Source organism: Saccostrea echinata, unplaced genomic scaffold, assembly GCF_033153115.1.
Source record: "Saccostrea echinata isolate AGI-Se365-2 ecotype Australia unplaced genomic scaffold, CSIRO_AGI_Sech_v1 ptg000024l, whole genome shotgun sequence".
Lineage (NCBI taxonomy): Eukaryota > Metazoa > Mollusca > Bivalvia > Ostreida > Ostreidae > Saccostrea > Saccostrea echinata.
The window spans coordinates 720-109,407 of NW_026889773.1; the positions used below are offsets into that span (position 1 = coordinate 720).

A 108,688-nucleotide genomic window follows, 5' to 3' on the forward strand; every position below is an offset into this window, starting at 1 on the left:
ACCATCCAATATGTGGAATACCATGACCACTACTTAAATACATCATTAATGGTTTTATAAAAGGCTTCAATTCTCAAAGATAAAAGGATTTTACAAAACTTTAACAAGATGGATAGAAATTTTTGGTTAACACCCCTCTTTTTCTCCAGTAAGGGCAATAAAAATTAATTAATAGTTTCTCATGTGAACTTCAATTTAATTTACATGAACATTGTATACTCATAATACCATGAATTAGGCTTTCAGCAGTATTGAAAAATAAATTTCAAAAGTACTCATTTCTTTCCTACCCTCCTCCTCCTCTTTAGTGTCTCTTCAGCTGCAAAAGAAGAAACAAACATACTTCAACAGTTCATATGTTTTTTTTTTTTTTTTTTTTTAAAGATTACTTCCATATTTGGAATATGAGTAAAATGAATCTGTAGTTAATATATATAGTAATGAATTAATTTTCAAACTCTTAATTACTTTGATTAAGTATTTCACTAAACATTTTTATTTTTTTGTTTCTTTGCAATATATCCCACAACTGAAAACTTATCATAATTACTAAAATGGAGAAGGTATAAGTATGCCCTTCTTCTCTGATGTTCTACACAATCTTGGCATTCATTAGAGAAAATATTGTACTGTCCCTTTGGTTACAATTTTAATTAACAGTTGAGTAACTGAAGCTCACTACCTACAGTAGCATATATAAAATTATAAAGTATACTGTACCTTGTTTACAGCTTATACTTGTGTCCTCTACTGTCTTATTTCTATAGCTTTATTTACCGGCAATGACATACATTCAAACTCTATTCAGCTTCTAATGCTTTAAAATGCTAATTTGTAATAATGATGTACATCAACACTGCTATTATTTTATCACAGTTCAGAGGAACCCCAAAGAGAAAGTCAAGAACCTCCAAATGAGTTGTCACTATTACTAAGCAAATATATTATCTATAATGAGCCATATACCTTTCTGAAGAAATTTCCCATTGGACCTAGAATTGAGACATAGGTCACTGTTTGGTATTCCCACTGACTGTATCTAGGCACTTGAAGTCATGTCTAAAAAATTAAATTTACCTCCCATTTATCATGTTTATATTTGGTATACATCAACTGTTATATTTCATTGTATTTAAAATATAAAGTTCTGGCTCAACAATACCAGGAATATATCAATTTTGCATAATACTGAAAAGTCATCTCTTGCGATGTTTTTAAGGGCAGCAGAATTATTTACGAAAAAAATTCCAAGTTCTAGACTGATTGCCCCAGTGTACGAAATATTTTATCTGTTCGTGTTTATCAAAAACGTCAGGTACATCATCAGTGAAGTGCTTAATTGGTCACTGCGTCCGTGGATCGAATACATGTAACATAATAGTACATGTATATATGCAAAAAATTCCCTATTGAGTAACAGTTGTTTTCCATTTTTCATGACTTAACGTGAAGAAAAGAGTGAGGCTGCGTGGTACAAAATGCTTGGAATATATTTTCATGGAAAAGGAAACTCAGATTTCGGATTTCGGGAAATTTATGCTACTTTCTTTTTAATGAAAACATTAGGTAGATAATTCTTGATAAAATATAAAAAATAGATCGTACGTGAACTTATTCTTATATCGATGACATCACAATAAAACATGCGTCACAGAACTCGGACGTAACAAAGGTTGCGAACCACTTTTGTATTTATAACAAAAGTAAACACACGACGACCTTTAGAGCACATTGAATATTTGTCTAGAATGGACAGACTGGGAAAGTCAACATTTGAACAGCTTTCAAGATCAGGAAGTCTTCTACAATACTTAACTACTACAAACACACAGACAATGACGCCAGTGGTAAGCTTTTACAAGTAGGTTAACGCTAGATTTACTGGTATTATAAAGCATTGGTAACCATCGTCTTCGAATCGCCTGAGGTGAAGATTCAGTATAATACAGTAAATGAATTAAGGTGCCTACAGTTTTGTTACCGGTAATGAGAATTGAAACCCTCTAATGCTGCTTAATAACCATAGCTTGATCAAATAAGGTATATCGAGGTATAGTTTAAGGTAAATACTAGGAAAAATTTTAGTTGTTTGAAACTGAGCTCAACATTTAATTATATTTATAAGGAAAGTGAGGCCAATTTAAGGCTCAAGGAAAGGTAAAAGAAATGTTGATGCAGTTGAAAAGCTCTAATCAATATGTATCAGGAAATAAAGTTTGATTTTCTAAAACTGAACTAAACACAAAATTTGACTAACAGACGGATGGAAGGATGGACATTAAAAAACACTTTAATTATGCCCGACCATATTGATAGCAGGGCATGAAAATATGAAAACAATTTTTAAACATAGGAAAACAGATATTACAGAGCTCACCTCAACTAATGTTGTCTTTAAGTAAGGTAAAGTCCCACACTAAACTAATAATGTAGAAGTGCACATCACTATAGATGCAAAATTTATGCAATTTTGGTCCATATAGGGCATGCAGTTAACTTGGGAATGGACTTGCCTAAAAAAAAAATTAACTGGTCACTCATACAGTCAAATCCAGCATCTGAAACAAGTATGAGAGTGTTCGTTTGGTCTAGGTACATGTAGGGGTTAAAATAACACTGGAATGACTCTGTTCCAAAAAACTTTTACCTGGTCACTCATCTGGAAAATGTATAGGTCAAATCCTGCATCTAAGGCAAATTTGGTAGTGTGCATCAATAAATGTACCTTCAATGCAAAGTTGGTAAGTATATATATATAGGGCAAATAGACACTTTAGAATGAATCTGCTCCAAAAACCCACCCTGTTGCTTACCCTGGCTGAAAATATAGCTCAAATTCAGCATGTGAAGCAATAGTGTGCATCCTTATAGATCTATCATATATGCTAGTTTGGTCCAAGCAGGGCAAACGGTTACTTTAGAATGAATCTGCTCCAAAAACTTAAATTTTGTCACTTAACCAAAAAATTTAGGTCAGTTCCAGCCATAATCTAATTAAAAGCAAGTCCAGTAGTGTGCATTCTTAGATGTTGACATCCATGCAAGTTTGGTCCACATATATAGGGCTTATAGTTACTTTAGAATGAACCTGCTCCAGAAACTTTAACCTAATGTCACTCATCAGGAAAATGTAGTCATCAGATTTAGCATTTGAAGCAAGCCTGGTAGTGTGCATCCTTAGATAAATCATCCTGAAAGTTTGGTCAAAATAGGGATTTTGGTTACTTATAAATAAGACCTGCTCCAAAAACTTAAACCTTGTCACTCATCAGGAAAATGTAGGCCAGACCAAGCATCTGAAGCACAAACCTGGTAGTGTGCATCACTATAGATGTATCATATCCATGCAAGTTTGGTCAATATAGGGCATATAGTTACTTGTAAATGAGACCTGCTCCAAAAACTTTAACCTGCTCCAAAAACATCAAATTGGTAATTCTTTAGCTGAAATTGGAGCATCTGAAACATTTACTAGAAGCATCATCCATGCATCTTTGATTAATATAGGACACAGAAGTTACTGAAAGGAAACTTGCTCTGAAAACTTTAACCTGGAAAGCCAGTGCCAAGTTTATTGCATTAAAGCTCCCCCTAACTAAGTTGAGGTGAGCAGAGTGAGTAAAAATCTTCTCGGCAACAACAAGGTCATGATTAGTGATATTAAAAATGCAAGGATCCTCGGTGCAAAATCAAGTTTGTGCAAATCATGGTCCCCTTGTGTAGGGTGCTGGAGGCACAAATTAGTAAATACATATTCTATACATTTGATTTTTTAAACATCTTCTTTTCAAGAACAGCAGGGACATGCTTAGTGCTAAAATAGTCGTACACTTAGGCACTCCTAGAGAGCCAAGGAATGCATGCTGGCATAGGGATAACCTCCTCTGGGGCACAGAAAATACATCCCTCACACATAGCTGCACAGTCAAGGGCAATGTCCAACAGAGCTTTAGCACAATGAAAATCACAGTCCACTAAGATAGCGTGAATTCACGTGGCTTCAAAGTCATACAGCACATACCACTAAGGGAGGCTGAAAAAATGTACAACCCTAGCTGGTGAAAGTTGTGTCCATGGTAAAGGTTTGCAAGGAACAACTAAAACTTTTAACTAATACAGTCGTAGTAATTCATACGGCCCAAAAAAAACTTAATTATGGAATAAAACGACGTGGATTCTGCCTCGGATAATTTTCTAAGAAAGTGACGCTAACTGGCCAAAACATGGGTTGAAATAGGAGATTACCATAATTTGATTGGATGGCACAGATGCCAAATTTGAAAATAAGAAAGCAAGCAATATGACGTAAATAGGTGGCGCTAGCTATCTCCCGATAGGAGGCACTAAAACCAGGAGAACCGCTCAATTTGATTGTCCAATGAATATTAAATCAGAGAATCTTCTTCCGTGCAGAACCCATCTTAAATATAACAAATGGACTCTTCTAGCGGAAGATCCCATTGTGACAAACATAAACAAACAAAGAGCAAGCGAAGACAGGAGAATATAATGTAAATTAATAATCATTAAACAACATTAATAACACAATAAAAAATAATGTTCCCAAGACCAGCAGAGCATTAATTGTGATAGATGATATTATCCCTGTGTGGTATATTTGAAACGGGGTGGTCCCATAGGACCATAGAATATCTACTGGGAAAATCTAAAGCTAGAAATATGTCCATAGGACATGAATGCCCAAGCTAGGGTTAATTAATTATGCAACATGGAAAAAAGTACCCTCTTCTATGTTTAACATTAGGACAAATAGTTAGTTCAAGGTCACAAGGAATGTTAATGTCAGCAAATTATGTCACAGTTAAATAATACTTACAAATTTGTATTAGTGTATTAATTTGATAGATTCGTATCTAAAATGATTTCTTTAAAACTGGGTTTGAAACATCATGCATATACTAATAAACAGTTATGTCAAAAGTCGAAGCAACTCAGATGAGATTTAGCTGAGTATGTTTTAAAAAATCTCTTTCTCAAGAACAACAGAATTAATGTAACAATAAGGATGAGCATTGTGGCACATATCTTTTCATTTGTGCATGCATAAATTCAACTGTCGATATTAATCCATTTGAAGAGAGCAACAAAGTTGTATTTAGAAATCATGATTTTGCACCTCATTTCAACAAAATACTGCATTAAATCAGAATTGAAGATACCATTACGAGTATTTTTTTGGAAGAGATTTTAATTATTTGAATTGATACATTATACATATCAAAATAATTGATATCTTCCAATGATTAGAGATATATCATGATCAGGTGTGCCAACATTAAGGAGATTGGTGAACATGATGGCTTGCAGAATGTCTATAGATTCAGATATATACAAATCATATTTAATTTGTGATTTAGTCTTTAGAGTAAAGTTCACAATATTGAAATTTATGAAATTATATGATAAACAAAACTTTTCTGAAGAAAATTTTCTCTGCAAAAATTATTCTGTTATTAAAAAATTATGGAATTCCATATACGACAGCCAACTGCGTACTGCCAACTGTCACTGCTTACTGCCAGCTGTCACTGCCTATAGATGATATTGCCTATTTTGTTATCTTAATACTTTAATGCGCATGCTTGAATATACCATATCACTGCAAAGGATAGTTATATTCTGCCGCCTATCTCCGAATAAATTTAAAATGTTAACATTTTTAATGATTTTTCAGATTTATATAGATATTTAAATGTAAAATTTCATTATAAAACATAACTTATGTGGGAAAACAAATGGAGATAAGTTTATAATTTTGGTAAAACTTGTGTTTTTTTTACTATAGAAATCAACGGGAATGGAAATTTTTTTTACTATTTTTACAAATTCATACCAATGGTTTTGTTGTTTCAGCTAAGGGAATGGGGGGGGGGTTAAAAAATATAAGATATAAAAGATATATGAAAAATTCTTTTGAATACAGTAACAAGATATTTTTAAAACATGCTAATTTCAGAGATTTTTAATTTTTATTTTAATGAGTGTATTCACACACACCTAGAAAAACACATAATACACAAAATCATCCTTAAACCAAAGCCTATGGCAATAATAACAAAAATTGGCAGATCCAGGACTTTTTAAACTGTGAAGGCGAGGATGGAGTATATCAGAAGAAAGTCTCGAGTATTTCCTCATAAAAACAAAACATCTAAATCCCACACTTTCTTGCAGGCAGATGATTCAATTTTTTGATGGGTGGGGGATGGGGGGTTTCACATACGACAAGAGAACAAACTTTTAGTAGGGTCTTGGGTAACATTTTTGGTATATGTATCATTGTATTCATACTAGAAATTTTACAAAACTCATAATAACATAACTTTTGCCTAGGGTAAAACATGTAATATCTTTTAGTGTTTCTTTTTACCCTAAATGAAAAGTACATGTATCTGAGATTTTTATATGTGTCATGTGTCATATTTAAATCGAATTAATGGATAATGTTAGGTCTGTAGAAACATTGGTGGTGTTAACTGTGGAGAGAAGGGGGGGGGGGGGGTAAGGGTTTTACAGTTATGCTCCCTCAATAATGATGCCTATGACCTTTTTAATTATTTGTCAGGGGATTTTGGTTGGGTTGTCCCCCCTTCTCCCCGGGGTTGAAATTACTTCTTGTATTGCTTAGGATCTACTATTTTAGGGAATGAATTTAATAGCTACCCAATCTATACAGTATAAACTGGGTTGGAACAGTTTACGCTTTATAAACTGCCAAGAGGTTTCTAGAAAAGCGTAAACTGTTCCAACCCAGTTTATACCGTATAAATTGGATAGCTATTAAATTCATTTCTTATAATTTAATTTTCATTCAGTTAGTGTAAGAAAAAAAAGATTATTGTCCTTAAAAAATAACTTCAAATTGTACAAAATTTAAATGTAACATAAGGCGGATCGATACATTTTTGACTCAAGTAATTGAGACGTAGGCAACCCATATTATACGATATAAAGTAAAATTTTTATCCAATCAAATACTGCATTATAACCAGAATTAAATTGTTTTTAAATATAGTAAAATGCCTTGTAATATAATTTTCAAAAGTATTTCTCATATAAATAGATTACATATATCAACAAATGTTACACAAATATTCTACAGATTCAACTAAAAGTTTGGCCCCCAGTTTTATCTGACGTTATATACACTTTTACCATCCCCCCCCCCCCCCCCCCACCTTACTTGTTAAAAAAAGCTATTGAATTATTTTCCTGCAAATGTAATGCCAAAAAAGGTATAATATTTATAATGCGAACTAAAAAAAAACCGTGAGCAGTTGGCTGTTGTATATGGAATTCCATAAAAAATAGTGTGGTATTTGTGGGTTTCTAATCCTCAGCAATAAAAATCCTAGGTACATGTATCAATTTCCTTTGAGATTAACATGCTAGCCACTATGCTACACAACTCCTGATGAATAGCAGCATTTAGATCATGTTTGTGATATGACTCTTAACTAAATGGTCTCTGAATATTTCTCAGAAAGATACAAATGTTGTGTCATAAAAGTGTATTTTTAAGAGATAGTGGGTCTAATTGCTCCATGTTTTTGTTCACCAAAAAATGCATAGTTAAACACAAACTTTGAGGATAAACTCATTCATATCAAAAAGTTGTGTAATACGTACAATGTATAGTATGACATATCGATCCTTTTTGCCCTCTTTAGTGTGTGTATGCTATTTTATAAGCAAATAATTTCAGTCTTTGTGAGATTTTTTGCAAATTGTAGAGATTTTACATTAAGTATACTATGTTAGATGAAATATCACAGAAAATTTTGTTATAAATGAGATTTAATTTTTTACCTTCATGTTCATTGCACTATAGGTATTCTGCTTGTCATTGTCTGCCCATCTTCTTTGGCATACATTCAGTAATGTCAATATGTCATAAGATACCAAAACTTCTCCTCTGCTTTTAAGGGCTTGGAACCTTCTGCTTGAAAAAACATGCAAATATGTTAATTCAAGCAGGCAGCATTAAAAGTTTTGTGCCTTTTTGTTTTGCTCCTTTATATATATTTTTTTCTTTCAAATCTGTTTTTCTTTGTTTTCTTTCTTTTTTTTTTTTTTTTTTTTTTGTTTTTTTTTGTTTTTTGTTTTTTTACTATGTTTTTTTTTTCTTTTCTTTTCTTTCTTTCTTTCTTTTTTTTTTTTTTTTTTTGTCTTTTCTTGTTTTTTTTTTCCTGGCTTTTTTTTTTTGTTTGTTTTGTTTTCTTTTTTTGCACAATGAAATCAGACATTAAATTCACAAACGTTCACAAATCACTATTTTACATAAACAAATCATTGACAGGTACAATTTGACATTCAAAAATCACAATTTGACATTCAAAAATCACAATTTAACATTAACAGATCACAATTTAACATGTTCAGATCCAATTACTTTACATTATTAAATACAAATCATAATTTCACATCAAAATTTATAATCAATTACTTTTACTGAAGATTTAGTCAGTATATAATGCATTCAATTTCACAATAAGCTAATAATCAGAGTTGACTATACAAATTATTACTGGTACAGTAGCTGACAGAATTTGTACATTCCAGGAATACTAATTTAATATTTAACAATCATTATATCTGCAACATATATGATTCTTTGATTTTAGATAAAATGAAAACAGATTATTAAAGACAAAGCAGCCTACAACTAGTTGCGTTTTCAACCCCTCCTCCCCAGGCCAGCCTGGCAACCGTAGCGGCCAAGGATCCACGAAGTTCCAACCAGTAATGCCCCAGGGTATCGACAAGGTCTACTTAACAACTAGCTTTCAACTACTTCATCTAAACATTTTATATAAAATATAACAAACTAAGTAAAATAACATCAGAGCAAAACAATAGATAAAGATATTTACATTGGCACAGAGAAAAAGAATGGGGTCAGTGTGGGAGGAAACCGGAGCCCCCGGAGAAAACCCACGTGTCTGAGTGGGTGACCCCATACCCTCTTACAACTCAGACACCCATTTCCAAAACAAATGTTTCAAAAAAAAATTGTTTTGGATTATAACAGTGTAAACTGGATGTGCTTGTGTATGCAAAATAATCTGGCTTTCTACATGGTCATCTATCTTTGTCTTTCTCCACATGCGATCACAAGGATATGCCTCTTCAATACTTCTATTTTCTGTCAGTGAATGAGAAAAAAAGGTAATTAACCAATAGGATCAATGAAGTAAAATGAAGAACAGAGACTTACAGAATGGCATACTTGGGTGACTTAAATTATTTCCATACCTGAGGGCTCCTTGTCATTCATAATGTCAAGCACATCCACATGGCTTTATTTGAGTCTCCTACTGGATATTGTCATCAAAGCACACTATAACATAGAAGTTAATACTTCAGCATCTAAGTATAAACAGAAATTAATAAAAGAATATTAACAGACATATATCTAAGTAAAATATTATAATGCTCTAAGATAATATCTTTTTGCTGTACATACTTTTTTAAAAAAAAGATGTTGGATCATTGATTATGTCACATACCTGATCAGTGACAGTTCTCCACAGGGATAAGTCTTCCTGTTGGGAAGGTCATCATCCATCAGTTTTGTCTTTTCTAGTTGCTTCCACCAATTCCTGTCTGACTGTGGCTGTTCATTTCCACATCTTAGAGGGTCAACATCCATCAGACTTGTCTTTCCCAAGTTTTTCCACCAATTCCTGTCTGGTGTAGAAGCTCATTTCCACATTATAGAGGGTCAAATCCATCAGTCTGGGTATAGTCCACTAATACATTTAATTCCTATAGGTGACAATGTCAATGTTTTCTCACACAGCTTCTCCCCTAATTTTCATTGAAGGATGGGACACCCCTTAAGTGAAAGCTCATCAATTTTTCTCTATCTGGTTAAAATCTCAAGGTGCACATGGCATATGTCAGATTCGTTTTCCAGCAAAATGCACATTCGCAAAAACAACTGAAAATGAAAGTAAAAGTAAGGTAATTCCCAAAGTCAGGGTATGCATTCATGCACATATCAAACAATTCAGTTCTTTTTCTTTCAAAGTTACACAAAAATTAAAATGGTTTTGAACGTGGGATTTCTTCTACTTTCATACATATATCAAGCATCTTTAGTTCCAGGTTAGATTGACAAGGACAGTAGTAAACACTGAATTTCATTTTGTACAAATGTAGCATTGAATTGTTTAAAATTTCATGTAGCCCAACCTGCCAAATGGACAGTTAGTGTATCTGGTCATACTTGTTCAAATGAAGTGATCAAATTCATGTGTAATGCTTGGTATCTTATTGAACATGAACATCCTAAAAATTAATATTTATCACTTGCGGTGTTGTCGCTGCATGTTAATTCTTATGCACGAGGAATGTTTTTACCGTTCATTCTGACTTTGTGAGCAATACTTAAATGTAAATAAGTTGCTGGTCATCCTAACATGTTTCCGCAATAAGTGAAATGATGAATAAAGTTACATTTTGCATCTATGTCACCTTTTAGATCTTGCATATTCTAAATGTAAATTTATTAATACTCGTTTGTTAACGTGTATGATTACGATCAACATACGAAGTTGAAGTCATAAATAACGCCATAAACACAACATTTTGGCAATGTAAAAGCAACTTTGAAATTATTTAGCAAAAAACTAGCGAGAAGACGTATTGATTTTTTCATCTCAATAGTTTTAATTTTACCTCGATCATCTTGACATTTTGAAATTCCTAATTCGTCTACATCTTTAAAAAGTTATCCAACCTTTTTTAAAGAAACTCTTTTTGCAAAATTAGCCTGAAAAAGTCATTTTTCTATATATTTCAATAGTAAAACGTAAAAAGAGTAGTAAAAACTATTCCACGTTTACAGTTACATAACAATAAAACTATGTAGGCAAATTTAATAAAAATTACACTTCATATGCTGTAAATTCTAAGGAACATATTGCATTATATCAAATTTTCAGGATATGTTTTCAGTAAACCCGCGACCTAGCTACCTTAAAATTCAAAACCTTTTTTCTTTGTAATAATACTATGAACATATATTCTAATGCTATCTTAAAAATGGTACTCATTTGCCACTTAAAATGATTTCTTTTTGATTTTCATAAGAGTAGTACTGGCTTAATGAAAAATCTAGATGTTTTTTGTTGACATTTTTAACAAGAATTAAGGATATACTTTTCTGTCATTGATTGCATTTGTGTATCTATACATATATCTATTCATGTATGTCAAAAGTAATAACTTGTATTTAAGATATTTTTCTTAGATCTAAACATCAATACACCAGTGTGCAATTTTTGTTTTCATTATTTTCAAAACATATTCAATGTATCCATTATGTATGTAAGACATCATGTATGTCAAAGAGTTTAGACAGTATTTGATGTAACTATTAATAGAATACTCAATATTCAATGTGAACATGGAACATTGTCTTTGGTATATAATCTTTCAATTTCAGCCATATAAAATGAAAAAGAAGTTGTACAGTTTTTCCAGTGACCAAGTAAATATTATGCACTATAACGACAAAAACCTCATGTAGCTGTTTAATAGTAAACACATAGTAGACTGTCATATGCTTTGCAACGTAACACATTCAATTGATTGGAGAATGGGTTTGACGAAAATATCGTCATGTAATGAAAAATACCTTCCATTAGAGGTAGTGTACTCGACCTGATTATAAGCTTCGAAGAAATTATATGTTCCTGAACCCTCTGGCATTCCCACTGTGGGAATTCCACATGAAATAATATGAAAAATTGTTTCCTCACATGTCTGACAGAAGCTACACATTTTATGCCCTGCTCACACAGGTGATTTAATTCCAATAAAATGCAAGTTACTGCGAATTCAACTTGAACCACATTCACTCGGAAAATTTAATGTGAATTAGCTTAATTCAAATTAACGGCCTATCAAATTATTTTGCATTAGCTCCATGTAAATGCTAAGCAAAGCTAATTCGAATTAAATTCTGATGCTTTGTTCAGTAAAACTCATTTAGTGCGTACATGGATGTAGTGGATTCACGTATATAGCAAAGTTTTTTGGAATCCCCAGCGAAATTCTTAACAAATCCTAGGAAAATATTACGGTTAGCTAAGATATGTTAATTTATTCTAAATTGTAGCCATTGTAATTTGGAACTTTTTATTAATAAGATACTAGTAATCTAGTGGATCATGGATCATGATTATGTCACATACCTGATCAGTGTCAGTTATCTGCTGTGAAATGTCTTGAAAAGGGGGGGGGGTAACATCCATCAGGCTTGTCCTCCTCCATTTGTTTCCACCAAGTCCTGTTGGCCATAGCTGCTGTTTCCACATCTTGGAAAGTCAATGTCCATCAGGCACGTCTCCTCCAGTTGTTTCCACCAAGTCCTGTTGGCCACAGCTGCTGTTTCCACATCTTGGAAAGTCTACGTCCATCAGGCATGTCTCCTCCAGTTGTTTCCACCAAGTCCTGTTGGATGCAGCTGCTGTTTCCACATCTTGGGAAATCAGCTGCTATTTCCACATCTTGGGAAATCAATGTCCATCAGGCATGTCTCCTCCAGTTGTTTCCATCAAGTCCTGTTGGTTCCAGCTGCTGTTTCCACATCTTGGAGATTGATTGTCCATCAGACATGCATATTCCATTTCCACCATGTCCTGTTGTCTTTTTCAATCAAAACTGAAATGTAGATATCACTGCAAAATACAACAAAGAACATTAGAAACATGCTTAATACTGATACCATCAACAAATAACTAATACTGATATACATACCAATAACAAATAACTAATAACCAATAACAAATACCTAATACTTACATACCAATAACAAATACCTTAATTATACTGACATAACAAATAACTAAAACTCATAACAAATAACTAAAACTCATAACAAATAACTAAAACTCATAACAATAACAAATAGCTTAAACTCATAACAATTAAAACACAATAACAAATACCTAATACTGATATACCAATAACAAATAACTAGGACTCATAATAATAACAAATAACTAAAACTCATAGCAATAACAAATAACATAATCATAACAACAACAAAAAGATTATACTAATAACAATTATAACAAAATACTTAACTTACCAAATCAACATAACAAAGTACAAACAAAACTTGAATTAACAAATGTCTAACAAAAAAAAACACTTAATGTAACAAATAACTAATATAATGAACAAAACTAACAAAATAAACATTAGATAAATAATATTATCTAAAAATAAACAAATAACTAACAACTAACAACAGTAACAAAGAAAGAACTATAACAACTAAGATAACATAAACAACTTAACATTAACATAACAAAACAAAACAACATAACAAAAACATCCATTCCAGCGTTGTTGGGATGCTGTTCCAATCCAATGTGCCCAGCCGCCTCCAAGTCCTTATCCACCATCTCCAACGATGAGGTCCCGGCAAAGAGAAAACAGAGAAGATTAGACAAATCAAAAACAACACAACAAAAAAAAAAATATTACTGTACAAAAGATGTGCTGAGAGTGGGGGAGGGAAGGGAAATGTTAGTACTTAGTAGGGAGTGCCAAATTAATAATGAAACGATCTTACCTCTGCTATTTCTTAGTGACTAAGAAATACCTCCATTCCAGCGTTGTTGGGATGCTGTTCCAATCCAATGTGCCCAGCCGCCTCCAAGTCCTTATTCCACCATCTCCAACGATGAGGTCCCGGCAAAGAGAAAACAGAGAAGATTAGACAAATCAAAAACAACACAACAAAAAACTATTACTGTACAAAAGATGTGCTGAGAGTGGGGGAGGGAAGGAAAATGTTAGTACTGAGTAGGGGGTGCCAAAATAATAATGAAACGATCTTACCTCTGCTATTTCTTTGTGACTAAGAAATACCCCCATTCCAGCGTTGTTGGGATGCTGTTCCAATCAAATGTGTCCAGCCGCCTCCAAGTCCTTATTCCACCATCTCCAACGATGAGGTCCCGGCAAAGAGAAAACAGAGAAGATTAGACAAATCAAAAACAACACCACAAAAAACTATTACTGTACAAAAGATGTGCTGAGAGTGGGGGAGGGAAGGGAAATGCTAGTACTTAGTAGGGGTGCCAAAATAATAATGAAACGATCTTACCTCTGCTATTTCTTAGTAACTAAGAAATACCTCCATTCCAGCATTGTTGGGATGCTGTTCCAATCCAATGTGCCCAGCCGCCTCCAAGTCCTTATTCCACCATCTCAAATTCAATGTGCCCAGCCGCCTCCAAGTCCTTATTCCACCATCTCCAACGATGAGGTCCCGGCAAAGAGAAAACAGAGAAGATTAGACAAATCAAAAACAACACAACAAAAAACTATTACTGTACAAAAGATGTGCTGAGAGTGGGGGAGGGAAGGGAAATGTTAGTACTTAGTAGGGGTGCCAAAATAATAATGAAACTATCTTACCTCTGCCATTTCTTAGTGACTTAGAAATACCTCCATTCCAGCGTTGTTGGGATGCTGTTCCAATCCAATGTGCCCAGCCGCCTCCAAGTCCTCATTCCACCATCTCCAACGATGAGGTCCCGGCAAAGAGAAAACAGAGAAGATTAGACAAATCAAAAACAACACCACAAAAAACTATTACTGTACAAAGGATGTGCTGAGAGTGGGGGAGGGAAGGGAAATGTTAGTACTTAGTAGGGGGTGCCAAAATAATAATGAAACGATCTTACCTCTGCTATTTCTTAGTGACTAACTAAGAAATACCTCCATTCCAGCGTTGTTTGGATGCTGTTCCAATCCAAAGTGCCCAGCCACCTCCAAGTCCTAATTCCACCACCTCCAACGATGAGGTCCCAGCAAAGAGAAAACAGAGAAGATTAGACAAATCAAAAACAACACAACAAAAAACTATTACTGTACAAAAGATGTGCTGAGAGTGGGGGAGGGAAGGGAAATGTTAGTACTTAGTAGGAGGTGCCAAAATAATAATGAAACGATCTTACCTCTGCTATTTCTTAGTGACTAAGAAATACCTACATTCCAGCGTTGTTGGGATGCTGTTCCAATCCAATGTGCCCAGCCGCCTCCAAGTCCTTATTCCACCATCTCCAACGATGAGGTCCCGGCAAAGAGAAAACAGAGAAGATTAGACAAATCAAAAACAACACAACAAAAAACTATTACTGTACAAAAGATGTGCTGAGAGTGGGGGAGGGAAGGGAAATGTTAGTACTTAGTAGGAGGTGCCAAAATAATAATGAAACGATCTTACCTCTGCTATTTCTTAGTAACTAAGAAATACCTCCATTCCAGCATTGTTGGGATGCTGTTCCAATCCAATGTGCCCAGCCGCCTCCAAGTCCTTATTCCACCATCTCAAATTCAATGTGCCCAGCCGCCTCCAAGTCCTTATTCCACCATCTCCAACGATGAGGTCCCGGCAAAGAGAAAACAGAGAAGATTAGACAAATCAAAAACAACACAACAAAAAACTATTACTGTACAAAAGATGTGCTGAGAGTGGGGGAAGGAAGGGAAATGTTAGTACTTAGTAGGAGGTGCCAAAATAATAATGAAACGATCTTACCTCTGCTATTTCTTAGTGACTTAGAAATACCTACATTCCAGCGTTGTTGGGATGCTGTTCCAATCCAATGTGCCCAGCCGCCTCCAAGTCCTTATTCCACCATCTCCAATGATGAGGTCCCGGCAAAGAGAAAACAGAGAAGATTAGACAAATCAAAAACAACACCACAAAAAACTATTACTGTACAAAAGATGTGCTGAGAGTGGGGGAGGGAAGGAAAATGTTAGTACTGAGTAGGGGGTGCCAAAATAATAATGAAACGATCTTACCTCTGCTATTTCTTAGTGACTAAGAAATACCTACATTCCAGCGTTGTTGGGATGCTGTTCCAATCCAATGTGCCCAGCCGCCTCCAAGTCCTTATTCCACCATCTCCAACGATGAGGTCCCGGCAAAGAGAAAACAGAGAAGATTAGACAAATCAAAAACAACACAACAAAAAACTATTACTGTACAAAAGATGTGCTGAGAGTGGGGGAAGGAAGGGAAATGTTAGTACTTAGTAGGAGGTGCCAAAATAATAATGAAACGATCTTACCTCTGCTATTTCTTAGTGACTAAGAAATACCTACATTCCAGCGTTGTTGGGATGCTGTTCCAATCCAATGTGCCCAGCTGCCTCCAAGTCCTTATTCCACCATCTCCAACGATGAGGTCCCGGCAAAGAGAAAACAGAGAAGATTAGACAAATCAAAAACAACACAACAAAAAACTATTACTGTACAAAGGATGTGCTGAGAGTGGGGGAGGGAAGGGAAATATTAGTACTTAGTAGGAGGTGCCAAAATAATAATGAAACGATCTTACCTCTTTATTTCTTAGTGACTAACTAAGAAATACCTCCATTCCAGCGTTGTTGGGATGCTGTTCCAATCCAATGTGCCCAGCCGCCTCCAAGTCCTAATTCCACCATCTCCAACGATGAGGTCCCAGCAAAGAGAAAACAGAGAAGATTAGACACATCAAAAACAACACAACAAAAAACTATTACTGTACAAAAGATGCTGAGAGTGGGGGAGGGAAGGGAAATGTTAGTACTTAGTAGGGGTGCCAAAATAATAATGAAACGATCTTACCTCTGCTATTTCTTAGTGACTAAGAAATACTCCATTCCAGCGTTGCTGGGATGCTGTTCCAATCCAATGTGCCCAGCCGCCTCCAAGTCCTAATTCCACCATCTCCAACGATGAGGTCCCAGCAAAGAGAAAACAGAGAAGATTAGACAAATCAAAAACAACACAACAAAAAACTATTACTGTACAAAAGATGTGCTGAGAGTGGGGGAGGGAAGGGAAATGTTAGTACTTAGTAGGAGTGCCAAAATAATAATGAAGCGATCTTACCTCTGCTATTTCTTAGTGACGAAGAAATACCTCCATTCCAGCGTTGTTGGGATGCTGTTCCAATCCTAAGTGCCCAGCCACCTCAGAGTTTTTATTCCACCATCTCCAACGATGAGGTCCCGGCAAAGAGAGAACAGAGAAGATTAGACACATCAAAAACAACACAACAAAAAACTATTACTGTACAAAAGATGTGCTGAGAGTGGGGGAGGGAAGGGAAATGTTAGTACCGGTACTTAGTAGGGGGTGTCAAAATAATAATGAAACAATCTTACCTCTGCTATTTCTTAGTGACTAAGAAATACCTCCATTCCAGCGTTGTTGGGATGCTGTTCCAATCCAATGTGCCCAGCCGCCTCCAAGTCATTATTCCATCATCTCCAACGATGAGATCCCAGCAAAAATGGCGGAGAGAAGATTTCAAATATTAAGTAGGAAACTGAAAATAAACAGTACTTTATTAGATGCCTGATATATGACTCTATGTTGTGGATGATTTACGTACTAGTTTAATTATGAATTGGCTTATGGATTTTAACATACTAAATTTTACATTTAAAGAATACAGGTGTTTGTATGAATTTAGGTTAATTGATGATCTAGCATATCTCACCATCACCACTACTACTAACCACACCACCACTACTAACCACCCCAACCCAACTTCTGCCCTTCTGCCAAGGACTGAATTATAAATATTTAAACCATGCATACAATTATCTCATTTTCAACTCCATGAACTAATTTTAATTTCATCACAATAAATGTTATCAAACTTCAAGCAAATTAAGTCTTACACCAATTACAAGAATATTCTGGTATATGTGCATGGGTTATTCCATAGATGCAAATCCATGCAAATGTTGTCTTTGTAGGTTTTATGGTTTATCTTGGGAATGGTCCTGCTAAAAATTTTTTGTTTTGGTTACCAGGAAAATGTATATCAGTTTATCCAGATAAGTCAGATGCTGCATCTGATGCATGTCTGGTTAATGTGCATCCCTACATAGGTCATGTATGTAGGTTCATCCATCATACAAGTGTGGTTAAGGTAGGATTTAATTTATAGTTATAATTTGCAATAAACCTACTCAAAAACTTTTAACCTGGTCACTTATCTTGACATGTAGGTCAGGTCTAGCCTGTATTGAGTATCCTATGATGCATCAGCTATATTCAGTCTTGCAAATTTGGATACAATTGTCCTTTTAGTTATTTAAAGAATAAACCTGCTCCAAAATTTTTGTTCAATCAATATCTTGTTATGTCAGACCCAGCATCGGAAGCAAATCTGGTAAGCTTCTTCCTCATTGCAAGTTCAGTCACAGTAGGGGTTGAAGTAACTGGAGAATACTAGTAGATCTGCTCCAAATAAACTTTAACCTGGCCACTCATCCTAAAATTTAGGTCAGTGCCAGCATCCCAAGCATCTCTAATAGATCATCATCCATGCAAGCCTGGTCACCTTGTGGCAATTTAGTTTGGTACATGAAGGGCTTATAGCTACTTGGATTTGAACTTTGTTACTACTATAACTTTAACCAGAACCCCAATGTCAATGCTGGGGTAAAGCAATGCTCATCTCAACTTTGTTGTGGTAAAAGAAATGAAATGTACTTACACTCATACTTAGATTTCAAATGTTAGCCTTTTCCTCTCTTTTTGTACAAGTCATTATTTTAGAGCATCATGTTTTAGCTAGTAACTTGCATGTAACGTTTTATTTGACTGAAAATGAAGGACTGTTCCTTTACTTCAGACATTAAAAATGTTATGCTTTAAGACATTCAGTAAACATGTGCTTAGTTTTAATATGACAATTTATAATCCTGGGGCCCGTTTTGTGAAAGAACTTACGACTATAAGACCAAAATTTAATTCTCCTAGTAACTTTCTAATTTACATTAAATAGAAAATGGTTTTAGGTCTTTTTAAAAGGTATGTAGAAAGATACTTTTAAACTAGCAATTTTAAACAGAATCATTAATTTTGCAAAATTTACCATCAACTGAAGTTTTTGGTCTTAGTTGTAAGTTCTTTTGTAAAACGGGCCACTGTAAAACAACCAGAAGTTTCTGATGAGACTGTAGCTTTACTGATTTGTATCTAACAAAGGGAGAGAAAAGTAGCACTTGCATTGGACTTGCTACTATGCAACAGTAATAAATAGTATAATGATGCTTGGTTTAGTTTTTTGGGGCAGGATTTATTGCAATTTACTGTAGGTGGGAGTAGCATTTTGAAAGTATTCCACAGAAGTTCCTATTTTAGTAACAATGGCAATGTTTAAGACTGTTCATCAAAATCTGATATAAAGAATTATGTATTTAAGTGTAGTCTACTTGTGTGCCAAGTTATAATGAAATCGAACCAAAACTAAAGAAAGAGGAGTCAAGTTTCGAAGTATTTCACAGAAATTTCTTTTTTTAGTAATCATGGTAACACAATTTTTTAAAATCAAAAACCGAACACAGAATTATTATCTTAGTATTCTTATGCGCAAAGTTATACTAAAATCAGACCTAAAGTGTAGAAGTGTTTTGGAAGTATTTCACAGAAATTTTTATTTTTAATAACCATAACAACACCATTCATCAAAATCAAAAACTGATATATAAAATGGTCTACTTATGTCCCAAGATACTGAAATCAGATCAGAACTGTTTGAGGAGTGGCATTTTAAAAAATTGCTAACAGACATACAGACAGCTAGACAGACAGATGGACAACAGACACCTTACTATCACATAAGCTCTTCTGATCCCTGACCAATAGAGCTCTACACATGTATAACAAGCAAATTCAGAGAATTCTGCTCCCTCAATTCTGGGTCTTATTAGTTAGGATGTTATCATTTGGAGCTTAATATAACTGTCTCTGTCCTGGCTTGTCTGCACATCATGCACAAAAATGTTTTATATTTTGGAAAAAAAATAAAATAAAATGTTCTATTGCAAGATATGGCCAAGAATAGTTATTGGAAGTTATTACTTGAACTGGTCTATGTCATGAGGACAAAATATCATAGTATTTCTGAAATGTCTTTTCACAAGTAATGGTTATTATGGAAAAATATGAGTATCTTAACTTCTCAATTGCCTCTGTCTTAATTGCCTCTTCAGATGCAAGTCAAAGCTAAGGTAATTTTTGAAACATAGGTCTAATTTCAAGGTCATTAGGTCAAAAAATCAATATCCATGTCACTGACTGCTGGCATGCAAAGATATGAAAGCAATATGCCTCTTTAGGTGCAACCATAGTCAAAGTAAACAAAAATTTAAAAGTATTTCAAACTTAATTAAGGGTCATGAGGTTAAAAATGGTTTTACTTCTTGGAAGTGATTTTCTTACGGGCCATCTGAAATCAATGGCCACTATAGTAAAGTATATATAATTACTGGCCTGCTCTGCATGAACTTTCATCACATCTTGTCTATTAAAATGAAATATAAATAGTATCTGATAAAGCATTAAGGTCTGGCAACACGTTGCTCGAATATCTGTTTTGTCATCTCTTTGTAATATTCAACAAATTGATCATAATTATCATTATCTTGTGATTCTTAAACTGTTTTCAAAATGTCTAGGTAGAGAAATTAAGACACCAAAAATTGTTATATTGACAATTCAAATGATTTCTAGGATTGTATAGTAAATACTGAGGCCCTATGTTCCACCAGGAACCAAAAGGAACCATGATGATGATAGTAAATACCATCCTCTAGTATCTTGAACAAATGCCTGGTAAAGTACCTTAATTTTTTGTGAGGAAACTTGTTAAAGCAGCATTGTACTTCAGTGAGAAATTCTTGGTCCTTAGATGCATCATCCATGTAAATTTGGTCCAGATAAGGCTTGAATTATATATAATTGAGAATGGACTTGCTTCTAAAGCTTTGATATCTATGCTTAAGCTGATGCTAATGCCAATGCTGGGGGTATAGCATATAGTGACATGAGATTTAGAGCTTTCTTAACTTTGTTGCAAAAGAACAGCAGTGATTTTGATAACTACAAGGTAATAATGATACTAAATATTTTGTGGGAAATGTTCAACACCTTTAATCCCTATGTTTTGTTAACCAAGCACAGTCAGTCACACATACGTTATTGATTCCAGTGTTTTGAGAGAGAAAAATGGTGTTTCTGGTAAACAATTTGATCAAAATAAAGGACAAATGTTCATTTTCCATGAAATTTAATGTCCAGTCTGTGAATAAAGGCCAAAATTACACATTTTTTGTATAGCTGGTACAAATCAAGTACATGTCTGAGAAAAATGAATAAGATTAAATGTTCTCATGCTTTTGCAAACACATTTTGGTAATGCCAGAGAAACCCAAGAAAAAAACAATATTGTGATCATCTGTGTTCAATAAAAAATTTTCCATTCATTATAATTTCATCTATATCTACATCAGTATAAATTATTGATTAGTAAATTGAATATATTGAGAAATTTTTCAAAGTATAATAACAGAATTAAAACAGTATTTTTTGTTGGCATGAGAGGCAAGAAAAATATTCAACAAGAGGCCCATGGGCCACATTGCCCACCTAAGTACTATGGTGCTATGTTCTCTATCTGCAGATTATTTCTTTTTAAAACTTTTTTCATATATTGTAGCCCCACCCTATTCCCAGGAGTCATGGATTAAACAAATTTGAATCTACATCTATATAAGTATGTCTAATCATGGATAATTTGTTGCTCTTGTGTAAAACTAGATACAACATGAATGCCCCCTCCCCCCTTTTGACAAGCAAGTTTAAAAAATGTGAAAGTAACAATAGGTGGAAATTGCACAAACAAAACATGACAATAATAAATATTATTCTGTTGCTTTTGTTTTCTGGAATCAAAATTTCTATACCATAACATAAACTGCTTGAAATTGTGAGCATTTACAAGACAGGCAAAAAAAAGTCAATAATTAGAAATTTTCTTAGAAGAGAGCAAAACAGCCTTATTTTTCATTACCCCTAATTCTTTACTTTGAACACTGCACTGAAACTCAATGCAAAAAAAATAAAAAGAAAAAGATTTCCACAAAATATAAATATACTGTAATTTTACCATCAACAAATTAATTTGAATTTAAAACAACAAAATATAGAAGCTATATTATAATGATCAAAATTCCAACTTTCCTTAAATTTAGGGCACTCTAATTTATGGCCTTAAGAAATTTTTTAAAGATTTTCCATACATACATTTCAATGTAAAACTTTGATGATATGATCCCCTATTGTCCCCCTCCCCCATGTTTTGAACACTTTAGAATTTACACTACCTCAGGAAGCTTCCACATTTCATCTTTTCTTGTCAATTAATACTAATTCTTGTGAAGATTTTTGATTACCTCATCCCTATGGAAGGGGGATTGGTCCTTCATTTGAACAAATTATAATCCCCTTTAACCAAAAATGTTTTCTGTCAATTTTTGTTAAATTGACCCAGTGATTCTTGAGAAAAGGTCAAAATTGTGAAATGTTTACAGAAGGAAGGGCAGACAGACAGACAGAAGGACAGACACTGGACAACTGGTGATCAGAAAAGCTTACTTGAGATTCCAGCTCAGGTGAGCTAAAAAAAATACTCTTGGATGTTATTGTAATTTGAAAATAAGATATTCTTGGTGTACTTCTGTTGCATCCTGTCTACACTTTCAAAGTATTTGCAATCTAAGTTTTATAAGTATTTGGGCTTTATTGAGTAGTTGCTTAATGAAATTACTAGGTTTTCTATGTTGTTTCACAAGATAATTGACTGAACAGAAATAAATTAAAAATAAACAATGTGAAGTATTAATAAAACTTATTCACACCTCACTGCACACATGGTGAACAGTTACTCAGTGGAAATTTACATCTTTTCCTTAAAGTGTTAAAAGACAAATAGTTTTAAAATATCTTAATGTTTTTGGTTCAGGGCTTTTTGAAAGTCCTAACTAAAAATATTAATTAGTAGTCATACTCTTGCAAATTTTTGCCAATTACAAAAAGTATAATTTGTGAAAAACTCATTAAAATAGCTAAATGAAGCTTTTTGTATAGCTGAATAAAGCTATATAGCTAAATTCAAGCTTGATGTAGCTAAATCTAATGATTGTAATCAGGTAATGGACCTCTTAAACAGAGTTCAATTGTATTATCATCTCAATTACTGTTTATTGACTTCATATTTCAGTAAGTAACTGCTCCAGAATTACTAATATAGTTCGAAGTTTTAAGGCTAAGAAACTATTTTGTAATTGCCTTGCACTTCCATGGAACTTACCTGTTGAGGACATTACATATAGGACTATTGAGAAGCATTCCTCCAGAGACTGCCATTCGATTAAAGACCTTCAAAGTGAGGACTGTTCCACTGAGCATTTCCCATTTCACCACATCATCCTGGACGTACATCTGCTGAACAAGGAAAAATCATTGAAAATTGTTTTGTGTTAATATTTCTGGTTAACTCAGTATATCAAATTAACCACAGTGACACTTTAAAATGTCAAACTTGTGCTATACCATTGAATAAAATACATTTAGAGACGACTGACCTGGACTAAGAATTAATAAAAATCCATGTATTATTTAGAACACATCAAATGATTCAACTGGATATACCTCACACACACATTCAGCAAGGCAACTTTCAAGGCGGCAATATGAACAAAAGAACAGCAGAAAATTCCCACCAAAATAAACACGTGACTAAAGATCAAAGTGCATCAAATGAAAAACAAGTTCACTAACCTATATATTCTATTTATAACATAAAAGCATTTGTATGTAGCGACCTTAAACTATTATATAATAAAGATTAATAATATCATGAATTTTTCCATCGTTAACTAATTTCTAAGAAAAAAAATTCAGTCCAGAAATTTATCATTTAAAGAAAAAGGTCAACCCTCTTCCCAAACCTGCTGTTTAAAGCTATTTCGAAGGGGGGGGGGGGGGGGGAGTTGTGCATATTTTTACCTCTCTTCGGAGCTTTCATTCTCATCTTGAAAAAGTTATGAACTTGCAACAATAAAATAATATGGGGGGAGGGGGGCAACTTCCCAGAATTATCTGACAAGCAAAAGAAAAAAAAGCTAATTTGCTGTCCAAATCCTGGAATTTGCTAGTGCTCGTCCTTACAACATCATAAGGGGGGGGGGAGGAGGGGGCAACCAGCATCTAAAGAGAAATTTTATATATAGCAAAGTACTATACTCAGAAAAAAGGGACCCCCCCCCCCCACGTTCTCCGGGCCTGCATGAAAGTCGAACACTTAAACCTTCTAAAGATCACCAAACTACTTGCAAAGAAATCCAGTCTAGTCTAGCTTAAATTGGGAACAAACTCGATAAATGTGGAGTTGACGCTTATTAATGATCTGATGATGATTTGAGATGGCAGCAACTTTGAGCGATGGATCTTAAGTTTTACAGCTTTTGCAGAAACCCCTTTTTTAACATTAATATTATTTATAGTCAGTAGACAGTTCGAATTAATTTTCAGCTTCAAGCTGTCTTTAAAAAAAACAAAAACATATTTGAATAAAACGTATGTAAGGTTTACATGCGCGGATCTAGAGAGAGGGTCGAGGGGGTCGCTCCCCCCCCCCCCCGGAAATTGCAGAGTTGTTAAATGTATATACATGTATACTAAAGCAACTAAAAGGACACCCCCACCCCCCGAAAAGGCGGACCCCTATATAAAGTTGATGGGAAAAGTTATAAATATGGAGTGTCTAATCCCCCCCCCCCCCCAGAGAGAGATAGAAAGATATAGGTTATTCATGTTTTTGAAACAAGTTTATGGAATTCCATATACAACTGCTCACTGCCAATAGATGATATTGCCTATTTTGTTATCTACGCACGTTTTTTTTTAAACAGTTATATAAATCCTATGATAACAAAAATCAAAGTACTGAAAGCTGGGCTTTCCTAGTTTTCTTCTTTGCTGTTCGCGAGGAGAACAAAATTTTCATCCGTCTCCGACTAACTATAAATCCCTTAATTTTCAAAAATGTCAGTTTAGGCTAGCTGTCAAATTTTGGTGACTCATTTGTTTAACTATTAAATACACCACAGGCCTTTAGATCGCTTTAATCCGACTTACAAAAATTGGGGTTTCAAACAAAATAAAGGTATGGAACTCCTTACATAGGGTACCCACCTTGCCAATAAAATACTTTTAAATCAAATGATCTAAAACTTTACTTTCTATACATTTCTATTCACATATAAACAATCTACATCACTACCAAACTTCCTTCCGAAATTCCATTTTTTTTGTAAAATCAACTATTTCCAGAGGAATAATTTGACAAGAAGCATCGATAAGCTATAGAGTCACCTATACCTTATGAGTTTTTGTTGATGACGCCATATTGAATCCACGTCACAGTACGCTGATGTCACAGAGGTTGCGAACCACTCTTGTTGTATAGCAAAAGTAAACACACCAGTGAAAACCTTTTGAGCACACACTGAATATTCTTCTAGAATGGAAAAGCTGGGAAAGTCAACCTTTGAGCAGCGTTTAAGATCAAATCTACTACAGTACTTATCTGTTACAAACACACGGACAATGACTCCAGTGGTGAGTTTCTAAATGCTATATGTTATAAAAGCATTGGTTATTATTGTCTTCTAATCGATTTAAGAGAGGGGAAGGGGGTATTTTAATTCAGTGCTTAAATGAACCGATTACCCACTAAGTAAGGAAATATGTAGAGAAATAATATTTATTTTTGCATTATTTATTCCGTTATTTTATTTTCTAGAGACAAAACATTCTTCAACTTTTGATTTTCCTGTATGGAAAAGAAACTGCAAACAAAAGCACAGGATTTTCATATTCCGAAAAGAAAGAGGTCGCTGGTAAGACACATACATGGTTTTTACTTACCATCTCTAGATTTAATTAAGTACTGTGAAACACGTATTATGAAACATATTAGTATCTTTCTAATGAATTTTGTCTGTTTATTTCCAGATCAACAGAAAAAGTATGTATTATATGCATACTTATTCACGGAGGCCCTGAAATCCAGAACTGTGACGGCTACTGATTTAAGTACTCTAAATAGGATGTGGGCACATCATTTGCTGTATTTGGTCAAAAACGGTAAGTTACTAGCATTTACTTATAATAATTATTTGAAATTCATATAGGTACATGTACATTATTTTTTTGAAGTTGTTCACTCCCCAGTAAATTGGTCGGGTTTAATGTCTCTCTGATAACTTTAAAAGGAATACATGTACATGTATATAATTATTTGGAACAAAATTATTTTCTCGTTCTCGTTTTTTGAACGTAGTTTTATTGTTGAAATTCGATAGAGTAAATCCTTAAAGAAAAAAAATCAGAAAAATTTGGAGATATGAAGACCATTATAATCATTTAAATTATTTTAATCGGAACTGTACTTTTTTGTTCAGGAAAAGAAAAGGCTGCTCGGAATTATGTCAGAATTCTGGAGGACAGCGATGAAACTATTTTCAATGTAAGTTTACCCAGCAAGGATATGATGAAGATAATTTTTTCCAGTATTTGTCATGAACCATCCATTGCTACAACATTCAAAGATTCGCGGTAAAAGGTTTTTTTTTCAATTCTTTCATTACAGATAAAAAGATTTCAAAACCAATTACAGAAGACCAGAGCTGTCTTGTCAAAGAACAAGGATTGTATATCACAGGAATTGGTTTCATCTTTCTGCTTTCGAAAGCCAAGTTTTGTTGAGAGGATGTCGATGAATTTACGGAAGTTGTTTGGTCAGCGGGACCCTGATGACTTTTTTATGATAAAGTTTCAGGATGTCAACTAAAACAGAGATGCAAGCTTCCCAACGACATTCTGATTAAACAGAGACTTCAAGTCTAGAGCTGTCATTCTTGACCATTTTTGAGGAAAAATCATTATTGTAATCATCATCATTATCATCATCGTCTTCGATCGTCATCATCAGTGCCACCATCGTTATTCTCATTATCATCATTGTATTATCAATATCATCATCATCATCATCTTTTTTTTTTATTCATTGGTGCATTTATTGTTGTAAATATTTCATACATACATACATGTACATTCTTAGTCAACACCATTCAGCTAATCAATACAATTTTCATCTTTCGGATTAAACATATATCATGCCAAGTGTTGATTTCATTTTGTTTCTGTAATAAATAATTGAGCAATTGTAGCATTTTAGTTTTAAGAACTGATATCTACCGAAAGAAAACTCTGCAGTAAACTATTCAGTGTAAAAAAAAAAGGGGGGGGCTAACAATTAGAAACTGAAGATGTCAGTCAGCGTTCGACTTAATGATAGATTGTATTTGCTGACAAGGTCATTGTATCGACCATGGAACTTGCAAAATATTGACTTCAATTGAGACTGTTGATATCCTTGTTTTATCACCCTGTTTGTCAATAGCTTGCCTCGTTTTAGAAATTCTTCGTACGCAGAGAATGTTCTTGCGTATAGAATCAACTGGGAGACATAAACGCCATAATATATATGCAGATGACAAGGGTATAATGTTACATGAATAAGGGAAGCTGACGATAGAAAAGTTGAAATCATCACGTTTATCATCAAGTTTTGTTGTTAGGTTACCATTAAGGTTTTTTTCCTAGTAAAATATCCAAATATGAAACAGATGTATCAGGTCTAAATTTGCAACCTTCCACCGGCAAGTGGTGGTGTCTCATTATGAGTGAACAATTCTAGAAGGGACGTTAAAAAAAACAAACAAATAAACATAAATCTATGTTCAGAGGCATTATAAGTTACTAGTATATTAATATGCAAGCATCCTCAGGTAGTGCAGATTCGTTTGTCCAAAGCATGACCCAAGAGTGCGGGATGGGGTCACAATATGGGGTCAAAAAAGTTTATAAGAATGTATATTAGGAAAATCTTCTCAAGAACAGCAGAGCCAATGTGTCTCAGGTAAGTATTGTGGCCCATGGGCTCTTGTTTATGTGTTCAATATTATAAACATTGAACAAAACTAATTCTAAACCTCAATTTGTTTTTGTTTATATACGATAATTAAACCAAAAGCTGAAGAAATAATATCGGCGCTTCATGAAGATTATAGCAGCTAACCTAGGTGCTGGATATCTAACTCTATTGAAAGTAACCCCACCTCGCTACTGGATACAAATACCATAGTGTTAATTAATATTCCATACAAAGAGAGCCAAAAGCAAGCAAAAATACTGTAAATCACTTTTTATTTGTGAGAACTTTATTTTAACGTAATTACGCGACATTGGCTGCTGAAGAAATAATTCTTTCGTATATTTGTATTAGGCCTACTAAAGATTATATAAAACAATATCCAAATTTTACGAAAATACCACATGACCCTCTCACGAAAATAAGATCTTGCAAAAGTTTGGTGATATACAGCATTTGATTCCCTACATAATATTATAGAATCTTCCATGATGTGAGGTGTAGTGCATATTAAGTTCTGTTTGTTAAACAAACAAGAGGCCCAAGGGCCTTAACGGTAACCTGAGTTTAATGTAACACTATAATGAATCCATAGATTGAAAATAAAATAAAACAAAATAAGCTGATAAATGAAGCTATATTGCCCTAAAGCAAGAGAAATAACATGATCAGGTATCGGCAAAATGATTTAATTAGAGCTCAATAACAAATTTTAAAGAAGGTCTATTTATATGCTTGTATTTTTCCCCATTGTCACTATCCCCATGCAGACTAAACAAAACCAAAGTTCTTGAGCACTTTTAGTAAACCCATCTCATTCCCTTTCATACTAGCCTCTCTTAGTCTTTGGAGAACATTTAATGTACAAAGGTAAGGTATTCTTGTCACACTTTTATTTATCTATTATTCAAAAGCTACTTGACCATTAAAAAATACATGTATGAAGGTACTTTTTGTATTAAATATTAAAATATTCTTATATAATTCTGTTATTCAATTGACCTTTCAATTCCATTATTAATTATCATAGGTGAAAAGCAAAGGGGAATAGCTTCTTTCAGTAAAATACAAATTAATAAATCGAGCAAGTGGTGCAGAACTTCAAAAATCTGGTAAAAATACCCTTGCTTATTACTACTTTATATACTCTGTGTTCCTCCTAGATGCCCAGCAAAGATTTCCTAAAAATAATACATCTCCACTATAGATTCAACAAAGCCTGATCCTAATACCAGAGCCCCTGGCCCAAGGGCCAAGAAATTCACAATTTTGAAAGAACACCCTTGCTCATCATAACCATGCACTTAGTATGATTGCTAAATATCCATGGGCAAAGATAAAGATTTCAGAGAAATAATTCATTTTTACTATACATTCAACAGAGCCCCACCCTAACACCAAAATCCCTAATCCAGGGGTTATGAATTTCATACTTTTTTAAAAGCATTCTTGCTCATCATGCCCATACAATTAGATGTTTGACTAAATACCCAGGGGCAAAGAGGAGGATTTTCAAAGAAATAATGCATTTTCACCATATAATTAATAGAGCTCTGTCCTAACACCAGAACCCCTTACCCGACAGCCATGAAATTAACAATTTTGGAAAAAGTACCCTTGCTTATCACTATCCACATTAATTTGTTTAATACCCAGTAGCAGAGGAGATTTTCAAACAAATAATGCACTTTCATTATAATCAATAGAGTGCCCCCCCCCCCCTCCTGGGGCCACAAATCTCACAATTTTACAAGAGGCACTCTTAATAATCATAACCATGCACTAACAGTTTATCCACTTAACCCAGGAGCAGAGAAGATTTTCAAAGAATTCATGCATTTTTACAACTGAGGTATATAATCAATAAAGCCTTGCCCAAACATCAAATTCCCTGACCCAGAAAACATGAAATTCACAATTTTGGAAGAAGTACCCTTATTCATCATAACTATGCACTTAGTTTATCTGCAAAATAACCAGGAGAAGAGAAGATTTTCAAAGAAATAATGCATTTTCACTATATATTCAACAGCCCCCCTTGAAACCCTGATCCTGAAGGCCACAAATTTCACAATTTTGGAAGAAGCACTCTTGATCATCATAACCATGCACTTCATCTGCTAAATACCTAAGAGCAGAGAAGAAGATTTTGAAAGAATTAGTGTATTTTCACTATATAAAATCAATAGATCCTCGCCCTAACACCAGAAACCCTGACCCAGGGGCCATGAAATTCACAATTTTGGAAGAGGCACCCTTCCTCATCATAACTATATACTTAGTTTGTTTGCTTAATACACAGGAGCAGAGAAGAAGATTTTCAAAGAAATAATGCACTTTCACCATATGATCTATATAGCCCTGCCTAGGCATCAGAATCTCTGACCCTGGGGCCATGAATTTCACAATTTTGGTATGCTCAATTATAAACATGCCAACAGTTTGATTTCTTAATGTCCAAGATTAAAGAAGACTTTTAAAGATTGCATTAATTTTGATAGATTAAGCCCCACCCCTTAGGCCCAAAAGGATGCAGGGACCATGAAATTAAACCTTTTAGTTACCCTTCACTCATAGATGTTCTCTGCCAAAATTGGTTGAAATTGGTTCAGCAGTCCCAAAGAAGATGCTGAAAATGTTCAAATGCTAAAGCAAGATAGATGAAAACAGATAGCAACAACAATAGGTCACCTGAGTGACCCAATTGACCTTAAAATTGAAGAGCAACAAAAATATGTTTTGCATATCATTTTTTTTTTTTACTTTTCAAATATATAATGTATCATATATTATACAATATGTTGTTCATGTTTTGAGACAAACTATATTATATTCTTCATTGATTTGGTCTGACAAGATGCAGTTATATAGCTACCAATCTTTTGATTGCAGGATAAGTTCCATTTGGAATTCAATCTTCATCAATGTTTCATTCAGCACTATAATTTCCAAGTTTCTGATTTCACATGTCTGACAAAAAGAGTGAATTTTATTAACGAGGTAGTCATTAAATGCCCTGTGCATGCTCTGCACATGAAATCTAGCCCTGATAATGTTAGTTTTCTTCATTAAAATCCTAAAGCAGGGTAAAGATTTGATGTATACAGACATAGACTGATTTCACATATAATTTTTCTACATAGTTATTTTTCTTTCAATAGCCAATAGCCATTCAAAACAATTTACTATTTAAAAAAAGAAAATTAAATTAAGATGCTAACTAAAATGTTTTTTTCTTACTTTGTATGAATTATCTGTACTCATGTTTATCAGGCAATGGTTGACATTTAGAAACTCTAAGCAGAGAAAAACAAATCACTCATCTGGAACTGTCCTGATACAAACATATTGGTAGACAATGAATATAATTTACAAAGGGAAAGAAAGAAATTTGAACAATATGGAGTCTATGCATATTATTTTCTACAAAAGAAAATTACATATATTGCCAACTTATTTCAGATGATACATTACAGTGGTTGCACAGATTTGATGAATCATAAAACAGAGTACATTTGTAAAACAGAAAAATCAATCAACAATGCAACATAATATATCCACTAATCCTAGCATTACCAAGGGGCTATCAATTTAAAAATGCTCTTTGTAATAAATTTACACTGAGTGCAAAATTATTCACACTACTAAACATAACTGGCCTGAATTCTGAATACCATCTTACAACAAACATTTCAAAATCCCTCAAAATTGTTTTTCTTTCTTTATGAACATGGTATGATTTAAGATTCAAGTTCAATATCATTTTTTTTTCAATGTGAACATGTATGTTGTAGGCAGAATTTTGTGGCCTTTCAGCATCCTATAAAAGCACTTTTATTGTATAATGAGAAGAGCAGGTAAATCTGACGGACCTATCCACAGCAGTTTCTTTTCCATACAAAATGTCTGATGGTAATTTTTCAACAACTATAGAATGATAAATATATATACATCTTCAACAATGATCTATTAACCATTATATACAAAAGAAAACTGAAGAGATTCCATCACATGCAGGGTCAATGTTAAATTCTGTTTGCATCTACTGTATACAGGGAAAATTTGGCCCCCTTTTTATTTTCGCCCTTTTGCCCCAGTCACAAGTGGTGACTTTAAAAGAGCCATCATTTTAGAAAACCCGTGTGTGGGTGAATTTATAATGGGGCAAAATCGTTTTCGAGTGTGATAGGATGAACATAACAAGGGGCGAAAATAACCCTATATACAGCCCAGGGGCAGGTAACGAAAAAAAAAATCTGCTGATAAAGGGGTTTACTTTAAAATTTTATGCAGTCATTACATTACATCTAATTACAAGCTACAAAGAAACTAACCAATTTGTTTTGTTTTTTTTACTGAAATGTCTCATTTTTCCTTGTGGTTTTAATTTTTCCTATATTTATGGCAATGAAAATGATAAAATAGTGAAATTAATCTATGTATTCACAGAAGGGAAAGAAAATCTTTAGCTTTGAAATGGAGCAAAAACATATTTTGGTCAGAAAAATGAAAATCACCAGGAGAAAAATTTATACATTACTTAAACAAAGTATCTTCATACATCTTCATGAAATAAAATGATTATTCCCCATTTTCCACTCTTTGAAATAAAATTTTAAGAAATATAGCACTTCATTAATGAGAAATATGATCATGATATTAGACATTTCGTCTCACTCTTTTATCCTATACCCTATACGTATACTCTGCTCATTTTTTCAACTTCAAGTTTTGAATTTCAACCTCACAGTTACATTCGAACATTCTGATGAAAAAGGAAATATTGCTTTTCAACATTACCAGATGCTTACGTAGTCTGAGAATATATTTTTTGCATATCTGCGTATTTCAAGTTTGCATATAATGATCTTAATGGTTTTACTAAATAACCTGTACGAAATGTTCCACCTGGAATATAGGGGGAATAGAGGCATACTTGGAGAAGGGATTCCGGGCGTCAGTTTGTCTCAATACATATATGGTGATATACAGGTTCCGGGCGTAACCCAAGAGGAAACCAAGAGGAATTATATAGGAATTTGAGGCGAAAAATGCAAATGAGCTACGCCCGGAAAAATAAATGACGCCCGGAAAAAATTTACGCCTGGAAACTAAAATGACGCCTGAAGCAGAATTACGCCTGGAAAGTCCTTATTATTATATAATACTATGTGACCTAAAAACCTATATAACCAAGAAAAACATTTAGGTTATGATTTACAATGTTAAAGTTAAAAATTTAGCCTTTTGAACTGTAAAAAAACATAATAACAGGTCATTAACATAGTATAGAAATATAATTTATAAAAGCTGTTTCAATTTTTTGTGTAAGGGACACTGAGAACACCACCATGAGTGTAAAATAATGTTTAAGAATTCAATGAACTTTTTAAAATACCTTTTTTCCCTTCAATAATCATGACACTGAAACAAGTTACTACATGCAGTTCTTCATTTACTCAATACTTAACAGTTCGAGAGCTCTATCAGACTATGTTATTTCTCAGAAGGTTTGCAAGGAAACTCAAAATATCTATAGTAAAGAGTCATTAAGTTATAACTATCATTGTAAATAATAATTGTCAAAGGATTTACTGAAATAGGTACCAGATATTAATTATCACACCTACCAGCAGATACTGTGTCATCCAGAACAAGTGTAAAAGCCTTAACATTGATATATCTATATTTCCTATTGCACTCACACTAAACTACCTCCTTCCTGATAAATTCAAACTTAACCTCCTATCTGAAATGACCTTCAATTGATATTTAAATTGACCAATCAAGGCTTTTACTCCTCCTGAAAGTTCCAGGCGTAATTTTTGTTTCTATTTTCCTGCCATTTTACGCCAGGACAATCTTAACTTACAAGATGACGCCCGGAAAGTAGAAATGACGCATGGAAGACGCCTCTTCTACTCAGGCGTAACTATTCAAAAACTCCGTCTCCGCCTCAAGTACGCCCGGAATTTCCCAATTCCTGCTAGATTCCACCCATATTCCAGGTGGAATACGCCTTTAAAATTCACACAGGAAAGATGAGTCTTTTTCTCCAAAAACACAGGCACATTTCAAAAATATGGCTTTTTGTCTCCTCCAAAGACATGCTAATATTCAACCTTATAAAAATCCATGTTAATAAAAAACAAGAGGCCCATGGGCCACAACGCTCACCTGAGTCAATATGGCCCTGCTGTTCTTCGTCAGCAGATTTCTTCTCTATATTTCTCCTATATATTCATGTATAAAGCTTTGATTGCCTGTTCTAGGCATACCCTACCCCAAGGTGCCATGTTTTGAATGAAATTGAATATAAACCTTCCGAGGATGCTTCTATCTTCATATAACTAATCATGATTTTGCTGTTCTTTAAAACAGAATTTTAAATACGTCTAACACCCTACCCTGGGGGGGGGGGGTGTTCATGATTTGAACAAACTTGAATGTACACTACCTGAGGATGCTTCCGTATCAATATGACTGATCATGGCTTTGTTGTTCTTGAGATTGAAGAAGATTTTTAAAGATATTTCCTGTTTAAGTTCTTTTGTAAAACTTTGATCCCCCATTATGGCCCCACCCTACTTCTGGAGGATGCCTTGAACAAGCTTGAATCTACAATATTTGGGGATGATTCCATATCAATATGACTAACTGTGGCTTTGTTGTTCTTGAGAAGAAGATTTTTTAAAGAATATTCCTATATATTCCTATGTAAGAATCTGATCCCCCATTGTAGCCCCACCCTACCCCCGGGGATCATGATTTGAACAAATTTAAATCTACACTACTTGAAGATGATTCCATATCAATAAGACTAATTGTGGCTTTGTTGTTCTTTAGAAGAAGATTTTTAAAGATTTTCCATATATATTCCTATGTAGAACTTTGATCCCCCATTGTGGCCCCACCCTACCCCCGGGGGTCATGATTTGAACAAACTTGAATCTACACTACCTGAGGATGATTCCATATCAATATGACTAATTGTGCCTTTTTTGTTCTTGAGAAGAAGATTTTTAAAGATTTTCCCTATATATTCCTATGTAAAACTTTGATCCCCCATTGTGGCCCCACCCTACCCCCGGGGGTCATGATTTGAACAAATTTGAATCTACACTATGTAATGAAGGTTTCACTTATGTATAAACTTTTCTGGCTCAATGGTTCTTGAGAAGAAGATTTTTAAAAGATGACACCAAATTTTCACCAATTCTTAATTATCTCCCCTTGGAAGAGGGCGTGGCCCTTCATTTGAACAAATTTGAATCCCCGTCACCCAAGGATGCTTTGTGGCAAGTTTGGTTGAAATTGCCCCAGTGGTTCTGGAGAAGAAGTCGAAAATGTGAAAAGTTTACAGACGGACGGACAGACAGACAGACAGATGGACTACAGACAAAATGTGATCAGAAAAGCTCAGGTGAGCTAAAAAACATACCAAACCTACCGGTATATACATAAACTCTACTTATGTATATAGGTGTGGTACTTTTTTTTAAACATGGTATTTCTTGTCTGAAAGTGTCAGAATCTTATTGTAACAACTTTTAAGTGTATCTAAAGTAGATTCAAAATTTTATTGATTCATTTTACATTTAACAATCCGGAAAACAAGCCCCTACATGTCTGTATACGTCAAGGGAACTTCAGTATTTTCAAGGTCAAGGTACTACGGAAATTTTTTTTAAAAAATTTCTTTTACAAAAGAGATCTTCCTTTTAAAATTTGGTATTTTTTCTACTTCAAACTAAGTCTCTGATCAGAATTTAACTCTACTGGTTTACTTATGATAGTACTGCCAAAAAGTTGCACCTGGACTTGACATTAATTTACATTACAAAATTTTGTATTTTGATGTATTTTTTATTAAAATCAAAACCCAAACAATGTTTGGAGAGAATCTTCTACAAGTATTTGAATTTTTCCAGTATAAAACCTTTTAAACTAAATGTATCCTTGCGTAGTCTGATTTTTTTTCAATGAAATCGGACACAAAACTGTAGGAGTAGCGTTTGAAAGAATTTCACAAATAATTCTATTTTTATGTCACCATGGCAACAAAATCGTCGAAATGGAAAACTGATACACATTATCATGCATCTTATTGTAGTCTATGTACCAAATGTTACTGAAACCAAAAGTAGAAGGAGTAGGACTTTTGGTTACAGGAAAAAAGACACACGGACAATAGGCACCATACCAATGCAAAAGCTTTTCTGGTCTTTGCTCATTGGAGCTAAAAGTGAGAATTTAAGGGATGTAATGAATTTCAAAAATCTTAATATAGAGGTGTTATTTCGGAAAAGTTGCCAGCTTGCTTCCATTATCTTCTTTCAGAATAATACATCAAAATAACACATCAGAAATAGTATTTAAATTACCGTAAACAAAAACATTTGTATTGATTAATTCTATGGTCCTAGGTCAAGTTCCTTATGTAAAACCTTGCTTTATTGGGCTTTAGTTCTTGATGGAAGTTTTTAAATCAAATAAAGAATTATCCACACTATTAGCATACTTACATGTAACATCATAAACGTTTAGGGTTAATAGTATAAATTTTCAAAGACTTGCAGATCAAAGGCCAAGGTCATTGAAACATTTTTTTTTTGGTTCAAATGGCAAGAGTCAAAAGAACGGACTTCACCATTGGTATATCTTAGATAATTTATAAATTACATGTATGTGGAAAAAGTGAATCAATTTTTGCATTGCAACATGGTGTTCTTAAATTAAAATTATTGATTATTTCAATCCCTATTTTTAACACCAAATAAAAAGACTTCACATGAAGACTTGACACATATTCAGTGTCATAACTGAAAATACTTCCTCAAAACATAAACTAAGAGAAAAATTAAATAAAATTTTTTAATTAATGTTTGGCAATAAATAATTGGTTACAAAATTTAATAACTGACAGCTTTTCACTGTAAAAAAAAAGCATGTGATGAACGAGTTCAATAAATTAAAAAATAATCAAACAAAATAGACCTATATATTTGTATAAAAGTCATCCTCAGAAGTCACTGTAAAATCAGTAAGTGAAACAATATATAATGGTATATTCAAGGCAAAGAACAATACACTAACAGTTCATAAACACTGGGACATTGTCTGAAGAGACTAAGCAATGAGATCTTAAGGAAGATTTCTGAAAATTCATATATATATATATATATATATATATATATATATATATATATATATATATATATATATATATATATATATATATATATATATATATATATATATATATATATATATATATATATAATGAATATTATGAAGTATATATATACTTGTAGTGTACTTACAATTTTAAATAGCATTTGTTTTAACAAAAAAAACAAAAACAAAAAGGCACAAAATTAGACATCCGTTAAAATAACTGCAGATACATGTCTATTGGAAGCATCATTTGATTGTATATCAGGGGAATCAAATTCCAAAGAAAAATACACAAATATCAGAAAGAAAAATCTTACTTTCTCTTTTGTTCATACAAACTGACTTATATTAAGTTATCTGTAATAATAGTTGTACTTTCATCACATGAAAAAAATTAACTATACTGTTTGTATATGAGCAATAGTCATATGAACTATATATATATATATCGGAATATTCAGTTACTGTCTTTAAATACGATTATCAAGGCACTAGTTTCAGGTTAGGGTTCCAGACCGTGGCAACACCAATGGCAGAGGAAATGATTCCTAGAAAACCTTGGACCCCAGCACTGGCGTCAACTTTTCCTAATGTATTTAGTGGCAATATAAGGTCTGATGCATTCTTCACCAAGTCTAAAAATACAGGCTTATTGTCACAAACACATCTCTGGACAATCGACAAAGGACCAGGACTTTGGCTTTTCCTGCTGGACATATCTCCGTTGCTGTACTGAACTTCATTTTCCTTTTTATCTTGCTTGCTCATTTCTAATTTAGCAATATTTGCAATATCATAAAAATTACGGGCTAAATTCAAAACAAGACTAAAGAACCAAAACTCAGCAGAAACTTTGGACCATTTGGCCTTGTCCGTTTTTATCACACCAAGGTTATGGAAATAAATAATATGATCAAAGAACAGAAAAATGGATTGACTAATTTTTGACAAGGTCACTGTCCATCGAATGACATCATCGGTGATGTGAAGGGATTTCAGTGCCGCCTGAATGAAGTCCAGACTCTTTCCCAAACGCAGCACTGAAAAAAAATAGAATAATGGGTTTACATCAGTCTTGTAAGTAACAATTTACAAATTGTTCTTTTATTATACCGAAGGAGACTATACGTAACATCACTGCAGCACACACAAATTCTCATCTTTTAAACTGTGAAATTCTCATATACCAGTAATACATGTATGTTTTTTTTTATAAGCAAGACAATATGTAGAATTGATCAATAAGTTTAGTTGGCTTACATTTACGAGTCATGCTCATTGATGATTCGATCTTCTTAAGTCTCTCCACCACATCTTCTTTGTTTCTCAGATTCCACCAAATCAGCTTTACTGAATACTGAACCAGTCTATTAAAATTTCAAATAAAAGTAATAATCTAGCAAATAAAATTTTACTTCTGGGTTAATAAACAAGGATACTGTATTGTGACTTTTTTGGTAATATTTAAGTGTGTAATAGTCAGCTAGGATTTCATCCTGGGCCCCCCAAACTTTACACAGATGTTCTACAAAGTACCAACTGAGCTTCAATTCTGACCACTGGCGAACAAACCTGGTGATCCCTGACCAACCCAAGTGCATTTAGCAAACTTATTTGAATTCATTCAGTATCCTTCTTATTGAATTTTTTTTTTTTAAGAAACATTTAATGATTTTTAAATACAAATTCTAGAATGCTTCAGTTCATGATCAGACTATTATCCTGATTATTTTGTTATATATAAGTTAACTATGTCAAATTTTGAAAGAACCAAGGATTGCTTGATTATTTCGTGGACAGAAGAGCCAAAAACATAATATATATATACTCATCATGCTCATGTTAATCAATCTTGCAGGCAAAGTATTTCATGTAATAAAATTTTGCCAAAATCATAATGTTAATTTTTACACTGTCTATCTAAAAGCTGGATATAATTATATCCAAACTGAAATATATTCAGAACATTTGTAAACTTAGTCAGTTAGTGTCACTATCTAGAATATTCTGTGACACAGAGGTCATTAACTAGGGATATACGTAACATTACAGGATATTGAGGTCGTCTTTTCACTTGGTGATAAGAGAATGTTATGAGAACATTGTAAACCATCATCTGTAAAATATTTCAAATTGTACTGTACTAAATTCAGACTAAATGGAAGTTAATCAAAGAAGGCATAAATAATCCATAATGTTCTTTTGATTAGATTATTTTGTTTTTTTTTAAAGAAAAAATAAATGCAAAGCCCTCTCAATTCAAATTCTGTTTACATGCACTAGTAAGACAAAATTGAAATGAATTTATTTACTGATACTGACATAGAAAGCCAATTCCAAGAGAAGTTGTCATATATAATAAGATTTGTACATGCAGCTCCATTTTGTAACAGGACTGGCATTTTAATGAAATTTAGCATATTCTAAAATCTATTTATAATAGTAACCATGGTAAATTGGTAACAATTTAGTGTGTATCTCAATTGAAAACTGTAAAACTTATTGATAGAATTATGCAACAAGATTAAATGAAACCACACCAAAACTGTAAAAGAGTAGTGTTTTGAAAAATTGTTTACACTTTACAGACAAATACACATGTAGATATAGTGTATATAAAAAGCTAGATGACTAGGCATTTCCCATCTTTGACCAATAAAGGTAAAAAAAAAAAAAAAAAAAAACAAAAAAAAACAGATCTCTGATACTATGGATTCAGTTTTATGTTCAGCATGTTCGAGGGTTAAATTTTGCTAAAACATGTTAAATGTTAATAATAAATAATAATAAATGAAGAAAAAACAATCTGCAAGTCATTCCCAGATTGCTTTCCAAAACACGGTAATGGAAAATGATGCCTTACACTGTGAAAAAAGGAGCGATGTTGTAACTTGTCAATTGTATATTAGTTTAAAAGTAAAAATTTTGTCGCTATGCAGTCATCATTTTTTGTTTTTTTGTTTTGTTTTTATTTTTAACCATGTGATAAAACAATTAAAGATGTCTGAGGTTGTTAATATGGTTTGATTTTGACCTGAAAAATATCAATATCACCTCAGTTCATATGGTTTGATTTTGACCTGAAAAATATCAATATCACCTCAACTTCCCTCAAATGTTGATTTGTTATGACTGTATAATATTAATATGGCAATAATTTTTAAGGCATTGTATTATCAACTTTTTACTCTGACAAATAACAAATAGCCTACTTAATACATATTTATATATTCAGTCTCTGACTTGCAAAATTGAATGCTTTGACTTAACATGCTTCAATGATAACAAAAATCCAATATGAATTTGAAATCAAAGGTTTGAATGGTGCTTAGACATCTCATATGGTTTTCTTGATCAATAGGCCATTTTAAGAAAATAAAAGAATCCCCACTATAATATCAATTTTTTCTTCTTTTTTTTAATTAGCTGAATATATTCTTTTTAACTTTCGATAATATGCATTCCAAATTAATAAAATTAAAAAGCTTAGCTTAGAGTCATTAATCTACACTGTCTAATACTTGTGACAATCAGTGATTTTTTTATGCTCCTGTAATCAAAGATTTGGGGGTCTATAGTTTTTGCTCTGTCTGTCCATCTGTCTTGCTGTATGTCTGCTTGTCCACAAAAACTTTAACCTTGCCCATAACTTTTGATTGGTTGGAGCTATGGCTGTCATATTTCATGCATATTTCTTGTGACAGTACCCTTCTTTGGGTACCATACATCACAAGTGTATTCCATGTGACAAGACCCTTCCTAGGGTACCAACAATTTTGACCCTTTGACCTTGACCTTTGAGTTTGATCTGGTTTTGGAAAAATTTAAACCTTGGTCATAACTTTTGAAAAGTTGGTACTAGCTAGGGCTTTCATATTTCACAGGTGTATTCCTTGTGACAAAATTTTCCCTTGGCTACCACAATTTTGAATCTTTGATCTTGACCTTTGAGTTTGAACTTCTTTTGAAAAACTTTTAAACTTAGCCAATTTTTTAATAGTAGGTGCTTAGGCTTTCATATTTCACAGTTGTATTCCTTGTGACAACTGACAAGATCTTTCTTTGAGTTCCATGAATTTAGACCCTTTGACCTTAATATTTGACCCACTTTTGAAAAACTTAACTTTGGTCATAACTTTTCAATGGTTGGTGCTATGGGTTTTCATATTTCACTGGTGTACTTCTTCTGACAAGATCTTTGTTTGGGTACCAATATTTTTTATTTTTTGTCCTTGACCTTGAAGTTTGACTTGCATTTGAGAAACTTTAGCCTTTGCCATGAGCTGCCATACAGGAGTATCAGTTTTTCACAAGCACATCTTCTTTTATTTCTTTGCATTTTTTATATAACAATGTTAGTATACCTTAACTGGGGCTGTGTTCAATATCCTGGCATCTTACCATGATATCTCGGTCTACTGAATACAACAGCACTGTATAAATTAATGCTTGTCATCCCTTCATAGCTGCTAGGCTAGCATACATCATTCAAGATTGTAGCTCCACATAGAGCTACATCGCTGCAACGGTCATGAATGCTGCCCTGCACTTCATGCTTTTGGTGGTACATAGTATTTATGACTGAGGGGAAAATGTCACAAAAACAGTTTGGGTATGAATCAAAATTTCAACAGATAATTTTTGCATTTAATTAACACTTATAACTTTTAATTTAACTTACAATAGGTATTTAAGGTTTTTTAAATTACACTAATCAGTTTCTGGGGTTCGTGTAAACTCAGCAAGATCCGTAGAGACTAAAAATTTTGGTCTGGTGTCTCTACGTAGAGACACCAGACCAAAATTTTTAGTCTCTACGGATCTCGCTGAGATTAGGGTTCGTGTTTTATGCCCTGTTCACATATTTATATTTTCCTGATTTTTTTAAACTCGATCACTGTTCGTTATCTTCACCTTTTTCATTAAAATAATAATTATCATGACTATATACTGAAAACAGAGATTTCGTAATCTATCATTTCTCCAGTTCTGTACAATTCCTTGCTTACTCTACATCATGTTATATAATATAGCTTAACTATTCAGAATAATTTGATCTCTACACAAAATAGACAAAAGATCGCAAATATGTGATTAAGAAATGGAGAGAGAGAGAGAGAGAGAGAATTCGGATTAGCCATGTAGTGTAGTTTTTTACGTTTATTACCTGAAAAATTTGTCTCTGCCATTTGTCAGGCCACCAAATTTAATTATCCCTGATACTATATCACTGCTCATACTTATAATAATTACGTACTATACTCAAAAACTTCCAGAACAAACGTCAAATCATTATTTGGGCTGAGATCAAAGTTCAGAATTTGTGTCGTGTTTCATTTATAACGATCCCGATAAGATTTCCAACAAATGACATTTTTCTCTCTTTAAAAAAAAATAAATTACGCCTAAAATGGAATTTATTTTAAAATGTATAAAAATCAATGAATATACATATTTTTGGCAAATTTTTTGAAGGATAAAAATCTTTTCATTTTAGAAATTATCTTCGTGTTCGTAATGCCACTTATTCTAAAACTTTGTTTTCATTTCCGGTAGATTGTTGTGGCTTAGAAACGAAAAAAATTAACTGTAATGACTTGAATAAGGGAACCAAAAGCGTGACTATACAATCAAGATTTTTTTTGCATAACACTACATTACTGAGATGCCTGTTTACATTAGAAAGAACGTTAATTTTACTCCGCCATCAATCGACAAGTTCCCTTTGGAGGATGACGAGGACTACATCACAGATCCCGATCAACTGGTCGATAGACTTCCACAGCCATATCGTATGATAGACAAGGTTCTTACACAGTGGTATGATGAAGTATGGGAAATCATAGAGAAGCGTGAAAATGAGCGTTTAGAGGAGAGCCGCAGAATCCGCCCGCCACAGTATGACTGTTCAAATCAAATGAAGGTGTCAATGTTTTAAACGTTACTGTACAGTTGCTGAGTGTATTGACAGTGTTGAATGCATATATTTTTGTTGTTATCTTTGATTTAGCTTAACAGATTTTGTCCGATGTTATTTTCTTTTTCAAACTGTCACTTTTTTCTTAATTTTAAAATAGATCTAGTGAATATATAAAATAGATCTAGTGAATATATTAATATGAAAAAAATACGTATACATTTATTCAGGCTTAAATTTAAATTCTTCACAAAATATTAATTTGTTTTTTTTTAAGACATCAGAATTAGTTGTAGGAATGATTATTTGCAATCAAAATGGGTAAAGTAGTACTGATCTGTAATTATATTTATATAACTGTTTTAAAAACTGTAATATTAAGGAGGATTGTTTAAAAAGTATGCTAAAAATGAATGTTCATTTGTAGAAAAACCTCATATACTTAAATTTCACTGGTGTTAACCACTTAACCAGTTGATCCTTTGACCTCCACAGAGTCATGGAAGGGCCTGCTGTATATGTGACAGTGTTGATGGACGATACATTTTCATTGGACTTCCCCGAGGATTGGCAGCAGTGGATTCATTGACACAAGAAAGAATAGCCACTTGGGAGGAAGAGAGTGTTGATATACACTATGTGAAGGCTTATTTAATTGGTGTTCAGGTCTATCTAGTTACCACCATTGATGATATGGGTATATATACAAGTCATTAATATTGAGACAGAATGTGTTGATTATTAAGGTAAAGAATTGTGTTGGTTTCATAATCTTATCAATAAATCTTGAATTGCAACATGTAATACAAACAGATTTATACCACATTTGAATTTAGTCCTGAACATTAAAAACATCAATAGATTAAGTAACATTACAGTTACCAAAATGTTAAATATATATTTTACTTGCTGACACATTTTATTTTGATTACAGGTTTTGCACGATTGTTCATATTTGGGGGTGACAAATTTTACTTCGTAAAGATTTTGAACGAGTTTCAGGTAAGAAAGTGTTCAATTAATATTTGACTCAGAGGTAGAATGATGAATTGAAACAGTTATCCTGTCTTTTATATTATGACCAATTTTATTTCATATTTTATCTACATCATTATTTTGTACAAAAAAAAATGTTTCTTTGTAATTCGAGTTCTTGAATACAAAAACTAGCTGGAATTTGATTTGATACATGTAGTATATATATATTTCCTGATTTGATTTGATTTCATTTGAGAGAGAGAGGGAGAGAGAGATGCTCATACATGTACAATTGTTTACAATTTCTACCCATTCTTATAGTCAGATGATTTTGGAAGTGAATTACAGGTATCCAGCAATGTCTGTGACTCAAAACTTGCTAATCAACAATTAAGATAAAAGTACTGCTTAACAAAAGAGCTGAAAGGAGAAAAGGCTTGAATAAAAAAGACTAATTAAAGATATGTCAGAAAACAACATAGTTTTTCATGTCAATAATAACTTTTAACATGACTTGTAAAAATGTGCAGTGAATAATGGTTAAAAGAAGTTGCTGAGTTCAAAAAAGATCATATTATCATGATTATGAAAAGAAATATTTATCATATCACTTACCTATATCTGTAAATGTTTTGATAAAAACATAACACTGCTTTATTATTGGGGGGGGGGGGTGCATGCTTTAAAAGTTAAAATGTAATAGATTTAGTTTAGATAGATATGCTCAATGAGAGCCTACTTGGGTACAATGCAGTTGAAAATGGAAATTAAGTGCATGTGTAGTACATGTATTACTATGATCTTTGGGTTATTATGTGTAGTGCATGTGTAGTACATGTATTACTATGATCTTTGGGTTATTATGAGTAGTGCATGTGTAGTAAATGTATGACTATGATCTGGGGGCTTTGTGTGTAGTGCATGTTGCAATTTATTGTAGATTTAGACAGAAGTTTACTCACAGTAGTGAAATGAGTTTAGTACTGTTATATGACAAGCTCAACTGACTTTTAAGCACTTACTCTAACTAACAATTTTGCATTCCTTCATTAATATTGACAGAGAGGTAGAGGCGGGGCACATAGGCCTATTTTCTCTAACCCCGCTCATGCAGTGAGTAATGTGTGTAAAGAAGAAGCTAGATAGAATCTGCAAGTTTGATGTGAAGAAATTTAAAGATGTATAAATTACTGATTGGCAACAATAAATTTGTTACATACATATTTCCAACATTTAATGATAGTGTATACTAGTACATATTTAAAAATGAACTTGAAGTAAATTCTTATGAAGTATTTTCCCAATTGTGATATATGTATAATAAAATATTATCATTAGTCTGTACACAAATTTTCTTCTTGTGATATATGTGTATAAACATTTACATACTGTAATCATACTTTTTTTCCATGTGGTCATAATTCTGCAGAATTAGAATTTTGGTTTAATCCATGTGTGAAAAAATAAATAAGCAAATACCCTGTATGCTAAAAAAGATTATGTTATCATGATTTAAGTACACTATGACAAATTTCCCTTGAAAAGTTGCAACTGCTCTCTTAGTGTAAATTAATACCTCGCAGAAAAAAACTAATTTGTACATATCTACAGTATATGCTTGAAGCTTTTCAGGATTATATTTACAAAATTTATTACACAGTATAGATGTGCCCATACTTAAAAAATGCAATATGCTATTTATAGTCACATTGTAATGAATATTTCTCTTGTACTTAGAAAAAGACAACAAAGTTAGAAACCTTGTACCAGGAACAACTTTTGCTTAAGCATCTATTCCTTTTATTTGCAATATCTTTTTTCTGCTTTTGCAATAGTAGCCATGCAAGCTTTGATAAATGCAGAAGCTTAAATACAGAGTGACAGTCATGGAAATAATATCTTTTTTTAAATTAATTTTATGTACACCTTGCTCATCTCACTTAAAAAAATGTATCTATATGCACACTATTTCTCTTTTTAATATAAAATTACAAAACATCTGAATATAGGAAAAGTAGAGTGATTATAATATGTATAATGAATTTTATTGTACGTTTTCTCACAGGAGGGTGGAACAAAGCTGATCATAACTAAGTGTGAGGCATCAAGAAATGGTGACTATCTCGGCGCAGTATTTGAAAGTGAGTATACATGTTGTAAATTGATAATTGCAAAATATGTAAGGCCTGAAAAATGAGATGTAGAAATTGTCTTATGGAATATAATTAACAGAAATATATATTTTTTAATTTTATAATTATCAGCTAGAGTTTGTAATCATGAACAACATCAGCTGGAGCTTACATGTGTTATATACTGATAAAGATTATAAACAGAATTTGTATCCTCATTACCCAGTAAAAATTCGTTTATTTACATGTATACATGAAAGCTCAAATTACTATAATTCTATAAATTTTGCTGAAATGAAAGAAATGAGTATTAATTCAAAGCTCATTTAATTAAGTTAATAGATGCATTCAAATCATATTTTAATTAATCCTCCCTGTCTTCAGATCCAGAAACAGCTGAGGTATGGCTGGAGGTTTACAAACTTCCTAGGGATGCGTGGCTGAGTGAGTTAGAATCAGTTCTAGCACAGGCAAAGAAGGAAGAAAAAACAGTAAGTTTTCATTTGAAAGATATTAAGATTGTGAAATAAATGTGTGATTGTGAAATAAATGTGTGATTGTGAATTAAACATTTATGTGGGACAAGTCAGCTAGATGTTAAGATAATATTTTATTGGCAGATAATCATTTGTGATTGTAAATTAAGTGTTTGAGATTGTAAAATAAAGATACTTGCATGTATTTAATTTTCTTTAATAAACTTACATTAATAGTGATTGAAATTATAAACATATTGGCGATTGTTAAAAAATCTATGTAATTGTTAAATAAACATGTGTAATTGTGAAATGAACATATATGTGATTGTTAAAAAGATAAACATATGTGAATGTTTGATGTACATGTACTTTAGGAGGATCCTCAGGAACAAGGTACTGAACCTGTAGCCACAACAGATGAAGAAGCCCCCACTCAAACTGAAGTGGATCCTTCCCCACCTGTTACCCAGGTAGTTTACACATCAAAACAATATAATGGATATTTAATATTGATTTTCTGTGGGTGTGTTACTGAGTAGTTTTAAATGTATTTAAAGTTTTACCAAAGATTTTGAATTTCTTAATCAGCCCAGAAATCGCAGTATTAGTCGAACATCATCTAGGCAGTCTGTTAACATGGCGGCTTCTGTAAGATATAAATTATTTGTTCCCATTGTTCCATCCCTAAAAGTCCTGTAAAATATCTACTTTGAGATCAATACAGGTGGTTTGGATTATGATGTTAAGAGTTAACTCGCGGCTCTTTTTCGTAACTTTATTGATTCATAGTTTAATATAAGTTTGTAAAATCCAGAAAGTCGTGTGAATCAAATTACAGTTTTTTTGATGATTTTGGAAGTTTGAAATTTGATCCTTGAAAGATTTTATGATTGAAAATAATGTTTTTTGTGCATTTGTTATGATTCAAGGCAATCATTTGTTATTTATTTTTCTTGAATGATTTTGATTATCATCTGCAAATTACTAGGTGTATCTATTATATGGTGTATCTTGATCTCAAAGTATCAGTCTTTGTTTTTTTGTCCAAAATCTGCTAACAGTGAATGTTTTAACCCATTCCAAATATTTGGCATGGAGAACTTCTCTCTCTCGTCACTTCTGTTGTACTGTACGTGCTGAATGGAACGCCTTACTTCTCAGAACATCCACACCTCATTATATGTTGTATTATATACATGTACATGTCTTGGATACTCTAACATGTATATACATGTGTTAAATTGCAGGACACATTACACATTTGTTCTCTATTCTCTTCATATTATAGAGAAAGAGTTTAATTATTGCCCTTAATTTCCTTATTATTGAACATTGCAAGCAGGGTTCTCTTTAACAAAATTTTGCTAACATATTATACACATACATGTTCATAGAGCAATATTAATTTAATTGATAGCAGTTACTGATTCATTTATTGAAGAAAATCTCTCATTACAAAACACGTGTACTCTTCCAAATTTTACACTGAATGTGCTCAATCAAAATTATATTTTGAAAAGGGTTCTTTTATCCAATATTGATTTTAATCAGTCTGAACAAATTTGATATTCAGTATGTGCATTTTTATTAGTTTATCAAATTATACACTCTAATAGATAATAGAAATATGCTAATAAAATTGATTGAAGGAAAAAAATATCCTTTTAAATAAAAATTATTTGTAAATAGTTTTTAAATTGTAAAATTTTAACTTGAATTTTGATAAAGAGTCAAGAAGAGAGTCATGGAGAGAAACAGATGCCTAAATTGTCCCCTACCTCTGTGGTGATGAAACTTAAACCTCCTCCCTCCATCTCGGGTAAGTCAGTAATGTAGGTCAACAGGCTTGTGGGTCACAAACAAAACAAAAAAGAAATGATCTGTGGAAAATGCTTTATGTGGATGATTTTTTTTATTATATATTTATGGTTGTGAATGGTAATTGTAAACCTTACAATATGGTACAAAATAGATATAAAAAATGCAAGACCAACTTTTCAGAACTTAGACAAAAAGGTAATTTCTCTGTATTATCAGTTTATGTTACTACTTTTTTTATTATACTCTGTCAGTCAGATTGTGAAGCAGATCGAATGTTTCCATGCATTGTTGATGTCTTAACCTCTACATGGTACATGTACATGCATTTGCATCAAACTTCTTTGTTTGGCCATTGCAATTCTGTCCATTGTACATGTAGGTGACTGAGTAATAGTTTAATATCAATGATATGTAATTTGGACAGTCTAATTTTTTTTTTGGAGCAAGAAGTTTTATGCTTATATATTTCACATGACTATGTCATGATAATTTTAGCATGATACCTTAATGGTTTACATTCACCTTTAATTTGGTATTTGGTGAATAGTTAGTGTTTGCCTCATGCATGTGGGCAAAAGATTATGAAATTGAATGTCTATAATTTCAAGTATATGTAGAATACAGAATAAAGAATTTAATTTTCTGGCTATTGGTTGGAAGGCCTGGGGCATGCTTCACGGACCAGCTTATACAAATACAATTCATTTTAGCATTGCTTCACAATCTGAACATTTTATTTTCAGCTGTTTTTTTTCTTTTCTCTCTCTCTTTTTTTTGCTAAGATTTTTCATATCTTTAAAAATGTTCAATTGTTTTCCATTCCTAGGTGAAGGTGATTAAAATCTCTTCTCCTTTTTCTTGTATTCTTCCTGAAAATTCCTTTTCACAAGGCCTTTTTAATATTTATTTTTTATTACATTTGCTACTAAAATAATTCATGATTTTTCCCTTTTATTAGCTCACCTGAAGCTCAGGTGAGCATTTCTGATCAAAAGTTGTCCGTTGTCTGTTGTTGTCATCATTGTAGTGATTGTAAACTTTTCACAATTTCATATATTCTTTTCCAGAACCGCTGGGTCAATTTCAATCAAACTTGGCATAGACCATCCCTGGGTGAAGGTCAAATGAAGGACCTCCCTCAAGAGGAGATAATTAAGAATTAGTAAAATTTTAATGGCATCCTTCAAAAATCGTGTTCTCAAGAACCAATGGGTCAGAAAAGAAGAAACTTTCATGAAGCTTCATTACAGAGAATATAAATTCAATTTTATTCAAATCATGACCTCCTGGGTAAGTTGGAGCCAGAATGGCCAATCAAAGTTTTACTCAGGAATGTACAAGAAAATATATTTAAAAACTTCTCAGGAATAGCAAAGCCATATTAATTAGTCTTATTTATACAAATCATTCTCAGGTAGCGTAGATTCAAGTTTGTTCAATTCATTACACCCGAGGTAGAGTGGGGCCACAATTGATGATCAAAGTTTTACATAGGAGTATATGGGAAAAAATCTTTCAAAATCTTCTCAAGAACCAAAGTCATGATTAGTCATATTTATATGGAAGCACCCTAAAGTAGTGTAGATTTAAGTTTGGTCAAATCATGAATCTCTCTCCCCCCCCCCCCCCCCCCCCCCATAGGGTGGGGCCACAATGAGCGATAACAGTTTAACATAGGAATATATAGGAAAAAATCTTAAAAATATTTTTTTCAATAACAGCAAAGCTATGATTAGTCATAATTATATGGAAGCATTCTGAATTAGTGTAGATTCAAGTTTCTTCAAAACATGACCACTAGTAAAAAAGAATACATGTATATATATATATATATAAAGGGGCAAAATTCTGCTGATGAAGAACATCAGAGCCATATATAGTGACTCCGGTGAGCGTTGTGGCCTATGGACCACTTGTTATTTAATTCACCACTGACTTTAAAGCAAATGCACTTCTGATTCACCTGCACATCTTGTTTAAAAAAAAAAATCCATGCTATTATATATAAAAACAAGTTTGCAGTGTTAGTAATTTTATTTTTCATCATTTCTCACTCACTAGCTTAACATCTGAGATTCTGAAAGACAAAGTTTCCACCCACAAAAATGTCTGATTATTGTCAGTGGCTACACAAAAATTTTTAATTAATTACACTGAAATATTTCATTTATTACATGCTCAACAAAGGCTGAAAAGGGGCAAAAGTTGACATGTATTACTTTGACTTTGCAAATATGTAGTTGCCTATTGTGCATGTAAATAACATTATCATTAGTCAGGGTTATGTCATCAAGGTTGCAGGATATTGACTGGGGATATGGAATTATCAGGAAAGATGCTTGAAAAAACAGTAAACAAATAAAAAAAAACTAGAGATACTATGAGCAAGCTCATAGAATTACCCCCTTCCTCCATGCTGCAATCTTTTTAAAGGGCCAAAGTGCAATTTTCCTTTTCTTTTAAGTGACCTTGAACTTGTCAAATGACCTTGGTTCAAGAAAGTAACATTCCTCCTGGTCATACATAATCTTTGTGTGAGGTATGAACTTCCTATGATTCTTTACAATTTTACTGGCAATGACATGGCCTTGGGTCAAGGATATGACATTCCCTCAGCTTACATGTAATCTTTGTTTGAAGTATCAACTTCAAATGTCTCTATTAGAAAGTTGCTGGACACAAATTATACAGTTTTTCTGCCTGTTACATGTACTTTGAACTTGTGCAAATGACCTTGCATTAAAATCATGATACATCTACAGGTAATGAGCAATCTTTTTCTTAAATATGAGCTTAAATTGTTTCTCCATCACAAGATATAGTCAGAAAAGGAATTTTATAAGTTGAGAATTTAAAAATGACCTTGAACTTACCACAAATGGCCTTGGATCAAGATCATGACACATCTTCATTGGTAATTTTTGTATAATATATGAACTTCCAATGATTCTCCATAAGAAAGTTATGAACTGGACACAATTTATTCACTTTTATGCAAGTGACCTTGGTCTTGCATGAAATGACCTTGGATCAAAGTCATGACACACCTTCAGGTCATAAGTAATCTGTGTCAAGTATGAACTTCCAATATTTCTCAATTACAAAGTTTATATGGCCCATACATGAATGCTGAGAGATGAACAAAGTGATTCCTAGGTACACCCCCATCCCTACCCCAAACTTTGTTTGCTGAGGGTAAAAAACCCCCACTAACAATGAAATGTAATTGGAATTGAAATCAAGTTATTGTAAATTTATATGAATAGCTAAGTAGGCTTAGTTGAGATCATTATCCAAGCACTGAAAATAAGGCTTTCAACATTAAATAGAAAAGATTTAACAATTAGAATATAAATAAAAGTGATGAAATATCATGTGACAATTAATTGACAGGTAACACCTCCTCCTCAGTGTATTCAGCTTGTCAGAAAGTGGATGCAGGGGAGGTTATCGGGACAGGTATAAATCATATATTAACTCCCAGTCACAAAGAAATGAGGAAAGAAGTGTTTGCTCATCTCCATGACAACCTTATTGACTATTTACCAAAGGAAGAGGAACTGGAATCACTCGAGTAAGTGTTCATAATTTGTAAAAATTAGGGAATCATATTCTTCTCTCTTCATTGTATACATGTAATTTGTTGGGAACTATTTTGATTCACTGGTAAAGATAAGAGAGAACTGGATTATAGCCATGCACAGACACATTGACTTGTTTTTTCTACATTAACGTACTTTTATCTTTTATTTTCTGACAGGGATGTCAATTTCCATTTTATGACAGCTGGGCGATTAGTTCCCTTTGGTCTGGAACAGCAGAGTCAGATAGGTATTATTAATTATGTGTATATCTTTACAATTGTCTATCCATTAAATATTAGTCAATCAAAATCAGATTAAAAGTGCTTTATTCTTTCATGGGACTTATTTCATATATTATGTAGTTATACTCTGTACATTATATAAACTTTCTAACTATTATTTAATAATATATGTAAGTCTATTTTTTCTATTTCTCCTTGTGAAAGTCTCTCATTCCTTTTTCTGACTGTATGTTAATCCTGTAATTTTATTTCAGGCAATGAAGATGAACTAAAGAGTAATATTTTATAAGGGTGACAAAATGATATAACCATGCTTTTATATTCCTTGCAATACACCTCAACATCATGCTTTTTTCTTTAGTTTATTAAGGTAAAGATCTAGTAAATGAGTTAGTTAAGACTGTCTTTTCGGTGCTACATCCATGATGAAATCTTAATTAATTTAAACTCACTTTTTCCTGTACCTTATGGCTATAAGTGAATTATGTAGAAAATGAAACATTTTCATTTGAAAAGTAATTTGATTACAATCAGAATACCCATGTTCATTTTAATTTCATTTTCACTCAAAAATTCAAAATATAAAAATTATCATTTTCTGAGAGACAGTAGGCAATCTGAATATATTTCATTTGGCTGCTAAGGGATTACTTCCACTTCATAATTGGTTTTCTTCTTGAAAATCTATGTTAAATGCAGATTTTTTTTCATTGTGTTTTGCTAAAAATTATTTTTTTTTTTGATATTTGAGCAAGCTGTTATTAAGTATCATTGAAGGAATTTATGTCTCAAATCTGAGACACATGCCCATTTCATTTACTGGGTCTTTACCTTAACCAAAAACTTTTTAGTTACATGTTAACTTTGTACAGTGTATAATGTAACATTCTGTTGAATTTGAAAGTTTACAAAATGCATAACACACAGTTGCTTTTAAAAGTTTAGATTGATATAAAAATTTAGTCTCCTTCAACTGAAAGTTTAAGAGAATTAATTAACAATTAATGAAATGGTATATATACTAGCTCATACGTTAAAAAATGCAAGACATATAGAGTTAGATAATAGAAAAGTGTTAAGTTTAGTTCAAGAATGATTTCCCCGCAATTTATTCAGCAATTAACTGTTTTAAGGTAATCAAGAAAAAAATAGTTCTGAACTAGAATAATTAAGATATATAGATCCAATACATGATTTTAAACATTTGAACTTACCCTGGTACGTTACAATTACGTTACAATGCTTTTCAAAGGTAAACTCTTGAATTACATGTAAACTAATATTGTATGTGTATGAAAGTATTATCCTCAGTCTGTTTTTTTTTTGTTTTTAGAAATAATACTGTATTATACTAGCAATCATTTAAATAATTTTTTAAATAATGCCACACATAATAAAAGGCATATGCATGTTATTGTTTCTTAGTTATTCATAAATGTGTTATGAAGTCATTATAATATTTTCCAATCCTTAATTATTTCAGGATTGCCAACAACTATTGCTGTGTGGTGGAAGGGATCCACACATATGGTACATTACTCATTGCTCAAACAACACAAAGGTATATCTTTAAAAAAAAAGTGGTTACCTGTTACACGAATTAATAGCATTGTTGTAGGAACCTTTTTTAAAAATGAATTTAAGGTATGTCACTCGTCAGCTTTTTAGAAAAGTTCAGTCAGAACCTTTAACTTCAAAACTATTTACTACAATTCAATTTTTATAACATATTTAAATTAAACAATGCAAATTATTCCACATTCAATTAAAAAACTGCTCATAAATTCATAAAGAAGCAAGATTTATGAGGGACTATTTCTTGTGGTGGAAGGATATTTAGAAGATTAAATCCTTCAAATCTACACATTTGTCAAATTTAGTATCTTGGAACTTTACCCCACATATTTTTACTTAGAGAATATTTTTCATTCTGATATGCTAGGAATATTAAATAAAGGTCCCAATTTATATTTTTAGAACAAATTTTGCACATTCACTCAACAGACTTTGTCAAGAAATGAAGATATATTAGAGAAGTCAAGATAAAATTTACACCGTTTTTAGCCTGAAAATCGCACATTTTAACCAATATCTCAAAATTTACATCACTGACCCCAATTTTTTCTTTCATTATTTCAAACAACACAATACCTCAAACCGATCTGCACTTAATTCATAAAAAGTTTGATACAGGAAAATATTTTATTGCCTACTTAGATTTTTCATACCCGAAATATGATACTTTTTAAGTGCAAAAAGGTCATACAATAATTTAAGCGCATTAATTTGCATGATATGCTCAATGATAAATATTATTCAAACTATTTTACCTAAAATAAGATTATATTTATTGCCATAATTACATCTGATGAAATATGATTAAGATTAAAGTGATTAACCAATTAGTTACAATTTAAGTGCAAAAAGGTCAACTTATTTGTACCGTAGCTCAGTAAGATGCACACTGACCCCCCATTTTCTTTGTGATTTTGAAACATGCTTTATGAGTACTTATCTAATATATACTTCTCAAAAAATCCTTGATATAACAAATTTCACGAGTGACATACCTTAAATGTGTTTGCAACAATATAAACTTGTAAAAGTGAAAAAAAAATTATTGCAACAGTGTCATGGTTAAAACAAAGTAATTTCCATATTTCAATTAAGTTATATTCAAAGAAAGTACAAAATTTTTATTTATAATCAGATATCTTGACAGAACTTTATTAGATCTGCAGAAATTACTTAAAAAAAACAAAAAAAAAAAACAAATGAAAAACTAATATTAGTGTCCTTTTCAATCCTTTTTGGGGGATAGAAATTATGCAATATTTGAATTTCTGTTAACAATTTGAAAAAAAAAGGTGATAATATCATGTCAAGTAGATTTTATCTATTCTTATGACTTAATACATTTAGGCATAAAAGAAAAATAATTACTGTGTTTTAGAATAACATGTTAAGTATCTAATTTCCACTTTCCTTTTGGTGATGTAAATGTTTGCAATGAATTGTAGATTTTGAGGTTAAGCCTGATTTAGTCTGGCCATTTACTAGCCCTGTGACCTCATCTTCCATCAGCGATGATTCCTCCTTATTGGCTGTTGGATTTGAAAATGGGAATGTTGTGATCTGGGACAGATATTTAGGTATGCTGCTAAAGTAAAACAAAAAAAATCAAACATCATTGTCATAAGAGCAAGGTTCTTTTTTGGCCCTGTGAATTTCTGAAAAATCAAAACTGCTCAGTTTTAGTTGACAATGCATTAAATACCGCTTGGACCCTTGGTGACTGCATAGTTATTGAAAATGATGAACGGTAATTGTTTTGCTTTGCTAGTCAGTGCATTATGACATCATGAACATTTCTTTACAAGTGGTCAAATTTTAAGCTGTTTTTATGCCCCCGGATCGAAAGATCCCGGGGGTATATTGTTTTTGTCCTGTCTGTCTGTTTGTCTGTTTATCTGTTTGTCTGTTTATCTGTTTGTCTGTTTGTCTGTCTGTTGTCAACTTTAACCTTGCCCATAACTTTTGATTGGTTTGAGCCATGACTTTCATATTTCACATGTGTATTCCTTGTGACAAGACCTTTCTTTGGGTACCATCATATTTGACCTTTTGACCTTGACCTTGGAGTTTGACCCACTTTTGCAAAATTTTATGAGACTTTAACCTTGGCCATAACTTCTGAACAGTTGGTGCTTGGGGTTTCAAACTTCACATGTGTATTCTATGTTACAAGGCCTTCCTTTGGATACCAACAACTTTGACCTTTTGACCTTGACCTTGGAGTTTGACCTACTTTCGAAAAACTATAACCTTGGCCATAACTTTTGAATGGTTGGTGCTTGGGGTTTCAAACTTCACAAGTGTATTCTTTGTTACAAGACCTTTCTTTGGATACCAACAACTTTGACCTTTTGACCTTGACCTAGGAGTTTGACCTACTTTTGAAAAACTTTAACCTTGGCCATAACTTTTGAACGGTTAGAGCTAGGGCTTTTATACTTCACATATGTAATCCTTGTGACAAGACCTTCCTTTGGATACCAACCACTTTGACCCTTTGACCTTGACCTAGGAGTTTGACCTACTTTCGAAAAACTTTAACCTTGGCCATAACTTTTGAATGTTTGATGCTAGGGTTTTCTTACTTCACATATGTAATCCTTGTGACATCACCTTCCTTTGAATACCAACCACTTTGACCCTTTGACCTGACATAGGAGTTTGACCTACTTTTGAAAAACTTTAACCTTGGCCATAATTTTTGAATGGTTGGTGCTAGGGCTTTCATTCTTCACATATGTAATCCTGGTGACAAGACCTCTCTTTGGATACCAACCACTTTGACCCTTTGACCTTGACATAGGAGTTTGACCTACTTTTGAAAAACTTTAACCTTGGCCATAACTTTTGAATGGTTGGTGCTAGGGCTTTTAAATTTAACATTTTTTATCTTTTGCCTGGATTTTGACTTGCATTTGAGAAACTTTAACCTTCGCCATAAGCTGCCATACGGGGGCATCAGTGTTTCACAAACACATCTTGTTTAAATATTTTTTATAGAGCACAACCTCTATTCCAAAATGTGAGATTACATAATGATAGATTATAAACCATGTTTTATTTTTTGGATCAAGGGGTGTGCTCATTTTTAGCTCTACTGGTTACTAGTGGCCAGAGACCAGAAGAGCTTATGCAATTGTAAGGTGTCCGTCATCTGTCTGTTCGTCTGTAAACAATTTTTCAAAAATGCAATTTCTCTTACAGTTTTGATGTGATTTCAATATATCTTGGCTCACAGATAGACTACACTAAGATACATAATGCTTTTTATTGGTTTTTTGATTTTGATGAATGGTGTTGCCATGGTTACTAAAAATAGAAATTTCTGAGAAATACTTTCAAAATGCTATTCCTTCTGCATTTTTGGTCTGATTCAGATTGCAATAAATCTTGTCACAAAAAGAGACTAAACCAAGGATCATTTTTCTATTTATTGCTATTGCGTAGTTTCATGTCCAAGTGCTACTTTTCTCTTCTTTTGTGATAAGTACAGACCAGAAGAGCAACAGTCTTGTCAGAGACTTCTGGTTTAATTCTTTGCTGAAGGTACTCATACACTTGTTTTCTGCAAAATTCAGGAGCACTGCAATTTCACAAAGCCCGTTTTCCAATACTTGGACTCTCAAAGGAAACTTGCTACAGAAAATGAAAACACCAAGTCTTTTCTTTATATTGATGCTTAATTAGGACATAGGGTATTAGTCTATTATATGTAAATGGTCAGGGTCATTTTATGCATAAAGTGAACCTTTCTCTCTGTAAGCTTCTTCACAGCATCTGGTTGTAAGTTGTGACTTGGATAGTTTCAAAAAGCTTTTTATGTGGAAGAATATCTATCTTGGAGGGATATAACTCTTTCAGGTATACAGAGAGGAGTTGTTAACATTGTGGACCAAGTTAAGATTGCACAGCTGATCTTCTTGGATCCCAGTATCTGTCCCCAGACAGTGGATGATTATAAGCCATACAGAACTAAATCCTCCACCTACTTGTTGATTCTGTGTGACAATGGGGCTCTGTTTGTTATGATGACGGGGCCTGGTCTGGAACTAGACCCCATCTGTGTCACACCACGGTAAGTAACTTCTATATATTAAAGTTATATTTAATGATTTATAGTTCTCACACAAAATTTAGTTTTTAAAACCATTTCTTGAGTATTTTATTAAGATGTGTACAAAATTTTTACGAAACACAATACATCCTATTACATGTATGATAATTATATAATTAGACATATTCTTTATCACAGAGTAGAGAAAGAAGATGATATATTTACACTGGTGCAGCCTGTACAAGGAATGCATGATTTGGTAAGTATTGCATACCTTTTGTATCTTACGTCTGATATTAACTAAACTACAAATATCATTTGAGTGGTATAATGTTAAATGCCCTATATTTATAGACATCATGATCACTAACCATAAGTGAAGATCTTTCACATTTCCTATGAACCAGGCCAGATGCAGCATCATGGTTCATTGTTGTTCCAGTGTCTTATATAACATGACCTTACTTCTTAAAGTCTAATGTGACAGAAATATTCATATGCAGTGCTTATATTCTTACCAAAAAAAAAGTCATTGCCTTTTGCAGAATGTAAGATTTGATATAGCTGACATGAATATCACAACTTTTTTACTTACAATGAACATTCATCCAATGAGCCAAGCTATGCCATAGCCATATACACAATTGTAAGAAATGAATGATGAGTTCTAATACCAGAGAACATTTTCTAATATAAGATATTGATTTGAGGTTAAACACATACTTCTTGATTGATAAACAAAATATCCTTGTTCCTCGCCATTGTGGCAGTGATATTTATGCCCCATTAATTGACGATTCATGGGCATGTAGATTTGCTCTGTCTGTCTGCCTGTCTGTCTGTCTATTTGTCTCCGCAAAAACTTTAACCTTGCCCATAACTTTTGATTGGTTGAAACTAAGGCTTTCATATTTCAAATGTGTATTTCTTGTGACAAGAACTTTCCTTGAGTGCCAACATATTTGATCTCTTGACCTTGACCTTGGAGTTTGACCCACTTTTGCAGAATTTTACCAAATTTTAACCTTGGCCATAACTTTTGAACTGTTGGTACTAGGGATTTTGTACTTCACATGCATATTCCTTGTGGTACTAGAGCACTTATTTTACATGTGTATTCCTAAGACCTTCCCTTTGGTATTAACAATTTTGACCTTGACCTTAGAGTTTGAGCTACTTTTGAAAAATTTTAACCTTGGCTATAACTTTTGAATGGTTGGAGCTAGAGCTTTCATATTTCACATGTGTATTCTGAGTGCCAGAATCTTCCCTTTGGTATTAACAATTCAGACCTTTTGACCTTGACCTTAGAGTTTGACTTACTTTTGAAAAAAAAAACTTTATCCTTGGCCATAATCTTTGAATGCTTGGTGCTGGGGCTTCCATATTTTATAGATGTTTTCCTTGTGATAAAACCTTTTCATAAGTACCAATAATTTTTACCTCTATATCTTGACCTTGGGGTTTGATCTACTTTTTAAAAACTGAACCCTTGACATAGTTTCTGAATGGCTGCTGTAAGGGCTTTCATATTTCACATGTGTATTCCTTGTGACAAGACCCTTTCTTGTATACCAACATTTTTTATCGACTGACCTTGACCTTGGAGTCTGACTTCCATTTGAGAAACTTTAAGCTTGGCAATGAGCTGCCATTCAGGGGCATCAGTGTTTCACAAACACATCTTGTTGATTTTTGTTTTCAGCTAATAACAATCCTGAAATCTGGGAAAGTTCAAATCAGAGATACTCTACAAGGAAAGGTTCTTTGTGAACCTGTTCTACCAAAGTCCCATGAACTTATGACCCCCTGGGACCCTGTTGTTGCTGTTGGAGCTATGGGGCAACTTTTGTTTCTGAAAGGTAATGGAATTATAATGGATTAATGAAAACATACAGATCTGTAGGAATGTTTTATTTCTCCACCATACAAAACAAATTAGCCTTACCTGTCCTATCATGAGCAGGTAAGGTGTTGTTTATGTATTGATAACAGATTTCCTGTCATCAATCAATCAAAAGGAGATTTAGAAAAAAAATTATTTGTTTTTAAAATAGAAAGGTGGGTGTTGGGCTGATACATGCTTGAATTAATCAGGTAGTTCTTTTAGTGTATAACATTCTACTAGATTTACAAACAGTAGTTGTCAACCTGTACTTATGTAAAAACCTCCTTTATCCAGGAAATAATAAGGACTATGGAGAAGAGGAAGGAGGGGATCAGTCGGAGAGTGCGGGGGCATTATTTGTATATCAGATGAGATCCTTCCCCTCCCTAGACTCCTACATGACCAAAAAGAGGGACAAAGTACAGCAGACTGTCCATGCTAAAATAGAAAATAGGATTGAAGAATTGATGAAAGAAAGGCAAGTTTACTCCAAGATTATAACTATGTGTAGTGGTTGTCCTTCTTGTTGTACAGGTAGTTTTAACATCCTTACTTCTTTCTCCTGTGGTAATGAAATCTTTAAACTTTAGTCTAATTAATTAACTGCTAATGAGTTCGACTTTCTTTATAGGATTGCCATGCAGGGCCTCAGAAAATCCCGAATGCAGGAGAGGTGGGGGAATTTAAAGGAGGAAATCTGGAGCATTCTCCAGTATAAGGATGAGGCAGAGAAATTGGCAGACGTTAGACCTGAAGTCGTATGTATCTGTAAACTTAAGGCTGTCAAATGTGGTAATGATAAACAAGATAAACAATATTAATTACAAGGTAATGTTAGTATATATTTAGAGAAAATTGCTTTCTAAAACCCAGGAAATAATTTTAATTAAAATACAGTAAAAACATAAGGCAAATGAACATGGAGTTTTAAATCTAGTTTTTAAAATAAAAATATTAACTGTATTCAAAAGTGACATTTTAATAGAGAAATGTTTTATGTTTCAGCATTATAAGTATGTGAGGAACTTCTCTCAGGTATGTTTTGTCATCATTATTTTATTACATAGGTACTGGATTAAAAGTTGAACTGCTCAAAGTATAATATTTATTTGTAAAATTGCAAAAATTATAGTTTTGTTTATTTAGAACATTATAAAGTTAATGCTCGTGCAGACCAAAGTTTGTTTTAATAACATGTAACTGGGACATACATTGAAAGTAGGTAAAAATGTGATTTTTTTACCTTAAATATTGCATTGGCATTAGCATTTTTAGGATTGTTTAATCATTATAATACCACTAACAGCAGTATATTCTGTTCTAATTCTGATGACAATGTCCCAAAGCAGAGCAGGTATTATTATTATGCAATAAACCAGAGCTAGAGCATGTCTCTGATAAAGGAAGACATTCTACTTATTTAATAGTACATCTGTACAGTTATGAATTACCAGTAGGTCATTTTGTGAGGAAATGTAACAATTTTACATTGAAGATGAACATATTACAATATTACAACCCATAAATGTCAAATAAGCATATACCAGTACATGTTTTTCATTGAATGTATGTTTTTCTTAAATTCAAGTTAAGTACAATGCCAGTCGCACTACTGCAAAATAAACTTCTAAATTACATAACCTTTTCAACAAATATCTCTTTCAGTGAAAAAACAGTTAACTTTCATAATGGATTATTGAATGATATCAGGTTTGTTTCTAATACAGCTAGGACCTTTTGGATGTTGTATATCCTGCCTGCTTTTCGTTCACTAGGATATATATGCTTTTTCATTAAAGAATTGAAAAACTTTACCTTCACATTTTTGTAGAAATGCTTGTAACTATAAGCATTTTTTTAGTCTTTCTATTGTCAGCATGACTTGTAATGTTATTCCATTGTCATGTTCTAAATTTTGAATTTACTGGGTGGGAGTAAAATGAAAATTTAGAACATGACATTATCTTTATAAGTTAGTACTTCACTTAGATCTACTATTATTTTCTTGCAAAAATTAATCTTTCAGTTCAGGGCTCAATTATTCTTTTTGTATTTTCATTTTATTTATTCCAATAATAGTTTAAGCCTTGCCTAGTTAATTCATATTTTACGATATGATTGTAATTAAACTGAAAACTACTAGTATGTGGCCACTAATTTGCTATCGAAAAAACATTGTCTCTACATCATTTAAAAGAATTTTTGAATTAAAACGATGTTTGTAAATCCAATAAGTATATAATACGCACTTGATTTTAACGAAAGGTAACTGAAGAAATATATAGCTGTATGGGAAAGTTTTTTCTCTCTGTCCATGTTAAATTATTTCTTTTAATTCAAGTTATTTCAAACTCTTTGAATTAGAATAGATCGGTCTTTTTCACCATTCAGCTCTGTATCCTTTTTTTTCCTTCATTGCTTTGGACTGGACGCCACAATTCTATTTAGAGGCGACACCGTGTTGTGTTTTGTAATGTGTATGATTTATAGGTAACACATGGGATTTTCAATTTTCCTGCCCAATAAATTTGGCGCGACAGGATCGGAAAAAATGTGTGCTGTATGGAATTGGTTTTTATTTTTGAGCAGAGTGAAAGTGTAATATAACCGACATGAATGGACGGAAATGCTTGAAGTTAAGATCTGCAGCCAAAAATACGTGTGTTCGAACAATTGTTTCATTGACAGGTGGCCAATAAATGTTGATTAATTTGTTCAAAGTACTGAACTGACACAGTTCACAGAGCTTCGTCGAGTTTATTTCAGTCGTAAATTACCGGCAATGTCGTTTCTCTCTATTTGGCATAACCACCCGCTATTGTCAGGGGTATGTACGTTGGAATAGTTAATTCCGTTACCAAAAGATACATTATTGCTTCGATTGCATCTAAGCTTGACGCCCACGTTTAATGGTGTTAGTTTTGCTTTTAAAAAAATTTAGCAAAATTATACATGTAAACAAATCTGCAAGGTTTATACATTTCCATTGGGGGGGGGGGGGGGGGGGGGGGAGAGGGAGGGGGGTATGTATATGACAGGTGCAGTAAGTTTTGGTCATTGGTCCGTATATTTGTGTCAAGAAATGACTGTTTTTTTCCCTTCTCACCAAAGAATGGTGGTTAATTACAAACTGATTTCATGCGAGAGGAGAAATTAGTTAATAGTTAAAATGCGATTTGGCGAGGTCTTAGCTCTAGCTATGCATGTGCGTATATAGAGTATGCCTTCAAAATTCAGTTAAGTTGTGCCAGTCATAAATTTTCAATGTTTTTAAAGTGCTTTGATATGCAAAGAGAGTGGGGTTTTTTTTCTTCCAAAGAATAAAGGCATATTAACCTGCAAAAAATGACATTTATTTGAAACTATCAATGATGTCATTAATTTTATTTATCAAAGTGATTTCAAAATGCTGTAATTGTTTTTTACAGGGCCAAATAATCATCCAAATATTTTTTTCATCAAAAATGACATACAGTAAACTACTGAATATTAGGTATGAAATATAGTGAACATTTTGTAAATGACCACTGGGACAACTTAATTGAATTTGGGCGGTGCATGTGTCGTTTACTGATTTTTTTTGAAAATTAAGATAAGTACACGATTTTAATTTCCTGAAAAAATCAGTAAACGACACATGGACAGAATACCAGAATACCAAAATATAAAATCTGTTCGCAATAGAAACCGTTCTATGCGTCACTTTCCGTACAGGATTTTCACTTTTTGAAACGTCAGTAAAGTTATTTCAAAAATAAAGTTATCAATGTTTTCTTTGCAATCTATTAGGTAGTAAGTTCTCAATTTTTTTGAAAGGATGACACCTCTTAGTCTCAATTTAATGTATTATTAATTATATTCTGTATTTTAAGTGTCCTCAGCCTGTTGGATGTTAATAATTTTCAGGCGCCTACTTCTGCTGCAGTTTTCATGAGGGATTTTACATATTGTAGGAAAGTCTGCATATAACTTCACAAAAAGCAACATTTCTCTACAGATTATATCTCATTTAAACAAAACAATTTTTTGCATGATTGAAATAAAACCTCATTAATATTTAATGTAATTATTTCCTATTTCATTTTGCATACATATGTGTATATTAATATTATCAACCCTTTCCGTGTCCTTCGTATCATTCTTATAAAACAAACCAAATGATAATTTACATTAGTCTGAGTTCGTATGTACTAGAATGTGCACCAAATATAAAAAGGAAATCTACTTTCTTATTTCAGACACCAGGATCAATGGGATGGTCGCCATTTTTCCAGAAATAACGATTATGTGTTTGGAGATATTTTGGTGTATGACTTTTTAACCGAATTTTCCGTCCAGTGTGATATTTCTTTATTTATAATTATCTGTAAATAAATTGATAAATTTTTCCCGCTTTTACTTATTTGTACACTCAATTACTCCGTCAACATACATGTATTCTAACAGAAAATCCAGCTTTCTTCGGACAGGTGTATCTATGGTTATAACACCCAGACGCTCCTGACGCCCCTGAATGTATAGACTGAATGTATAGAATATATGACTAGGCGCACACGGCGGGTGTGACCGGTCGGCAGGGGATGCTCACTCCTCCATGGCACCTGATCCCACCTCTGATGTTTTGGAGGTCCGTGTTTGCTCTGCACCTATTTGTAATGTTTAATGGACTTTTGAGCTTGAATACTGTTCGTTTTCTCCATATATTTCATGAAGTATGTTTGTATTTATCTTTAATAAAAGTAAAAGAAGAAAAGAAACAGTGTAGATTGCAGAGACACAATAATTCTTGGGGCAGTAAAGGCGTGCAGATCTTTTTCAGTCTTAGAAAAGTACTTGGCAGTTGCAGATTGTGTGAAAGGTTTAGATTTAATACAACTTTGTTATCGAAGAGTGTTTTTAAATCATATTAAAATTGTTACCTTTAAAATACATTGTGAACTTGCGAATCAAATATCAAATAAAACAACTAAAAGTTGTTTTGAATAGGTCTTCTAGATTAAATTGAGGGGGGTATACTAATTCAATTCAATTCACTTTATTGACAATTACCATGTCGGCATACAGTCATGACATAAAACGAATTAACAAGAATAATACATACATATACAAAATGACAAATGTGAGTTGAACAAAATAATGTAGAGTATATTCACATATTTCTAAGTATTCATTGCTGACTTTCTTTTCTGGTGTCAAAGCACTTTTTCAAAAAACAACATATCCTTCTAGCAGTTGTAATATTTGTAGGATTGACAATTTTTCTAATGGGATTATCACTAGTATATGTGTTTACATTAAATATATCAGTATAATTGCATCTAAATTGGTCATACTTTGAACAGTATAGAACAAAATGTTTTTCATCTTCAATAAATAATTTACATGAATAGCATAAACGTTTTTCTCTAGGAATAGGGGGTTTACAGTATCTGCCCGTTTCAATATACAATGGATGGGCACTGATCCTTAATTTTGTTAATACAGATCTAAAACTTTTCTTTAAAGGCAGCTTTAAATAACTTTGCAATTTGTATTCATTTTGAATTACAATTTTACTATAAAAAGCTAACTTTCCAGAGTTTGATTTGCTTATATTTTTCAGTTGTTCATGTATCTTGTTTTGGTAATGCTCTTGTAATTTGTTTTTCAAGGTTGTGTGAGAAATATCCAAAGAAGTGATATTTAATTTTTGTAGTAATGAAGACAGTTTTCTTTGCCAAGATATTCTAGATACAAGTTTTTTGTCTTCTTTAAATGCAGAAATCACTAAATAATTATTGTAATCATGTTTGTTTTCCATTTCCTTAAGTCTCTTAAAATATTTAAACATATATTCATAACATAAATAGTACAAAGGAAAACGACCCAATTCACATAAAACAGCAAGATTTGATGCCTTTCTATGTACCCCTAGTATGTCTTTAAATATTAAGTGTTGTGTTTTTTCAAAAGGAAATTGGTCTGAAGACATTAAATCACATTTGAAGTCAGTTATCCATACTTCAGATCCATATGTAATAATTGGTATTATCATTGACTGCTATAATTTTAACATAATTTCAGCTGAAAAATTAATGTTTGTAGGAAAATTTGATTTAATAGCATAATATGCTTTCCTAGCACGTTCTGATAGTTGTTCAGCTGCAAATTTCATTTTTCCATCAGGTCTGAACACAACACCCAAATATTTATATTCATTCGTTATGTTAATCATTTGGTGATTGTAATAAAATCTAAATGATGTTTCATCATCTGTTTTTCTTGAAAAAATCATAACATCTGTTTTATCCATATTAACACACAATTTCCAGTCTGAACAATATTTTCCTAAAACATCTATACAGTTTTGTAGACCAACTTCTGATTCTGATACAAGGACCAGGTCATCAGCAAAAAACATATGATTTATTGGCATAGTATCTAGATATGCAGGATTTGTGCTTACATTTTTAAGATAATTCACAAAATCATCAACAAAGATATTGAAAAGTGTTGGACTTAAATTATCACCTTGTTTGACTCCTCTATTAGCTTTAAATTTTTCACTCATTTGATTGTCCTTTTTACAAGAATAGTATGTATTTGTATACATGTCTGTCAAAAGTTTGAGAAAGTTACCACCAATACCCTTTTTATTCAATTTGTATAAAAGTGCAGATCTCCACACAGTATCAAATGCTTTTGAAAAATCTACAAAGCACACATATAAATTCTGTTTCTTTGTATAAAGATATTTGTTTACAAGTGTTTTTAGTACAAATATATTGTCAGTGGTCCTATGACCTTTTCTAAATCCAGATTGATATTGACTTAGTAGGTTATTTGACTCAAGATAATTATCTAAGCGTTTCTGTAGAAGGCCTGTAAAAAGTTTTCCTAAACAACTTGTAACACTGAGACCCCTATAATTGTTTGTATTATTAGGATCACCATTTTTGTATAATGATGTTATAAGTGAAAGGTTCCATTCTTTGGGCATTTTTCCATTTTTAAGTAGAATATTAAACAGTTTTGTGAGGACAGGTAAAAGGGTAGTATTGTTTGTTTTAATAAACTCATTTAAAATTAAGTCAGGCCCAGCACTTTTACCATTTTTCAGCTTTAAAATGCTTTGTTCTATTTCATCTTGAGTAAACAAAAAGTCTAATGGATTTGGTTCAGTATTTAGTTCAGTGTACTTGTATTTCAAGCTCTCTTCATCAGTATATTGAATGTTCAGTAAGGATTTGTAGTGGTCAACGAATTCTGAAATTCCAATTGTTTCTGCATTAGTTTTCTTTGATTTATTTTCTTTTATCTTATTCCAAAATTTACTGGAGTTTTGTGGCGAAAGTGTGTTAATTTGTTCTGCAATACTATTGTAAAAATTAGATTTAAGACTTTTTCTTAGTTTATTATAATCTTTTCTACATTTTGCAAAGGCATGTTTTAGTTCACAGTTGTTTGGATATTTGTGTACTTTCTTCCCTAAATTTCTAACTTCTTTTCGTAGGAGTAAGCAATCTGTAGTCATCCATTTTGGTCTTTGTTTATTTTTTCGTTGTGATTTTGTAAATTTTGCAGGTTTAAATGGAACACTTTTATTAGCTGCATTAATTATAATACTTGATAGTTTATAAACAAGATCATTTGAATCATATGTGTTATCATCATATATTTGGTCAAGTAAATTATCCAACATTAGTATTTGATTTTTAGTTTCTTCCTCATTAATAGCTTCTGCATATTGGTTTTTACAAGTGCTTGACCAGAGATATTTCCCCTTCAAGGAGTGCATTTTATATTTTTCATTGCAAAACACATTTGTGTTCATATTAATACTTGCAGTTATAAGGCAATGATCTGATCTGATATACTAATACCATGGCTTGGTACCCAAAGTCGGGTTAAATAATGACGTCACAATCAAGAATTGTTGGTAACGTAACAGTTTCCTGACGTCATAAAGGTATAATGGAAACCTAACAGTGATTAGGAAATATGGCGTCCTTTGCAAGAGCCCATCAATCCAGAACGCGGAAAACAACTTATTATTCATATAAAGAGTTGTTAATTGAAAGGCGCCGGCAAAATAAAGTAGTTGAGGAACGCGGACGGAGGACAAAAAATGTCCAAAACCTGTCAGAAACTGTCCTGAATGGATTTGAAGTGCTTTGGCGACAGAATATTTTGTGTGACATCATCATAATTTGCCAGGGTCGAGCATTCGATGCCCATCGTTCGCTGTTGGTCACTTGCTCTGATTATTTTTACGACGTTTTCGTCGATCAGCTTTACGATGAAAGAGAAATGGACATCAGTCATCTTGAAATCGAAGCAAATATATTTCAGAATATATTGTTATGTATGTACACAGGAAAACTACAAGTGTCAGAAGAGACCATTGAAGGAACGCTGCATGCTGCTTCTCGACTAGGTTTTTATCTGATACAGGATGCGTGCGAGGAATTTCTAGTAGATAACACACGTCTTAAGAATTGTCTGAAAATGATTGACAGAGCTTTCAGTTTTAACCTTGATAAACTTACAGAAAAGGCTTTAGAACTAGCGGCAAAATATTTTAAAGTTATTTCAAAAAGATCAAGATTTAAAGAGCTCCCGGTTGAACAGATGATTGCTTTGTTAAAGGTTTGTAAATTCCATTTATTATACATGTGTTACATTAAAAGTTTAAAATTTATCAATTTAAACTTATCTATACAAGAAACCAAGTCTCTAGATCAGAGGTCAAGGTCAAGGTCATAGCAGATTTCTGTGTGAAATCTCTGTCCAGAGCATTTCTTATCTCCCCTTGGCTTTATCTTGCTCATAATTCTCCCAAAGAGTACCCGTAAGTAAAGATGTAAGTCGTAGGTCAAGACAAATGCAGATTTTTGTGTAAAATACTTATCGGGAGTATATCTTCTCTCTCCTTTGTTCAGTCTGTATCATACTGCTCGCGAGAAAAAAGTGTGCAGTGACACTTTTTTTTATATTCCAGGATTTTTTTTTTTTGCGGTGTGTGTACTTTTTTTGTCAATCGTTTGTTGACCAGGTGGGTGGCAGTAAGATTTTTAATAGGATATGATATATTTCGCATCACATTTATCAAAAAAAAGGGAAATTTAAAAAAAATGTCAATGTAATGATAAATAAATTTTATTATTCATGCAACGTTTTGATTTTATTTTGACTTTATATTGTGCAAGTTTGATTAAATTCGATACATATACGCTTATTCATAAAATTCATCAATAGAAATTTGAATATGATGGCAAAATTTATTCTGTTGGAAAGCCTAGCAAAACTAATGGAACTGTTTTCTATATTTCTTGATAAATGCAGCTACCATTAATACATTTTTGAAAGAAGTCTTTCGAAGATAAAAAAAAAAATCCACTCATCAGTCAAAAAGGAGTGTTCATTTCTTTTGGATCTTTTGCGCATACCCAAACTAGTCATTCGATAAAAAAAAAACAACAAAAAAACAAAAACAAAAAAACAGCAACACGTAACTTTGCGAAAGTCCTTCGACTTAATTACTGATTGTTAATTTTGATTCATATCAAAGAAAACAAATATTTAGAATATGAGACTAAAAGAAATGCTCTCTAGTCTGTTTTTGAAACCTTTTAATTTTGATTGGACAATTTGGCAGGCATAAAAATGTATCGCATTGTATTGCAGCAGGGTGCAGTATGGTGCAATTATACTTGAATTTAAACAAGCACAATTATTTAACTTGTCAATGTATTAGGAATATTCCCCACCATCCACCCTCCAAAGACAGCTTTTATATACATTTTGTCCTTGTCATTGAATGTTTATTTGGAAATTTGCATAATGTAAGTTTTGTTTCAAAGTTCGCTAACTCTAATTAGGTCCCTTTGAACAACGTAGACAAAACGATCATTGATTTCTGCTTTATATTATGTAAATGTTTAAGCAATGCTAACGAGTAACAGGCTTGTATACTATATATATAAGACGTTAGAGAGACATTCACAAACGACCATGTGTTAAAGTCAGAGTAAATAACGGTAATGTCGCGTGTAAAGGACTTAGTGTGAGTTTATCTCACTAAACATGTACTGCTGAGCAGTATTGAAAAGCGTCTTTGATTGTTCTACAAAGTCATCGGCGCTTTGTTTGAGTCTCAAAATATTCACTCATCAGTCAAACAGGAAAGTTTATTATTTTTTTTCACTGTTTTCCCTAATAATAAAAATTGACCAAGTATGTTTTAATTAGACAGTGCATCAAGCATTACAATGCAATGTATTGTAGGACAGTTATATTTTTATTTAAAAGCAAAATTAATTAGCTTGCAATTAAAGAACTTCACTCGACACTCCAATTTTCCTCGGGATGTTTCGCATATATCCATATCAGTCTTTCAATAAAAAAAAAATCAGCAAAAGTAACTGTTCTTTGATGAGACCTTAGCTCTAAGTACTGTTATCAGAATATATTCTGTTTATCCTTCCTGGTGCTTATCTGCATCACTCTCAAAACTTACACTCATCAGTCAAACACGAGATTTCTCTCTTTTTCAATCTTTCATATACCCAAACTAGGCGTTACATAAAATAATAAACAGCAATGAAAATAATTGTCGAAAAATCCTTCGACATTATTACTGCATTGTTAATTTAGATTCATACGAAAGAGAATAATCATATAAGAAAATGTGAATGAAAATATTCCATCCAGTCTGCTTTTCAAAACATTTTTAAAAATAAAAATATATTAGAAAATATGTTAATTTACACCTTTTTTTTCAATACCATAATTTAAAACAAAATGGACTTCATTTTATTGATTGACATTGCATTGTAGTGCAGTGCAATAAAATGCAGTTAAATTCTTAGAATGGTAAACAGTATAAATTCTCTTGCAAACAAAAAAAATCTACTCATCAGTCAAAAAGGAGTGTTCATTTCTTTTGGATCTTTTGCGCATACCCAAACTAGTCATTCGATTTAAAAAAAAAACAGCAACACGTAACTTTGCGAAAGTCCTTCGACTTAATTACTGATTGTTAATTTTGATTCGTATCAAAGAAAACAAATATTTAAGAATATGAGACTAAAAGAAATGCTCTCTAGTCTGTTTTTGAAACCTTTTTTTTTTTCAAAGCATAAAATGAAAAAAAAAGTGTGTGTATTCAATCATTTTTAAAATTCAATTAAGAAAAAAAAATTGACTAAGTTAATTTTGATTGGACAATTTGGCAGGCATCAAAATGTATCGCATTGTATTGCAGCAGAGTGCAGTATGGTGCAATTATACTTGAATTTAAACAAGCACAATTATTTAACTTGTCAATGTATTAGGAATATTCCCCACCATCCACCCTCCAAAGACAGCTTTTATATACAATTTGTCCTTGTCATTGAATGTTTATTTGGAAATTTGCATAATGTAAGTTTTGTTTCAAAGTTCGCTAACTCTAATTAGGTCCCTTTGAACAACGTAGACAAAACGATCATTGATTTCTGCTTTATATTATGTAAATGTTTAAGCAATGCTAACGAGTAACAGGCTTGTATACTATATATATAAGACGTTAGAGAGACATTCACAAACGACCATGTGTTAAAGTCAGAGTAAATAACGGTAATGTCGCGTGTAAAGGACTTAGTGTGAGTTTATCTCACTAAACATGTACTGCTGAGCAGTATTGAAAAGCGTCTTTGATTGTTCTACAAAGTCATCGGCGCTTTGTTTGAGTCTCAAAATATTCACTCATCAGTCAAACAGGAAAGTTTATTATTTTTTTTCACTGTTTTCCCTAATAATAAAAATTGACCAAGTATGTTTTAATTAGACAGTGCATCAAGCATTACAATGCAATGTATTGTAGGACAGTTATATTTTTATTTAAAAGCAAAATTAATTAGCTTGCAATTAAAGAACTTCACTCGACACTCCAATTTTCCTCGGGATGTTTCGCATATATCCATATCAGTCTTTCAATAAAAAAAAAATCAGCAAAAGTAACTGTTCTTTGATGAGACCTTAGCTCTAAGTACTGTTATCAGAATATATTCTGTTTATCCTTCCTGGTGCTTATCTGCATCACTCTCAAAACTTACACTCATCAGTCAAACACGAGATTTCTCTCTTTTTCAATCTTTCATATACCCAAACTAGGCGTTACATAAAATAATAAACAGCAATGAAAATAATTGTCGAAAAATCCTTCGACATTATTACTGCATTGTTAATTTAGATTCATACGAAAGAGAATAATCATATAAGAAAATGTGAATGAAAATATTCCATCCAGTCTGCTTTTCAAAACATTTTTAAAAATAAAAATATATTAGAAAATATGTTAATTTACACCTTTTTTTTCAATACCATAATTTAAAACAAAATGGACTTCATTTTATTGATTGACATTGCATTGTAGTGCAGTGCAATAAAATGCAGTTAAATTCTTAGAATGGTAAACAGTATAAATTCTCTTGCAAACAAAAAAAATCTACTCATCAGTCAAAAAGGAGTGTTCATTTCTTTTGGATCTTTTGCGCATACCCAAACTAGTCATTCGATTTAAAAAAAAAACAGCAACACGTAACTTTGCGAAAGTCCTTCGACTTAATTACTGATTGTTAATTTTGATTCGTATCAAAGAAAACAAATATTTAAGAATATGAGACTAAAAGAAATGCTCTCTAGTCTGTTTTTGAAACCTTTTTTTTTTTCAAAGCATAAAATGAAAAAAAAAGTGTGTGTATTCAATCATTTTTAAAATTCAATTAAGAAAAAAAAATTGACTAAGTTAATTTTGATTGGACAATTTGGCAGGCATCAAAATGTATCGCATTGTATTGCAGCAGAGTGCAGTATGGTGCAATTATACTTGAATTTAAACAAGCACAATTATTTAACTTGTCAATGTATTAGGAATATTCCCCACCATCCACCCTCCAAAGACAGCTTTTATATACAATTTGTCCTTGTCATTGAATGTTTATTTGGAAATTTGCATAATGTAAGTTTTGTTTCAAAGTTCGCTAACTCTAATTAGGTCCCTTTGAACAACGTAGACAAAACGATCATTGATTTCTGCTTTATATTATGTAAATGTTTAAGCAATGCTAACGAGTAACAGGCTTGTATACTATATATATAAGACGTTAGAGAGACATTCACAAACGACCATGTGTTAAAGTCAGAGTAAATAACGGTAATGTCGCGTGTAAAGGACTTAGTGTGAGCTTATCTCACTAAACAAGTACTGCTGAGCAGTATTGAAAAGCGTCTTTGATTGTTCTACAAAGTCATCGGCGCTTTGTTTGAGTCTCAAAATATTCACTCATCAGTCAAACAGGAAAGTTTATATATTTTTTCACTGTTTTCCCTAATAATAAAAATTGACCAAGTATGTTTTAATTAGACAGTGCATCAAGCATTACAATGCAATGTATTGTAGGACAGTTATATTTTTATTTAAAAGCAAAATTAATTAGCTTGCAATTAAAGAACTTCACTCGACACTCCAATTTTCCTCGGGATGTTTCGCATATATCCATATCAGTCTTTCAATAAAAAAAAAATCAGCAAAAGTAACTGTTCTTTGATGAAACCTTAGCTCTAAGTACTGTTATCAGAATATATTCTGTTTATCCTTCCTGGTGCTTATCTGCATCACTCTCAAAATTTACACTCATCAGTCAAACACGAGATTTCTCTCTTTTTCAGTCTTTCATATATCCAAACTAGGCGTTACATAAAATAATAAACAGCAATGAAAATTATTGTCGAAAAATCCTTCGACATTATTACTGCATTGTTAAATTAGATTCATACGAAAGAGAACAATCATATAAGAAAATGTGAATGAAAATATTCCATCCAGTCTGTTTTTCAAAACTTTTTTAAAAAGTTAGCCTTAAACTAGCCTTTCAGATGGCGATCTGAAAAAAAATCTTATCAATTTTTAAGGATAGAGCTTTCTTTGCGAGGACATCTTTAAAATACATAAATACAGAGGATATCTTTAAAATACATTAATACAGTAAACCGCGATTAAAGCGAACACACTTTTATTATAAATTCACGCTAACGGTAAAGTGATTTTCATTCCTAGTTGTTTGAAAACGTATAATGAACTTATCGGATATAATGAATTATGTTTAATGTTCATTCCTGGCACTTTGTTATAAGCGTGTTTTACTGTACTTATGTTAAACATACTTTTAATTTTCTCTTCAGAGAGATGATCTGAATGTAGACAGTGAACTTGAAGTTTTCAAACGATTTATAGAATGGCTGGAGCACAGGAAAAATGAACGCATCGAACATGCTGCCGAACTTATGGCAACCATTCGACTCCCTCTACTTTCACCTGCCGCCATTATGGATTCTGTGGAAAGCATCGCTTATTTAATGGATATCCCAGAATGCCAAGGGCTTGTTAAGGAGGCGCTACATTATCACTGTATTCCCTACAGACAAACAGTTCTACAGGTTGGCATTCAGCAATGCTATTGTATATCACATTTCCTCTGCAATGTAAAGCTTCCATAGAACTCTTAGCAACATACACACTACTACATGTACATTCCCTAAATTGCTGTAAAAGAATACAATTTATGTAGCTTTATGAAGATCTTGTAAGTAAAGCTTTTTTAAAAAAAATAATTCATTATATCAATCACATAAAATACTCATAGAGATAGTATGCATATTATGAAATTTCTCGTTACAGTCTCCACGTACGGTTCCCAGAAACCAACATGTTTCTAATCTTTTGGTGGTTATTGGCGGTGCACCGAGATACAAGTGCGACTCGGTCAATGGTGATGTCATGGCATTTAATTTGACGTCAAACACTTGGAAATCTGTTGCCACCTTACCAGAGCCACGACATCATCATGCAAGTAAGTTTCTATTAACCCGTAGGCCTGTAAGGGTAAATTCACTGGATGCTACGGCATCATGCAGTCACATTTGACGCGTCATTTTGCCTCTTCTAACACTCTCCTTTCCTTCCCCTTGAAACTATTTCAAAATATACCTGCATAAGAAACATATTCGGTAAACTGAATTACAAACGGCTATTCCTTAGATATCTTCATATAATTCTTATCGACCCCCCCCCCCCGCCCCCCCCCCCCATTTCTTAGGTTTCTTCGAACAATTCCCATCGAAGAGTGTTTTCTTTAAAAATATATATATAATTGTGAAGCTGTACAAATTTTAAACTTTAATGTACCAAATAATATCCTTGAATTTCACACATCATCGACGCGATAGAGCTATATATACGATAGAGCTATACCTGCAGCAGCCTTTTATTCCTTCAAAGGGGACTCTTCTAAAATGGACAAGTCAGGTTTTAGACTACAAATGGTATGCAAAGTTAAATGGGATCAAATATAAATTTACAAAAGTTATTTTATGTTTAACTTGAATAAAAAAAAAAATAATAAAAGTGGATAACAAAAAATGTTATTTTAACAGATGGATATGAAAATACTTTTAGGTTAGGCAAACATGGAACCTTTTCTTGAGACATGTATATTGACATATATACAAGTTGTATATGGATAATTAACAGGCAAATTAATGATTATAATGAACAATTCGTCTTTTAATAAAATTGTGAAATTTTATTGCCCCTATGCCCATGGTTGAGGTTCTAGGGTGGGGCTAAATTGGTCATATATATGAACATTCATTACATTTCCTTGAAAACCTTCTTCTCTAAATGACATATATATAGTCGGCAATCTTGTTAAATGATTACAATGAGTGCATAACCCTTTAACAAAATTGTATCAATGTCCCTTTGTTCTAGCGTTCAGGTCCCATGGTGAGGTTATGTTGGTTAAATATTGAAAATACAAAAAGCTTGAAAATATCGTTCTTCTTTCATGAAATTCATGAATATATAACAAATAAACAATTTACATGATTATAAAGAGAACTTCGTCCTCTACCAAAATTTTGAAATTCATGGCCCCATTGTAGCAAACAGTTTTTGCCCTAGTTAAAATGGTCATAATTATTTTGAAAATACATTACAAGTTTCTTCTTTACCCATGGGTTTGTATCAGACAAAGTGTTTGTATGACTGCAGTGATACTCTACCCTTTACCAAAATAGTAGTCGCTCGCGTGGCGCAGTGGTAAAGCGTTTGCTCTAGAGTCGCGGCGTAAGGAGTTGAACCTTACTTCGCGGGTTCGAATCCCACTGTGCGACGTGGAGACCCGTCCTTCGGATGAGATCGTATAAACCGAGGTCCCGTGTCGCAGTAGGTGCTGGCACGGAAAAGATCCCTCACTGCTCAATGACCGTAGGTGCCGAGTACCAGTAAGTGGTGATGTCTCAATATGAGTAAAAAAATCTTACCAACCCACCAAACAAACAAACCAAAATAGTAAAATTTATACCTCCTTTTGTTTAGTGTTCAGGCCAAAAAGTGGGGCTAAGTTAGACATGTATTGGAATATATTACATCTTAAAAAATCTTATTTATTTACTCGGGGACATGTAAAAGGTAAATTGTTTGCATGATTATATATAATAAGTAGCTAGCCCTTTACAAAAATTATAAAACTGATGCTTCTTGGTGCCAGGCATCATCACAGGGATGGCGGTTAAGTTGGGCATTTATTGAAATTTATTATAATACAATATATTTACTTTGCTCCTGTACTTCTAGGAGACAAGCTTCATGAATATGACATGATTAAACGAATCCTCATCAAATGGTAAAACGTTTGTCACGTTATTCCAGACCAGTACTAGTCCAAGTGGGCTCGAAGTGCTCATTGCCGGAAAAACCCTTGATACTCAGGTGACTGTCAAGGCGTATGGGCCTCTTGTGTTGACATAGCATGATTAACGTTTCTATCAGTATAACCACAACACAAGTCAATTACATTTCACATCCAACAGGAATGATTAAATAATTTAAAAAAAAGTAAAAATTCCTTTTCAAAAAGTACAAATTAATTTACCACCGCGGTTGTGATGATAAGTTGTGAAATCAAATACATGTGAACGTACAGATGCATGTATTACGATAGGTTATTAATGGGACTTTATAACTTAGAAACATTGAATTGTATGTATCGGCATTTCAATTTGGCAATCAATTGTTAGGCCAGAGCAATTTAGTTTTGTGTCTGTCAAAATTTAATAATCTACCCGCCAGGAAAAAAGAAGCAAACAAGAAATATAATAAAAAAACAAAGAAATAATGAAAAGATGAAATTCATAAAGATATACTGGTAATTTGAAATGGAATGCGAAGCTCTGTGTTTGATAGCACAATTAATAACAAAGATGGTAGATTCTTCATGTTAAAACAAGCAATTTGAAGATGTTTCAATTTAGTACAACACATCTTTTAGACAACTTTGGCGAGATTGCAAAGTTAGAAAAATGTTTTGTTTCCTCGGCATCGATTTCAGAAAAAGAACCCAGTGTAAATATTAAATACGGTTAATAAATATATAATAAATAAAACTTTATAATGTGAAGCTTTCGCGAATTAACTTCATATCGTATTGTTGACCAGCAACATACTAGTAACGTTGTGTAAACATGATATCTGACATGCAATTGTCATACGGAATGTCTAGACCATATCAAGCTTTTCCAAAAGGGAAGATATTTTATTTTTGGAAATGTAATTTTTATTTCAACTCAGAGAACTTAAGGACGGATGCCACAAACTTTCTTTAAAACAAAAATGAAAATAAATAAATAAAATAATAAATAAATCTACGTTTATATAAGTAAAATGAGTAAGGATAGCCGTATATTTTTTTATTCAAAATTTCTCAATAATGTCATATAAAGTATTAAAATGTTGTATAGATTTTAAGGTGATGGCAAAAAGACAGAATTTTGAATATTATAAAAAGTTTACAATTTCAATTATTAGAAATTTGAATTTTGCATCATTGGTGAAATCTTTTTTAGAAAAATATCTTCTTTGCAAGAACAGCAGGGTTACAGTGTTGTTAATATGTGTAAAAATAAAGAGCTGTGACCCACAGACTGCGGTTTGTACAAATTCAGTGTCATCCTGAGATGCATTCGAACTAATCAGGAATGTCATTGTATAAACATGTTTCCTGATCTTCTGTCTGTCCGTTGCTCCTTTTATCATTGCTTTTATGCCCCCGGATCGAAAGATCCCGGGGATATATTGTTTTTGTTCTGTCTGTCTGTTTGTCTGTCTGTCTGTTGTCAACTTTAACCTAGCCCATAACTATTGCGCTGTCAAGGGTAAGGCTTTGATATTTGACATGAGTGTTCATTATGACAAGACCTTTTCATTGGTACAGAAATTTTTGATCATGTGACCTCAACTGTGACCTTTGACCTACATTTGAAAAAAAAACTTTTACATTGGCCATAACTATTGCACTGTAGTCTACGTCCCACTCCAGAATTGTGTTACCATCGGGGGCATAGTGTTTCACAAACACATCTTGTTGATTTTGCAATGATGCTGCCATAGTTACCAAACTTCTGTGAAATTCTTTCAAAACGCTTCTCCTCCTACAGTTTCGGTCCGATTTCAGTTAAACTAAGTACAAAAGTAGACAACTCTAGTTGCAAAATTCTTTGTATATTTTTTTTGATTTCTACGGAAGTTGTTGCCATGGTTAATAAAAATTACTAGAAATTTGATTTCTTTTCGAAACGCTACTCGTCTGATTTCAATAGAACTTGGGTATGAGATATGATATAACAATACTGCACCAAAATTTGATATTAGCTTTGTATTTTTTAAAATTTAAATACTGATGCAGTTTTGTAATATTACTAAACTTGGAAGAAAATGTGGAATTCTTTAAAAAAAAAAACGCTACTCCTACTACTGTTTTGGTCTGATTTCAATAACATGTGTACACAGGAAGACGATTCAAGGTTCATTATATCACCCCGAACGAAGTCGGGGTGGGTTGGGGGTATTGTTATTGTTCCGTCTAATTCGTCCGCTCGTAACTAAATTTATACTGTTTTGATAATTTATTTCGGTATAATCCATATCACTTTAAGATGAATATGGTGTACTTTGAGCTACATTAAGAATGTTGCATGCCCTAGGTCTTGAATGTTTAAAATTGCTTTAAATTTATCAAAAGGTGATTGCTTTCGCGAGAGTAGAATAATAAACAAATGCTGACTGTCGTTTTACATACAAATTGTTAGACCATTATTTACACGATGAATTGTCTACGTTTTTTCCCCCCGTTTTTTCCGATCATGACAAGGAGCACACGGCGGGTGTGACCGGTCGACAGGGGATGCTCACGCCTCCATGGCACCTGATCCCACCTCTGATGTTTTAGAGGTCCGTGTTTGCTCTACTCTCGATTTGTATTGTTTATATGGACTTCGAGCTTGAATACTATTCGTTATGTCCATATTTCATTGTATTTTTAGCTTATTATTTTAGCTTATTTATTACATGTAAAGTTGATGTGTCTGATAAACTTATCTACATGTGTATTGCTTAGAATGCTATCCAAAGTTATGTACATTTTGCATTAGACCGTAAGCTCTGCGACTGGGTGAAATGAAAGTGTCAGTTTCAGTTGTTTGATTTATCGCAACGAAGTGCGAGTGTTATTGCTCCATAACAATTAAATAGATTTATCAATATGAGAAAATTGGTCATTAGCCAGATAACGTGAAAATTACCCGGGTACAGGCCCACCCCCGCGCCAAACTTAAAGTGTATCGGGTGACTAGATTATGAAGAACTCGTTAATTCATGAAACTAAGTATCCTTGTAATTATATTGGAATTTATGTTACTAAACAAATGGTGAATTATCGCAGTTAGAAAAAAAAGAAAAGAAATGTAATAGATTTATTGTTGCTGCTTGCGTATTGGTCCGTCTGGAAAACAATATCTCTCTCTGATGAAAAATACACGGAAACACAGTTTGATACAACATCACGTGCCAGGTTTTTCTGTAAATAGAAACTTTATCATCCATTGATCATAACAGTAATTGTCATATTTCCGTCTTCCCTCTGTATTTTTTATATCTGTATTTGTTTTTATTTTGTTTACTCACACATTTTTTCAAACTTCAATGGGAAAACAATCTATAAATATCAAAAATAAATTCAAATTGGTTATAAGACCAATGATTGGTTGATATCCAAGTTAAAGTGTTGCCACTGGTATGCACTTTTCCTTGAAATGAACCAAATATTTTCATAGATATGTTTACTAAACGTAAATACTACCGAACATATCCCAATTTTGATATGAACAGAAGTTCCTCGACAAACCAAGTTTTTTTGTTTATGATAGTGGATACATGTAGATAGATGTTTTAATTAATTAATTTTAATTTAATACTTTTGCCGTTAATGGTCATTTACATATTCCATAACGTTGTGTCCTACTTATACAAATTCACAAAAGTGTACTAAATAATCAAACATATTTCTATTTCTACATATTTCTATTGTAAATTATAGTTTACAAGGCGTAATGCTTACCATCTTGTTTCACAAATGTAAACTACTGTGGAAAATATCATATGTTTCGCAATGTTTTTGGGGGATCAATGTCCTTGGATTTCGTGAGTCTCCCGTACCCACGAATATACATCCCCACGAATATGTTGTAAGCATATTGATTTATTGAATCTATCGTATAAACGAGTAACCCACGAAATTACGTCCCCCTGAACAAGTAAAATTTTGCTTGCCCCCATTGATCCCCCACGAATTAAAACGATTCCACATTATACTTAACAGTGAAAACAATTACTTGGAGGCGCAAAAAATATTTGATATATATATATATATATATATATATATATATATATATATATATATATATATATATATATATATATATATATATATATATATATATACATATATATATATATATCAAATATTTTTTGCGCCTCCAAGTAATTGTTTTCACTGTTAAGTATAATGTGGAATCGTTTTAATTAATATATATAAATTGATATATTTATTTGATAAATATGGTTTCACAATTAATATTAAAATATAGGTAACAACTCTAAACTGATTAACGAATATATATTAATTATACATTGCAACTTTAAAATTAAGTCTGCAACTAAAAAGGGACCAATTTTACAAATTGAAAAAGATAAGCACACATGAACTTTGTCATTTGAGAAACACAGTTCAACCACAAATCTGTTTTTTTGTATCTAAATTGATAATTTCCTTTTGAGCTATATTTAATGACTCTAGGATATAGCTTAGTTTAAAAAAATAGTTAGCAATGGGTTCGTTCGTTCATATAAAAAGAGATTATTTCTCTGGAGATCGCCCAGTGATTGTCCAGTGTTTTTGCATCCCCTTCCCAATCCCAATTCTAGCTAAAACTTTCAAAATATTAGCACAAAGTATAAGGAACGGTGAGCTACCAAACGCAAACGCCGTATGCAATGCGTATTCATGTGAACACAAATGTTTTCTGCGCGTCATCTAAGACAAAAAAGCCAAACACAGTATATAAATACATGTAGTTGAATACCAAGCTTTAATAGTATGCCTACTACGGTTTAAAAGTTGAAAGTTTTTGCAGACAGAACTAACAGAATAAAACACTAGATGCCCCCAATCTTCAGACTTAGGGGGCATTGAAACTAGACTTGATTATACTTTTAATGTACAGATAAAGTATACTTCCTTTAAAACGTAATTACAAGTTATATTTAGGATTACAACTCTCAATACATTTAAGTTCCATTCTCGTATTTTTTTTTTTTTTTTAATTTCTCTCATAGGTGTTATGTTTGGAAGCTTCTTGTACGTTGCTGGTGGAGAGAGGTACAACAACAGTATGGCACCTGTTAACAGCGTCTTCCGGTATGATCCAAGAAATGGCGACTGGTTGAAAGTAGCCAACATGAAGCACAATCGCCAGAGCTTTAGTTTGGCCGTTCTTAACAACATGATGTATGCTGTAGGTAATGTAGATTTATCTCACTCACTATCTCAGTTTAGGAGCTTAATTCTTTGTCAATCGGAAATGAGGAAAATTGCAAGTTTTGTTTCTATAGCTGATACAGACATTATTCATATGCGTAGAGCTTATCTAACAATTTTAAATGGTTTTACGAAATAATTTTGATAAAAGATTACTTTTTAATGACTGGAACATTAATATTTCATAAAAGACTGTGTAGATAACAAATCATTGTCTGAATTCACAGTATAAGATTTAGCCAAGGATTTGTCGGACAAGTTTTTGAAAGGTATTTGTGTAATAGCAAGGTCTTTGTAATATAAGGATTTCTTGGAAAGTTGCTCACATCCAACTGTGATCAGAGCATGGGACCTTAAAACAAATTTATCTTGATACCATTACATTTCAGGTTGCATAACTTTGATCCATTCTCGAATGCATTGTTTATCATGGTAATATACTAGTATTTCATGTACAGCTAATCAAGGTAGGAATAATAAAACTGGTAAGGTCAACACTTGTTGAATATCTATTGAAAGTTTATTGCTTTCTGAGTTTAACTCTACATTTATTAAGCGGAGTAAAGTAAATCAGAGTTAATGAACTACAGAAGTAAAACGTAAATGATTTTTATTATATGAACTGCAAAGATATAAGTTTATTATTATTTTTTAATAAACTTTAATAATGAGCCAATTTTTAAAATCCTTTTATCTTAAGATTTAGTGTGTGTCAGTTTTTGTTTTTAAATTTTAATGCATCGATATTATCCATGAAATTTCAAGATCAAGAACAGTAATAAAATAATAGATAAATAAAATCCCATGAAAGAATACAAATTATGAGGAAAGCAAATACAGTCCTCTGACAATATCAGATATGGGATCAGGTACCTTTGAGGACTAAGCTTCCCCTGTCGAGCGGTCCCTTTTGTCAGGATCAAGTAGACGGAGAAATCCATAGTAAATTCAGTATGAAAATAAAGGAATAACGATTTGTTTGAAAGACGTCGGTCAACATTCGACCTAACGACAGATTATATTTGAAACAGTCATTGTATCGACCATAGACTCTGCGAAATGTTGACTTTAAACGTGACACTTTAATTTAGGAATGACTCTAATTCTTGGCCAAATTATTCGAGTATAACCTGGTTTGGGTCAGTTTACGGTTTATAATCCGCGAAGCGGATTATAAAACAGTGTAAACTGACCCAAACCAGGTTATATTCGAATAATTTGGCCAAGAATTAGAGTCATTCCTTATAATTTAATTTTAAAATCATTAAATAACTATGGGTGTAAAATTTCGTTGCTTTTTATTAGTTCAAATTTGCCGCTCAATAATACAACCGTAGTAACGGAAGTAACGAAAGTGATGGGAAACGAGGGGAGGTAAAAACTGATTCATAGGCCTAGCAGCCTTGTTGTTTGTTTACATGTGGTAAGATCGAATTATTGTTTGAAGTTAAAGGTACATTTATTAAACTGGAATTTTCCATGAATCCCGAGGACTGGAAATGAGGGGATTGATTCAGCTGGGTTTTTTTTTGGGGGGGGGGGTGTATCCCCATACCAAACCAGGTTATACAGAAATAATTTGTGTTCCTTTTTGGATATTAACCAATCAGAGGCTAGAATACAAACAATATTAAATTATAAAGAAATATATAGAAAAAAAATCAAGACCTGGTCTCAAATTTATGTTAATAACGTTTTACTTTTTTTTTAACTCTAGACTAGAAATTAATTTGCTCACATCAGACAAGTTTTTTTTAAATAGATGCTAATACATGCACTAAGTGTTTCTGTAATGCTTAATCAACACGTGATCAAATTTGAACTTCCTGCTCTTGGACTTCGGGTGCAAATAAATCCGTTAAGTAAAAATTATTGCGGGTTAACAACAATTTACTGTGAAAAATTGATGACTCAAACAAAAAAAAAAAATTAAAATAAAAAAGGAAAGAAAAATCGTCCTCAGCGATTCAAAAATTACAAGTCGAGGAGAAAGTCACAGGCGGACCCAGACTGCCTGAGCACGCACGTGTTCTTTAAGTAATTTTGTTGATATTTTTCTAATTTGCGACTATGATGACCCTAGACCTTATTGATTTATAATGACTGCTCGTAAAAGAAATATTTCCTTATAGCTTCATTTACTAGCACTTAAAGTTATCGTTTGTTATCTTTTCAGAAAAGTAAGGTAGCATAACATACAACACTTTCTTTTTTCTCTATATTCACTCAGTTGCTTTGGTTAATTCCTATTTTGCTTTTGAAAACTTTTTACAGAATTGTTTACTGGCTATTTTGTAGCTGCTAACTGTATCAAGTATTTGAATCAGTAAATCAGTCTTGAAAACTAGACCTTGATATAAGAGGTCATTATTTTAAGTCATTCTAATACGTTTCATAAGAAATATTTAGTAGTTCCTTTTTATTTCATCTCATGCTTGAAGTTTTTTTGTAAACATTCTCATACTTTCACCTGTTTTCCTTTCATGTAATGTATAATATATTGCAAACCAATCTGAGTAAGAAATACTCTTATACTCGGTTTATTGGTGTATTTTGTATAACAAATTCCTTTTACTTGTGTCTGATGTAAAATGTTCTCTCCGAAAAAAAAATGTTTGACGTGCTAATTATTTTACATTTATTGTGTAAATATCTTATATTGCATTTATTTTAATGTAAAATAGCGTTAACTTTAGCTTGCTTTGAATAAGAGGTTGGCACTTCAGTTACATGTATACTATAGTAGCTGGTGAATCTTTATGTTACATTATATTAAGTAAATAAATTCAGAGAATTTTGGCTTTCTGTATAATAAGTTTTGTTATAATAAGTTTTTATTCAATGAATTCTAGAAATATAATGTAACAAATAAACGTAAGTAAACGTAAGTATTCAACCCCGGGTTGGGGCGGAAGTGAGTATCCTTATGAAGGGAATTTCTCTGTGCTTTCAATATTAATATTTCTTCACTTAGGGCAGTTATGTTAAAGAGTTATTGTAAATTTAACGTGCTTTAAAAATAAAATTATTTTTATTGCAATGTGTATCGGTAACGATCCTCTAATAAAACTAATGTCCAAATAGCTGTTTCTCACTTCCCTTCTCAAAGACCTTGCAGTGTAGGGCGGAGAAGCGAGAATTCCATCGGCATCGAAAGCAAATGTTTTGACTTGCCTAGATGACCGATCAGTGTAGCGCGCTGTCCCTGTACAGCTAGGAGACAGATTCTGTAGGTGGAGAGTTCAACCCCGGGTTGGGGCGGAAGTGAGTATCCTTATAAAGTGAATTTTTCTGTGCTCTCTCTCTCTCTATATATAAATGCAGCTTCTACAATTTTTTGCAGGAATAAACAACACAGAGATTTAATAAGCTGTATTAAATACGTTATATCGATAACATTGTGATTTCCTTATGTAAGTAAACCATGTCCAGAACATGTGCTATATAATCCAGAATTTGTACCTTTCATCTTTTTGTCCTAAAAGAGATATGTAAAAAGTTCTGATTGATATTTCCTCTTATTAGTATTTGGCGACAAAGACGGATGCAGAATCAAATAATTACAAATGGTTCTTAATTTGTCTGATGAATGAAATAAAATAATGCAGATCTAGGTGTTTCAATTCCGGAGTGTAAGGTACATTGGATTGCAGGATATCCCCGTAACAATCCCCGTCAGGTAATAACCTTTCCTACTACTTAGGTAGACAAGGTTAGACAAGGTTAAATAGAGAGCTTTCAGTGAGTAGATTTTGTTTCACTCCTACTGTTTCGATCAGGATAAACTAAAATGGTTTGGTGTTCACGATGTCCCTAAATCTTTTATGTTACAGAATATCTTACCCCCTCTTACCTACATGTACACCCCGAGTCATAACTTGGCAGATATTGGAAGTCTCAAGTCTCAATTAATCTTTTGCTATGTAAAAAAATTATTCTTTTGAAAGTACTCGAATCTTTTACTCAAAACAATTTCCACCTGGGCTCTGTATAGTTTTGAATTGCATATTGGCAAAAAAGTCGTCATAGTAATATGTTGAACATCAGTTTTAATATGTTGTACTTAAAACAATTTAATTGCCTTTCCCATCCTGAGAGAGAGAGAGAGAGAGAGAGAGAGAGAGAGAGAGAGAATTAGGCGTTGGCTTTCAATGAAAAGTATTTATAGATTTTAGTAATAGTCCTTTAGAAGGTTTTGTACAGCTCTAGTAAGACAAAAACTTACTACGGAGGAATAATGTTATGTACAGCTCTAGTAAGACAAAAACTTACTACGGAGGAATAATGTTATGTACAGCTCTAGTAAGACAAAAACTTACTACGGAGGAATATTGTTATGTACAGCTCTAGTAAGACAAAAACTTACTACGGAGGAATATTGTTATGTACAGCTCTAGTAAGACAAAAACTTACTACGGAGGAATAATGTTATGTACAGCTCTAGTAAGACAAAAACTTACTACGGAGGAATATTGTTATGTACAGCTCTAGTAAGACAAAAACTTACTACGGAGGAATATTGTTATGTACAGCTCTAGTAAGACAAAAACTTACTACGGAGGAATAATGTTATGTACAGCTCTAGTAAGACAAAAACTTACTACGGAGGAATATTGTTATGTACAGCTCTAGTAAGACAAAAACTTACTACGGAGGAATATTGTTATGTACAGCTCTAGTAAGACAAAACTTACTACGGAGGAATATTGTTATGTACAGCTCTAATAATAAAGGAGTAACATTCCTTTAGAAGGGTATGTACACATCTAGTAGGACAAAACTTTACCCGGGGACATTCGTCTGGAAGACTTTATCAGCTCTAGTAAGACAAAAACTTAATTACGGAGTAATTTTTCTCTAGAAGCCTTTGTACAGCTATGTTAAGACAAAAACTAAACTCCGGAATAACATTCCTCTAGAAGGCTATGTATAGCTCTAATCGATGTTAAAAAGACGTGAACTTAACTCTGGAGTAATATTCATCTGGAAAGTTATGTACCACAGCTTTAATAAGATAAAATTAACTTCTTAGTAACATTCCTTTAGAAGGCTATTTGCAGCATTAGTAAGACGCAAAGCTTCACTTGAGAGTCACATTTCTGTAGAGGGTGTACCTATCTAGGAAGACAAAAACTTTACCTCGGAGTTACTTTCCTCTAGATTGATTATTGCTTAACGCCAAGTCGCAATATTTCAGCCATATTGCGGCGGAAAATTAAGTAAATATGACCTGTTTTTTGAAAGTTTTGGTTTCTTCTAGGGGGCCCCTAGTGAGTCTAATCTTTTTCGAAATCCAGAGAAACGATCTTTTACGTGCCAAGAAGGTTGTAACTCTTGACACGGGGAACATTCCTTTAGAAGATTATATACAGCTTTAGTAAGACGAAAACGAAACACCATAGTAACATTCCTTTAGAAGGCTAAATACAGCCTCAGTAGGACAAGACCTTCAGTACGGAGAAACATTCCTCTAAAAGGCTATGTACAGCTTTAGCAAGACAAAAACAACTCCGGAGTAACATTCCTCTAGAAGGTTAGGCTTTCATACTATGGGGTACCATTCCTCTAGAAGTCTGTATACAGCTGAAGGAAGACAATAACTTCACAACGGAGTAACACTCCTATTAATGGTATGAACAGTTCTAGTAAGGCAAAAATTTAACTCCCCAGTGACATTCCATTAAAAAAGTTATGTAAAGCTGTAGTAAAAAATGTCTCAATTACTGGCCCAGGAGGGCTATTAACAAAGGTTTTGGGAAATGTTTTGTTGTGGAAGTAGTAAAAGAATATGCTAGAAACACACGGCTTTTAATATGTTGAGATGTTAGCTTAGATGTAATGAGAAATAATTTGAGAAAACGGCACACTGTTTTGTGCGCAATCAACTGCAATATACCGGTAAACTTTTTTCAATGGATGGTACTGTAGCTCTCTCGTCGCCCATTCCATTTTTTTTTTCAGACCAACGATCTACAAATCTGCGGCTATTGACTCTATAGTTAAAGTCTTAAGGCACCTCAAAACTTTTCGTAAATGATTTATATCATAAATGATTGACATTGATTGGAATCCTAATGTAAATACTGTCTCGCTCTTTAAAGGCTTTGATAAAGTTGGTTTTGTCTCCAGAACAGCTTTCATAAGTCATCAAACTTTAGGAGTTTTTAAAATAGTTTTTCTTTTTGAGTTATCTTTTTTTTGGTGGTTCCGAAGAAAAAAAATGCTAAAATTTTGCATTGAAAACTAACTGCTTTGCTAGAAGGGCTAGATGTCCTCAACATACTAGTATTTTGTAAGTCCTTTTTCCTTTTAATTTATATATTAAATCGATTTTTGGTCTAAAAATACAAAAATTATCCGACTTAAATTTTATTAGTAATCCTATAGTGTGTGGATCTTGTGTTGAAATTTTTTTTTCTTCTTCGATATTTGGAAAATTTTCTGTTGTGCTTACTCTGTAAAATACACATTTGATTAAACCTGGTTTATCCGACTATAACTTTTGGAAATGATTGTGTAGTTCATGTGACTTGTGTTAGAATTCTTCATATTCTCTGTAAGTTTTTTGTCGGTACTGAATTATCAAATACTCACTTTCTTCAAAGCATCACAGGATTAAATTGAGATTTCTTTTTTATAGGTGGACGGTTAGACGCATCGGAGTCACTGGCCTCTGTAGAATGCTACAATCCACAGTCGAATACATGGCGTGAGGTGGCACCACTCAGCACTCCAAAGAGGTGTGTGGCCCTGGCCACACTTCACGGCCGCTTGTACGCAGTAGGGGGTTCTGGTGAGTTTACGAAACGTAAGAACATGATATGGGAAAACTTAATTGCTATTCTTCACATGAAAGAATCAAGTAAAATACTACGGAAAAAATCTCTTATGTAAGCCAACAGAATTGATAGTTCAGAATTGCCCTCGCACGATTAATTGATCAGACGATGCCAGATGACCTTTGCATTGATAAGTACGGTTCCAAAACTAAGGAGTAGAAACATGTGTAAAATAAGCGTATCTTTATTAACTTTCTGCGTAGAATACTTTTCAAAGATTTCCTTTTTTGGGGGCTATATATATTTTTGTTGAAAATAAGTAAATCGTCAATATAGTCATGACATTTAAAGTACATTTAAGACAATCTACTTTTTATTTACAAATACAAACCTGATGTAGTAGAAGCATAACAAGGTCAGAATTTAAAAGCTCATAAATTATAAAAACAGGGCAAAGTTCCCTCCAGGAAATACAATTGGTGCAATTTAGCTGAGGATTCTATTGAATAAAAAATTGAGCTTCAGTTTAATTTTGTTTACTTTTTTCAAAATATGTTTAATTATAAATCAAGGACATGCTCTAGGAAATGTATTTACTTGGTTGTTTAAAATCAAGGATAGCATTGATTAGAGAAATTAAGATTCTATTTATATTTTTTAAGTGTACACCTAGGACTTTTTTCAGATAAAAATGTAAAACAATTACCCTTCTTTGCAGAATTAAGTAACCTTCTTTTTTTATATAAAAAGTAAGAAAATATGACTAAGAAACACTTAAGATAATCTCAGGTGATTCAAAAACCTAAAATCTGGTAGTTCTGCGCTATGCAATTTTTATGCAGCAAATGTATGAAAATCTTTTTTATGTTTTGGTTATTTGGTATTCAAAGTTAAAATGTGAATAGATAAAAGACTTTTAAAGATATTCAATCCATTACAAGGCTTAAAACATTGAAAAGTGTGTTTTGGGAAGGTTTAAACGATTAAGAGCTATTTTATAAAGATTGCAGAACAAAAGGATGGATGAAGAAGACCTTGACACTTTGTCAGTATGGATTAAGAGCATCAGATGGATGTTGAAATCTTGCATTAAGCCATTAAAAGGCTGTATAAAAACTATTTATCCTTCTGTCCTTAATAATTCAGAAGTGAAAAAGGAATTAGATAGATTACACAATCAGTATGTACTGGTCCCAGCTGACAAAGCTGGTAACAACATTGTCTTTGTTTGTAAGGCTCATTATTTGAATTGTATTTTAGAGGAACTAGGATTTAATTCTGCTGGTGGAAATCCAACTTACACCCATACCTCCCTTTCTAAGGAGGAAATTCTGCAAAATCAAATGTCCGTTTTAGATATTTTTAATGTTCCCAACAATCAAAATGAATTTGAATTACCATACCTTTACAGGATTCCTTAACCTCATAAAATCCTTACAAATAAAGATACATAGCGGGTTCCAGTAGATGTTCTACCAGGCCTCTTTCTTTACTCCTCACTAAAATATTTACTGTAGTGAAGGAGAAACTTCAGGAGTACTGTACAACAGTATAATCGAGAATTGGTGTAAATCAGATGCGGATACTTAAAAACTCCAAGGAACTTAAAGAAAATTTGAAATCACAAAATTTTACTAAAATCAATAACATCAAAAGGTACGACTTTTCAACACTTTGTACAACCATTCACCACGATAAATTGAAATCCAGGCTTTTTGATATCATAAACAGCTGCTTTTTCAATAAGAATGGAACTCGTAAATATACTTACCTTGTCGTTGGTCATTTGCAAAATTATTTTGTTAAAAAGAATTCTGATTGTACACACAAATACTCTGAAGTTGATATTAAAAAGATGCTTGGGTTTCTGATTGACAATATCTATGTAGTTTTTGGAGATCAGGTCTTCCAACAATCTGTTGGAATTCCCATGGGTACCAATTGCGCCTCGTTATTAGCAGACCTATTTTTTATTCATATGAACCAGAATTTATTTAAAAACTTCTACATGAGAAAACTCCAACTCGACATTTCGATATATCGACGACGTATTATCAATTAACAATAGTTAATACTTCCATTCATATGTCGACTCGATATATCCCAGTGAGCTTGAAATAAAAGATACCACAGAGTCTGACACATCTGTTTCATATTTAGATATTTTACTAGAAAAGGACGTTAATGGTAACCTATATGTAACAACAAAGCTTTATGATAAACGTGATGACTTAAACTTTTCAATCGTTAACTTCCCTTACTTATGTAGCAATATACCCTTATCACCTGCATATGGAGTTCATGTCTCTCAGTTGATTCGATACGCAAGAGCAAGCTCTACGTATGAACAATTTCTAAAACGAGGCAAGCTATTGACAAACAAGTTAATGAAACAAGGACATCAACAGTCTCGTTTGAAGTCATCATTTCGCAAGTTTTATGGTCGATACAATGACCTTGTCAGCACATACACCCTATCATTGAGTCAAATGCTGACTGACGTTTTTCATACTAATTGTCAGGCCGTTATTTTATACACTGAACTGTCTACGAATTTTTCCGTTATTTCCCGATCATGACAAAGGAGCACACGGAGGGTGGGACCGGTCGGCAGAGGATGCTCACTCCTCCATGGCACCTGATCCCACTTCTAAATTTTGAGGTCCGTGTTTGCTTTGCTCCAGATTTGTATCGTTTCATTGGACTTTCGAGATTGAATACAGTTCGTTATCTTCTCATTTCATGTAACAAAATGGGTTAAATTAAACAGTTTAGAAGAATTCTACAACGATTAAAATGTTTTAGGAAGGAAAAGTACGAATCTGTTATAGATGACCATTGATTTACACAACATGCACAGGTACTTTTCCAACATTTATGACCATTTAACGTATTTATATGTTTTGGTTGTTACTAGACATTCACTTACGTGCAATTTTAGTGACTGACTTACTGGTGCTAATTCAGATTCTTACATTTTTTCTTTGGCTGATGATAACATATCTTATATTTTGAATGAAAAAGGTGAAAATGATGAACAGTGTTCGATCTCATAAAATCTACCAACTATTTAAATTTGTGAACAGAGCATAAAAAAACGGATCCCCAAAAATTAAAGAGTTGGGATCAGGTGCTTAGGAATAGTAAGCATCCCCTGTTGACCGGTCAAACCCGCCGAGAGACCTATGTATTGATCAGGTAGACGGAACATTCCGTAGTCAAATTTAGTATAAATTCAAAGGCCTAGCATTTGATATGAAACAGTTCAGCCAAAATACGACCCAACGATATAGGTTATATTTGTTAAAAAGGTCATTATAACGACCATAGAATTTACGAATTGCTGACTTTGATGAAGAAGGTGAATATAACGAACAGTGATCGATCTTAAAAAAATCTACAAGCAATACAAATTTGTGAACAGGGCATAAAACACGGACCCATGGAAATTCTAGAGGCGGTGCCTAAGAGGAGTAAGCATCCCCTGTTGAGCGGTCACATCTGCAGTGAGCCCTATCTATTGATTAGATAGATGGGGTTGTTGAAATCCCTGTAATATCAACTTATTTGTCGGTTGCCAGCTTAGGTTTCAAAATTGATCGTACTCGGAGCATGCTTTTGAAATCAAATAAGTTTGGAGACGTAAACGCCATATGCAAAAGTGATATTGGAATATTGCTACATAAATAAGGAAAATTGTCGATGGAAAAGCTGAAGTTCATCTCGTTTGTCATAAAATTTAGTTGTTAGTTGGTCCTTATCGTCTAGCGTCAGTAAAACGCAGAAGTGACAGACTCTCTGGTGTCTTTTATTTCCAGTTCACTGAGATATATTGAGTCGTAGACATATTAATGGAAGTAACTATTGTTAATTGATAAAACGTGTCGTTGATATTGCAGAATGTAGAGTTGAAAGCCACAGTATATGTTATCTTCTTCTCAAGTAGAAGTTTTTGAATAAATTCTGCTTCATAGGAATATAAAATCAGGTCGGCTAATAAGGGAGCATAATTAGTGCCCATCGGTATTCCAACAGTTTGTTGGAGGACCCAGTCTGCGAAAACTACTTAAATGATGTCAATGAGAACTTCCAGCATCATTTCCGAGTTCCATTTTTATTAAAGAAGCAGTTGTCTTTGATATCAAAAGCTTTTTTTTATTTCTCGTGAGGAATGGTTGCATAAAGTGTAGAAAAGTCTTACGTTTTGATATTATTGACTTTAGGAAAAAATGGTCATCATAAGTAAGTCAATTTTCGTAACAATCTTATGATGTGATTCACATAAAAGAATTTAGATCCTTTCCTTATAGAAAGTAAATATTTTTCAGGAAACAAGATGATTTCGAGTCGTGTAGAAAGTTACAATCCATATGATGGTAAATGGGATATTAAACAGCCAATATCAACCCCTCGATTCTTTGCTCATCTTGTTCCTGTAGCCGGGTCATTATTATTAATTGGTGGAGCTACAGTAAACCAAGATGGTGTCATCAGTTGCATGGATGCCATCGAAAGGTACACCCCTTCTAGTGATTGCTGGACAGTTATTTCTCACATGCGCACACCAAGAGCAGAATTTGGTTGTGCTGTTCTGGGATTCAAAATTTACATTGCAGGAGGTTATAACTGGGACAAAATGGAGAGACTAAGATCGATAGAATGTTTTGACTCGGATTCTCATACTTGGACCGAGCTGGATAAATGCCTTCCACTGGAACTCACTGGTCTCAGTTTGGCCTGCATGAAAACATATAATGGGAACGACTTTTAAAACATGTCTTAAAGAATGCACATGTATCTGAATTGTTTATATATATATATATATATATATATATATATATATATATATATATATATATATATATATATATTTAATTGGATTATTACGTCATAATGAAATTATTCTCATGAGAAACTGCATGTTGTCCAGAATTAGATGTAAAATTCATGAGTAATGTTATGTAAAGGGAAAACATGTTCAAATGTATATAAAAGCAGATATGCATTTATTTCATATTTAAAAAAAAAATCATTCCCTTTACATTTGGAAATGCATAACAAAATTTATCCAAATATTTTGTCAATTTGCTACATACAATTAAATAACAAAGACCCATTTAAACCTTCCATTTAGTCATTTCATACATTTATGTGAGTTTTGCTTTGCAATGTACAACTGTATATGCAATTTGAGAGGATGTATTGAAATGTTATCTCAGCATATGATTCCAGTACAGTTGTCCAACTCTTACTTTGGTTTCTATCCTTATAAAGTGTGAACTACTGGTAAATCTTATGGTTTGAAATTAGTTGTATTGTACACATTTTTTACACATATTTTCTCGATCAAACTTAGTGACGATCAATCATTTTTTATTTGTTTGAATATAGGGTGTTTACTGGTAGATGGCAGAAAAAAGCGATCACAATGGTTTATGTACTAAATAAGCCTGAAACCATTATGTATGGAAAAAATATCACTTATTAGCCCTATGCCTGATATTTTTTCATAGAAAATGATATGCTTCAAATAAATATTAAACACAAATCGATACATATAACTTACGAGCATGCATTTAAGGTGTGGACTACGTTGTAGAAAACGATTTTTTAAAAAATGAAATGATACCTTTAGCTCTTTCTGAGATTTTGTGATAAAACTGAAGGTGGTGATGAATCTCTCAAACTGAAGAAAGACCCTACTGATTTTAAAGTCAAAATGTAGGGTAAAGGTCAATCCTTCTTTTCTTTATCTATCTGCATCTCCGACTCACTTATTTTTAACTTAAGTTTGAAACATAAATTCCTTATATTAGGCATTTTTTGTTCTATATCCAAGAAGTAAATGTAGAAATGAAAATGTTACTCTTTTAGCCAAGGAAATTATATATAACTTTGTAAATAATGTTGCGGGTCTAAAATATAATTTAGTCGTTATGTAGTTTGCAAATGGTAAACAATGTCAACACTACAATAATTTTATGTTAAAGTTATTTAGAATAAATAGTTAAATGTCTGCTTGCAATCTATTATTTGTTCGTGGGTTTCAAAACGTTGCCTGTATCAATGTATTCTAACAGTTCTACGTCATAATTTTATTTTTCCTTTCTGTTTCATATACATGTACGTACTAGTAGTGAACATGTTCGCTGTGTTTGGAGTAATGGTCAAGATTATATATATTTTTTTCAAGTGTAAAAGGTATATTTTATAATATATTATATTTTATATGTGTATAAATGACATGTATGAAACAGACATGAATTTTTTTTATTATTTGTAGAGATTTTTCATTTTCATTGGCAAGTGTTAACGTGTATAACTATATACTTTCATATATATATATATATATATATATATATATATATATATATATATATATATATATATATATATATATATTAAAATAAAATCCAAGATAAACAAACAAGTTCACATTTAATTATTACACTAAGCGCTTTTTTAGATATCCTTATAATTAAGGAGGGTCGTAAAATCATAACAGATTTATACTACAAGAAAACGGATTCCCACCAATACCTTGTATTTAATTCCTGCCATCCTTCACACGTAAAACGTAACATACCTTTTAATATGGCAAGACGTGTTTGTACCATTGTCATAGATGAAACCAGACGAAACAGCCGTCTACAGGAATTGAAAACTTTTTTACTTAGACAAAAATATCCCAATGATCTAATAGACGTCGCTATTGAAAGGGCCAAGTCAATACCAACTACAGATCTCCGGAGTTCTACTAGAGCAGGGGCCCAGGAAAACAATAAAGAAATCCCGCTTGTCGTTACACATAACCCCCGGAACCTTAATATGTATAATTCCGTAAAACAGTGTTTCCCCATTCTACAACAATCCCAAAATCTAAAGGAATTAATTGACCTGAAGAGCATAATCTATAGCCGGCGCCAACCCCCAAACCTGAAGAAACTCCTTACAAGAGCCAAATTTTGGTCAAATGAAGACATATGCACAGTGGCCAAATGTATGGACCCCCTATGTGGAACCTGTCCTTATTTAAAAACAGGAGATACGTTTACTTTTAAATGTGGTAAAACATTTACCGTAAATGCGAATATGTCATGCAAATCTAAAAATTTAATATACTGTATGACTTGTACTTCATGCGGGGAAAACTACATTGGACAGACCGGTAACAAACTAGCTGACCGCGTAAGAGTCCATAAACAACAAATACGGGACCCTTCTGTCAGAAATACGCCATGCAGTGAACATTTTGATTCATGTGCGAATGGAAACTTTTTTATATTTCCATTTTATAAAGTTATAGAAAATAATGAACAATTACGGAGAGCCAAGGAAGATTACTTTGTTAAATTATTTAAACCTAAACTAAATGTAAATTGAACATTATAGCTTAAAATTAGCAGTCTGTTTCATCACTATGTACATATGTTCAATTCTCTACTTTTGGCGCCCTAATGACATTTACCTGCGCCAATATATAATGCTGCCTTTATGACGTCACAATAACGACGTCATAACAACCAAGTTGTATTGTTTTTATAAACTTTGTTACACTCTGAAGAGCCTCACGGCGATAGCGCTTAGTGTAATAATTAAATGTGAACTTCTTTGTTTGTCTTGGATTTTATTTTAATTTATAACCCACATATATATATATATATATATATATATATATATATATATATATATATATATATATATATATATATATATATATATATATATATATATATATATATTAAATAAGAAATGTAAGCTAATTTTACATTGTACATACTTATGCTCTAAAGTAAGATATAGGTATTAATGTCTATTTGTGACATGTGTCTGTATGGTAGTTTTGTAGAGAATGCGAACATTTGTACTTTTCGGCAGGATAATGAGTGATAATGTTGGATGTAATTAATGGTTTCACATAAAAGATCGTCTGTAATTTGGCACATTTAACACTTGCCTATTCATTGAACTTTCGTCATATACTGTTGAAAGGTTCTATTCAATGGTAACATTTTGCCATGCTTTATGCAAATGCAATGCTTTCACATTCACATTGTTCTCTTCAACAATGAGTATTAGTTGAACAGGAAGACGTTACATATAAAAAAGACAAACACTATACTTGTATATTCATAATAACACTGCGTCAAAGTAATATTGTATTGAAATGTTAAATGTAAATGGACTTCATTGTTTATAATTTTATTTTCTTTGGTGTATAAAAAAATGCACAGTTTCTCTCCTTTTATCAACAACTAAGAACATTAAATAAAAAAGTAAATAAATAAATGAATAAATAAATATAAATAAATAAATAATATATTAATGAAATATGTGGACGTATTCGAGCTCAAAAGTCCATTAAACATTACAAAAAAAAAAAGAAGAGCAGAACAAACACGGACCTCTAAGACATCAGAGGTGGGATCAGGTGCCATGATACAAGAGCCTTAATACAAGAGCCTTAATAAAACTTTGATTTTATCCTATCGATGCTGAAGTCCTCTTTAAACAAACAATTTAAAGTTAAATCCTTCGATTTTTGGTATCGTTTTGAAAAAAAAATAAGCCAAAGAACTATAAAGCATACACACATGCGCGCGCGCGATTAAATATATATTAAGAATAAGACTTTGATATAATTTTTATGTATCAAAAATTTGTACCTATCAGTTAAGAAGCTTTGAAAAATTTTCGATTTACAAATATATCATCATGATTAGGCATTCAGATGGAACAATAAAGATTTACATAGTGACTATCCAAAGATGAAGAAGCTTTGCCACAAAGGCACTGAATGATTCTGAATTTCTTTACACATCTTTATTCAAGATCTGGAGGGCGGGTCATTTCAAAAGCATCTACATAATTACTTTACCATCATGGTATTGAAATATGCGGGCAACAAAGAATCTTCAATTGATTTAAATATTGTGTCTCTTGCCAACATATATTGGATTTAATTCCCAAGTTTTTAAAATCTATTTCATCTCTCTTTATCCGTCTCTTGAGAATTTTTCTATGCTATTACTTTGTAATCCCTAATTTTAATGAAGAAAAACCTTATTATATTGTTTACTTTCTACCCATGAATCTAAATTTAAATCTAAATTTTTTTTTAAAAAAAAATGTATGCAGGTAATGATAAATATGTAAACATGCCAGAGCAGTTGTTTTGTCCGAGAGGAATATCTTACTGAATGCACTCAAACGATCAGAAAGAAGTTCTATGACTTATTAAATTTTTCTCTTATGTATTAAAAATAATGCAAATTAAATTACGAGGGTTCGTCCAAAAGTAATGTAACAACTGCTATAAAATCTTTAATTATCAAATGTTATCAACAAAATTTTGAAATATTAAATCCCCTGTCTTTTTTAAATTTTTCCTTTAAAATTCCATTTGATTATATAAAACACTTTTTTGAAATATTAAGATAAACACAACGTAAGGCTTTGTTTATCGCCGCACGGCAAGAATGTTACCACCGTCGTTACTTTTCGACACTCATTTTCAGTTCTAATACCCTTACTACCAATTTACTATAAACCGTCTTGTTTTGAGTTGTAATATTATATGAACTTCGTCCAAATGTTATTTCTAAATTCACTTCCTTTTGTGTAAATTATATGTATCATCAGATTCAAAATGAGTGTCGAAGAGAAACGTCATAGCGGCATTAGACGAGATCCAACATTGTGTTTATTCTAATATTTTATAAAGTATTGCATATATCTGAATGAAGCTTTAGAACAAATTCAAAATAGATCGAGGTATTTATATATAAAGTTTTGATGAAGTTTTTCGATTATTAAAGATTTTATAGCAGTTATGACATCACTTTTGGGTCAACCCACGTAAAAATGGGAACTTGGATTTTGCAAGTAATAGGTGTTATTCATGAGGACCACGATTCGATACATAGTAACTACAATCTATAGGTTTCATGAAATGAAGATAACGAACAGGAATCAGGCTGAAAAATTCAGTAAAACAATACAAACTTGTGAACAGAGCAAATTCTTAAAAACATTAGAGGGGGGAGGGGGATCAGATGCTATGAGGGAGTAAGCATCCCCTTTCGACCGGTCACACTTGCCGTGAGCTGCTTGTCATGGTCGGGTAAAAGGAGAAATCCGCAGCTAATCCGTGTGAAAATAATGGCCTTACAATGTATAATTTGTATGAAAGACATGTCAAATTTGACCTAAACGACAGATTGTATTAGCTAACCAGCTAAGGCCTTTTTGCATTTTATACCCCTTTCCGAAGGAGAGGATGGTATACTTTTGTAACCTTGTGTGTCGTTCAACAAGCTTAATCTATTTGTTTGAAGGATGTCAGCATAAATCAGTTTATTGTTAAAAGGTTTTTAATGCTTAAACGTAACATACAAGATATCATATTCATTTTATCAAAACTTATGATAAAGCTGGAGTAATGCAATTGGTTATGTTTACTTATATTCTCGCATGATATCCAAGAAAAGTAGAAGGAATGGGTAGTCTTTGGAGAAGACTGATGAAGAACAATCGTCGACAGTTTGATGACGAAATGGAATTTTGCATCACGAAGTAAACTCATGCAAATGACTTGACCCTAATCTAGACTGAGATCGTGAAGTCATTAATATCCAAGAGTCCCGAATAATAACAACAAAACACTCTGGGCAGTTAGAGAAAACATAATCAAATACAGTTTGTTTTAACAAGAAGTAAGTAACAATACAATTCGGTTGTCTGAATTCGGGAAATAATAAGTATTGGCAATTACAATAGCAATGAAGCACGTTCATTTGTAGTAAAATTCTAAAGCATTCATCTATAAGGCATTATCAAAACTGCGTATAAAATAAGTGAACATAACAAAGTGATATTGAAATCAAACACTACGGCCAATGTTAATTACAAAAAAATTGGCTAGATCAATTTCTTAGGCACATCTTTCAATACTTTCTTACGATAATACAGTAATCAATTATTGCCTACGTAACTCCAATGAAAAAGCTAAGCTGGAAAGTTTTTTTTTTTTAAATTTGGAAGCTTTAAAAGGCAAAAACAGGAAGTCTTAAAGTGATTCATTTTCACATGAAGTAGACTCTTGTAAAAATGAGAGATATCTATATCAAAAGTCCGTAAGGTCAATCCGTTAAATCTTCAATTGTACGCTGATCATATACTTTGCAGGTGCACCCCGACTTTAATCTCATATAGTCCATTCGGTATGGTTGTGTAGTGTTATAATCCCTTACAATAGCATAGACATAGGTGTAGCTTTGAACACATTTAGAGCGCCGCATGCTGTCCACGTATTGACAGGGTCGGTTTAAGACCCCGGCGGCGCAAGAAGTCTCGTAAAATCTTTGAACTGTGCGAGGGTCTCTGTATAACTTAAGTAGTCTCCCTTCCCTAGAGAGGCCACCAATGGGACTTATTTTTTGTGACACTGTCGGGCAGCAGTCTGCTAATCCACTATGTTGAGGGAGTGTATGATAAGCTCGCTTTCCGATTTCTTCAAATTCCCTAAAGAAAAAAAATACGATGAAATCTATTATGCTGTCATATGTTATGCTTAACTCACCAATACACCGTAATATATATTTTTTGTGCGTAAATACGTGCATATCACATGTTCATGCATATATAAAACAAGCATATGCTTAGCTTTGTGATACTGAAAGGTTTATGAAAACCCATCCCATTTTAGGACGTCCTCAATATACTGTTAATGTACTGTACTATTATTTCAGGAATTTGGACATTTTATAACGTTTAAGAAATTGTTGAAAAAAGTCCCCAATGCGTTGTTCAAATCCCCTATTAAGAGAGCACACTACACAGTATTTTGGTAGTGTAAATTGATACCAAGTTAGATTAAACATAGTTCTGTGAAAGTATCGAGGGCAAAATTTCATAGAAAAAAAAAAGAATTATATTTATCAAAATTCCGTGGAAACGATAAATATTTTTTACATCATTGGTCTATAATGACTGTTGATAAGAAACCTTCAAAACTGTTGTTGTATGGTCTACATATCTCGAAATTCAAAATTAATACGAAATTATGGATCTACTTACTGAAACATCTTTCCCTTTGCATTTTAAAACATTTGCAGTAACATGAATTTCATGAATATGCAGACTGTGTAATAAAAATTTTGGAAGCTTTGGCATTTACTATAGACCAAAGTTTGATTGTGCAGAAAGATTAAATTCTGAAGGGAAGAATTTGTCCATGGTATGTTCACAACTTTTTTTTGCTTTATCCTGGATGGTTGCATTCTATAATTTGCGTCACCATTTACATAACCGAAAATGATATTCGACAAAAAAAAAATAAATTAAGGACACAATGATAATATTTTTTGTGCCCACGTAAAGCAAGAGGGAGACAAAGTCATAATGGATCGGTCACTTCATACCATACTCACAAAACTAAAGATACAATGGATATGCGGAAAGCTGGTTTGAATATCCGGTGTAATTACGCTAATTGGATAAATATACAAAGGACACTGTGTATGATCGAGTTGATACTGAGCAATTATATCACTGAATTACATGATCAGCTGACCATGTTTGGTAGATATAGAGGATTCAATTGACGCAGTTGCTATTAGCCTATATCAATATTATATGGGAAATTTTTGGCTTCATTAGATTCATAAAAGTTCACTATTGATAATCCACAGAATTGAAATACCCTACCGAGGAGTGAAGTTATATTAATAAAGCAGCATTCTAGCATTGCTTTCCAAATTCCTAATTTCCTTTACATTAATAAAACATTCTGACATTCCTTTCATCTGCCAATTCTAAACTTAAGACAGTAGATAAAACATGACGTGACGATGAAAAAATTGGAGAATGGAACTCACGAAAGCATGGATAAAACTGTCTCATCTTCAGTATGCTCAATTCTGGTCATTTTAAATTTTTAATCAGAAAATGATTTATATTATATATTCAAAGAATTATCAAATGAAATCATAAGATATTCTTCTTATAAAGATGTCTAACAAACTAAAATAATAGTTCAAGAACAATAACAAAGCAAGGAGAGAAAAAAGACGGACAAAAAGAAAAGATATTGCCAAAAATTAATCGTCAAATGATTGTTTTCAATATTTTGTTTCTAGTTATCAACTTAATTTGAAAGAATAGCACCGGATTGCTTTAACTGATTTTATAGATACTAATACATATATTTAGTAAACCAAAGTGTATGTAAAGCTCTTTTCGGACACAGGTAAGCAGGCATACTAACATACATATTCTTATCTCCTTTTGAGTATAAGGGATTTGATTCGATTTAAACCTGTCCTAAATGTTTTAATTCTTACTATAGTTTAATGCAATAGCTTTATTTTGAATTTTTGAACGACAGGAAGGGAAAAAGTAAAAGGTGAAGATAATGAACAGTGACCCATTTTATAAGTCCAGCGAAAAACACATAGAGCAAAAATCGGAACACTGAAAACACCAGAGGTGAAATCAGATACCTAGGAAGAGTGAAAATCCCCTGTCGACCGGTCACTCCCGCCGTGGGTACTCTGTATTGATAAGGTAAACGGAGTATTCTTTAGTCAAAATGGTTTAAAAACAATGGCCTAACAATTGGTGGGAAACATGTCAGTTAAAATACGACCCAATAATAGGTTGTATTTTGCAAACAAGGTCATTATGACGATCATGGAATTTACGAAAATGATTTTAAACGAGATAGTTGAAAAGCCTGTAACCTCAACTTATTTGTCAGTAGTCTGCCTCTGTTAAAAAATTAGTAGACCTCAGAACATGCTCTTGAGTATCGAATCAGTTTGGAGACATAAACACATGATTGTAGGATACTACTGAAGTTGACGATGGAAAAGCTGAGATCATCCCGTTTGTCTTATAGTTTGGTTGTTAGTTGGCAAAGGGAGTAAAATACCCAATTATGCAGCAGATACTGCAGACTTTACGGTGTCCTTTATTTCAAATTCACTTGGATATATCGAGTTCATGTATGAATGAAAATACCTATTGTTAACAGATAAGACATTGTCGATGTATCGAATGTTGAACTGAAAGGCGCAGCAGAGTTTTTTCCCATTCTCATGTGAAAGTTTTTTGAGTAGTTTCTGCTTCATAAGTATAAAATAATAGTCGGCTAATAAAGGAACACAACTGGTGACATCGAAATTCCAGTTTCTTGGAAGTCCTGGTCTCCAAATACTACATAGATATTGTCATTAAGGAACTCTAGCACTTTTTAATATCAACTTAAGAATGCCTTTGTAGAATTGAAATGATTTTTAACAAACTTGAAGTAATTTTCCAGATGACTAATTACAAGGTAAGAACATTTACGAGTTTTTTTTATTGAGAAAACAGTTGTCTATGATATCAAAAAGCCTGCTCTTAAATTTATCATGAGGAATGACAAAGCATGATGTAATCCTATTGCACGTGCTTTAGATGGTCTATATCTGCTTTGAGATCTTATTACTTAGTTTACAATGCAAAGATTCTCACTAACATGACTATGTTAACATCTATATTCAAAACTAAAACTGCTGTTGAATGTAGACTAGTCTTATCCAACCCAGAGGAAATTTTAATCACGTCAGTTGAAAAACTTTTTTTTTTTTTGAAAGTTCGATATTTCAAAAATCAGTAAATTTTTATAAGCTGTACAGTACAATAAATACTTTTCTTTACATTCATGTGGATTAATTTTTAGCAAAACATGAGCTACTTTACTTTTAGACGGTTTATTAAGGTATGTTGAGAGAGTCCAGAAATGGGCTGGGTTTCATACACTTATAATTACATGTACGAGCATTGGACCACATGTGTCAATTTTGATTTTATAGCTATTATCTCTATGTCATTCCATATTCACGACAGATAATTTATTATTATAGGAAAATAGCACTTTTTCTTCCATATGGATTTTTTTAATCAGATATCGGAGACAAATTTTGATACATATACATGTTAACAGAACTGTGTAGTTGTATTGGAACTTTAAATGTGAACTGTCAGAGGGAAAAAAAATCACCTTTCTTCCCAAAGGATTGCTCTCAGTAAATTTGCCTGGGTCTGTATTGGATTTGGTTCTTCTTCAGTTTGTGCTTTTATCATAATGCTGATTGTCCATATTGTGATCTAGAAATTTATTAAAATCAAACAAATCCATGAAGAAAACTTTTCTAAACTAAAATAATCTACCATGAACGTTTTAAAAAACGGAGAGAGAGAGAGAGAGATCTTACCCATATTGACGTGATAACATGCATAATTTCAACATTGGTGATTTTGTTGTGGGTGATTGGTAATCTCGGAAGCTGAAAAATATATAAAGATATAAATTTTAACACTTTGTCAATGTTGCTGTGTACTCAATCTTACAAGTTATATATAAATAAGTTAAACTGGAGATTGCAAGGGTAACACACCAACAATATGCAGAAATCTGTGCGAATGTCGAGCATTATACATTACTTCTTAAAATTTGAGAATTAGCCTTTATGTCTGCAACACTTAGTTTTTTTTCTTTGCTAATTTTTTTCTCTCATTTCTTTTTAATAATCTTTCAATTATGTTGTTGAAATCAAATTAAATTGTATCTTTATCACTTTGCCATAATGTTAATTCAAAAGTGTCATGAAAAAAATTAAACACGTGCAACGCTGTTCATATTAGTATATTATTTGTGATGACTTAATATCGACAGTGGTTAGATGCTCGGACAGTTTTATGGTCCAAATTCACTATGTTTTTATGCACATCATATTAGGACAGCATGGATTTATGACATAATGTTATACCATTGCAAGTAGAGGAACTTAACTGCAGTAAATATTTCTTTTCGGGGTATTTTACTATTAAAGCACACGTTGGATGTCGGATTCTTCACAAGCCATTTGCGAATTAAGCTAAGATGATTTTTTTTTCTTTTAAAAGTTTTATATCGATTTTGAACTATATCCCTCCTATGCTTTCGAAACAGGACCACACCTTACGATTCAATTGAAAATTAAAGTGACGAGGTTTATTAGCTGCATAGAAAAAAATACTTGCCACACTAATGTTTCCCCTTCCCAGTAAAAATCAGGACGATTTATTTAATGACAACACTGAAAACTCCGAAAGTCATTAGAAATAGGGAAAATGAATTTGAGCGACGCCGAAAACTCTTCGTATATGGAATCAAAGTAATGCGTTAGAAATATCAGCAGAATTTGAAGGTTAGAGCGTCACCATAGCGTTGTTGCTCAAACAAAATTTCAGTTATTTGTCGGAAGAGTGTCATTTGTGCTTAATTGCAATGTTTGATTGAAAATAATCAGGAAATTTTTCTTGATCAAGATGCTCTTTTAATTCTGGTGTTCCGATATACGTGTGGAAATTGCTGAGAATCTTATCGATTTCTTTTTAATTTTTTCAACCAATTCAAAAAAAAAACACAAAGTCAAATTATATAAAATGAAGGACCATATTTTTTTCCAACAAGAAATACATCCATAATCCATTAAGAAAACTATAAGTTTTTAAATCCAAAGAGAAAACAATTTAGAGAGCAATAAAAATCACCGAATGGTGTTCTTGAAAAACATGCCTTTCTTATCCTATACAAGAATTAAATATAAAGTTAACCGCATGATACATTTTTTTTTATATAAAATGTGGAACTGAAACTTTCGCCTCTTTTGCAAAATGGGGACACAGATGTTTAACTAAAATTTCTAATCATATGTACAAATGTATCTGATATCATTCCAATAGTAAAATGAACGTTATCATATGTTTGGCAATAATTTAATTTTTCACCTCATCCGACTAAAAACTGTTTCCCATTTTGATGGTATTAACAATATAAAATTAAAGTACAGTTATTAATATGTTGTCTTCCAATACCTGAAATAGCACAGGTACAGCGGAGTGTTCTGAATTGTACGATTTCCCGAGGGTAATCTTGTCCCATTTCTCTGATTACCTTCCTCAATATGACGAGTTAATTCTAAAGCACAGTCGATCTTTGATCCACTTTGTACAAGATGAAGACATTTCAGATCTTATCTTTCTTAATTTTGATAACTGTAACAGTCCTTATTGGAGATGGATTTGATACTGCATACATTCTGTTTTATGCAAATTATTTTTTTTAAAGAAGACTTTCTTACCTTTTATATTTTATTACTATTCCAATTTCGTACTTCTTTGAAAAATTGATATTATATTTCTCGCATATGATATATAGTCTCTAAACAGTTAATATGTCCAAAATATTTGGATAAAGCTTCTCCATGATTTCATCCTCTAAGAGTCATCACTTTCAGCCCTCCACCCCTTTTGCGACGGTGATGTGATACGGTGTTTTGAAAACGTTGTGGTATTTATACTGTAATTTTATCGCGTTGGCGAGATTTATAACCAATAACTTGATCAGCTTTCTATTATAAAGTCTGTGCCTTACTAGGCTTTTTATTCCACCATCTAATTAGCCAACAAGCCATGACACGATATAGTGTCGCTAATACGTGGTCAGTTATACCCAGAATTATGCAATCGAGCCAATATTTAGCCAAAACCTTTCAAACATCTTGTAGTTGACTAACTAATGTTTTCTCTTTAATTACTTCAAAAGATTCTTATTTTGGCAAGTGAAATTGATCAGTTTAACGATATTGCATATCAATAACAATTTTTTTACGATTCGCAGGAATTTGATAAATAGATACGATTTTGGCGAAAACAATGAATTAACTAAATCATTCGTCACCATCAAAGCAGTGAATGAAATAACAATGTAACCTTTGATTTACTAGTTGGGCAATGTAAATCACTTAAACAATTAGAGTAATACAATATTCTTGTGGTTTTGTCCTAAGCATCTTGGAACTTCTTCAATTCAAGTTTTCAAAAACAGTCTTTATCTGCTAGTTACTACCTTTTGTCAACATTGACTTCATTTATTTCATTAGAGTGAAACTTCTTATGATATGCATATGATTAATAGTTTATGAATTTTTGTCGAAAACTCTTTGATATATATAATATTCATGTTAAGAAACTAAACATCTCATTTATCATGATGAATGTGGAAAATAATATCAGAAAGACCATGCAGATCCGTCTTGTAGTTTGTAAATGGACGCCGTCTTATATCAATGTGTGCAGTGAGGGTACACGTACTGTCGCCAGTGACATGTACATGTATAATTATGCAGCCTGCGACAAAATGTACCAATGGACAACAAAATATGCAGTGAGGGTAGGTACACATTGTCGCCGGTGACATCATGTACAGGAAAATATGTACTGTCACAATCGCTCTATATGAAATAAGCTAAGAGACACGTCTGTGTGATTTACACACCAATAACATTCACAAAACTGCAACAACAAACAAGTAAATTCAAAGAATTGTGGTCCTCCGATTTCGGTGTCTTAGTGGCTGGGATGCAGTTATTTATGGCATATTGTAACTGTCTTGTTTTTGTGCCCTGTCTTGTCTGTCCGTCGTTCAAAAAAAATCATAAATTGTTTAATAAATAAAAATTCAGATTAAAGCTTCTCAAAACTGCATCAAACTTCAAGACCAAGTTCATGAGGTCAAATATCATAATACAATATACAAAAACATTTAGGCCAAGGTAATGAAGTGATATATCTTTCTGAAAGATGTTGTCATAGGTAATGTACATGTAAAATATGAAAGCCCTATCTTCTCTCCTTCAAAAGTTATTAACAATGTAAATAAAAAATCGAAAAAGACTGTAGGTTGAATTTCAAGGTCAAGGTCACGAGTTCGAGGTAAAATACCAGAGTAAATTTGGAAAGGTCTTGGTCAAATATAAATGCCCTATCTTCTCTCCTTCAAAAGTTGGCAACAGTCATAAATTTGTGAAAATTAGGTCAAACTTCAACGTAAAAGTCACAGGGACAAATGTCATTATGCATTCAGAAACGCCTTGTCACAGGAAATGCACTTGTCAATGATGAAGGCCCTGTCTTCTCTCATTCAAAAGTTATCACCAATGTTAGCATTTTTGAAAATTAGGTCAAACTTCAAGCTCATGGTCAGAAGTCGTTGCATGTTCGGAAACGTCTTGTAAGAGGTAATGAACATGTCAAATATGAAGACCCTTTGTTCTATTATCCAAAAGTCATAAGCGATATCAAAATTTTTGAAAAGTTGGTCAAATTTCAAGGTCAAGGCCACAGGGTCTAAAATCATAGTAAATTTGGCAAGGTGTTGTCACTGGCAATGTACTCGTGAAATATGAAAGCCTTATCTATTCTCATTCAAAAGTTAGGAGCAAGGTAAAAAAAAATGTAAATATTTTTGAAAAGTAGGTGAAACTTCAAGGTCATGGGTCAAAATTTTTTTTTAGTATATTTGGAAAGGTCTTGTCACATGTAATGTACATGTGAAATATGAAAGAACTAATTTTTCTCATTAAAAAATTATGACCAAGATTAAAGTTTTTGTGACAGACAGAGAGAGGATAGACTGACAGACAGAATGACAGACGAATGAGATTTAATGTCCCCACGCTTTCGCGAAAGCGGGGGACAAAAAATACCTTAAGTAACCCTCACTGTGGGGCGACAATATGTGCAGTGAGGGCCAGCAACAATATGTTCATGTAAAATTTTTCAAACGTCGACAATATGTGTGAATGGACGACAAAATGTGCAGTGAGGATGGGTACATATTGTCGCCAACGACAATGGACAATATGTACCGTCACAGATATTCACTATAAAGTTAATCGAAATATTTACTTTGACACTATATGAAACTAAAGCTTAAGTTAGTGAACTGTAGTTTACTATAATAAATAATAGTTTAATATAATCAACTAAACTATGGTAAATGTATTTCCATAGTTTTTGCCAAAACTAAAAGTAACAAACTTTTTATTTAAGTAAATTAAAGTTTCATATTCAAAATTCATGGCTGCTATTGCAAGCATAGCGTGTTACGGACTACAGGCTAACGCAGTGTATTCATGGATTCAATATCCGGAGGGGTGCTGTTTTTCCTTTACAAAAAAAATTCTTCTGCCTCAAGAACATAATGAAATATAAATTTCAAGTTTTATAAATCAGTGCCCCTTTTTACAAAACATCTTATGACTATGATTTTTTATTTTTTATTTATTTATTTATTTATTTTTTTTTACAATTCTGTAATTTTTTTGTTCAATA

The 108,688-nt window shown here is 32.7% G+C and overlaps 5 protein-coding genes and 2 long non-coding RNA genes across 8 annotated transcripts in view; 3 read left to right on the top strand and 4 right to left on the bottom strand.

The window, feature by feature from the left end:
- Window positions 1-1,054, bottom strand: part of LOC133191763 (uncharacterized) — a 1,291-nt gene extending 237 nt beyond the window's left edge. For both annotated transcript variants that reach the window (XR_009721733.1, XR_009721734.1), the window contains exons 1-2: window positions 967-1,054; window positions 291-319 (exon numbers count right to left, since the gene is read on the bottom strand). This is a non-coding gene — a long non-coding RNA (uncharacterized LOC133191763). The remainder of the gene's footprint in view (window positions 1-290; window positions 320-966) is intronic.
- Window positions 1,055-8,328: 7,274 nt separating this feature from the next.
- LOC133191764 (uncharacterized) lies at window positions 8,329-12,555 on the bottom strand. The gene is made up of 4 exons (XR_009721735.1): window positions 12,225-12,555; window positions 9,531-9,964; window positions 9,277-9,361; window positions 8,329-9,166 (listed from the first exon to the last, which is right to left on the bottom strand). It is a non-coding gene; the product is annotated as an uncharacterized LOC133191764 (long non-coding RNA).
- A 12,813-nt stretch (window positions 12,556-25,368) lies between these two features.
- LOC133191765 (uncharacterized) lies at window positions 25,369-27,062 on the top strand. The gene is made up of 5 exons (XM_061327499.1): window positions 25,369-25,524; window positions 25,709-25,805; window positions 25,921-26,052; window positions 26,370-26,434; window positions 26,558-27,062. The coding sequence occupies exons 1-5, from the start codon at window positions 25,429-25,431 to the stop codon at window positions 26,756-26,758; spliced, it is 591 nt and encodes a 196-aa protein (XP_061183483.1). The 5' UTR covers window positions 25,369-25,428; the 3' UTR covers window positions 26,759-27,062.
- A 10,339-nt stretch (window positions 27,063-37,401) lies between these two features.
- Window positions 37,402-42,387, bottom strand: LOC133191766 (peroxisomal membrane protein 11A-like). The gene is made up of 3 exons (XM_061327501.1): window positions 42,246-42,387; window positions 38,339-38,445; window positions 37,402-38,118 (listed from the first exon to the last, which is right to left on the bottom strand). Exons 1-3 carry the CDS (start codon window positions 42,314-42,316, stop codon window positions 37,562-37,564), a joined length of 735 nt encoding a protein of 244 aa, XP_061183485.1. The 5' UTR covers window positions 42,317-42,387; the 3' UTR covers window positions 37,402-37,561.
- Window positions 42,388-42,637: 250 nt separating this feature from the next.
- On the top strand, window positions 42,638-60,834 carry LOC133191724 (WD repeat-containing protein 93-like). The gene is made up of 21 exons (XM_061327461.1): window positions 42,638-43,001; window positions 43,491-43,692; window positions 43,930-43,997; window positions 45,036-45,086; window positions 46,039-46,114; window positions 46,490-46,596; window positions 46,959-47,054; window positions 47,173-47,232; window positions 48,313-48,403; window positions 48,586-48,600; window positions 51,799-51,979; window positions 52,166-52,236; window positions 52,486-52,506; window positions 53,715-53,792; window positions 55,252-55,383; window positions 57,668-57,881; window positions 58,059-58,119; window positions 59,566-59,722; window positions 60,043-60,226; window positions 60,380-60,506; window positions 60,754-60,834. Exons 1-21 carry the CDS (start codon window positions 42,744-42,746, stop codon window positions 60,832-60,834), a joined length of 2,331 nt encoding a protein of 776 aa, XP_061183445.1. The 5' UTR covers window positions 42,638-42,743.
- Window positions 60,835-67,788: 6,954 nt separating this feature from the next.
- LOC133191767 (kelch-like protein 9) lies at window positions 67,789-93,254 on the top strand. The gene is made up of 6 exons (XM_061327502.1): window positions 67,789-68,376; window positions 73,954-74,208; window positions 74,450-74,621; window positions 81,503-81,685; window positions 88,345-88,497; window positions 92,812-93,254. The coding sequence occupies exons 1-6, from the start codon at window positions 68,038-68,040 to the stop codon at window positions 93,252-93,254; spliced, it is 1,545 nt and encodes a 514-aa protein (XP_061183486.1). The 5' UTR covers window positions 67,789-68,037.
- A 5,898-nt stretch (window positions 93,255-99,152) lies between these two features.
- LOC133191768 (uncharacterized) lies at window positions 99,153-105,732 on the bottom strand. Its single transcript, XM_061327503.1, has 4 exons — window positions 105,655-105,732; window positions 103,744-103,815; window positions 103,530-103,636; window positions 99,153-100,006 (listed from the first exon to the last, which is right to left on the bottom strand). Exons 2-4 carry the CDS (start codon window positions 103,765-103,767, stop codon window positions 99,625-99,627), a joined length of 513 nt encoding a protein of 170 aa, XP_061183487.1. The 5' UTR covers window positions 103,768-103,815; window positions 105,655-105,732; the 3' UTR covers window positions 99,153-99,624.
- Window positions 105,733-108,688: the final 2,956 nt, after the last annotated feature.

Coding starts and splice junctions, on each gene's coding strand:
- LOC133191765 (XM_061327499.1), top strand. CDS start 25,429: ATGGAAAAGCTGGGAAAGTCAACCTTTGAGCAGCGTTTAAGATCAAAT. Junction 25,525..25,708: donor CACGGACAATGACTCCAGTG/GTGAGTTTCTAA, acceptor TTTATTTTCTAG/AGACAAAACATTCTTCAACT. Junction 26,053..26,369: donor GCTGTATTTGGTCAAAAACG/GTAAGTTACTAG, acceptor TTTTTTGTTCAG/GAAAAGAAAAGGCTGCTCGG.
- LOC133191766 (XM_061327501.1), bottom strand. CDS start 42,316: ATGAGCAGTGATATAGTATCAGGGATAATTAAATTTGGTGGCCTGACA. Junction 38,446..42,245: donor GGCAGAGACAAATTTTTCAG/GTAATAAACGTA, acceptor AAATTTTAATAG/ACTGGTTCAGTATTCAGTAA. Junction 38,119..38,338: donor AATGAGCATGACTCGTAAAT/GTAAGCCAACTA, acceptor ATTTTTTTTCAG/TGCTGCGTTTGGGAAAGAGT.
- LOC133191724 (XM_061327461.1), top strand. CDS start 42,744: ATGCCTGTTTACATTAGAAAGAACGTTAATTTTACTCCGCCATCAATC. Junction 43,998..45,035: donor AGATTTTGAACGAGTTTCAG/GTAAGAAAGTGT, acceptor TAATATTGACAG/AGAGGTAGAGGCGGGGCACA. Junction 51,980..52,165: donor GAGGAACTGGAATCACTCGA/GTAAGTGTTCAT, acceptor ATTTTCTGACAG/GGATGTCAATTTCCATTTTA.
- LOC133191767 (XM_061327502.1), top strand. CDS start 68,038: ATGGACATCAGTCATCTTGAAATCGAAGCAAATATATTTCAGAATATA. Junction 81,686..88,344: donor CAACATGATGTATGCTGTAG/GTAATGTAGATT, acceptor TCTTTTTTATAG/GTGGACGGTTAGACGCATCG. Junction 88,498..92,811: donor GTACGCAGTAGGGGGTTCTG/GTGAGTTTACGA, acceptor AATATTTTTCAG/GAAACAAGATGATTTCGAGT.
- LOC133191768 (XM_061327503.1), bottom strand. CDS start 103,767: ATGCATGTTATCACGTCAATATGG. Junction 103,637..103,743: donor ATGTTATCACGTCAATATGG/GTAAGATCTCTC, acceptor ATAAATTTCTAG/ATCACAATATGGACAATCAG. Junction 100,007..103,529: donor GCAATCCTTTGGGAAGAAAG/GTGATTTTTTTT, acceptor TTTTTTCTTTAG/GGAATTTGAAGAAATCGGAA.